At 38.5% G+C, this 144,179-nt stretch overlaps 2 protein-coding genes and 1 pseudogene across 15 annotated transcripts in view; 2 read left to right on the top strand and 1 right to left on the bottom strand.

Annotated features, from left to right (window-relative positions):
• Positions 1–15,484: 15,484 nt before the first annotated feature.
• LOC148868675 (transcription factor AS1 pseudogene) lies at positions 15,485–19,514 on the top strand (annotated as a pseudogene). The gene is made up of 2 exons (XR_016106713.1): positions 15,485–15,929; positions 18,040–19,514. The product of XR_016106713.1 is annotated as a transcription factor AS1 pseudogene (transcript).
• Positions 19,515–46,218: 26,704 nt separating this feature from the next.
• On the top strand, positions 46,219–125,314 carry PRT6 (proteolysis 6). Of its 10 annotated transcripts, XM_088970826.1 has the most exons (21): positions 46,219–46,524; positions 47,044–48,159; positions 87,909–89,170; positions 89,278–89,418; positions 101,977–102,220; positions 102,304–103,047; positions 103,492–103,692; positions 103,866–103,958; positions 104,030–104,556; positions 106,682–106,733; positions 106,823–107,474; positions 108,017–108,168; positions 108,276–108,381; positions 114,806–115,014; positions 115,110–115,651; positions 115,734–115,838; positions 115,925–115,991; positions 116,126–116,203; positions 123,909–123,977; positions 124,269–124,592; positions 125,039–125,314. In XM_088970826.1, the coding sequence occupies exons 1-12, from the start codon at positions 46,465–46,467 to the stop codon at positions 108,091–108,093; spliced, it is 5,169 nt and encodes a 1,722-aa protein (XP_088826952.1). In that variant the 5' UTR covers positions 46,219–46,464; the 3' UTR covers positions 108,094–108,168; positions 108,276–108,381; positions 114,806–115,014; positions 115,110–115,651; positions 115,734–115,838; positions 115,925–115,991; positions 116,126–116,203; positions 123,909–123,977; positions 124,269–124,592; positions 125,039–125,314. The 10 variants fall into 10 exon arrangements, with proteins under 10 accessions (XP_088826952.1, XP_088826954.1, XP_088826948.1 ...); XM_088970828.1 differs by having other exon boundaries at positions 104,039–104,556; positions 108,017–108,381; XM_088970822.1 differs by lacking the exons at positions 108,017–108,168; positions 108,276–108,381 and adding an exon at positions 124,667–124,753.
• Positions 125,315–141,977: 16,663 nt separating this feature from the next.
• LOC148868673 (transcription factor MYB3R-3-like) overlaps positions 141,978–144,179 on the bottom strand; it is a 9,071-nt gene continuing 6,869 nt past the window's right edge. For all 4 annotated transcript variants that reach the window (XM_088974048.1, XM_088974049.1, XM_088974047.1 and 1 more), the window contains exon 9: positions 141,978–142,578. The gene's annotated coding sequence lies outside the window, so the exon portion shown is untranslated. The remainder of the gene's footprint in view (positions 142,579–144,179) is intronic.

The raw sequence follows: 144,179 nt of genomic DNA, 5'->3' as shown, positions 1-144,179 counted from the left end.
ATGTTTTATATCATAAATCTAAATTTTAAATTTATTTTTTAAAAATTGCACTATAATTTTTAAAATTAAATTAAAATTTTAAGTTTAAATCTTTTGAACCGGCTGACTAAAGTAAAAATTGACCCAAACCGGTACAATTTGAGTGGGTTGGATTTCACAAAAGGTCATCGGTTTTAAATGACCAACTACCCAACCTAACCAAATAAATTTAGTTGGCCAAATAGCCTATGACCGAACTGAACCAAGTCACAAACACTCATAATTTCAGCTAAATTAATAGTCTCATCTCTGATAAATAATTATGAATAGTTTAATCTCTAATAATTATTGAAAATTTTAGTGAAAATACACAATTATTGAAAATATATTGATAATTAAAAAATACAATAATTATAATAATTAAAAAATATAATAAGTACTAAAAATATATTAACTTAGTCAATAAATAGTATAATCTCAAATAATAATTTAATAATAATAATAATTTAATACCTAATAATTTAATCTCAAATAATAATTCAATAGTATAATAAATTAAATTTAAAATTTTCAATAATAGTAGTTTAATCTCTAATTCCTATTTATTATCTTTTCCACTTTTTATCCATTTCTATCTAAAGAAAGTTTAAATTGAAAATTTAGACATTATTTAAATATTTTAAAAAATTATATAATAACTTTAAGATATTTATTAAAAACACAAAAAGTAATTATAGTAAAAGTAATAATATTCATATTATTAATAGTTTTATATTTCTTCAAAATCCATTACGAAATTATGTACTAACAATATAAACTATGATTTTCCTTATTATTCAAATTAAATGTTATTCAAATAATAGAAATTTAACATTAAAAAATAAATATTATTCCAATATTTCAATAACAAAATATATTAAATAATAAAATAATAAAAATAGCTAAATAATTACATAGAAAAATATTTCAATAACTAAATATCTTAAATTCAAATAATGAGTATTTTTATATATTATTTAAATAACTAAATATTTTAAATAACAAAATATTTAACATAACTATATTTTAAATAGTTAAAATAACGAAATCATGCAATAAAATAAAAAATCAAAACATAATATTCAAATTAATAATAATTTAATATTTTTACAAAATTATATAAACTTTAAAATAATTATTAAAAACACAAAAATAATTATAATAGATTTAATAATATTCATATTATTAATAGTTTTATATTTTTACAAAATTCATCACGAAATTATGTACTAACAATTTAAATTATGATTTTCCAAATTATTCAAAATAAATGTTATTCAAATAATACAAATTTAAAATAAAAAAATAAAATATTATTTCAATATTTTAATAACTAAATATCTTAAAATCAAATAAAACAACCAAGGAGATGCACTTTCCCATAACCTAAATAATCTCTTCTTCTAAAATTTCTCCTAAACTACTTCCCCCACTTTCTCATTAAATTATCTCTAATTCCTATTTATCCTCTCCCCTACTTTTTATCTATATCTATCTAAAGAAAGTTTGGATTAAAAAAATTAAGAATTATTTAAATATATTAAAAAAATTATATAACAACTTTAAAATATTTATTAAAAATATAAAAAATAATTTTATATTTTATAAAATATATCAAAAAATTATGTACTGACAATTTAAATTATGTTTTATTGATTATTAATTTTAAGTGTTTTTTAAATATTTAATAATATGTAATAGTTAAAATATTTAACTATCTAACTTAACTAGATTTTAAATAGTTAAAATATTGGAATTATGTAGATAATTTTAAAAATTTCCATAAAGTAGAAAAATGATTATAACATAATATTTAATTTAAGAATAATTTAATATATTACAAAATTAATAGTGAAATTATGTAATAGTGGTATAGATTAAGATTTTATGGATAATTAAATTCAATTATTAATTAATATACTAAATAACTAAATATTTTAAATAACAATATATTTAACATGACCAGATTTTAAATATTTAAAATAAAGAAATTACGTAATAAAGTTAAAAATTTTCTGAAAAGTAGAAAAATAATTATCATAATCTTTTAAATTAATAGTAATTTAATATTTTTACCTAATATTGTAAATAACATATTTCACTTATGTCAAGTAATAATTTGAGAAAATAACTTTCAAAAAAATTAATATTTAATCTTAATAATTTTAAACTCTTAACATGCATTTATTTTATAATGATATATACTAAAATAAATATTTATTGTGTTTTGGTAATTATTTATTGTTTTTTTTGTGAAAAATGTATTTTCAATGATTATGTATAAATTTATTTTATTTTTTATTTAACATAAAACTTTCAATAACTATTGGAGATTAAACCACTATTTATGAGAGATTAAACTATTATTTGAGATTATACTATTTATTGATTAAGTTAATATTTTTTAGTACTTATTGTATTTTTGTAATTATTATTTTTTTCATTATCAAAATATTTTCAATAATTGTGTATTTTTGGTATAAATTTAAATAATTATTGTCTTATAGGAGATTAAACTATTGCTATTTATTGGAGATAAGTCTATTAATTTAGCTAAAATTATGAGTGTTCATGAGTTGGTTCAGTTCGGCCGTAGGCTATTTGGCCAACCAAATTAACCTTGTCAGGTTGGGGAGTTAAAATTTAAACTTAAACTTAAAACCGACCCACAAAGGATTTAAACTTAAAATTTAAATTTAATTTTAAAAGTTATAGTACAATTAAAAAATAAATTTAAAAATTAGATTTATGAAATAAAACATTTTAGACTAAGAAATATATATATATATATATATATATATTGTTAGGTCATTCAATTTTGGTGAATTTACAAATGGCCAAAGTGAAACTGATCCAACCTGGTTGAATTGTGAAAATTTTTTTAACCAAAACCGACATAAAATACTAAAAAACTGACAAACTCGGGTTGAGTTGACCGGGTTGGTTAGCTTCATAAATTTGGTGAATAAACCTAACTGAAACACACCTTATAGTTTTATATATTTACTTAAACCTACCTTATAGTTTTCATTTTACTAAAACATTCCATATATTTTACAACTTATTTACTTAATCAACCTTTCATTAAGGAGTGTTTGTTTAGACATTAGGTGCATAATTTTTTGTCCCAAAAATACCCTTATCACTTTTTATACAGAAAACAAAATTGGCCAAATATAGCCAATATAGCCAATAGAGTGGTTGTCCATGTCTTATTAAGGGCAAGAATGGTATTTTCATTTCTATTTTCTTTTGATTAAATTTATTTAAATGAACATTAGATTCAACATTGTCATTTTTCACTATCACCTAATGGAAGATTGATTAAATCTATTGCAAATTATAAGTGGTTTTTAGTAAAATGCTAACTATAGGGTAGATTTTGGTAAATCCATGAAACTATAAGGGTATTTTAGTAAAATGACTCTTTCTACTATTTATCTTTCACTTATTAAATCCCGTGCGGTCCCTGATAGTATATATTAAAACAAGGCAATGAAGAAATTTTTTTCTTTTTTTTGAATTTTTTTATTTTTTATTCCATGCCATTAAAAAAAAAAAACCAATGAGATGCTCTCCTTCCTTATAAAAAATCATCTAAAATCTCTCTCTCTTACCCACACATTTTCAACAATCCCCCACTTTTTTCTAAATCATCTCTAATTCCTATTTATCTCCTAACTTATCTCTAATTTACTAGATCATATCTCTCCAAATTATCTCTAATTCCTATTTATCATCTTTTTCACTTTTAATCTTTATCTATCCAAAGAAAGTATAAATTATAAAATCTCTCCAAATTATCTCTAATAAACTTTAAAATAATCATTAAAAACACAAAAGATAATTATAATAGATATAATAATATTCAAATTATTAATAGTTTTATATTTCTACAAAATTCATCACGAAATTATGTACTAACAATATAAAGTATGATTTTTTAGATTATTCAAATTAAATGTTATTCAAATAATAGAAGTTTAGCATTAAAAATTAAAATATTATTTCAATAACTAAATATCTTAAATAATAAAATACTAAAAATAGCTAAATAATTATATAGAAAAATATTTAATTATTTAAATATTTCAATATCTAAATATCTTAAATTCAAATAATGAGCATCTTTAAATATTTTATTTATTATTTAAATATTTAAAAAACTAAATATTTTAAATAACGTAATATTTAACATAACTATATTTTAAATAGTTAAAATAACAAAATTATCAATAAAATAAAAAATCATAACATAATATTCAAATAAATATTAATTTAATATTTTTATAAAATTAATAATTAAATTATGTAATAATAGTATAAACTTTAAAATATTTATTAGAACTACAAAAAATAATTATAAAAGATTTAATAATATTCATACTATTAATTGTTTTAATTTTAACAAAATACATCACGAAATTATGTACTAACAATATAAATTATGATTTTCCAGATTATTCAAATTAAATGCTATTCAAATAATAGAAATTTAACATTAAAAATAAATTATTATTTGAATAACTAAATATCTTAAATTCAAATAATCAGTATTTTTAAAATTTTATATATTATTTAAATAACTAAATATTTTAAATAAAAAAATATTTAACATAGCTATATTTTAAATAGTTAAAATAACGAAATTGTGCAATAAAATAAAAAAAAATCATAACATAATATTCAAATTAATAATAATTTAATATTTATACAAAATTAATAATGCAATTATGTAGTAAAAGTTTAAACTTTAAAATATTTATTAGAAACACAAAAAAATAATTACACTTGATTTACTTATATTCATATTATTAATAGTTTTATATTTGTACAAAATTCTTCACAAAATTATGTACTAACAATATAAATTATGATTTTCCAGATTATTTAAATTAAATGTTATTCAAATAATAGAAATTTAACATTAAAAATAAAATATTATTTTAATATTTCAATAACTAAATATATCAAATAATAAAATACTAAAAATAGGTAAATAATTATGTAGAAAAATATTTAATTATTTAAATATTTCAATAACTAAATATCTTAAATTCAAATAATGTGTATTTAATTATTCTATTTATTATTTAAATATTTTAAATAACGAAATTATGTAATAAAATAAAAAAGTCTTAAAATAAAAAATCATAACATAATATTCAAATTAATAATAATTTAATATTTTTAAAAATTTAATAATGAAATTATGTAATAATAGAATAAATTATACTTTCGTAGATTATTAACTTCAATAAATAGTAAAAATTATAGAATTTAAATAAGTATATTATTTGAATAACTAAATAATATTTTAAATAACCAATTTCACTTACATCAATTAATAATTCTTGAAAAATAACTTTCAAAAAAATATTATTCATTAATAATGATTTTAAAATCTTAATCTATATTTATCATATATTTAATATACTAAAATTAATAATTTATTGTATTTTCTGCAAGTATTTATAGTTTTTTATTATAAATATATTTTCAATAATTATTTATAACTCTATATTTGTTTTGTTATTTAACAGAAATTTTTTATAATTATTGGATATTAAACTACTATTATTTATCTTTTAAAATTTAATTTATTGTATTTTTGTTGTACTTTGTTCATTGATGTCTATTAGAGATTAAACTATTATTTGAGATTACATTATTTATTGACTAGATTAATATATATTTTTTAGTATTCTTTGTATTTTTGGGATTATTGTAATTATTTTATTTTTATTAGTTCTTTATTTTATTTTCATTATAAATATATTTTCAATAATTGTGTATTTTTACTTTAAATTTTTAATAATTTTTGGAGATTAAACTACTTTTATTTATTAGAGATTAGAATATTAATTTAAATGAAATTAGTAGTGTTGATCACGATTTGGTTTAGTTCGGTTGTAGGCTATTTGGTCAACCAAATTGACATGGTTAGGTTGGGGAGTTGGTTACCCGAAATCTACTGACCATTAGTGAAAACCAGCTAAATCAAATTGTATTGGTTTGGATTGATTTTTGGTTTGCTCAATTGTTTAAAAGGTAAAATTGAAAAACTTAATTTTAAATTTTAAAAATTACATTAACATTAGTAAAAAATAAATTTATAATATAAAATATTTCAGACTAAGAAATATGGGAATTTCCCCACTTTCCTGTATTAAAAAATTATATTTAACATATAAAAATATTAATATATATTTGTGATTAGGTCATTCAATTTTTGTGAATTTACAAATGGGTATAACAAAACTAATTCAATTTCAACAAAAAATATTAGAAACTGAGCAGTTCAAATTGAGTTGATCGGGTTAGTTGGTTTCATTAGTTGGATGAACAAACCTAACTGAAATAAATCATTGTTATTTGTGTATTATAAAAAATTATTAAAAATATAATTTATAATTATTAAAAAGTTAAAAATATGTATTTTATCGTTTAGCTTTTTTTAATAAATCCCGTGCATGCAATGCACTGATCCCGCTAGTATAGTTATATAGCAAGTTGGAGCCGACTGCCGAGTGACGACCCTACACCGCCACAACTGAACGAACCTGAATGAAAGAAAAGAAAAAAAATGAGAAGAAAGGATGGGTGGAGCTCGAGTGGATGGGATCATGGATAGGTGAGGTCGAAACTAGAAGCCTCCCTCTATCCCAATATTATTCTCTCGTTCTCTGTATTGCAGCCTTTGTTTTTTTTCTTTTTCTTTTGCACAACAAGTCTCCAACAAAAGCAAATAGAGATTACTAGCTAGCATCTAGAGCTTCAGCGCTATGGGTATCTTTCTGCAAATAAGATTGGAATCTAGTGTCTTGAGATGCGAAATCATAGAAGAAACTCTCATTCCACGGTAGAAGCCTAGTGGTCTCTGCAGTGTGCAGCATCGTCAGTGATGCAGTAACTGGAGCGAAGCATCCAATTTCATCAGGCTGGATCCTAATGATGCAATTACAACATAAAAAGTGTATATATAACATCTATCTCGACAGTCGACTCCCACCCGCAACCTTTACTTTATAATTGAAGACTGGAGAGCTCCAGTGAAGAGAATAGAATATTATCCCTCGACTCGACTCGAACACAGTAAGTTTTATACATGTCAAAGTATACTGAAAATACCCTCCTCCCTCTGTGTGTCAAAATCAAATGCGTTGGGTGCTGTAGAACGGGACTATATATGACTATGTCTAACCACAGTTTGGTTTGATAAAGGGCGGGGGCCCATTATTATTGGTGATCAGTGAGGCTGTGACGTCTCAACTATGGAGTTGTGACCAACTGACCATCCTCCATTAATCCTGATTGTAAGTCGCGCGTTAAAATGTTTCCTGACTTACATACGGCAAATCAAATGACAAACGGCGAGGTTGGTCAAGCAGCGAGGACAATGTCGTGTGAAAATACAAGACAAAATTGATCAGAGAAGAGTAGGGGGAGAAGGACGTGAATGAGAATGGGGACCTCCAGAGCCAGGTAGAGCTGCTGGAGGTGAAGGGGAAGGGAGAAAACGACGTAACGTGTCGCTGACATCTGAATCGGGGAGCAGAGGTCGAGTCCACATCGACTCGTCTTCTTACGCCGCGGAACGCGGACTACAGTCCCTCGAGACTTTGACATATTGCCACGTGGCGCTTTTGCCTCGAGAATCCTTCTGCTAATGATGGTTAGACTTGGATGAAGAAGATTCGTGGCCCCTCCGCTAAGCACACACGCACAGGTCACACCTCACAACTCACAACTCAATCTGGGGTAAGGCACCAATCACCATTGATGAATCGTACTCGGTATTCCCTTTTTATCGCATCAATTGGCCATGATGGCTTACCCTCCTAGCCCACCGTCGTTGACATTCTTTCTTTGCAACCATTACATGTTAATTGTAATCGTCGGCAGACATTCGACGGATAGTTGTGATTCGACAGGTTGGTTTAAAAATCAATAAGTTCGATAGTCGGTTTTATATTGGAGGCGTATGGGACTTTCGTCAATATGGGATTCTTAATTTATATCAAATATAATACGGATTATTTGAAAAAAAAAAAAAAAATTACTTTCTATCCCATTTCCTTTGCCTTTCTATTTTCCTTCTACTCTCTTTCATTCTCATAATTCTCATGGTTGTCTCTTTCTGCTCAATGATTGTATGATTTAAAAATAGATTTTTAGAAAATAAGACTATGCATAGAACCTGATAGGGGAGAGGTTTATGGGTCAAAGGTTTAAGCAGGGTCAAACCATGATGATGTGGTATATACATATATACTATGGATCATATAAATATTATATATAATATATTTTATAACTTTTAATATACTTAAATATGATGGATGAATGGTAAGTTTCTTAGTTTTTAAAATAAATGTCTAGGGTTCAAGCCGTTAACTTATATTTTCTTTAAAATATGTGTATAATTATGTAATATGTACAATAAATAGTCATTAATAAGCATAAGGAAAGAGGTGAATTAATGACAATTAAGTAATTTGTGAAACTAAAAGGTCTTGGATTCAAATCTTGTTAATAACATTTTTTTAAAATTCACTTATGTATAGACCCAGACGGTTTCGTGAAACCAGGACCGGTTCACCGGTCTTCCGGTAAACCGACTAGTCAGTCGATTTTTAGCATGTTTTAGCAAGTCCAGTTATTGGGGTGTGATCGAACTAGCCAGGGCCCCAAGTCATGGTTCAACTGGTTCGACTAGCTGATCCGATCTGGTTTTCTAAACTCTAGTTTTACATTCTCTCAGTCAATTTCTCTCATTCTCTCCCTCTTTGTCAATCTACCGTTCTCTCTCCTTCTCCCTCAATTTCTATTGTTCTCTCAGTTTCTTTCCCGCTCCTTTCTTTTTTTTTTTTGTTCTTTTTTATTCTTCTTACACATTTATATTGTATTAACTAGACCATATTAAAGAACATAAAACCAACTTGGTATGGTTCTAAATCCCTCACTTCAATTTGATAAAAAATCATAAGAAACTCTTGGCTATGAAATTTACACCAACTTAATAGAAATTTATAACTTGATTGTACAAGTTGTTGGTCCCTTGACTAACTTACATGGTCGGATTAATACCATATAAGTTTTTATGAAAAAATAAAAAAACAAGGGAGAGAGAAAGATTGAGGGAGAATGATAGAGATCTAGAGAGAGAGAGAGAGAGATTTGGTTGTAGACCACAGCTAAGAAAGTGGGAGAGACAGGGAGCGGGAGATTGAGAGATGACTATCATAGTGAGAGAGTGGGTGGGATATCGAGAGGTAGAGGGAATGAGAGAGACAAAGGAATCGGGATATTGAGAGGCATAGGGAGCAAGAGATACAAAGGGAGTGGGCTTTTGATAAATTTATACCAAAATTCAAGTGGGCTTTTGATAAAAAAAGCATATGCTTTACTGGAATTCGTTTTTGCATCTATTACAACTAAATTTTATTTAGTAAGAATGTAAATTTGTCCATGCAAAACTAACCCAACCTTGCTATTTATCTGAACCGTTTTACATTCTACATATTTGCATCTTTTCCAAACACAACCTTAAGAACTATTTGCTTTATCATTTGAAAACAGTAACCTGATCACATAAACTAAGTGGGAAATGTTCAAGGGCATAGACCCATGGTAGTTTATTCCAAAAGTACTCCTAATAATTGTTCGTATAGAAAACAAAATTGGCCAAATAGAGAAAAATAGAGTGATTGTCCATGTTTTACTAAGGGTAAAATGGCATTTTTATTTTGTAGTTTCTTTTGATTAAATTTATTTAAATGAATGTTAGGGTTAAAAATGTCATTTCCACTCTCATATGATAAAAAATAGATTAAATAAATTGATTACAAATTATAAGAGGTATTTTAGCAAAACACAAACCATAGGGTGGGTTTTATTAAATTCATGAAAATATAGGGGGTGTTTTAATAAATGACCCTTTATCTTATCCAACATTGGGTGCTTGGATTGAATTGATAGGATCATCCCATTTTCTTATATGACGAAACTCGAACCATCCGGAATCATACCCCACATGCTCCCCACGCATCCAAATTAAGGTTGCATATGGCACTTCTTATTTTAAGGATTTTTCTCCTTATTGCTATTAAAATGCCTTTGTGAACCCTAAATTTTTAATTATAAAAAGGAGATAAATCGTTAAAATAAGTAATAGCAAATGCAACCTAGGCCACATTTTGATTGTTTAGATTGGTGGGCAATTAATGCAGCCTCAACAATGGTTGAAAAACATATATCCTTCTTACATGGTGATGAGGGTGAAAATCGGGCTCGAGTGGATCAATTAAAAGGATGGCCAAGCTGAGGATCAATATATCTCTCTGGCTTGGACGAACGAGGTTATGGTGATGAGTTCAGATCTGTGCTCCACAACGTTCTACAATATATCATTGCCGATAATAATATCATCAATTCTGATATTATTATTGGGAGATGTTTTCTGATGGAGGGTGATTTGATCCGACCTCGTAGCACGGGGATACTTGTGCATGACCTAGCTCAATGAACAGCTCAATTTTACAGCACAACTGTGACTCGACGGGAGAGACACACCGAGTCCAACGCTATCCACTCGGTGGGTTAAGCGACTCGTCGAGGACTAACACCCGGCTAACTTTGGCTCTCACCAAGTGTGGGAGGTCCCGAGCTCCTCCCAGGGCCCGAGCTCCCCTTGAGGCTCGAGCTCTTCCTAAGGGGCTCTGAGCTCTCCCTTCCTAGGAAGGGAGAGCCCCAGTTTTCGGCTAAGTATCCCGAGGGAGAAGCACCTCGAGGTAGCACCGCCTCCAATGCAGGCACCTCGGCACCTCAGTACCAAGACAAACCTGCCCCAGGTAGTCCGGCGTACAGTAGCTTGGTAGGCTGTGGGGAGGCCTGCTTGACATCCGTACCTGTCGAACCTAGTGGCAGGGCTCTGATCCCTTGCCAGGCGACGTTCAGTTTGTCGTCTCTGAAAAGCATGGCATGTCAGTCAAGTCCGTACCTGGCAATAGTACTCTATAGCAGCAACCTGCACCTGCCACACCTGCCCTGGCAGTAACGGCTAGGGCAGTGGTGGTTATGCCAGGTATGACTGAACTCCGACATAAAAGAGCTCCAACTCTCACGGAGCAAAGGTATTGGAGTTTATGCACTTTCAGCACTCTTACTCAAGGTTTTTTCTTTGAGATTTCTCCAGTTCCCACCAGAAGAACTCCCCGGGAACCCTTCACCTTCTCCTTCCTCTCAGATGCCGCCCATTCCAGCTAGAAGCCAAGTCACAACCAGTTAAGAGTGCCCAGATTGTGCAGCATCATTTCCAATACACAGAAAGAATGTATTATGGGACGTTATGCGATGCCCCTTGTGGGGCGCAGATGTAAACTCTATGGTGATGCACCATAACCATTCAACCCATGCGTCAGTATAAGCAAACATCACAAGTCTGATTAGATAAGACAAGGACATGTGGCAGACACCAATGGAGTTTGGCCTCCTCCAAGGTTGGCACCAGTACCCGTCGAACTCCTAGTCTCGCAGCATGTGGCTCACACCTCTCACAATTCGAACGCTGGTATTTGAAACCTGACATGTATCCCACTCGCAAGGAGCGCAACACTCCCTAACATGTATTTAAGGGCATGGGCCAACACATGTCCCACTAGCTCTTTTGCTCTCTACTTTTACTTCCAATTCCCCAAAGTTTCTAGCTCGATTACAATCAGTTCATCACAATTAGTTTAGCCTAGTCGACCAATTTACTCTCCTGAATTACTTGAGCATTTACGTTGGGGCCTCTGACCTTCTATGCACACAAAATAATCGGATCCAATTCAATTTGTCTAGTTCATTGAAATATATTTGTTGTTTGTTTGTCTCAAGTTGAACTCACATAAATTGCCTTGGCTTCCATGAGACGGGAATATCCCAACTACATAGATTTACAGGGAGACAGGATTTGTTCCTCACAAATGGGCGCCTCACATACACATCCACCGTGCATTGGAAATATCTCCCATAAAAATAATTAATAAGTACAGAAGATATTCCTGATGCATGGTAGGATATGCTTGTGAGGCGCCTACATTACAACCACAGGTAATATCTCCCATAAGAACATAAATAACAAAAAAGATGTTTCCAATGTACGGTTTCAGTCGCCTGCAAGGACAATATTGGACTCATTTTGTTGGTAGAAGTAAGGCAAGGGGATGGACTCTGAATAGCTTGCGCCCTTACACACAAGTATACAGAAAAGATAGAAGTAAGGCAATTGCTTACCCATTTGCACCCTTAATCAAATTTGGTAAATTTGTTTCAATTTGCAAAATTTCAAGTAAAAATAACAGATATATTTCCTAGAGGTGAGCAAGAAAAGTTGAAAAATCAAACTGAACTGAAAATTTGACTGAAATTGAACAAAAAATTTATATATATATATTATATATATTTTATATTTTCTATATATTATGAATTAATAATATATAAATATATTATTTATAATATATAATATATTATTTATTATTAAAATTTTAATATTTTATATTTGTTCCTAGTTTTTTACTATATATTTATATATATTTTTATAATATATTGTAAATATAAAAAACTGAAAAACTGACAATTAACCAAATCGGTCAACTGGTTAATTGATCGGCTTTGGTTTGGTTTCGGTTATCGTTTTTTCAAAAACTGGTCATACTGGTTTGGTTTCAAATTTAGGCCCAGGTTCGATTAACCGAACCATGAGCACCCCTAATATCTCCCTCATTTGTGATATAACTTTTCGTTGAATGTTTCTCCATTGTACTTTGTATTGTTAGTAAACAAACTAAGGGTATATTTGGTTCATAGTTGGAATTGAATGATCTCCCTTCACCTGTTTAGTTCAGTCTGAAATCAAAATTGGAATCAGAATTGGCTGAAATGGATCATCATTCCTAGAAGAGGGAGACCGTTCCCTAATATTGAGGATTGCCATATATATTACCATTCCACCAAGAAACGGGAATGAAATTCTGATTCCACCCCAACTAAACAGTTGTAATCTAAATGGACGATTCCGATTCTGATTCCGGACCCTGAGTGCTCCTTTCACTAGCTTGTGCGTTTTGTGGCCTGCCTTATAAGCGTGTGGACATGGTAACTTGTGTGCTTGGCTAGTGGGAGCCATAGTGTACAGTTGTATGTCCCCCAAAAATGCTAACAAGGTCGATCTTGGTTAAGACAAGGGATAAGCTGCTTACTGGGGCAAGTGGGGTGCACGATGTAGCCAAAGCTAGGTCCATGTTTGATATCAAGTCAGTTTTGCTGCATGGTTCATGGCTGTAAGGACGTATATTTGGAATTGGGATCTGCTCCTCACAGAGCATGCCTTACATCGATCTCACAGCCATATCCCATCTTATATTCACAATATCTTCCCGTGAATAATAAATACAAGTACAGGAGATGTTTCCGATATGCGGACATAACATGTTGTGAAGTCAGTGTGGCAAACACATGTTTAAAATTGGAATCTATTCCTTACGGAGTGCGTCTCACCCAACCTCACAGTCATATATTGGGAATATCTCCCGATGAATAATGGATACAAGTAAGAAAAATGTTCTCAATGTATACAGCTAGAACATAAAGGGAGCAAGGTTTAGGTGAATGCATTAACTATTCAGCAGGCTGTGAAACTAATGATAAGGTTCACCAATATTAAATACATGGGGCCGGGGCCTATGAATTTAATCTGATGTACAACTCATCATTGGTTTCACAACGTACTAAACAGTTAAAGCAATTAATCTGAATTTGCTATAAAATCAGTGTGAGACGCGCTTTGTGAGAAACAGATCCGGGCTCCTATGTTTGACTTGCCATGGCTAAGGGCTAAGGTACGTGTAGAAATGGACGTTTCATGATTTAGTGTATTGATGTCATGCCTTTGAAGATTTGAGTGCTTGGCTAGTATTTACCGAGAAAAAAAAAAAAAAAAACTAGCAATAGCAAACAAGGGCGATCTTGGGCAAGGCAAGGAACCGAAGTGAGGTATCGTACAGTGGATCAGGCCTTTTGTTGGATAAGTAGGAACCGTAGTGGGGCTGCTACCTGCCGAGGCTGGGCCCTTGACATTAGGTTTTCTTTGTTTGCATTGCAAAACTTGGTACAAATTTTGCATCTAGTTCAGTTTTGCATATATTTATTTTCGCATTTACATTACAATTTTGAATCCCAAAAGTTCATGTGAAATTTGTATCTCCTCTCAATCTTAATTTCTTATATGAATTAGTAACCACATTGTTCTACTGCTCTACCTTCCAAACAAAACGATCATCCTCTTGCTTTCACTCTTTTCATATGAAACTAGGAATGATCCCTCCACTAAATATAGGCTAGTATTTTAATATGTTTTTTTAACTCATGTCTGTTTATCATTTTTGTTTAACACCCATATTTTATTATTTAACTTAAGAGATTAAATTAAGTCTTATTTTTATAAAGATGAGAAACGGTTATTTAATTGCCCTCACTTTTGAAAGAATGGTTTGGCAAGTGGCTAAGCTTGAAGCATCTGAATTAAAAGTGAAGTTAATCACTCTCAACTTTTTTAGAGTTTTTTGAATTCTATTTAAATTAATATGGGAGCAAACCACTTCTGATTTATTTTTGTTTTAAATTTTACTTGTTTGATGCCGTAAAATAAAGTAAAATGTGACTTGAATTAGAACAAGTTAAAATCCGAACAAAATTAAACCAAATTTTGCATTCTTTTCGTTTGCACTCCCAAGCATTTATATTAGTGCAAATAAAAATTGCACTACAACCAAAAGCAGCATAAATTCCATCTTGTTGCAAATAACATTTCAAAGCCTTTCGGCATCATAGATTGTTTGGTTTGAAATAAAAGATAGGGAAAAAAAGGGAAAGATAGGAAAACCTGTTTGTATAAGTTTCTTATTTCTGCTTCTTTTTCTATCGTTTTTTTTTAAATCATACGGATAAAATTAGCTTCATTTACTAAAACACCCCCTATAGTTTTATGAATTTATTAAAACCTACTTTATAGTTTATATTTTATTAAAACACCCTCTATAATTTGTAATCAACTTTCTACTAATTGATAGTAAAAAATGACGGTTTTGATCTTAATGTTCATTTGAATAAGTTTAATCAAAACAAAATAAGAATGAAAATACTATTTTTACCCTTAATAAGACATGAGCAAATGTTTTATTTGGTTCTATTTGATCAATTTGTTTTTTATAGAAAGAAGTATTAGGTGTAATTTTGAAATAAACATTCATGAGCCCGTGAACCCATGCACTTGAACATTTTCCATTCAGTTATTATTTTCAAAATCGATTAAGTAAATAGATTGCAAACTGCAGGAGTGTAAAATAAATTTATAAAAGTAGTGGTGTTCTGATAAATGACTCTTAAAAGTATTATAAAATTTGGATTATTGCGCCCGCAAAACTCTGGCGATGAAGAGGGTGGAACCGCGAAAGACGATACTAAAAAAAACTGGTTTTAAGCGCTGAAATCGAGCGTACGCCCCATCAGTATTCAGATTTCAGACCCCCCCTCTCTCTCTCTCTCTCTCGTGGCAGTGGCACCACTGGGCTTACGATAGCACATTCCCTTAGCGACGTCACAAACGGACGTTAAAATACGACCGACTTTATTTTCTTCCCATTCGCGTGCCCTCCTTTTCCGCCACTGTCTTCTCCCTCTAAAACTGAATTTCCCTTTAATCTCTCTCACACTCTCACTGCGCCTTCATTCCACCATTTTTTCTTATAGGTTTTCAACCTGCTAGAGTTTGGGTTTGAGTTTCTATTGTAATTTTCTTTCTTTCTTCTTTGGCAAAACTTTGGTTGGAGATGCGCCGAAGAAGAAGCTTAGCTTTGCATAGTTAGAAACATGTACGTAAGCGGTTCCTTCATTCTTTGTTTCTTATTAGTTTTGGTTCCTTCTCTTTAATGATTGGACTTGGGAAGGATGTTAATTGATTTTTATTGTGTTAATGTGTTTTAGCTTTCTGGAAGAAGATTCCGAGCATCCTTTTTTTGAAGTAATTTGGGGTTTTATGTTGCTTGAATCTGTGTTTTCAGGACTCTTTTTATTTCGATTTTTTCTTTCTAATTTGTCGTGTCACTTGCATATGAGTAGCCATTAGTTATTCACTAGCATTTGTTTTTTTATATATGTATTTTTTCGTATTTGCTGTTCACTTTCTAAATTTCTATGTGGAGATTTGTTTGTCTTGGTGGAATTGGATTGTTTTCAGCTTTTTAATAGTTACCTTTGTTCATACAAGTATATAAGCCGTTTACTTTTCTCCTTTGTCTCCATTGGCTTAAAACTCTAGACTTCTCTTCTACAAGTAGATATTACCAAAGAAGAAGATAATGTAGGTTTCTCCAATCTAAATCCCAAGTATATAAAGCAATTTTTCAAGAATGTACTATTTTCTTACATAACATTTGCTTCCTAATAGCACCATGCTTTACTTACAGCAGTTTCTTCTATTTCCAGCAAAATGTTTTAGAATATCTCAGTCATTCTGAATATTCGCCAAGCTTGGTTCTTTGATTTTTGGCATTATAAAAGCCTTGAACACCTCAAATGTTCATTTGTTCTTAAAGATGTAGCATTCTGTTAAAACTTCTCTTCTTCATCTAAGCCTTGTCTCAACTATATGCGGCAAGGTTGATAAAACTTCTAATTTTGCAAATTACAGCTTGAATATGTCTGTTGATCATCTTAAGTTTCAAGACTTTCGGTTCTATATGACTCTTTTCTTTGTTCTTTTCTTTTTTCATTTATTTTTTTGAATGTGAGAAACCATGAGGAGCCCAATATCCAGGATGGTTGTGTCGGGAGCAAAATACAGTAAAACGTGGTTAATTGTGCTAAGCTTTTTGTTGGTTTATGTTGCACATTGGTTTGATAACAAGTTTCTGCGATGTATATCAGTATCCATTGTCTGCAATGAATATCTAAGAAATGTAGTGTTGACATGATATTTGTTCATTATATTCTTAAATGACTGGAAAATGTGTATCAAATTCTGTTAGGTTGGGAAATCAAATGACATTTTTCTTTTCTTTGAAAATTTTTGTACAACTAGATGATTTAGCTAATAGAAAATAGGCCAAAATTATGGTATTATGAGTACTAGGTTTAATTTCCTTTCACTTCATTTATCCATTTTCAGTGAATTGTTTAACCTATGTAGTGGGATCTTAACAATAATTCATTCTGTTTGATTTTACTTCAATTGGTTTTACTTTTTAATTTAAAGTCATAGTTGGTTCTTATTGGGTAAAATAGCTTCGATCTTCATCATTTTAGTAGTTTGGGAATAATTCATTCCCAAACTAGATGGTTAGTGCATCAATAGCTAACTCAGTAAAATAGCTTGGTTCTTAACAATAATTCATTATGTTTGAAGGTGGACTTTGTCCTTTGATATTGATCCTCTTTTGCACTAATGTAACTGAAATTGCTCCATATCTGTTGTTCTGGATCAGTGGTTAGTACATCAATTTGATCAGATGTGTCAGAAGGAAAGTAGATGGCAAGTTACTTTATTTAATTATTCAGTACTTTATGATGATGTGATGTCTCTATATTCAGTGATTAATTCTCTAAGAAGTTAGGATGTGGCTGAAATTGTGATGCTGGTGTATAAACCGTTTAGTTACTTGTGCTGTCTTCTTTCAACAACCCCTGGCCATGACAGGGGCTGTAAAATAAGTTTTATGGAAACTTTGTTATTAACTCCATGCTGAACTCCTGTAATCTTTTCCTTTGCAACATATACAACCATCAACCAGAATGTTCATCTGGCTAACTTCATTCATGGGATATTCTGCTGTTTCTTTTTTTTTTTTTTGGTGAATAGATATTCTGCTGTTTCAGATTGACCCAAAAAAAAAAAAAACTCTGCTGTTTCAGATGGCTCTGCAACAGTATGTTCCCTTTTTTAACCTCAAGTTGAGCCTAACTCGCTTTGCCTCATGCTTTCAGATACATTATGAAGAATCCGAGTCCAATGCTATGCACAGTGATGTTTGCTCCTGGAAATGAAGGAGAGGCAACGTTGGAGGGCTGAAGAGGATGCTCTGTTACGTGCATATGTCAAACAGTATGGCCCACGGGAATGGAATCTTGTTTCCGAGCGCATGAACACACCCCTTAATAGGGATGCAAAATCTTGCTTAGAAAGGTGGAAAAATTACCTTAAGCCAGGTATCAAGAAGGGATCTCTCACTGAGGAGGAGCAGCGTCTTGTCATTTGTCTTCAGGCCAAGCACGGCAACAAGTGGAAGAAGATTGCTGCTGAGATTCCTGGCCGTACTGCCAAGAGGCTGGGCAAGTGGTGGGAAGTGTTCAAGGAGAAACAGCAGAGGGAGCAAAAGGATAGAGCCAAGGCCTTTGACCCTTTTGAGGAAGGAAAGTACGATCACATTCTTGAGACTTTCGCAGAGAAGCTGGTAAAAGAACGTACTTCTGCATCATTTCTCATGGCCACCTCCAATGGAGGTTTCCTTCACTCTGATCAGTCTGCACCTCCACCAACCTTGCTTCCTCCATGGCTTTCCAGTTCCAATGCAACATCTACAGTGAGGCCACCTTCCCCTTCTGTTACCCTAACTCTGTCACCCTCAACTGTTACACCTGCTCCTGCCATCCCATGGCTGCAACCTGAAAGAGGAGGGGATAGCATTCCCCTTGTCTTGGGAAATTTGCAGCAACATGGAGCAGTTCCTACAGGTGGTGACAATCTGCTGATCTCTGAGCTTGCAGAATGCTGTAGGGAGTTGGAGGAGGGGCACCGTGCTTGGGCAGCACATAAGAAGGAAGCGTCCTGGAGGCTTAAAAGGGTGGAGCTGCAGATGGAGTCTGAAAAAGCATGTCGGAGGAGGGAAAAAATGGAAGAGATAGAATCCAAAGTTAGGGCTCTTAGGGAAGAAGAGAAAGCAACTCTGGAGAAAATAGAAGTAGAATACAGAGAACAGTTGGCAAGCCTGAGGAGGGATGCTGAAGCGAAGGAGCAGAAGTTGGTTGAACAAAGGGCTGCAAAACACATGAGGCTTACCAAATTTCTTGAGCAGATCACCTGTTGGCCCAGGGCTACTGAACCTAATGGCCGTTGAGTAGGACAATGACTATCATCTATGACTGGAGAGACAATGACGGGTGTGTCTGTTACTTGCATCCCTTGGGCTTTTATTTCATTTCTATACTTAATTTCCCAACTTGCTCTTTATGTTGGATCACTGGTTTATCTTGTGTGCATTCTTGCCTCAGCTGTTATGGGTTTGTTGCTTCAAGGGGGGAGCGCTTGGAATTTGCATTATAACGCATTTGCCTATGTAATTATGTTATGATGTCTCTGTGACCCGTTACTGATCTCATGAGATGATTGTGCAGCAGTGGCTTGTCCCGTTTTATTAAATGTTTCAGTCTGATCATGAACATGATTTAGTTGCGGTGGTTCAGATGCTCATGTTTTATCACATAATAATTTCGTGCTTCCATTTCTTAATTCAGATTTTTTTTTTTATAATGGTCAAGAAACAAATCATTAAGGGGGTATTCTACGACGTTAAAGTTTTTGTTTTTATTTTTTTTTAAATTGCCACTTCAGCAAAAAACAAGAACATGTTCTTTAACCATGTTTTTGTTTTGAGAAGCAAAATCAAATCGGTTTGTTTCAAAAAACAATTCATGTTTTTAAACAAACAAATTTTGGAGTTTAGATATTGTATGATTTAAAAAAGATGAAAACATGTTTTTCAAACCAGAAATTCAAGAGCACATTTTATGACTAAGTCTTAGAATCCAATTCACTGGAGAACACCCTCTAAATAACAAAGACAGGTTATTGAAACATGGTATATATATATACCAATTGTTTTGATTTGTTTTGGGGACAAAATAATTCACTGGAGAACACCCTCTAAATAACAGATTACAAGACAGGTAAAGTGGTTTCAAGGCATATAAACATTACAGTAAAATGATGATGCTAATTGGAATTAAGACAGCAAAATCCCAAATTAAATATCTCCTGATGAAACAATCTCTAATGTATACCAGAATCCATTCTCGTAAGCTCTTTTTGCAATGCAAATCTGAATCAAATGTAAAATTTGCATTTGGTTCAGTTTTGTATCTGTGTTGCACTCCTACAGTCCTACCGGATAAAAAATTGCACTCACTAGGAGTGCATGCAAAACTTATCACCTTCCTACATCAATTATTCTCCTTCATTTAAGGTCGGGGTTACATCATCTTGCCTCTTACCTCACTATCAAACAACAATGCTCTTCTTACCTCTATCTCTTTCATATGAGGTGGGAATCAAACAATTTTATTTCTTATTTTGTTTCTCTCAAACAAATAAGAGAAAGTCAAATATGAAGCAAAGGTAAACCAGAATTTATACAAGTCATTATGAACTGCAAACAAACTGAACCTTAAAATTCATAGGAGTGTTGAATTGCTTCGGACCAGTCCGATTAAGAAGCACAAATATTTTGCTACAAGCCTTGGATAACTTTTAAACTTATCTTCAAAGGTCCTCTTTCTTTTTCTCCAAATGCCCCTGATAAAACTGCAATTTGGATATGTTCAATAAGACCTTTGCCATCGGTATTGCGGTCAGAAACTCAGAATTGGATGGGATCCAAATTCCTCTAGGCTTTCATTTACTAGTTGTGTCAATAGGGGTGTCTGGGCTTTAAGCCACTGCAGTTACAGAAATGGATGGGATTCAATTCCTCTAGGTCTTCATTTACTAGTGTTGTCTAGTAAGTGTGGTCTAGGCTTAAAGCCATTGCACTTATACAGAAACACTTTCTCATGGCTTTGGGCCCTCCGGGACGGATATCCCTTTTAAATTAAAATATCCCTAATGAAACGTCTCCGTCTTTGGTTCCTAGATAGCAGAAAATAATTGATTTTCTCTTCCACTGAGAACAGGAAAACAACCGAAACTTTTTCTTGAAATGTTAGTCATTTTCTGTTTAGGTTGTGTTCGTGTAGCTGAAAAACAAATTAAGCTTTAGCCACCCATTAACGGTGAAGAGATATAACTAAACTACGTTTTGCAAATTGAAAAGGTCCCATCCTATTTATTGTGAAATAGAATGAAATCATTTCGTTCCTAGTCGCATTCAAATTTCAATCATAGTAAATTACTAAATTTACGTGTGCAGCTTTGGGCTGGCCCAAACCGACCCAGCCCATAATTTTCGTATTAGGTGGGTAGTACATCATTTTACTTCTTATTTTTGTTTATTACAAACAAATGAGAGAAAAGTCAAATCTGAAGCAAAATCAAATCAGAATTTACACCTTGCACATTTGTACTCCCATGCGCAAATCAAAAACACATGATTGTCAATCCCCACTACAAAAATTATGTTACTTTGGCGAAGCGCACATAGAGATGTCTATATACATACACAGAAATGATCACTAGGAAGCTGATCAACAGAAGAAAATATTAATGATGCCACAGTACCACATTATATTCAACGCAAGAGAGGATTGGTTTCCTCTAATTTGGCAACAAAATGAGCAAGTGAGGAACAAGAATTAATACAGGTCTCTTCTTATATAAGCACCACCAGATTGCCACATACCATCAAATGCCTCACCGTCACCCCTTTACTCATTAGCTCGGAGGGGAAGGGGAAGCAATTGCACTTCCTTCATGATGAATACTTTTGCTAGCTTCTTCACTTGAACCTTTCCCACTTTTGTTTTTGAGATCTGCTGAGTGAAAACAAGGTAAATCCCTATCATGATGAGGAGGAGGAAGGAGAGAGAGGGGAATGGAACCCTTTTCTACCTTCTAACCCGTTGTAACTAGCAAGTTGTGGTATGGCAAAAAAAAAAAGGTTTTGACCGGAAAACATGGTTATGTATATTTGCATGTATTTATATATAGCAGACCATGAAAAATTATATAGTTACATCCCTTGAGACATGTTCAAAATTAATTCTCTAAAGTAAACAAGAAAATGCTGATCAAAACAGGAATTTTTATATAATAATAGAATTTAGTTTTGTTAGTTTTATTTTCCAATTATGTAAAGAATAAATTGATTAGATTCTATCCTTAAAAATGCATTTATTTGGATTAAGTAGTAATAAAATAACAAGACAACACCTAATGGATGAGTTAATCAAAATTTCTTTCTTTCTTTTTTTACTTTTTTTATTCTGAATTAAATCCAAATTAAATATATGGAAATTCCCAACCTAAAGCCGAGTTGAATTTTACTGGCTGATGGCATTAGCAAAACCCATGCTAAACAACCAAACCAATTGCCATAGTACGTAGGAAATGCAGAGTTGTTAGAATTAATGAAAGATATATACCTTTAGAACTTTATTCTTCCCTATCGCAGTGGCCGAGTTAATTGAGTGCTTTTATAACTGATGCAGCTTCTTCTACGATAATGAGGCTCTCTTCATCACCATAGCCTCCTGGTAGAACACTACCTATAGTATTTTCTGCAACACTTTCACTGGAGAGCTTCCTTTTCTTATGGGCTCTGCGCATTGTTGACCCATTAATCTGACTACAACCTGATCTCTGCAAAGGACGTTATATATATACAAAACCTTTGTAAATGCATACATGCAATTATATATTAAAAAAGGGCCAATTGACTTGTCATCAACTCACCATAATGTCAGCACTGTGGTTCATGGTCTGCTTCTTTTTAGGTTCATATTTTCGAACTTTTCCAGTACTAAGGAACAGTTTGACGGTTCTCCATGATCGAAACATGTAGTCCAACTTCTGATGGTAATAATACTACAAAACATATGAGATGTTTTAAATATAACCTAGCTATGAATTCTAGGAGATCAACGTGGACCCAAGTTGTATATCCATCAATTAATGATGCCCCAGAAGGTGCTGGAGTCTAAAAACTATTATTGTAAAATGAATACACAGAAAAACAATGCAACAACATATATATACTTCTTAGCATTGAGAAAAATTTACAGAATAAACCAGCAATCAGGATTTAATCTGAAAAATCGATGATATAAGTGATCAAAGGAAAATAATAATCATGAGTTCAGATAAATGTGATGCCCTTCTCGCATTCTTTTCACTTTAAATATCTCACTTTCCCTGTTTGAGTGGTTGATGAATAGTTTGGCCCACACTGTGCATGCAAGTTTTATATTAGTTACCAGAATTTGATTAGTTTGAATTGGTAGGGCAAAACTAGCTAATATGAACACCAGAATTGTCCTATTCTGCAGATGCAATGAATGAATTAGTAAAAAAAGTAAAAAGCTTTGCTATTATATTACCTATCCTATCTTTTTTTTTTTTTTGAGGAAATCACCTATCCTATCTCAACTACAAAAAATACATTCTAATAATATATCTAATAATACACAGAAATCTTCTTAAAGATTTACTAGTTACTAGTTAATGGAGGCTAAGAATAATAATTATAAACCATGGAACCAATTGGTTCCTCTATTTTTTGTTGGGATTTATTATAACATATTATTTATAAGGAGCCTATTGTATTCTAGTGATCAGGTAAGTTAGGTTTCCATGAAAATAAAATCCTTTAGACTTTATTTGGTTAGTGGAATGAAGTGGAAATGGGATTGAGTTTTTCCCTCTCTACATGTTTGGATTCCCTACTCTAAATGAAGTGGAAGTGGATCGAATGAAGTGTTTGGATTGGGCGGAGAGAGAAGCAGGATGGGAAAGGATTTATATCCTCTACTCTACATGTTTCATCTGTTTGGCTCGGAAATAGTGAAAAACAAGTAATACAGAATAGGGAAAGTTGCAGATTGCGGCTTCTTCTTCCATCACCAGTAGATAATTAATGAGTTGAGGGCTAGTCACTCTATTATCCACCGAATCACAGATTCCATCTTGCATGCTTTTCTTTCCACCCGGATTTGAGCCCAAATAATGGAATCTGGAAACTACTTGAGCAACTGGCATCTTCATCAATTCCACCTCCAAAATCCATTTCCACCCTGATCCAATATACATGCTGACTGCTTTTCTTGATAGCTTGAGATGATCAATCAATTTGTGGTTAATCTGGTGACATGCCAAAATTGAAATGAAATGAAACCATTTCACGTGGCACCTAAACAAGGCCTATGTTGATTGGCATTGACACAGAAAGTAAATTAATCTCTTCCAAAGAGCTGCAGATAAAATCAAACTAAGCTGCTTTGGCTAATCATAGAGCTAGATCTCTTCCAAGAATCAGAAACGAAGCCCAACGTAAGGTTGTATATATCTTTGTTCTAGGAACTTCCAACTTATTGTCTTAGTTGCTTCGACTGTTCATTGACGCAGCTCGATCTGATGCATATCTTCGGAACTCTTTCTTTAACAGAAATAATAAAACTAACGCATTTTGTCACATAGAAGAAGATTGAACAAGAAAATAATAGGATTAAATTCTGAACATATATATATATATATATACCTACAAAGAGAAAATCGCTTCAAAGAATTAATTAATTATATATATTCCAGATCTTCAAACATCAAATTATAAACAGTTCACTGAGCTTTAAGAAAATTTACCGTGTCAACCCTGCCGGTATACTTTCCTGTTAGACGGCATCTATACTCCACGTACCAATCGTCTGGGTAAAACTCATGGGGAACCCTTTTCCCTCCCATCGTCGTCTCTACTTGATGGGGAAAACATGTCCCCAACTTTGACTGTGGCAGTGTATGAATTGAGATGCCAACTGCAAGGAGCGTTGGTTCAGGTTTTGATTCTTCCACAGCCGCTGGTCTGGGTTCCACTGGTTTTGGTTCCGCCGGTCCCGATTCTATTACAGTGGGATCATTATCAAGGATGTAATCGTCCAAGTTTAGATCGGAAACTGTCACAGAATCCGAATTAACATCAAACTGGGTCTGCATGAAACCATCGGTTTGAAGCATCTCCATTGCGTCGTCTGAAGAAAGGAGAAGAGGTCGGGAGTAGCTAGGGTGGTGGAGTTTGGACTTTGGAGGGCAGAAATATAATAAAGTTGAGAGAGCTTGATGAAGAAGGTATATCACTATACTTCCGGCTGAGTGTTGTGGATGCCTGTGCATGCATCTGAGTGAGAGCACATGCAAGTTAGCAAGATAATCAAGGATGGATTAAATGGAATTAATTGTGTTCACTAATAAAGTAATAGTACACTCTGTTTTTAGTCTTTTACTGAAGAATAGCAGTGATGAGTTGGGATTACGATACTCATCTACTGCAAAATTAGATACAGAAAATCACCATAGATGCATTTTCATGTTCCAAATCAGAAGGCTCTTGACCGTGGGATTATGGGCAAAACAAGGTGAGGCCGTGGTAAGGCAAAAGCATACAGGAAATTAAGGAGAATTAATATGCTTTAAGCAGGCCCACCTAGTAGAAATTCCGGCCAATTCCCAAGGTAAAGAGAATGAGACCGTTGGGAATGGGAGCTCTCTGATCTCACAAATGACTACTACTGTTTGCACGAGATCAGTCCTTCAATTAGCAACATTCAACTAAAAATACAATTAATATTAATCTTCCTGTTTTCTACTAGGCTAGAAGCTTCAGGATTTTCTGTATATATAGTTATTATATATGAGAGCCATATTGATCAACAGTTTGGAAGAAATATTTGGTTTGATGCAGCAGGTGGTAAAGGCATAAAAAGGAGCTCTCGTGACTTAAGCATGAGCCCAGGATTTTGCCAGCCCTAGAATTTAACTTGTAGACATCGGTTGATTGCCATTTGTAACCACATAATGTCAGATCATGAGCTGTAGCAGTGTAGCTACATAACTGAAGTTGGACATATCGTCACTTGGGAATGCAAGAATCCAGGGAAACGTGAATAATTAAGCTAAGGAATTAGACAACCCAATTTGGGCCCTTAAATTTATTAATAGTAGGTAATGGCGAATTCAGTGTGATATCTATATCAACCTGCTGAAATATTATGATATGAAGTAGATCTCATCATCAGGAACACCATTGCAGGGTGCCGAAGTGATTTGGCACAAATACTAGCTACGACGTAGTACCAAATAAAATCTCTCTTTAAAATTTTGTGCAAGGCGCAGGAGATCATCAACTTAATTCCCATCCAAATTAATGTAATTGTATGTATGTTGCACCACTACCACTAGCTAGTAGTGAAATCATAAGGATCATCTCCTCAACAACCAGCTTAATTACGCCAAATAACCAATTCAACATGTTAAGGGCCTCCATCCATTAATTATTCATAACGTACGTGTGAATTGGGAAATTTAAAAAGCAGGAAATAGCTAGGTATTGCTATGAGTCTAACTACGGTACTGCCTTTTGATCAAATAATATTTGTTGCAGTTAAATCAAAATTTCAACCAATTACATATATATACACATGTGGCAAAAATAAACCTACTTGACAAGGATTTACACACACCCAAAAAAAAATTAAGAGCTTTAACAAAGTCATAGAAATCACTGTGATGCATCTGTTAATTTGTTTGCGTTTGAATTATATTGTAGCTATTTCCATTGTATATATACATCATAAATTTTGCCTAAGCCCTAGCCTCCATATCTGAATTTCAGGGTTGAATATTCTATATATGCATGCAAGGAAGTTGGCATCGATCCGTTCTCTTGTCTATTATATAATTGTAAGGCTTTAAAGATATCTTCGACCGAGAACATAATAGAAATATGATCATGCATCATCAGTATTCTGAAAAGCATCCCCTTCCTACAAATAGAAATATTCTCATGATGACTAAGAGCCAGAGACAAACTACTTTTAGTTTTTTACGCTTCGGCTGGTTCGAAGCTATGAGCGTTTTCTTCGCCACACATGTACGTAGCCCTCCACAGCATTTGGTTGTTTCAATTCTTCCCATCTTTAATATAATTTGGTTGGTGTGTTGGCGTACCTGTAAATAATAATCCCAACATCTCATATAGTTAACAAATAATGACCATTTTTCTGTTTGTATGTTAAATAACAAAAACGATCGATGGACGTATGAAAGATAGCACACATGTAGCTAATCCTTATTCTGTGTGGAGCTAATTATCATACATTAATTAATTGTTAATTAATATAAGTCACATTAATTAGCCCAAAATAAAATTTGAATGTAAATATCAGGGCCATCAGACTTGTCTCCCCAATATCCAAAATGATGAGTTAATTTGTATCTGACCTTTCTGGTTTTCAGTACTACTTCTCATCGAGTCATTATTAGCTTCATCACCCACGAGTTAATAGTTCATATTTATAGACTGCGTACACCACTTCTTAATTAGGGGAGATACAGTAGTAGAACAAGGAGCTAGGAGATAGCATTTCTGAGTAAACTCAAGTTATGAATGCAAAACTGTAGCTTAGGCTGCGTTGATGCAAATGGAGTGTAAATCTTGGTTCAGGGTAAATTTGTATTCTGGCTCACTTTTGTCTATGTTTGGCAACATTACATTTATGCATTGACAAATGACAAACCAATGTATATTTATATGGATAATAAAATGTAAAAATACATCAATAAAAAATAAGTAAATTTGCATTCAAGTGGGCTTTTGATAAAAAAAAAAAAAAAAAAACATATACTTTATTGAAATTCATGTTTGCATCCATTATAGCTAAAAGTCTTTTTCGTAAGAAGGTAAATTTGTCTGTGCAAAATTAATCCAATTTTATAATTTATATGAACCGTTTTACTATCTAGATATTTACATTCACACTTATTTACATTGTTTCCAAACGCAGACTTAATTACCTAAAAGAAAGGAAATAAAATTGCATATATTTGTTAAGGCCATGTTTGATTCGCTGCCAATGGCCTCAATCTTTTAATTCTTGCCGATTCTGGAAAAGAATGAGCAAGAATGAATGAGATCTAAATATTTGGATATTCATTTCTTGCCGAGAATTCATTCTTCCCTACCTTTTCCTTCAAGCCAAACACAACCTTAGTGTATTTTCTATTTCTTTGTGTTTGAAAAAAGCTTCAAACTACAAAGTTGCAACTCCAATTCTCCTACCTTAAGGACCTTTGAAACAAGTGATGCTTGTGATAATGTTTTCCTCATTATGCACAATAATGGTAGTGTGGAGTTTTGGTTCTCATTTTTTTCTCATTCTTTCAAGCAATGTTATTTTCTTTCTTGCTTTCTTGTTATGGGATAATCATAATGAAATCTCGAAACACAGAGGCTAACCTCTCTAAATAATGAAAGAGAGTTTCTTGTTGAGACATGATTAATTCAATTCTAAGTTCAATAAGAAGATATTTTAAGGTTCAAAGACTTGTTGAGACATGCCTTCAAGCTATCCTTCCCCTTGCAATTATATTTCCTTCTGTTTCCAGTCGTAATTGCAACTTCCTTGAATAGCATAGAATTCCTTTTGCTACAGCCTATAAGATTCAATGGTTTTTCAACTTAAAGCCACAACCCAAAAATCCACATTCAAACAAAGAAATAGAAAACACAAATATAATTCGATTGAAAAAAGTGGAATTATTCATTAAAATAGATTTTCGCATTGGAAAAGTAGAGAATAGGAAGTTGTTGAGACTAAAGCCAATAACAAGACGATGACTAGCTAAGGTCTTATAGCCATGTCATGTGTCCTAAAGGTTTAAATTCAAAGGCTCATGATCTATGGCCCTACCCATATCTATGCTATATAACAATTAAAAATGAGAATGGTGAATTGTTATTGTCAAACATCTTCATTCTTTGTTCCAAATTAACCCCTTATTCTTTAAGCATATTTTGTGTTAAAAACCGGCAGAAGATGATGTGAAGACCAAAGATGTATAGACAATGCTAAAGAAATGATGCGTCGATCTTTTAATTGTTGAAACCTAAAAGAATTTGACATGGGTGGGCTAATGAAATGAGAATGAAAAAATGGAATCCGTTTTTGTTCACATTCTGATTTTGTTAAGTTCCCTTTACCTCTTAGACCCCGTTCGCTTTTCGGTAAGTTGCTTATTTAGGTAAATGCAGTTAACTGGGTAAGTTTTTCCTAGGAAACACTTACCCGGGTAAGTGCATTTACCTATGTTCTTTTATTTCTCATGTAAATAAGGTAATGACCATTTTAGCCATAAAAATATATTATTAAAAGGGGCATTTTTGTCCCATTCAAGTGTTGGTAACTTCCCCCTAAGTGGGAAAGTTATTTACCCATGTAGGAGATGGGTATCACTTATTCGGGTATAAGCGATACCCAGGAAAATAAACTTTCTCTAGTCCCCACATAAATTTGAAAAAAGAACATGGGATTCTTGGTCAATGGGAACCAAAATCGCATTAACTAACTTTCCCCCTCTCAAAATCCAAAAATAAAACACCCCCTTGGAGTGAGAATGGAGAAAGAAGTAAGAAAAGAGGAAGGAAAGAAGAAGAGTGGGAATGGCAATGCCAATGGCGTCCTTTTGTCTCCTATGTTGCTTCATTATTTGAACAGGGAAGATGAAGTTCAACGGATAGAAAGTTATGTTTTTCTATCTAATTAAATGGAGATAAAAGGGTAAATTCATAATTTAACACTCTCTTAATTTTAATTTAGCTCAAATTACCACAAGGGACCAGGAAGTATAGTTTACCCCAAGTGTGGAGGAAGGCTTTTGCAAAGGTTAAAGTAATTATCAAAAACTACAGGGGAGGGGATCAATTATATATATAATGGGTTTGACTATGATACTTGAAAGACATGATATCAAACAAATTCCTAGCTCCGCCACTGAAACAAATATAAAGTCAATCAACCAGTACCATAAAAGAGGTGATCAATTGGGTGGTATTCTATCAAAACTCAACAGGATTCTTTGATTGGTCAAAGCTCTTTTCGATACCATGTGATAAATAAGTTATTGTTCTTCTTTAATTAGAGCAATAGATCTCTATGTGCTAGCTAGCTAGTGGGAAGATAAGGAAACCAAGAAGCAAACCTAATCCCAAGATCTAAGTCTTAGGGTTGGATTGGATTGCCTCTCAATCTTACCCAACATGCCTAGGTTGCACTCTAATTTTATGAGAATCCAAACAAACACTATCAATGAGCCCAAATTCTAGATCCAGTGCGTTTGAACTTTTAACCGGAAGGAAATTTTCCTTAATCTCAATTAATTTGTTTGTAGTGCAAATTTTACATTGGTGTAAATACATGAGAGTAAAAATAGGAAGAGTGTAAATACTGGCATATTTTTTCTTTAGATTTGATTATGTCTTACTTGTTTGTGAGAAGTAAAATATGAAGAAAAGTGCAGTTCCCACCTAGATGAAAGAGAATGGAGGTAGGAGGAAGGTTATGTGTTTGGAAATGAGGTAGGAAGCAAGATGATGTGGTCCTCGCTTTATATTAGAAATAATTAATTGAGGTAGTAAAAAAGTAGTACAAAATTTGTAACAGTTTTTTGAGATGCAAAATTTGTATTACTCATGAGTGCAAATAAGACAATGTACAAATTTGTATTAAATAGGAATGCAAATCATAGTTACAAACAAATGGATGTAAAATTGAGTTGGGTGCAAAATTTGTATTCAATTCAAATTTACACTACAAACAAACAAAGGCATCAAGCAAAACTAGTGTTCAACATGTCAAAAGTAGCCCACAAATAACTGCTATGGTTACTGATGAGGGCGGATTTGGCCCTCTAGTGAAAATATGACACCTGGCACCTCATGCCAACTAAGTGCAACCTCTTGACAACAAGGTAGCTTGCTACTTAGGGGCAGCTCGACACTTACAAGCAGCCTAGCGTTTTACGAAGAGCTCGCCACTTAGGGGCAGTTCGGCACCTACAGGCAACTCGGCATAGGTAGCTCGCCACTTAGGGGCAGCTCGACATAGGCAACTCGCCACAGGCAGCCTGGCGTCTTACGAAGAGCTCGGCACTTACAGGCAGCTCGACATAGGTAGCTCGCCACTTAGGGGCAGCTCGGTGTATCGCTGGAAGATCTCCTGCCTGACAATCGTACCTGACAGATCCGGAGACCTGCACCCACGTCTCTCACCAGGTGGCACCGTGCCTGCCAGCCCTGAGAGTTGTCCCTTGCCTGGCAGAGTCGTACCCTGCAATAGCTGCCTGCACCCGCCACCTCAGCTCTGGCAGTAACGGCTATGGCAGAGAGACAAAGGTGGTTATGTCTGACTTGACAAAGGCAGTTATGCCTGATTTGACTGGACACCGCTATATAAGGACTCCAACCCCCAAAGAGAAACCATACAAGTAGGAATCCATTACAATAAATCAAATAAAGAGTGAGAGGGAAAAGAACTCATTGGATCGTTTTATGTTTTCCATGGGTCTTCTTGGCAAAAATAAGTAGATGATATAGGGAATAGAGGAGCTAGGGTTTGGAGATAAATAGGGTGGGAGGAGATGAAAGGGGAGAGAGAGGGCGGGAGGTTTGGGTTGATTATAAAAGGCTTTTTTTCAAGGGAAGAAATCAATAAATGTTTTTTTTATTATTATTTTGAGACATTAGGTGGAGGGGTATTGGAGAGTGAGATGCGGATAAAACCATGGTTTTAAAAGGCGTTTGAAGTGAGGCAAGAGGTGGAAGTCTCAAATCAAGGCGGCCAGATTTCGCTTGGCCTTAGTAGACTCAATCACAGGAGATTAAGCCTCGGTTGGGTTGAGGCGTAGGCCTTTAGTTAGGACTTACTCCTAAATGGTTTGGGGCTGGGGAAAATGTTTTAATGATGGGTAAATTTGAAAAAAAATTCAAAACCGAGTTAGTCGCTGCCATTTATCGTTATAAAATACAGCGGCAGACACCATTTCTTTTGATAAATCTCCCGCTGCATGCCTGCAACAAACCAAAAAACAGGGTAACCTAACCAAAAAAGACAACTCTAAATGGGCACAATGGCCATTTATTCTTTACCTTCCTCTTCTCAAGTACCGTCTGTCGCCAGCTAGGAGTCATACGTCCGCCAGTTAGGAGTGCCCGGATTGTGCTGCATCATTTGGTGTCGTCTGTGGGAACGCTTCAAAAAGCCTTCCTCTAATCTCAGCAACTTTCTCTACGAACTCATCATTCATGGCTTCCTCTAGCAATGCCAGACGTGGTGCCGACTAGAAAGCTTATGGGGAACAACCTCAGCTCCCCACTGTCTGCATTGGACAGTTCACCGTCCCCCTCTCTGTGGACGGAGTTCCCAGCTTGAACGTAACTCACACAATGGCACCTGTGAACGCTCCACTTCCTTCCACGGTTGGAGCAACCTTCACTGAACCTTCCGTTAATCCCCCAGTGACCAACCAAAACCAATTGGAAGACCTGGGGCAATGCATGCGAGCTATGCAGGCTCAAATGCAATAGTTCCAGCTGTTTCAACTCTACAAGCAGCAAGTGTTGCATCAAGTTTCTCAGTACCAGTAAACAACAGTTCCCTTCACTACCTCAGGCCCAGCAGCCGCTTCCTCCTTGGCATCCGGACACGAAGCAAGCCAAGGCCTCCTGTCGGAGCGAACGTCCTCGCCGGGGAGAGGCCTCTCAAACCTAGAATCCTTCCAAGAGCCAAGCCTCATCCCACGGCAGGAAGGAGAGACCAGTCACCCCCGCCTCGCAGCCTGCAGGCAGGTCGGGGGCATCCCAGCCGGTCAATCCCGCATCACCCTAGCACTCTTAGTTCGAGCTCCTGCTCGCAGAAAACCAGTTTGAGGTCCTAGCCGTGGACTACAGGCAGGGCCCTTCAGTTCACAGCTATCATCAGCAGTCCGAGTCCATTGAGTTCGGTAATACTGAAGCAAGCAGCACCAACGCCGAGCCGACGAAGCAATAGCGGAGGTGCCGATGAGCTTGCCCAACTACTACCCACGTCCTGCCCGTGCTCAGGGGTAAGGACGAAGTAAAATCAAGTGAAGTAAAAGCTACTCCTCTCCTTTTAGTTCCTTCCCCTCTGTCGCCAGAACTTCTTGTTGTTCCTATGACAAAAGACTTCAAGCTCCCTCCTCTGGATAAGTATGTCGGATCATTCGATCCGAATAACCATGTGGATGCCTTCCAGTCCCAGATGCACCTGGCAAGGGCCAGTGAATCCTGTATGTGTGTGCCTTTCTCCACCACCTTCAAAGGAGTGGCCCGCACATGGTATCGGAACCTCGCGCCCGGATCGATAAGAAGTTGGGCGCAGTTCGTGCAAGTCTTCACTTCCCATTTTGTCACCAGCAAGAGGTGCCCAAAAACTCAGGAGAGCCTCCTTGGCATAGTTCATAAGGAAGGGGAGTCCATTCGGAGTTACATCAAGTGGTTCAATGACACTTATTTACAAATACCCAATCTGGACCCCGCAGTTCATCTCACCGCGGCCAAGCGAGGCATTACCCACAAAGAATTCAAGTGGCACATGGTTGTCAATCAGCCCAAGACTGTGACCGAGTTCCTCAAGCTCGCGGATCAGTTTATAGGGACGGAGGAGGAGATCAACCAGAAAGGAGAACAGGCCCTCGAGAAAAGAAAAAGGGAAACAGAGCCCTCAACTCAGGGTGATAGCAAGAAGAAGAAGGACCAAGCTCAGGGGGCAATGCCAAGTCAACCTTTCCGAGCTCCAGCAGTAGAGAGGATGGACTACACGCCCCGTATGTGAAGTGGCCACCTCGGCTAAAGGCAGATTCTAATGTAAGAAATAAAAATTTGTATTGTAGCTTCCATAAAGACCATGGTCATAGCACCGAAAATTGTAAAAACCTCCACGACGAGATAAAGGAGCTCATCCGTCGCGGATATTTGAGAAATTTTGTACAAAATAATAATAATAATAATAAAGTAGGTCGACAGGGGGAGCAGAGTAGACATGCTCTCGAATCCAACAGGCAGGCAGAACAACCGCAGAGGCAGCCCCTTGAAGAGAAACCAGTTTAGGGGACCATCCACGTGATTGTCGGAGGTTCAGTTGTGGCGGGCAGCATCTCTGTTGCAGATCAAACATCAGCTCGCAAGGCCGCCAGGGAAGAACAGAATCCCCCGAAGCAACCAAGGACGGAAGATCCGATCTTCTTTACAGAGGATGACACACATGGGGTCCACTACCCCCATGGTGACGCACTCGTCATAAAGATAAAGATTAATGACTTTGAAGTCAGGCGTGTCCTCATCGACTCGGACAGCTCGACAGAAATCCTTTACAAAGCGGCATTCGACCAGCTCCAGCTCCTAGAAAATGACCTGAGGCCCGCGAATACTCCCCTGGTAGGCTTCAGTGGAGAGGAAGTCTGGCCCCTAGGAAGGATTACAGTAGCTGTGGAAGTCGGCACCTGGCCTAGCATAGTGAGGCTCAACCACGACTTCTTAGTGGTCGCAACCCCCTCCCTGTACAATGCCATAGTAGGTCGGCCGATCACCCATGCCCTATGAGTTGTGGTCTCCACTTACTATTTGTAAATGAAGTTCCCCACGGACTTCGAAATCGGGATAGTGCGAGGTGACCAACTTGAGTCTCACAAATGCTACGTCGTCGCCCTCAAAGGGAAAGCCAAGGTGGCCGACGACCTCGAGCTGGAGCGACCTACGGAGCAGTGCGAGGAGCGAGCTGCACCCACTGAAGAGACTGTCTCCATCCCAACATCGACAGAGGACCCAGCTCGGACACTTCAAATCGGTGCTTATTTTGAGGAGCCTCTGTGATCCCATCTGGTAAGTTTCTTACTTAAAAATTTAGATGTTTTCGCATGGTCCGCGGCAGATATGCCCGGCATAGACCCTAGCATCATAACTCATAAGCTTAATATTGATCCTGTAGTTAGGCCCGTTAGACATAAGAAATGCAACTTAACCCCAGAGCGGTGGAGGGCAGTCGACGAGGAGGTCGGGAAGCTCCTTGCAGCCGATTTTATCAGGGAAGTTCATTACCCGAGCTGGGTGGCCAACCCCATTCTGGTAAAAAAAGGCTAACGGTAAATGGCGCATGTGCATCGACTACACCGACCTAAACCGAGCTTGCCCAAAGGGCTGCTTCCCACTCCCCAGGATTGACCGTCTGGTGGACGCGACCTCAGGGCACGAGTTATTGAGTTTTCTAGACGCCTATTCGGGTTACAAGCAGATTTGGATGGACCCAACTGATGAAAGAAAAAGACTGCCTTCATAACCGAGCTTGGCCTGTACTGTTACAAAGTCATGCCCTTTGGGCTAAAGAATGTTGGGACATTCTTTTAGAGACTTGTAAATAAATTGTTTGAGCCACTGATTGGTAGAAAAATAGAATGTTATGTAGATGACATGGTCGTCAAGACCTAATTTTCGTATGATTTAATACAAGACCTGCATTCAGTTTTTGAAATTTTGCGTAGATTTAACATGAAATTGAACCTGAATAAGTGTGTCTTTGGTGTCACCTCGGGTAAATTCCTAGGGTACATCATTAACAGGTGCGACACTGAGGCCAACCTGGACAAAATAAAGGCCATCCTAGATGAAACCACCCCGAAAACTGAAGGAGGTTTAGAGGCTGAATGGCCGAATGACTGCTCTGAGTCGCTTCATGTCCAAGTCAGCAGACCACTGCCTACCTTTCTTTAAAGCAATTAAAAGCAAAGGTTTTGAATGGACCGAAGAGTGTCAGCTCGCATTCGACGAGCTCAAAAAGTACCTCACTAGTATACCGGTCTTAACCCGGCAACGAGGAGGGCAATGTTTTGGAGTTGTACCTCTCGGCAAGTGACGAGGTGGTCAGCTCGGTACTGATAAAAGAGGTAGATCGAGTCCAATGATCTATCTACTATGTTAGTAAAGTGTTGCAGGGAGCAGAGACGAGATATCCAGAGATAGAAAAGTTGGCTTATGCACTAGTTATTGCAGCTGGAAGCTTCATCCGTACTTCCAAACTCACATTGTCATCGTCCTCACCAACAAACCTCTGAGGCAAGTTCTACTCAAGCCCAAGGTCTCTTGTAGACTGACGAAGTGGGCCATTGAGCTCAGCGAGTACGATCTTCAATACAAGCTGTGGACTGCTATCAAGGTTCAAGCCTTAGCAGACTTCATCGCGGAATGCACTTTCAGCTCTGAAGTCCCCAGGCCAATCGAGCATGAGGCCCCCAGCTCGGGCGAGCCCGAAGCTCCCAGGCCGGTTGAGCTCGAGCACCGTGAGGTATTAACCATTGCAACATCTCTCCTAGTTAGGCCAAGCGGGAACTGGGATGGGGAGCCCTGGATCCTTCACGTAGATGGCTCATCAAACCAGCTGGGCAGCGGAGCCGGAATCCTTTTGTATGGCCCAAGCGGCACGAAACTGGAGTACGCACTACGCTTCGAGTTCGCGGCATCCAACAATGAAGTGGAGTACGAGGTGTTAATAGCCGGACTGGCTCTAGCCAAAGAGGTGAAAGCCAAGCATATCGTCATCTGCAACGATTCACAGTTCGTGGCCAATCAAGTCACAAGTGAATACGAAGCTCGTGAACCAACTATGATTGCCTACTTAGCCAAAGTAAGAGAGGCTCTGCTCAACTTCCAATCACACTTCATCAAGTAAGTCCCGAGGTCGGAGAACACTGAGGTCGACGCCCTGTCCCCGTTAGTCAGCAGTAGTGATAACACCATGAGAATTGTGTACATAGAGAACCTGCCTCGGCCTAGCATTCTCAGGGGGGCAAAGGAGGTCGCTCCTGTTGTTCAAGCAGAGCCGAGCTGGATTGATTCGCTCGCGAGCTTCCTGCTACACGGGACCCTCCCTGCAGACCGCAATGCCGCCAGAAGGGTAGAGTGTCAGGCGGCCAAATACATCATGATAGACGAACGACTGTATCGAAGATCTTACACGCTCCCCTACCTGCATTGCTTGCGACCTTCCGAATCCGAGCTCGTGCTCCGCGAGCTCGTGCCCTCACCCAAAAAGTGCTACGATAGGGGTACTACTGGCCAACAATTAAAGCAGATGCGATCGAGCTCGTCAGAAAGTGTGACAAGTGCCAGAAGCATGCCAATATCCACCATCAATCTGCTGCCGACCTGAAGTATCTCACCAACCCGTGGCCTTTCGCACAGTGGGGGATCGATATACTCGGACCGTTTCCACCAGCAACAGGCCAGAGGAGGTTCTTAATGGTAGCAATTGATTATTTCACTAAGTGGGTAGAAGTTGAACCTCTCGTAACAATCATAGCTCGGAACGTGCATAAATTCTTTTGGAAAAGTATAGTGTGTCACTTCGGGTTACCTCGGGTATTGATCTCCGACAACGGTAAGCAATTCGAGGACATTAAATTCCAGAGCTAGTGCCAAGACATGGGAATTTGACATAACTTTACATCAGTAGCACACCCTCAAGCAAATGGTTAAGCGGAAGTCACGAACAGAGCTATCCTCCGCGGACTGAAGGCATGCCTAGACCGAGCTAAAAGACTATGGAAAGATGAGCTACCCAGTATTCTATGGGCTTATTAGACCATAGTGAAGACGGCTACAGGCGAGACCCCCTTCAACCTCACCTACAACATTGAAGCAGTCATCCCAGCCGAGATTGAGGTTCCCTCACTATGACTAGAAGCGTGTGATGACAAGGAAAATGAAGAGGAGCTGCATACCAATCTTGACCTACTTGACGAAGTACGAGACCTCGCATATTAGGACCGCGGCCTACCAGCAGAGAGTAGCTCGATACTATAATGCCAGGGTCAAGAAGCGGAACCTTCGCGTCGGTGACCTGGTCCTCCGTAAAGTTATGGTGCCTGAGCCCGGTGTTGGTTAGCTCGGGCCAAATTGGGAAGGACCTTACCGAGTAAAGCAGGTGCTCGGGAAAGGAACATATGAGCTCGAAACCCTAGAAGGGAAACAAGTACCTTGGGCATGGAATATTGTTAACTTAAGGCAATATTACCTATAAATAACTGAGTAGACCACGAGTCACTCCCAAAGCCTAAGGGCCAAAATGCCGAGCAAAGGTAGACCTCGGTGCGATAAGACCCAGTTGCCTCCATGGCATGGGCGAACTCCAAGAGTGGACTATAAGTCACTCCCTCAGCCTAAGGACTAAAACGTCGAGCTAAGTAAGACCTCGGCCCTATATAAGACTTAATTGTTTTATCGGCAAAGGCTAAGTTTTAATACCGAAGGCACTGGCAGCTCGGGTGTGGACCCTATGGAGCGTAGCTCGCCTCGGTATACTAGTTGAACTCAATAAGGGAGGAGCAGTTTGGGCATATATGGTAAACACTTCGGGGTATACTATAAAACTACCACAAGTACCAGGGAACAGTTCGGGGTAACAACTACTGAAAGACCCTACTTTGGGTATGTAGCTCTAATAGCTCGAGTGATAAAGTCGCTTCAACAGAAAGTAAAGAGCACACAACACTTAGCAGAAAAGAAAAAACATTTAATTACTAGTTCAAAAAAAGGAAAAAATCGGGCCCAACTACCTGAGAGAGTTCATCAAAAAACAAGAGAGAAATATTTAAAACTGGGTTCACACACCTGGGAACAACCAGAATTCATTCAGAAGAAAGAAAAAGAAGAGCAGCAACCAGCCTCAAGGATCCACTGCCTCTACCTCCTCGTCATCCTCTAGAGAGTCAGGCTCCTCCTCCTCCACCAAGTCCACCGTCTCTAGATCCAGACCCTTCATCGTTATGCCCTCAAGGTTGAGCTCGGAGAACTTCTTTCGAACCAGCCAACGACAGAGTTTGAATCCAGAACGGTAGGAGCTCAAGCCATACTCCACCTGGAGGTCGTGGTACTTCTGAGAGTCCTTGAAGTCCCACACCACCTTAGCTCGCTCAACCTCCACCATGGCGTCGAAGTTCTGAGTTCGATCCTGAAGCGTGGACTCCAAGTCCCAGACCTGCTGTCGAAGAAGCTCCCTCTCCGCTACCACCCTCGATGACTCCTCCCGGTAGCGAGCGCTCTCCTCAGATAGTCGGGCGATCTGTGCCTCCTAGTCCCGGATGAGCAGTTCCTAGGCCTCGCTCCCCTTTCGAGCCTGAAGGACTTCACCTCGGGCCCGATCAATCTCGCCCTGGAGCTTCTGCACGGTTGACCTCTAAGTGAGAGTTTCACCAGAGTGAATGTTAGTTTGGAGGGCCATGGCATGATTGGCAGAGTTCACCTGCCAACAAAAGGCTGAGGTTAAAAAATAAAAAAGGAGAAGAAGGGAAAAGAAGAAAAAAGCAGCCACTTACCACCATGCAATGGGCTGAGACTAGCTTGGCAAGCTGCTTAGGGTCCATCCCCCCCCAGCTGGCGACCTCCTTGTGGGTGACCGCCTTTCGACTCCTTCGTGAAGCCACTGTGAAGTCAGTGACGCTTTCCCACCCTTCGATAGGGAACTGCGGGAAGGCAAAGGGGTGGGACTGCTCAGACGGAGGGTGCTGCCCTTGCGTCGGGACCTCGAGTTCTTCTACGCCACCCTTCGTGGCTACTCCCTCGAACAGGACCGGTGGGACCTCAGGCGGTGGTGGAACGAAGGCTGGATCAGCAGCCTCGAACTCAGCACTCCTAGGAGTGGAAGCTCGATCAGGGCGCGACCTCTTCGCCCTACGCTTTTGGTTGCTCGACAGAAGGCAACACGTATTTACACCAGACATCTTGGCTGCAAAAATCACAAGGCATTAGTCCAGCTAAAAAAAATCACAAGGCATTGCGTGACCTAAAAGGCAACCTACCGGGGCTCAGGCTAGCCTGTGCGAGCTTGTCCTCGGTCAAGTAGTCCGACTAATGGAAGCCAACCGCTGCCCAGGATTGCAGCGCTTCCTGAACTTTTGGATCCAAGTCAGCCCCCAAATCCTAGATGGTGGCCCTCCAATGGGTTGGGAAGGGCCACCCTTCGGGGTTGCGAACTACAAAATAATCTCGCTTCCAAACCGGGATCCTGTTTGGCAACTCGTGTAAGAGCTTGAAGCCGAGACGAGGAGAAAAGTAGTAGGAACGCCTTTTCGGAGGCGCTCCGGGGGAAGCATTTTTTATAGAAAAGAATGGTGGAGAAAATGTCGAGGTTAAGAGGAAGACAGTATTCATAAAACAAGGAAATTGTCCCAACTACATTTTGGATCGAGTTGGGGTGAAGCTGGTCTATAGTAACGTTAAAGTGGTTCAAAACCTCTACTATCAAAGGGTGTAGAGGAAGATGAAGGCCAGCGACTATTTGTTCCTGGAAGATCATGATCTCGTCGGGACCGTGTTCCCAAGGATAGTCACCAGATGGGAGATTGTAGATGACATTTCTAGGGAGATTAAATTGAAGAACCAAGGTCCTAAGTCTCTCCATCGACATGGATGAAGGACCAAAGCTGTCCTACTCCCTACCCCAGGAGGTGGAAGTCATCTTGTTGGAGGCCTCTCGAGCCTCCAGAGCCTACCCCCAAGCTCCCCGTGAGCTCGAAGGAGCGTCATCTTGGTTACCACCCCGGGGAAAGACGTTGTATGGATACCCAAACATGCTGACAAAGTGATAAGACTCACCAGGGAAAAGTTGAACCAAAAAGACTGTGTGAACAGGAGAAGAGCTCGGGCAGCTAGATGAAGGCGCGACCTCAGAATCCGAAAGCAAGGCAAGTTGGCATAAAGAAAATGAGGCATGGGGCCCTCCTATTTATAGCCACTGTGCCCACAAATTGACGGCTCAGATCAAGGCGAATCTGACGGTTCACATTCAAACTGACCGCACGTCTTCTGAGACCGAAATGTGACTGGCTGCACGTCTTTAATGATTAAGGTAATGCCGGTTGCACGCCTTTCGGAACTGAGAGCCATTTTGGCACGTTTTTTGGCATTTGAAAAGTCTAGAAATTGCCTGACATCTGCGTGTGTATTTAATGCGATCAGTCAATCAAGTTTGAATTTCGGGTCAAATCCACCCGTCACACTCCATGAACTCCTCGCGCTAAAGTAGAATCCTTAGCCCGAAGAGTGGGGGGCAATTGATGGAGGGTGATTTGATCGACCTCCTAAGAAGGTGACACGTGGACGTGACTCAACATAAGCAACAGCTCAGCATGACAGCCTGGCTGCGATTGAGTAATGAGCTCATTAAGATCATCGCAAGACAACTCGCTACATTACAGCTCGCTACAACGCGAGCTCAAGGACCTAGGTATGTTGAAAGGGAATACACCAAGTCAAGTCTATCCCAGTTCGCGAGCTCGGATAACCAGCTTGCTCCAATACTTAGGCAAGAGGACTGCCCCAAAGGCAACCTCAGGCGGAATCACCTCGGAGTACCTCCAGAAGCTCGCTACAAGGCAGCTTGATACTAAGCGACGCGACATTTTTAGGAAGCTTATTATCTGATGAGACTGTACCTGTCAGACTGCACCACGTCTCCTGACTGACGGCGCAGTCCCTGCCAGCCCAGCAGACTGCACCCACATCTCTTGATAGGTGGTGGTGTGTCTGTCCTTTCCGAGTCGTGTCTCTCATCCGATTGGACAGTACTCTGCAACAGTTACCTGCGCAGCCTTGGCAAATAATGGTTACGACAAAAGGCCAGTGGTGGTTACGCGCCGATTTGACAAGGACATGTGTATTTAAAGGCCCCAGTGATGAAGGGACAAGGGGATCTTGAATTGATTTTGGAATTAATCTTGAACCTTAACTGATCTAGCGTGACCTGCACTCTTAGCTCTCGCTGCATTCCTTACAGCTCTCTGAAGTGTTCTAACTTAAGCATCGGAGTATTCCCACCACGCAAGTCCCTCGGGAATCCTTCACCTTCCTCTTCTCAGGTACCATTCGTCGCCAGTTAAGAGCCAGACGTCCGCCAGCTAGGAGTGCCCAAATTACACTGCATCAATCACTTAATTGGCTAATTTTTATACTGGTTGATTGGTTATAAGTTTTTAAGTGTTTTTTTTTAAGTATATGATGTATTTTCAGCATCATAATCAAACTCATCTACAAAAATTTGGGAGGGTGGGTGGGGGGGAGAACCCCACCTTATTACGTGGATTCACCCTTGGGCCTTACTAATGAAATAGTAATAAACAGTTTTTACAAAAAGTCTGGGGTCCTTAACCCCCACCCCAATAACTTAACTCCCTCTTGAGCTTATCCAAATCCAATCGTATTTGGTCAATTTTATAGTTTTTGTTTTATTCTCAAATAGGTTTCAATTTGAGAAAAGTGAAAATATTTTTTTATGTTTTGACCCTAAGAAGTTTAGTTGCATATAATTAACGGTAAATTACAGAGATCCCCTTGTACTATGGGGTCGATGAAAATTACTCCCAAACTTTTATTTACGATAAAGACCCCTTAAACTTTCACTTTGTGACAAATACCTCCTTCTGTATAGTTTCATAGTTAACTTTGAAAAGGATTCTCATTCAACTGTTTATTTTTTAAATTCCTAAACTACGATTTCTTATTTATTTGAGTGATTTATGGTTTAATTAGTTTTCTAAATATAATATTGAAGTCCTCTTAATTGCTCTAATAGACCATTGCAAATTATTGGCTAGATTCAATATTCAAATGAAATGGTAGAGATTTCTTTCTAATAAATATAAATTTAAGGTTTCATTTGGTTTTTCTTTATTTATTGGAGAAAGGAGTGGATATTTTTTATGCTTTAAGATGAAAATAGACATTCATGTTAGTAAAGTCAAACAATGATTTAAAGAAACTTATTTTTTTATAGTGAAATGATTCTTGTTAGTTTAGTTGGATTTGTTTGGAGAAAATGTATTTTTGGGTCAATCAGGGTTTAAGAGAAAAAAAATAATGAAAAAAAATATGACAATTTATATGGGCCTTTTGATAATTTAATGTATTCCATCATCTGACTTAACAACTTTAAGGAGTCTTTATCGCTAGGGGGTAATTGTCACCGACCTTGTAATAAATATTCTATTGCCACGAAGCATGAAATCTTTGCTTGGCCAATATTACTTTGAGTGGCTTTTGAGCGATGAGTGAGATTGTTGGTGCTTATAAAATAGGTAATATTGGATATATATTTCCATAAGTGGGTGATACTTGATAGACATGCACATTTCTTTGTCCTATCCTACAAACATCGCACGGAGTTCCTTTATCGAAAACTTGAAGCCACCCTCTATTAGGTCATTGGTAATGCAGTTCACTCATTAATAGGGGTGTTCTTCGTTTAATTAAACCGTGGGCCTATTTTTTAAATAGAAGTAGGGTTGTTGGTAATCGAATTGAATCAAAGCCAATCAGTTGACTTGTTCGGTTAATTGTTGGTTTAGTTCGTCGTTTTTTTTGGCTTTTTACATTTATAAGTATATATTATATAAATATATAAATATATAATAAAAATTAGAAATACATACATATATACATAATTATGTATATATAAAAAATATTATATTTTAAATAATAAATAATATATTATATATTATGAATATATATTTATATATAATACATATTTACTAATTTATAATATATAAAAAATCTAAAATATATATGTAATATACATATATAGACATAAGATATATAGAAATATATGCATACCGGTCGATTTGATTAACCGTCAATTTTTAAAAAATGCAGAACAAAAAATGAACTGATCATTTCGGTTAACCAAGATTTTTAGTTTGGTTTTTCGATTTTTTCAATTTTTTTTGCTCATCCCTACTCATCCCTCAAAGTTATGGGTGTTGGAGGAAAATGAGGTCTGGTAGTGTGATATTTCATTTTGATTTTTTCTTTTTAAATAAGATAACTAAACTTTAACTGGTCAAAGGTTTAGTGCTCGTTTGGAAAGGGCTTTTTTTTTTTTTTTATAATAATTGGAGATTAAGAACCCCTTAGGGAGAATCTCCTCAGGCATAAGCAAAGTGGATATAAGCCAAACCATGGTTTTAAAAACTAGATCATACTGGAAAAAATCGGGAACCGGTATCATTTCACCCCAAAATTGCTTTTCGGCCAAAACTATTGGTAGCGAGCCGCTAACCGAGGTAGTCAAACTGTCGACCCAAACATGATTTTTGGTTGTTTTTTATTTTTTATTTATTTTTAAAAAATTTAAGTCAAAACGGACCACTTATTTGAATCGAACAATTAGATCGTTTGACCCAAGACTCGGTCCCCAGAACAATTCCTTATCCGGTCCAATTTTAAAAACCTCGAGACAAACTATTACATCTAAAACCTAGAGACGAAATAGACACGGAGTAACCCTTCTTTGCTAACCAATCCAAAACATTATTTCTTTGAGGTTTTATCTGTATTCAATCATCAACTCATTCTTTTATCAGACATCATAACGATCCTTGATTAGAGTTTTGATGTTCAATGGTGGGACCACTCTTCCTTGTAAGCTACCAATAACCACTATTGAATCTCCTTCAAGAGTGGTTGAGCATGAGTGCTATGGAGAAACTACTTAGGGGGTATTATTTTCTTGGATTTTGAGAGGGGGAAAGCTGGTCAATGGGATTTTGATTATCATTGACCAAGAAACTCATGTTCATTTCTCAGATTTATGTTGGGACTAGGGAAAGTTTATTTTTCTAGGTATCTACCCATCTCCTAGGTGGGTAAATAACTTTCCCACCTAGGAGGAAAATCACTAACACTTGAATGGGACAAAAATGTCCCTTTTAATAATGAATTTTTATGGCTAAAATGGTTATTGCCTTATTTACCAGAGAAATAAAAGAACATGGATAAATGCACCTATCCGGATAAGTTTTTCCTGCGAAACACTTACCCAGGTAAGTGCATTTACCTAGGTAAACAACTTATTGAAAAGCAAACGGGGCCTTAAAGTAGTTTTATATTTGAACTATGGTTTGGGCGTTCTAAAAGCTCATATTCATTTTTTGGATTTTTAACAAATACAACTTTTGACATTCCTATATGAGGCCCAGCTTGGAAGGCCAAAAGTCATATCCTAAAAGCCCTCCCAAAAAGTTCAAAGAAGCTATCAAAACTAGCTATATTGAAAAGTCGGTTACTCATCTCAATTACTGTAAGCATTTTCTTAATGGGTTTGCCCCCATTTGGCATCAATTCTCGAGATTTTCATTCTCAAAATCATTTCAAAAAAGAATAAATTTTGAAAAATTTCTTCTAGAAAATCACAAAAAAGTATTTGACACAATAATCTAATTCCTATAACAGAATCACGTCTAGCAGCTACCAATTTCTTGGAGTCAATTCTTTAATATAACTTATAGACAAAACCATATCAATTGGGTGCCTAACAAACATAGCTTCATAGCTTTTTGTAAGCCTACATTTTAGGGGTGGCAATGAGCCGAGCTTTTCATGAGTTGCTCGAGCTCGGCTCGGTTCATTTTCAACCGAGCTTCAAGTCGAGCTCGAGCCCAATTCACAAACTCGATTAATAAATAAGTCGAGCTCGAGCCGTGAGGCACGCAAGCTGAGCTCGGATATATATATATATATATAGAGAGAGAGAGAGAGAGAGAGAGAGAGTAAAAATATTATAATTCTTAAATTTTTAAATATCAAATAAAAAATATTTTTTATGTACAATTTTTATTTTTATAAAATATTTTTACTGAAATGGAATTCGAGCTCTAACTTATAAATTTTTGACTCAAGCCGAACTTAAGCTCAATATTCTATCTCGAACCGAGCTCGAGCCGAACTTAAACCTCATGCTATTCGGCTAGTCTCGTCTCGAATCTATTCCTACTTGCAATGCTAGAAGCTATTGTGTAAAAGCCCTCCAAACTACGGCATTTTAACGAGTTCGGCTTTAATCAGTACAATACCCGTTTGTTCGAACAGCCCGTACAGCTTTGCATACTTCTATGCTTTATTTAAGGGAGATATTCGCAATGCATGATTGTTTGAACTGGTTTTGCACTGACCGAATCCCATTTCCATTTTAACTCTTCAAAACCGCGGAAAACCATCCAAACGAGCAACGGAGCAAGCATGCCACATAATAGTCAAGTTATCAATCTCATTGAGACGGTGAAAACGAGCATCGTTGCGAAGGGGTAACCGTCAAGTTATTTTTTTGTCTTTTATACGTGGCCAGTTGTGGGTCCTGACCTTCCGTACAAGATGATATGTCACTCAGTACATATTACATGGAGGTGTCTCTTCTTTTTTTCGTTCTTTTTTAATCCATAGAGGTGTCTCTTTCTTGTCAACGTTGGTTTGACCAGGTGAGAACCTTCATGAATAAACACTGCAGGCAGGGTAAATCCGGAAATTTGCCTAGGTAAAAATAGAATATAAGCGTACAAAACTATCATCATTGAAAGTTGTCAGTGAGTCGTATAAGACTACCAGTTTTAGATTTATCTGAGTCGGTGTTATTGGTGTATCATGTGGGAACCCAAAGAATTGGGTTCATGGCGGATTTCAGGCACATAAACCCTAGGAATAAGTAGGGATTTCGACGACATTTTCAAATTCCTGGTTTACTTACTCTATTTCTGCAACGCTGGGGCGTGGAAACTCAAGATTCAGATACTGGAGTTGCGTCGATTGGCTGCCTTTCCTGTCTGGAATGGAGGTCGATTCCCCGATGGAGCCTAATTACTTGTCTCCACAGGATCGAATTCTACAGGTAGAGCCTTCGGATTGATTCTTCGTCTCACTTGTGCATTTTGATGCCGACCTAGAGTTGAATATTGTGTCTTTAATCGTGTATTATTATTTTTGCTGTTAATCGACGTGGACTTCCTTCAGAAAAACCTTTTGGGTTCTGAATTTCGAGTTCCATGTTTGCGTTGTCTGTTACTATTATTTCTTGTACAACTAAAGGATTTTTTCTGTAACTTTTTTTTTCGCTTTGATCTATTTAAATTATAGAACTTTTACCTGTACACCAGCTTCGATCATTGCTTTTTCTATGATTTTTCTTAAAATTGCGTCTTCTCATTGGGTAGATTTTCTGTTGAATTTTTGTTTATTATAGTTTGGTTTTCTCTTTATAACGCTACAATAATTTTAGAGGACTATTTGTTGTTTTGGGGCTTCAATTAATATCTATTTGTATTCTGTTCTTTAGAAATTTAAGCACATTTATAGCAACTGCATTCTGTGTGTATAAGACCCTACTGCCTGTTTAAATATGTGATACCAGAGACTTCTAAGATGTGGAGTTCCTGCCGAGCAACTGAATCAACTCCAGCCAGGGTTAGTTGCCTTGGTGAAGGTGAACAAGTCCTACATAACTGAACTGGTAAATGCTATATTACCTTCTGATGTAGAAGTAGTGGAAGCTTTATCGGAATCTAAAGCCAAGGCTGGAGAAGCTTCGAGGGGTTCCAGCATTAAAAATCAATTCCAAGAAAGCATGTCATGGCTGCAGTGGTTAATGTTTGAGGGTGAACCGCATTCCTCCCTAGAGAGTCTGGCAAACATGAGCAGTGGCCAGCGTGGGGTATGTGGGGCTGTTTGGGGGCAAAATGATATAGCATACCGCTGCCGAACCTGTGAGAACGACCCTACATGTGCAATATGTGTTCCTTGTTTCCAGAATGGGAACCACAAAGACCATGATTATTCTATCATATACACTGGTGGTGGGTGCTGTGATTGTGGTGATGTGACTGCATGGAAGCGAGAGGGCTTTTGTTCAAAGCATAAAGGCACTGAACAGATTCAACCTGTCCCAGAGGAGATTGCAAATTCTGCTGGGCCTATCCTGGATGCGCTTCTCTTGTGGTGGAAAGATAAGCTACTCAGTGGGGAAGCTTCTCTCCAGGGAACTCCTAGGGTAGGTGGTCATGTTGATGTTTGCAAAATGTTTGGAAATGAGTTAACATTAGCTATAGTTGAGATGCTTCTTGAATTTTGCAAGTACAGTGAAAGCTTACTTGGTTTTGTTTCTAAGAGAGTGTTCTCATTGGTTGGTTTGTTGGATGTTCTGGTGAGGGCGGAGATGTTCTTGGATGACGAATCAGTTGTGAAGAAGCTCCATGAATTACTCTTGAAATTACTGGGTGAACCCAATTTTAAGTATGAGTTTGCCAAAGTATTTATTAATTACTATCCTGCCATCATCAATGAAGCTGTAAAAGAGTGTAGTGATACTGTTCTTGTGAAGTATCCATTGTTAGCAGTTTTCTCTGTGCAAATTTTCACAGTGTCGACTCTAACACCAAACCTTGTGAAAGAAGTGAACCTACTGGGCATGCTTTTGGGATGTTTGGGAGAAGTCTTTGTTTCTTGCAGTGGGGAAGATGGTCAATTGCAGGTACTATACTGATATTTTCATTTCCTCCTTTCTGTTCAATTACTTTTAGGTTATTGTTCTGTACTTAAATCTATCCCAAATCTATCCCAAATCTATCCCCTTGGAGCAACTTCCAGTGAAATATTTTAAGCTGGAAGTTGATATGAGTGTTCTGTGAAAGGATAAGTAGGATACTTGATCTTAATGTGTTGTGCAGTTAATGTGATGTAGTGCATCCCATTCAACTGTTGCTAGTTCTGCTACAATTTTTACTACTACCTAATTGCACTTAAGGCTCTGTTTTTTTTTTTTTTTTTTGTAGTGCAATTTCATTTGTACTAGTTCAAATGCATGGGAATACAAATGAAAAAAGTGTGAATTCTGATTGAATTTTGTTTTGGATTATACTTTACTTTGTTTCAGGTTTATTTTACTTAATATGCATTGCAAACAAACAAAATAAGGTGAAAGTAAAAAAAAAAAAAATCACAATTTGCACTCAACTCATTTGCACACACTTCCAAACTTTTGCACTAGTTCAAATGAAATTGCACTTCAAACAAACAAACCCTGAGGCTCAGTTTTGGAAGAATGCAAATACAAAATGTTCAGTGCAAAACCTTCTATATGGTATTTCTAAACCTTGTGTTTGCACTGTACATTTGGATTTGCACTCTTCCAAAACTGAGCCTAAGTGAATGTAATCAATGCCTGCGCATTATCGTATCACTATGACTAATGCTAGGCTAGTAAAGGCTCATGGGCTCATATTCATATTAGTACGAGAGTAAAAAAACCTATGCACTTCTTTGTTGTGTTTTTGGATGTTAGGAGTGGATGGTGTTTGACCAAAAAGCTGCACTTATCATATCACATTCTAGCAGTGTCCTTTTACTAATTTTAGATTGGGCTCTGGTAGCTAAGTAGTTCCATGTCAGAAACCGTTTTTTTCTGATTAGTTCCTTGTCATAAATCACAATGGGCTATTATGTGATACAGGGGTGCAAATGCAGCTGGATTAGGTCTGGTTGAGGTCAATCCTAAATTGATCTGAATTGTTGAACCCACAACCCCTTTTATGTTAAGTAGAATAATAGTTTATTGAAAATGAATAATTAAAAGTACCTAGTACAACTACTGTTGTAACCTAACTCAGCAAAACCCTTACCTGGCCTTCAACCCAATCCAACCTGACCTTTTGGGGGCTTTGGACTAACCAAGTAACCAGACCCATGTTACACCCCTAATGTGATTTTTTTTGGCATTTTGATTCTTTTTGTGAATAGAGATATCCTTCTAGGTGGAATTTGAGCTTGACTTTGGTGGTTGTTCGATTGGGAACCCCAGTCTATTGGGCATTGAGATAGGCATACAACTTGGCCAACTGATTGATTCCACCCAACTTGGGTTTAGTTGGGTTAGATTCTATGGGTGTTTGGATGGGATAAGTTGAGAATATCAACCTAATATAAATTTTAATTGCTAAATTGAAGACTTGTGCATCATGGTCCAACCTGTAAAGCTGAACCCTACCATATATTTGTCTCTAAGTGTTGTTTACATGTGAAGTTTATAAAAGGATTTAAACCTAAAGAAAGAGAATGGCCTAGTGGTAGGAGTTTCATGTTAATGAACAAAGTTTCTGTTTCTTAGAAATCCAAGAAATCATGCAGTAGCAATTTAGTTAGCAATAGCATGTATGGGGTATCTTGTTTAGGACTTTTGGAACTTCGGGGATATTCTACCAAGGGGGGAAAATGGGAAGAGTATAGCTATTTAATTTGGCTGGGTTTAACTTTTTGAGAAACATGATTTATGATGGAAGTTCGGTAAGTAATATGAAGATTTCAGACTGAAGTCACTTGTAACAGAATTGATTGATTCGAACTATCAAATTTATTTGAGAATTAAGCTAACTAGTTTAGATCTAAATCAAGGGTAGTTTAAGAAAAATTAAGACATCCTTTTGGAGCTATTTGAGTCACTATTCCTTGAGCTTTTGCAAGGGCAGCAGTTTTGTGGAGTGTTTGAAATAGAAGTTCAAAAATCTTTGGCAATAAGGATGACATCATAGCCATCATGATGTAGTTGCAGTGTGTTGCTTATTGTATCTCTGCTAGAGAAATCAATGGTGTTTGTATGGACTATTGTTAGAGCTTTAAAAGTGGTGACTGGTTAGGCACCATTGAGGAGACAGGCAATACAAGCATGGATGGCCCCAGAAAGCAATAAAACTTGATATTGATGATCGCTTCTTTGTTAAATATGGCTTATTTGTTGTGGGTAGTGTTCCTAGAGATGCTTCAGGAAACGGTCCAATTAGGGAAGGAGATTTCCTAGGAGCTCTCAGTGAGATAAGAAATTTGGCTTTCTTCTTGGGACTTGGGATGGAATGTGCTTTAATTGCTGAAGGTGATTATGAAGTCATGAGTGTGTGGTTGAAGGGTAATTCCTTGCACATAATATTAGAGAATCAAACTAAAGGCCATTTCTTTTTTGCTCTTTTTTTATAAATAACTTTTGTTTGATAGATTTTATAAAGAATAACTTCATAAAGAACAAAAACAAAAAAGGAATGTATGTAAGAGGATAGTGCAATGCACAGTGATAAGCAAAGTAAGCATAACTTCTGGCTAGTTTCTCTGCTGGTTATCTAGGTTATAACCAACAAGGCCTTGCTGTTCACCATCCATATATTTAGCAGGCCTTGGATTTGACCTTGTAAAGTCTCCAAGGAAGAAGATCTGTCTTCAAAACAACTGCCCCAAGATGGGAGAGAGATTATACTTTAAACTTTGATGGTAGCCTCAACAAGGTTCAAGATGCTCCTCCTGAAGCTGGAATTGGGGGCCTTTTGTGCAACTGAAATGGTGGCTTGATTTGGGTGTCTAGTAGACCAACTATAGTGGCAGGTGCAGCTGAAGCTGAGGTTCGTGCTCAAGAGTGCTCTTCTTGAAGGCCTTAGAATTGCTAAATCCCAGCAGATCAGCTTCCTTGTAGTTGAAGGGGTCAAAAAAATTACCACAAAATAGGATAATTCTCATGATTCAGCCCCCCCGGAAACTCTCCTATTTTTTACTTGAAATCCAAGAGTTATCCACCTTTTTGTCTTGCTGTTACAGATGGATCCCCAGGGAATTCAATTGAATCAATTGGCCGATGGTTTAGCTAAATCTGGGTTGGGAAGGGACTCATTGTACAGTGCAAATACAATGTCAATTAATTAATGGGCTTTGTTCTTCGGCTTTTGGTTGGCAAGGCCCTTTGCACATCATCTCATGTACATCCTTTCCCCTTTTTGAGTAATGAATATTTGTTACCTTTCCTCAAAAAGAATAAGCAAAGACACAACCCAACCAAAAGTCTACCTAGACATAGTGTTGTTACCATGCAAAAATGATCTTCCATCCCTGATTTAACTAATCTGTCAGCCATAGGATGAAGATTCCTTTGGGTCCATCCATTGTGTGCAATCATCTGAGAAAGGATTTCTCTAATTTCACTGAGGAAATGTGGCATACATCAAGTACTATCATCCACATTCTGACACCATAAGATAACATCTCTCGAATCTCCTTCAATTGTTATCAATGTGATTGTAGGGATTTATCAACTCTGAGTCCAACTAGGAGGGCTTTAGGTTCTTCTTTTGTGTAGTCAGCTGTCAGCCTCTCCTATTTGTCCACTAAAGCTCAAAATGTGGTCTCATTAGCCTTGAAGATAATCCATCCAATACTTGCTTCACTTGGAGTCAAGGTCCCTCGCTGCTTGTCTGAAGTTTTGAACAGCTTGTTTAGCTGGGTGCCAAGATCTTCCAATGACCTCTCTGACTTGCTTGCCAGGGAAGGGGTAGGGTGTTCTATCAGGTTTGGGGTGCATCATGCCCAGGGAACTTGTACAAGGGTTTTAGTTTGATGACCATCTACTGATGTACTCATGTTTATCTTGTATTAACCCTTGGCTATGCTATTCCCCTACATTCTTCTTACAATGAGCGTAGAAGTTCTATGGTTTTTATTTTCTTAATAAATTCATTTTGTCTTGAAAAATAAAAAATGGTGATAGTGGTAGGGATGCATGGTTGAATTCTTAAGTGTCCTTCACTTCCCTTTGGAAAGTTGTTGTCTCCTTCCCTGTTTCTTTCAATTTTTGGAAGTCCTTTGGTGGGAGGAGGATTTGCCACTAAATTTATCAAAAAAAAAAAAAAAAAGAGGATTTGCCTCTAAAGGACAGATTTCCAGCTCTTTATTCCATCTCTGTGTGCAAAGAGAAACTAATTTCCAGTTGTATTTCTTCATTGGATCATGGTATTATTTGAGACTTAGGTTTCAGAACGGGTACAAGGGTTTATGAAATATCTGAAGATTTATCTCTTATTTCCTCCTTAGAGAGTATCTCTATTCTTGTCTCTGAATCATACAGCGGAATTTGGACAGCCGATTGCAGTGGCAGATTTTCTTGTCTCTTTTTTTAAAGCTCACCTGTGATACCCCTTTTTAGGGTGCTTTCCTTGTAGATGCAGTTTTTGGTGGACCTGTGCCTCCCAAAATTAGGGCATTTTGTTGGGAGGTAGTTCATTTCAAGATTGGCTCTTAGGAAAAGTCCTAAGACACTTATTTCCTGACATATGTTTTATTGTAGAACAGGTTGGGAAACTATGGTTCACCTACTAGTGTCTTGTTTTTTTTTTTTGTATCCAACATTTACATGTTTGTTTCTGTTTATTTGGTTGTAGCCTTGTAGGTGGACTCCGTGGGGAAGGTTGATAGCTTGTTCAACACTCTTTTCTTATTCCCGCACAAGAAGCCTTTGGGCCATGCGGGAAGAAAGGAATGCTGGAAATTTAAAGAGGAATCCTGAAGCAAAGATGCCTTAATAGAAGCATTTGCTATAAGAATGGCAACATGTTGAAATCTGTGGAGCCTCTGTCCCTTTCTCCATTAATAATATCATCAGGAGTTGACAATCAGTGGTGGCTCTTCATATACACGGGCCCCTCCCAAATGTCCCTGGTCCCCTCTAGCTACTAATTCTACCAAATTGAATTTTGACCCTTGCGATTTGGGAAATCCTAGCAGATTTGGAGTAGGGAGAGCATTTTGGAACTGTGAAACAGCGAGTTTGGCTCTGTAATCTGGATCCATTGGGCAAGAAGATTCAACTAGGGTGAAACTTATGGCTGTTCTAAAATGGGCTGAAACTTTTAAAATCTCTAGGGTATAGAGATTGATCATTGAAGGGACTTTTATGGTTGTGAGCTTGCTAAACATGAACTGTTTTGGTTCTTGACGGAGGTACAATTACATATTGACACAGATTGAGTAGCTGATGAGTATAATGATGTTATACCTAAATTCTAAGATCTGCTAGTGGTTTGGCAGGTAGGTTAGCAAGACAAACGGGTGAATAGAAATCAGTTATACTGGGGTCTGATTTCCCAAGAAGAGTTGGTATAAAAGCAAATGAAGTGGGTGGCTAGCATGGGTTAGGCAATACTTTGGTACAGGGCACATCTTTGTCTTTGTCTATACTAAGCACAACGGATAACTAAAATAGTTGTGTTTGGTGTGCTTCATTTTGAATTTCAGATTAATCACGCAAATCTTCAGTTCAAAGTTCTAAAAGTTTTACCGAGTCACACCATACTTCTTCAACAGGAGTTCTTATTGTGAAAATTTCGTTCACATAAAATCTTCTATTTCACGAGTGCAATTTTATGTGTAGTCTAACCGTCTAGAGAGGTTGGTAATCTGATGCTTTTAGCTTTACATTACCTTGTCTTCGTAACTTAGAAGATGACTGGGGCTGTTAATATCAACTTGACAAGAAACCCAGGTGTAAGAGGGGGTGATTGATAATTATACATCGCACAAGATGCGATGGGGATAATAGCACAAAGTATTGATCTTAAGTGGTCACGATTCACAATTTGGAATGTGATAGGAGTCACCCACATTACATTGCATCCAAAAGAGGAATGCTTCTGGATAATGATAATTGCTCCTCATTCCATTGACTTCAAGCTATTCCTCAGACTTTCAGAGATCCAAGCACTGCCATGTCCAAATCCATTGCCTAAAGTTTGCTTTGGAAGATGGAGAGTCCAGTGAGAAGATGGAAAGGCGGGACAATGATTGAAGTGAAGAAGTTTGTTTTTGGGTTTGAGGAAGATCTGGGCCCAATATTGGGTTCGGGGAAGATCTGGGCTGTAAATGGTCTGGAGGCACTATCTTACAATACAAATGAAGATATTGATAGAACCAATTTGTTGGATTTCTCTGATGTTTTAATTGGACTGGGAGAAGATTTGGGCTGTAAAAGTGTTGGACTTCTTAGTTCCAACAGCTTCAAGTACAAGTGTTGCTGAGTGGAAGGAGGCTTTGTGGATAGAGGCTTAGTGGAAGGAGGCCTTGTGGAGAAGGCAAAATGGAGGTCAGCTTTGAGGGTAGAGGCCAAAGATTTTCTCTTTGAAGAAATACGGATCAAAGGAAGAATGGGACTGAAAATAAGAGAACAGAAGAGGGCTATGGTTCTTGTGGAAGGCTCAGACATGGTTGTCTGGGTGAAGGAATATGTCTTTGATGCAGCAACTAAAGGGAAACAGATAAAATGGAAAGAAAAGTTCTCAGAGTCAGGTAGGAGGTATGTGATGGAGAACAAGGGGAATGCAAAGGGTGCATTCATATCTATCACTGAATATTTTTCTAAAGGAAGGAAGCAGATGGTTTGCTTCCCTCAAGGGAAGAATGGCAAAGGATGGATAAAGATAGCTGGGATACTAACAAAATTCCTAAATAGAAGGGAATTGGAAAAAAAGAACTATCGGAAATTGATGAAAGGGAACTAAGACCAGAAACTAGAAGACAAATCATGTATAAGGAAGAGGTACCAGAAAAGAAATTTTTAACCATGGCAAACAGTAGGAGGGATTCTTCCTGGATGGCAGATGGAACACAAGAAAATGGGAAAGAACACTAGTGGTTGAAGCTAGAGGATTGGTGACAGATTGGTGTAAAGTTGCAGAACTACTGAAGCTCAAACTGGAGCTAAGAAGCACCTTTATCTTAACTCTGTTTGATTCTGCTAAGGCAGTATTGGACCCTCTCAAAAACCAGGTAAATGTTAGAGCATGTTGTATCCAAGATGTTCTGGGGACCTTTTCAGTCTATATATGGTCTTTTTCTTCAAATTCAAAAGTGTTCCTAGTGGAAGATAATGTTACTGTCCAAGTGGTTGGGCTGCCATTCCATCTTTGGAAGAGGGGAAAGGAAAAAGGCTTCCAAATGAAGGAAATAGTGTTAGAGGGCTTATTCATGAAGGTTAATGAAGATAATCAGTTGGAATGTGAGGGGTTTGGGCAGTGCTAGAAAAAGGAGATTGATTAAGGAGTTACTTAGGAAAGAAAGACCTAATTTTGTGATGCTACAGGAGACAAAAATAGCTGAACTGGATAGGAGGTGGGTTAGAGAGATTTGGAAAGTAAGAGGGGTGAGATGGTGTTCAGCTCCTTCGTGGGGAATAGTAACTTTGTGGAGGGAGGACTTTGTAGGACCAATAGAGGAGCTGATAGGAAACTTCACTATATCCTTAAAATTCAGGATGGTGGAAGATGGCTTTATATGGGTGCTAACAAATGTGTACGTGCCAAATAATTACAGACAGAGGAATGAGTTATGGGAGGAGCTTCATGGCATTCAAGGTTTATGGGAAGGCCCTTGGTGTTTGGAGGGGGGTGATTTTAATGCAATTAGATTCACAACTGAATCAAATAATTCCAGATAAGCCATCATGACTAGTATGAGGAAGTTCAATGATTTCATTAACTCCTTTGAGTTACGAGAACTTCCTCTACTACAAGCAATCTTCACTTGGTCAAACTTCCAAGAAAACCCAATCTGTTCGAAGCTTGATAGATTTCTCTTTAGTGAGGGTTGGGAGAGCCACTGGAGAGGATTGGTGGCTAAGGCACTACCTAGAATAACCTCTGATCATTGCCCCATAGAAGTAGGACAAGAACATTTTGGAAATGGTCCTAGATCATTCAGATTTGAGAATATGTGATTAACACATCCAGATTTTTTGGCTAAGATTAAGGAATGGTGGAATGGAGAGATGAGGGAAGTGAAATGGAATGGGGTTGGATTCCATAAAAAATTAATATGGTTGAGAGGCAAAATGAAAGAATGGAATAGGGATCAATTTGGAATAGTGGAGGAAGCAAAAGCTAGATTAATGGCTTAGATTGAGGACTTATGCAAAATAATCTCAAAGGATAATGGATGTGCAAGATAGAGAACTGAGATGGAGATTGAAAAAAGAATTAGAGGAGGTTTTGTTGAGGGAGGAGATATCGTGGAGACAAAAATCTAGACATAAGTGGATCAAGGAAGGGGATGGGAATACCAAATTTTTTCATGCTATGGCTAATGGGAGAAGAAGGAAAAATCTGATACTAAAGCTTAAGATTGATGGAGTTGAGATTACTTCTCAAGAGGATATTGGTAGTAGGATTGTGGACCATTTCAAATCAATATTCCAAAGACCCCTGGAGAATCGGTTGACAGTGGGAGAAGAGGATTGGCAAACTTTGAACCTGACAGATAGGGGATGGCTAGAAAGAATGATCGAGGAAGAAGAGGAAATTAAACAAGCTATCTTTTCCATGGACAGAGTTAAGGCACCGGGCCCAGATGGATTTACAATGGCATTTTATCAGGACTGTTGGGATATTGTGAGTCCTGGAATCAATGCCACTTTTCTAGCTTTAGTTTCTAAAAAGACTGACGCCAAACACCCCAAAGATTTTCGCCCAATAAGCTTGGTGACAAGCATCTAAAAGATTTTGGCAAAAGTGCTTTCTAGGAGGATCAAAGCAGTTCTCCCTTCTCTCATTAGCCAAGCACAAGGAGCCTTTGTACAGGATAGACAAATCATAGATCAGATCCTCGTTGCAAATGAGAGTGTGGAAGAGATGAGATCTGGAAAAAAAGGTTTTGTTTGCAAATTGGATTTGGAAAAGGCTTATGATTTAGTGGACTGGAGTTTCTTGCTGGAGGTGTCAAGAAGATGTGGGTTTGGGGACAAATGGTGTAATTGGATAAGATGATGTTTAAGTTCTTGTCATTATTCAGTCTTGGTGAATGGAGTGGTCAAGGATTTCTTTCTAGCCAACAAAGGTTTAAGACAAGGTGATCTACTTTCTCCGTTCCTTTTTACACTTGTTGCTGATGTTCTCAGTAGAATGATCTCCAAAGCAGATGAGGAGGGCCACATAAAGGGTTGGTGAATAGGGAAGAGAGGTAGTCCAGTAACTCACCTTCAGTTTGTGGATGATATTGTTATGTTCTGTGAAGGGAATGTTTTGAGAAAGGTGGACAACCTTAAGAAGTCAATAAGAACTTTTGTGCTGGCTAACAATCTGAGGATAAACTTTGATAAAAATTGTGTGGCTGGAATAAATATGGAGGATTGGGAGATTGAATCCATTGCTGAGTGCTTAGGTTGCATTACCTCTCCTTGGCCTTTGACCTACTTAAGGCTACCCTTAGGAGCTAATCCTAGAGAAAGTAGTTTCTAGGCCCCTATTGTGGAAAAATTTGATAAAAGATTGGCAGCTTGGAAAAAGAATTACATCTCAATAGGGGGTAGGGTGACCTTGATTAGGGCTACACTTGCCAACCTTCCAACCTACTACCTATCAATGTTCAGGATTCCTCCCAGGGAGGCTAAGAAACTGGAGAAGGTACTGGGGGACTTTCTGTGGGAACCAGGGGAGGTGAAAAAGGATCATCTGGTTAGATGGGAGATAGTTAATAAACCCAAGGAAGAAGGGGGTCTAGGGATAGCGAATATATTGTTGAAGAATGTAGCCCTCCTAGGAAAGTGGTTATGGAGATGGCCCTGAGAGAGAGAGATTATGGGATGAGGTGGTGTTAACCATTCATGGCTGCTCAAGAAATGGTTGGGATGCTAGGATATCTCATCGAGCTACCCTTTCAACACCTTGGAAAGCTATACATGGTATTCTCCCTTGCTTCCTCAGTTTTATCAGGTATGATGCCTGTTCCGGTGATGTTATTAGGTTCTGGGAGGATGTTTGGGTAGGTACTCAACCCCTCAAAGATCGATTCCCCTTGCTTTATTCCCTATCCCTTCACAAAAATGAGCCGATTGCAAATTTTCTTTCGAACCCGTTAAGTCTCTTCTCTTTAAAATGGTGAGTCGATTTGTATCACTGAGCTTCTTCATTTACTAGAGTCTGTTTGTTTGGACCCCACTTCTTCTGATCAAAGAGTTTGGACTCCTCTTCCTAAAGGTACTTTCACTTGCTCTTCTTTTCAAAAATCCCTTAGTACCAACCCCAATTCCCAAAGGTTCCCTTTCAAAGAAGTTTGGGCCCGACCCATCCCTCCAAAAATTGCTGTATTCTGTTGGAAGTCTGCTATTACCTTGGAAAACTTGCAGAAAAAGAGACCCTCTTTTTGCTTCTCCCCAAATTGGTGTTTCTTGTGCAAGACCCAGAATGAGGACTGTTTCCATTTGCTGATTTTCTGCTCCTTTGCTACAGGCTTATGGAGTTGGAGCCTTAGTTTATTTGGAGGAAGGTAGGTGGTCTCTGCCAACTGATTTGAGTATGTTGTTTAACCCATCTTTTTTTTTGTATGGCACACTAGAAGAGGCAAGTTCATGTGGAAATGTGTTAGTGCGGCAACCTTATGGACCCTATGGGAGGAAAGGAATGCAAGAGTTTTCTTAGAGAAGGAAAGAGGATTAGATGAAGTGAAGGACTGCATCCTAACAAGAGCAATACATTGGCTGAAAACCTTGGAGATATTTGATGAATTTTCTTTCGACGACTTGGAGAGGAATTGGTTAGTAATAGCTAATACTTCTACAAAGAAGAACAAACGTTTATCAGAATGGGATCCGCCGTCAGAAGGTGCCATCAAGCTAAATTTTGATGGAAGCAGCCAAGGTAACACTGGGTCGTCAGGTATAGGGGGTGTCATGAGGAATAAGGACAACAACATCATCTCCTTATTCTCAGGACCGGTGGGAGTGGGGGACTCCACGAGGGCAGAAATACTAGCTGCAGTACAAGGAATTCAGATCGCTAACCAGCTTGGGGTGGAGCATCTCCTAGTTGAAGGGGACTCTCATGTGGTAACAAGGTGGCTTCTAAACCCGGATGCTACCATTTGGGGCTACAAAGACCTCATCAAAAAAGTAAAGTGGTTAACTAGGAATATGAGATTTGAGGTAAAATGGGTAAGTAGGTCAGCTAATACCATTGCTGATTCTCTGGCTAAATAGGGTGTGTCCAGGGAGGTCCTTTTTTGTGCTACTTTGTAAGTTGTTATAATATATTGGAAGCTGTACTTAACTAACCTGGAGAGGTTGCATCTCGTGCCTCTCCTTGGGACATTGTACTATTCTCCTCCGCTGATTAATAAATTTCATTCAATTACCAAAAAAAAAAGAAGGAAAGAGCAAAAATCGTCCAGTTCTGAAAATAATAGAAAAAGGAAGGACAACTATTTTCCTAACTGGAGAAGCTACACAGTTTTTTTTTTGAACTGTAATGTAATGTATTTCATTAAAACAAAAAGCCAACAAAGAAACCCTGTACAATGAGAAACTGAACAGAGGATATACAATTTGCTCCCTACCGCCCAAAACCCAAAAAACAACTAGCTTTTCCTCACAAAAAGGAGATCTGAATCAAAGAAATAACTAGGATGTCTATTTCTAAACAAAGGGTGAACTGCCAACCAAGAATGAGCCATCCCCAGAATTTTACGTAGGGTTTCTTCCTTTGAAGCCTGAATCCCTTCAAATAGTGTCCTGTTTCTTTCACTCCACACAACCCATAACACTGCTGAAGGAAGTATGCTCCATGCTACCTTTCCAGTTCTACTTAAACCTTCTAGATGCCATGCCTCAAGAGACCCTTCACTTCATCTGGGAAGCACGATTTTACATCAAACACACCTACTATCCTTAACCAAATCCATTGAGTAAATTCACATAGAATCAGTAAGTGACCAGTAGACTCCACATTACCATTGCATAATAGGCAATCCAAATCTGCCACCTGTGGACCTCTTCTGACTAGATCAGGGAAAGCCATTTAGAAACTGGAGTTTGGCTTTCGTCTGTACGAAAACACCTGCGTTAAGTTGGGTTGAAGTTGAAGCCACTGTCTGCAAATTTGCATTCTGAATCCATGTTGAAACTGCACCCTTTTGAACAAAACAAAGCGGTTGGCTTTGCCCCTTCGGAAGACTTGATTATCTCTTGGACCAAGCTCAAAGCAATCTTCGTTTTTGGTGACTAGGTTCAAATTGAATGCCGGTGGCCAAAGATTAATGCAGTCCCTGATCAATTGAGGTTCACCGGTTGGCTCGAGTTGAGAGGGGCTTCCATTCCACCTATGGACGAAGGAAATTTTTTCTCTGATAGGAGACACTTGTGAAGGTCTTGAAGACAGAGATCCCCGATCTTTGAATTTCTCTGAGTTGAGTTTTGCCAGAATCAGGATGAAAAACCGTGGTATTCATGCCATCCCTCGTTCAATCCCAGTTCTGGATAGAAACGTCTGGTTCTACATCTCTGTGGAGGTGGAGAAGATGTACGAGTCACCTTCCAGTCTCTCCGAGTCAACTCATTCAAAGGTCTCTCCTCCATGTGGCACTTCCACCTTTGTCGTTAAGAGATCTGGTCGCAGCAGAGGCATGCACAGAGAAGTTGGAAAGTCGGTGGTGGCTCCTCGTGAATTTGCGCAGGAGCTCTCCTCCTCCAAATCTAAAGGCGTAGTGGAGCTCAAAAGACGTGAAGAAGTTGGACAGGCGCAACCCCTTATTAGAAGTCTCACCCCCCCTAATTCCTGGATTGCTAATGTTGTCCCAACTCCCAGCCGGTTTGAAAACTTGGGTGCTCTTCTCAAACCCAAGGCCCACAAGTCTTCCGGCCCATCTAGCACCTTAAGACCACCAGCAACCCCCACTTTCAGTCAGGCGGTTCCTGAAACTCCTCCCAGTTCAGGCCAGCATCTGGGTAAAGTTTTCATGGCTCCAACTTGAGCGCTGGCATGCCATCTGCCAGTGAAGAAGACACAGAGGACGACCTCAGCTCGTATGCTACTGAAGCAGATCCAGACCCTCGTGAGTTTGCTCTTAAAAGAGTTAAAGACCTATTTGCAGACAAAGGGAGTTGGGGATGTGGGGAGATTCTCGAACAGACCCAGTTAATCGATCCAGGCTACAGAATGTCTTCAGAATCAGAACCCCCTGTTCGCAGACAAGGGAGAGATTCGTCATCCTCCTTTCCTGACCAAAACCATAAATCGCACTCAGGGAGTTCCCCCGCCCCCCATTCGGTTCCGTCTTCTCTTCAGCCTCCTTTTTCTTGCTCTGCTTCTACATCTCACTGTCTTTTCCCCCCTTCCACTCCTTCAGGTTCAAATGAGTTGCCATCCCACCTAATGCAGATTGTTCCAATTCAGACGGTTGTTCCACCAAGCAGAGGCAAGAAGGAGATAGAGAATTTGGGAATGAACAATATAGCCGGAACTTTGGGAGTCGTGAGAAAAGACAAAGAAGATGAAAAGGAGAGAATCCTTAATAAAGAGGTGACTAAATCTGGAAAGGCCCAGGAGAAGAACAGAAAAAAAAGTCCTAAAAAAGAACTAAAAAGGCTTCAGTGGGGTATAAGGGATTGCATCTCAAAAGGAAATAGGATGAATAAGGGGAAATCTGTCAAAGTGACTCAATGATGATGCTAAGTTGGTATGTTAGGGGTTTGGGAGGTCAGCTCAAAAGAAGCTTAGTGAAAGAAACATTGAAGAGAGAAAATCCAGATATAATTGTCCTTCAGGAATAAAAAAAGAAGTCATCGACCGAAGACTTATGAAAGCCATATGGGGAAAAAGGGGTAGAAAATGGACTGCTGTTCCAGCTGTGGGGTCCGCTGGAGGTATCATTCTAGCATGGAAGGAACATGACATTTCAGGCTTGGAGATCGATAGAGGTGAATTCTCAATCTTGGTTCTGTTCACTAATATTATAGATGACTTCATCTGGATCCTCACTCGTGTGTATGGTCCTAACTCTCCCTCTGATAGAGTGAGGTTTTGGGCTGAGTTGGAGTCCCTGCATGAGGAGGAGGACATACCATGGTGTTTAGTGGGTGATTTCAATGTCACCAGGTTCAGTTCAGAACATTTTAATGGTAGAACCCTGTTGGAAAACGTGGGGTTACTGGTTCAGATCTGAAAATAGAATTGTATATATTCCTAGGATTGTGGAAGGATTGATTTAGAAAGTTTTTTCTTTCTATTTCTTTCTTTCTATTTTTGTACTTTCTATTTTCTCTTCTTTCTATTTTTTCTTCTTTCTATTTTCTTTTCTTTCTATTTTTCTTCCTTTCTATTATTCTTTCTTTCTATTTATTGCAGCAGCTTACTGTATAAATATGCCCATTGGCAATAGAATGAAACATATCAGTATTCTACCATTCCAAAACATGGTATCAGAGCTCTAGGTTTGTCAACCTTGAGATTTTTTCGGCCTTCATTGCCAGTTTTTTGTGTTTTTCTCTTCTGGCCTTCAGTGTTGATCTGTAACCAGAAGTGTTCTTTTATTCTCCTTTCCTGCTGGCCTTATTTTTCCTCCATTAACAATGTCCGACATGACTGCAACAAGTGCTCCCGTCCAAACCGATGAAGGAGCAACAAATTCTCATCCTCACACCGGTGAGAATATTTAGGCAACATAGACTGAATGGCCAGAATTACTTGAAGTGGTCACAACTAGTGCGTACCTATTTGAAGGGAAAAGGAAAAATTAGTCACCTCCTTGGAATAGGACCAAGGTTGGGCGAGCCAAATTTTGATGCTTGGGATGAAGAGGACTCCATGATTATGTCATGGTTGTGGAGTTCAATGACACCCGAGATCAGTGATACTTGTATGTTTCTTCCCTCTGCAAAGGCTATTTGGGATGCTGTCCGACAAACCTATTCCAAAGTCCATGACGCTGCTCGTGTCTATGAGGTCAAAGTGAAGACTGTGGCGGCCAAACAAGGGAGCAGGAGTGTTACAGAGTATGCAAATCTGCTGCAAAATTTATGGCATGAGCTTGATCATTATCGGGTTCTTGAGACAAAGTGCGCAAATGATGCTGTGATCTTGAAGAATTTTATTGAAAGAGATAGGGTGTATGATTTTTTGGTCGGACTGAATGCTGAATTTGATCAGGTCCGAATACAAATTCTTGGCAAAGAAGAAGTGCCTCCATTGAATGAAGTCATAGCCCTTGTCAGAGATGAGGAAAGCTACCGTGGAATCATGCTTGAGCCTAAAGATCCCGAAGGCTCAACCATGGTGGCAAGGGGAGGAAGTTACAGTGGTTCAAAGGGTGAGAACAATCACAACTTGGCTCATGACACAACCACCCGTGACTCTAACGATAACCTCTGGTGCACCTATTGCAAGAAGTCCAGACACACGAAAGATCTGTGCTGGAAACTTCATGGGAAACCTCCCACATCCAGCAAGGAATGGGGAAATCAAGGAGTTTCAAAAGGAGTTCAACAGGCCCATAATGCCTCCACAACCCTGCAGCAAGAGCACTCAAGTTAGGGACCATTTAATGATGAAGAAATTGAAAGGCTAAGGTGCTTCCTGAAATCCTTGAAACCAGGAAGTGGTTCTACCTCTCTTGCTCTCTCAGGTGAGTCTTTATCTCTAGGATTACATGCCTCGGCTAGTGTTTTTCCATGGATTCTTGATTCTGGAGCTACTGACCACATGACACCCTCTTCACTACATTTTCTCACCTATACACCCTGTGCTAGTAATAGAAAAATTTCTGTTGCTGATGGTTCTTTCACCACAGTGGCAGGGTTTGGGAATATTCAAATTACTCCATCCTTATTACTTAAAAATGTGCTTCATGTTCCTAAGTTATCCACTAGCCTTATCTCTATACATAAACTCACCTAGGATGTGAACTGCAATGTTGTGTTCTTCCCTTCTTACTGTGTATTTCAGGACCGAGTTTTGGGGAAGAAGATTGGACTTGCTAAGGAAGGAGATGGACTCTACTACCTTCAAGCAACCAGGAAATCATCTCACATTGTTATGCATGTCACACATGAGTCATTCTTCTCTACCTTCAATAAAGATTTAATTTGGCGTCATCATTTCCGTTTTGGTCATCCTTCATTTCCTATTTTAAAAACAATGCTTCCTTCATTGTTTAAAGGAATTGATGTTGAAACCTTTCATTGTGATGTTTGTGAACTTGCTAAGCACAAAAGGGTTTCTTTCCCAATCAGCAATAAAAGATCTTCAACTCCTTTTTATTTGATTCATTCGGATATATGAGGTCCTTCTCAAATTCCCAACATTACTAGTTACAGATGGTTCGTCTCCTTTATTGATGATTGCACTAGGGTCACATGGATTTTTCTTCTTAAGTCTAAATCTGATGTGGGTATGATTCCTCCCAACTTTCATAACATGGTCTAAACTTAGTTTGGTGTGAGAATTAAAAGGTTTCGATCTGATAATGCTACAGATTATTTTAATCAAAATTTGTCCCCATTTTTTCAGAAAGAAGGCATTGTGCATGAATCCTCCTGTGTTAACACTCCCCAACAGAATGGGGTAGCTGAGAGAAAAAATGGCCATCTTTTGCAAACCACCCGAGCCTTTCTCTTTCAAAATCAGGTGCCAAAACAATATTGGGGGGAAGCTGTCCTTACTGCTGCCTACACCATAAATAGACTACCATCTAAAGTTCTTGACAACCGGAGCCCAATATAAGTCCTTTCTCAATTTTACCCTGATATTCGGGCCTTAAATAATCTCACACCAAGAATTTTTGGCTGCACTGCCTTTGTTCATGTCCATAATAAAGGGAAAATTAGACCCATGAGCAATCAGGTGTGTCTTCTTAGGATATTCCCCAACTCAGAAAGGTTATAAATGTTATCATCCAACCACCAGAAAATTCTACACCTCCATCGATGTCACATTTGAGGAAGGAAAATCTTTTTTCACTCAACCTTATCTTCAGGGGGAGCCCTCATTAATGGAAGATAAAGCCTCAGATCTACTCTCCCTAGATGTTTTACCCTCCTCATAGACATTCAATCGTCAAGAATCACATCCCTCTGAGTCACATTCCTCTGAGCCCCACATTACCGAGTCTCAACAAGAGTCAAACAATCTGACCATTGAACCAAATTCGGACACTGTTAACCCCACGAATGATGTGCATGATAATGTGAGATATATGCAGGTTTACTGTAGGAGGAAAAATCAAGATCCTCAACTTGTGCAAGTCCAAGATTCAACTCCTAATCCTAGAACAGAGGGGTGCTTAGATCCTGAACCTACACCTTCACAGTCTGAGTATGAGTATGACCTACCTATTGCACCGAGAAAAGGAACCAGAGAATGTACCAAACGCCCGTTGTACCCTTTAGCCAAATATGTATCATTCTAAAGATTCTCTAAATCCCATAAAAGTTTCCTAGCTAGCCTTAACACCATTCCAATTCCTAATACTCTAGCCGAGGCACTTTCTAATAAGGAGTGGAGAAAAGCCATGAGAGTGGAAATGGAGGCATTAGAAAAAAACAGCACTTGGGAAGTTGTGGATCTACCAAGAAACAAGAAGACGGTAGGTTGTAAATGGGTGTTCACAATTAAGTACAAATCTGATGGGTCATTAGAAAGGTACGAAGCATGCCTGGTAGCCAAGGGATATACACAGACTTATAGGGTAGATTATCAGGAGACTTTTGCCCCAGTAGCTAAAATGAATACAATAAGGGTGTTACTGTCGTTGGCTGCTAACTATAATTGGGATTTGCAACAGTTTGATGTAAAAAATGCGTTTCTCCATGGTGATCTAGAAGAGGAGATATACATGGACATTCCACCGGGTTTTGGAGAAGGCATTAAAGGGAACAAAGTTTGTCGGTTGAAGAAAGCACTATACGGTCTCAAACAATCTCCGAGAGCATGGTTTGGAAGGTTTACGAAGGTAATGCTGAGTACAGGTTACAAGAAAAGTCAAGGTGACCACACATTGTTTATCAAACACACAGCCTCAGGGAGAGTTACTGCACTATTAGTCTATGTGGATGATATAATCGTTACTGGGAATGATAAAAAGGAGAAGGAAGCATTGAAAAACTGCCTTGCCAGAGAATTTGAGATAAAAGACTTGGGGAGACTAAAGTATTTTCTCGGAATTGAAGTTGCACATTCTAAACAAGGCATCTTTATCTCTCAACAAAAGTATGCTGTTGATCTTTTGAGAGAAATAGGAAATATGGCATGTAAACCAGCTTCCATGCCTATAGATCCCAATCATAAACTTGGAGAAGCCCACGAGAATGCAAGTGTAGACAAGGAGATGTTCCAAAGACTAATTGGAAAACTCATTTATCTTGCACATACATGACCGGATATTGCATATGCTGTAAGTGTAATAAGTCGGTTTATGCATAATCCTAAAGAAGTTCATTTGCAGGCTGCTCATCGAATTTTGCACTATTTGAAAGCCAATCCAGGAAAAGGAATTTTATTCAGAAGAAATGGAGGACTGACTCTTGAAGCATATACATATGCCGATTATGCAGGATCTCCAGTAGATAGACGGTCCACTTCTAGTTACTGTACCTTCTTAGGAGGAAACTTAGTCACTTGGAGGAGTAAGAAGCAAAATGTAGTGGCTCGGTCAAGTGCAGAGGCAGAATTCAGGGCTATGGCACAAGGAGTGTGTGAATTACTCTGGTTGAAGATAATTTTAGAAGACCTGAAGGTTCCACAAGAAGAGCCTATGAAACTATATTGTGACAACAAGTTAGCCATCAATATTGCTCAAAATCCTGTTCAACATGACAGGACGAAGCACATCGAAATTGACTGACACTTTATAAAAGAGAAACTGGATTGCAAGTTGATTTGCACTCCCTATGTGTCTACAAAAGGACAACTGGCCGATGTACTTACTAAAGGGCTCAATAGTACAGACTTTCGGAGAATTATAGCTAAGTTGGGAATGGAGGATCTCTATTCACCAGCTTGAGGGGGAGTGTTGGAAAACGTGGGGTTACTGGTTTAGATATGAAATTAGAATTGTATATATTCCTAGGATCGTGGAAGGATTGATTGAGAAAGTTTTTTCTTTCTATTTCTTTCTTTCTATTTTTGTACTTTCTATTTTCTCTTCTTTCTATTTTTTCTTCTTTCTATTTTCTTTTCTTTCTATTTTTCTTTCTTTCTATTTTTCTTTCTTTCTATTTATTGTAGCAGCTTACTGTATAAATATGCCCATTGGCAATAGAATGAAACATATCAGTATTCTACCATTCCAAAACAAACCCCAACCAGAAGCATGACAAATTTCTCCAATTTTATTGTCAGACACAATCTTTGTGATCTCCTTCTTACCAATGGACTTTTTACCTCATCAAACATGCAAGAAAATGCCATAAGCTGCAGACTTGACAGATTTTTATTATCTCATGATTGGTTGGAGAGATTTCCAAATCAGTGTCAAGAACTTTGTCCAAGATGTACCTCAGACCAATGGCCCATATTGCTGAACACCAAAAGAATAATTAAAAGAAAGACCCCATTCAGATTGGAAAAAATTTGGCTACAATGCAAAGATTTCAGTAAAAAGGTTACAACATGGTGGGAAGACTGCAAAGTATTGGGCTGGATTCAAACTTCTTCAGAAAGTAAAAGCTTTGAAGAAAAATCTTAAAGCTTGGGGAAGAGAAGAATTTAAAGCTGTTGAAGAAGAGAAAAAAGAATACTTTCGGAATTAGAGGACTTGGACAATAGAGAGCAAAATGGGACCCTCAATGCCTTAAACAGAAATAAAAGAGCAGAATTAAGAATGGAATGGGAGCAACTAGTTAGAAGGGAAGAGATGTATTGGAGACAAAGATCAAGTGTGAGATGGTTGAAAGAAGGGGACAATAATTCCATATTTTTTCACACCTATGCCTCGGGAAGTAGGAAGAATTTTATTTCTAAGCTCAATCTTAATCAGAGAGAAGTGGAGAATCCTGAGGAAATTTCTGAAGCTTTCATTTTTTCTTTAAAAACCTTTACTCCAAGGATAATGAAAATCAATTCACAATATTTAATTGGGATGGCACTACCCTTTCAGGTGAAAAGAGGGATTGGTTGGAAAGAAGTTTTGAAGAGGAAGAAATCAAGAAGACTATTTTCAGCATGGACGATGATAGGGCTCCAGCGCCGGATGGCTTCCCTATTCTTTTCTTCCAAAAATGTTGGGAAATTGTAAAGTCAGATCTCATGGAGTTTTTCAGGGACTTCCATTCATCTGCCATTGTTAACAAGGGCCTTAACTCTACCTTTCTCTGCCTCATCCCTAAGAAAGGGAGAGTTTTGGAAGTTAAAGACTTAAGACCTATAAGTTTGGTTGGGAGCATGTACAAAATTTTGGCAAGGTTCTGGCCAACAGACTTAAAGAAGTCCTCGAAGATCTAATTTCTCCAAATCAGTTTGCTTTTGTTAAAGGAATACAAATTGTGGACAACATACTTATTGCAAATGAGTGTGTGGAAGACAGAAAATCCTCTGGGATTGGGGGTCCTTGTGAAACTTGATCTTGAGAAGGCGTACGACAAAGTGGATTGGGACTGCATTCTTGATTGCTTAAGGCTAAGAGGTTTTGGGAGAAACTGGATCAGGTGGATTAAATGTTGTATCGACTCTCCATGGTTTTCAGTATTGATAAATGGTGAAGCGAAAGGTTATTTCAAGGCAAGCAGGGGTCTAAGACAAGGTTGCCCTCTTTCCCCTTTACTTTTCACTTTGGTGATGGATATATTTAATTATCTCTTTGACAAGTCAATTCTTTTCAACTTGGTGAAAGGTTTTGAAGTGGGTAGGGATAAACTTCACATCCCTCACTTACAGTTCGCCGATGACATAATCCTATTCTCAGATGCCTCTATAACCAACATCACAAACACTAAAATGGTAATTGAATGTTTCGAGATTCTCACTGGTATGAGAGTTAATTTCTGCAAAAGCAGTATTGTGGCTATCAACTCAGTGGAAGGGGATCTTCTAGAAAATTTCAAATCTTTATTGGGGTGCAAAGTGGAGAATCTCCCCATTCTACCTTGGGATGCCTCTTGGAGGGAATCCAAAATCCCTCAACTTTTGGAGTCTTGTGTTGGAGGAATGTGAGAAGAAACTATTGACTTGGAAAAAGTGTTCTCTCTCCAAAGGGGGTAGGCTTACTCTCTTAAAGGCCTCCTTATCAAACCTGCCGGTCTACTTTCTCTCTATCTTCCAGATTCCGACCAAAGTCAAAAATCAGATTGAGAAGCTTTAAAGGAATTTTCTTTGGGAAGGTGGTGGAGATAAGAGAAACCATTTAGTCAGCTTGAAACAAGTATGCAAACCAAAAGAGGAAGGCGGTTTGGGTATTGGACAGCTTAAAGAGAAAAATTCCTCTCTTCTAGGCAAATGGCTCCAGAGATTTCTGAAAGAACCTAATGCTCTTTGGATTGCTGTCATCTCAAGTAAATATGGATGAAATACAAACGGGTGGGATTGCAATCTCCATTTGAGCAGGCCATCAATCCTTGGAAAGGTATATGTTCCATTCATACTTCTTTCTTTCCTTTTATAAGATATAAAGTGGGAAATGGTTCTAAAATTAAATTCTGGAAAGATCTTTGGTGGGGGGATTCTACCCTGGATGCCTCTTTCCCTAGGCTGTTTAACCTCACCCGTGTCCAAGAAGCCTTTATTTCTGATTGCCTCTCAAACCAGTCCACCTTGAATTCTTTAAACCTCCACCTTAGAAGACCCCTAAGGGACTCGGAAATCTCTGATTTAATAGCTTTAATCCAAACCCTCAAAGATGCCTATATATCCCCCTCTCATTCTGACACCCGAATATGGACCCTTCACCCAAATGGCGAATTCTCTTCTAAGTCTATGTTCAGGGCTTTGACTGCTTAAGATCAGCATCCCTCTTTTCCTTACAAGAAAATTTGGTGCAGCCACATCCCCTCAAGAATTTGCTTCTTTGTATGGGAAGCCTGCCTCCAGAAAGTAAATACTTGTGATCTCTTTCAGAAAAAACTTTTGGGAAGACGCTCCATTTCTCCTCATGTTTGTATTTTATGTCTCAGCAAGGGTGAATCTGCAGACCACATCCTTCTTCATTGCAGCTTCACTCAAAGGATATGGTCCCATTTCTTGAATATGGCAGGGTACAGCTGGGCTTTTCTAAAACACATTATGGACAACTTGAATCAATGGCAAGGAATAGGGCTTAGCAAAAGGGGTAAAGTCTTTTGGCAATCAGTGCCTCATGCAATAATGCGGGGCGTTTGGGATGAAAGAAACACCCGTATCTTCGAAAATAAAAGCAGAACCTTGGAGGAGTTAATCTCAGATATTACCTATCTTTGCATCCTTTGGTTGGTGAATTCAGATCTATTTAAAGGACTTTCATCCAATGATATTATCAGAAATATTCACCCCTTTCTGTTTCTGCCTCATCCTCAGCAAACTCCCTTGAGGCATCCCGTTTCCATCAGTGAAGGTGTGATAACCCTTAATTTTGATGGTTGTGCCTTGGGCGATCCAGGTTTTGCAGGTATTGGTGGTACAGTAAGGGACGAAAGGGGCAATATCTGCTGGACTTTTAGTGGCCCAATTGGTTGGGCCGACTCCAAGAAGGCTGAAGTGATGGCTGTTCTCACCGGAATCAGGATAATTAAGAATTTGGGAATTCAGAATTTGATCATTGCAGGTGATTCAGCAAATACAATAAAATGGTTAAGAGACAAAAAGGGGGCCCTTAGAAACTTTATCACTTTCTGACTGAAGCTTTGGATTTTTTGGATGGATTGGATGTTAACTTAGTTTGGATTCCTAGGGAATACAATCATACTGCAGATGGCCTAGCTAAATTTGGTGTGTATTTGGAGCATCTGTATAGTGACAAGCTTCCTCCTTTGTAGCTTGCAGGGGTTCCCCCCCTGTTTTGTATATATCCTCTTGTTGGCCCCCTTTTTTTCTCATTAAATCTTGGTTAAATTTTCTAAAAAAAAAAGGATCTTGTCCAGCACTGCTGACCAGACAAAGAAGGCCAGTTTAGAAGGGACAGCTTTAATCCAAATCCTGTCACTTGGAAATGGTGTTGTCTCCTCCCTTGCTACAAATTTGAAAATGGATCTTACAGAAAAGCTACCCGACTTCTCTAATTTCCACTCTTTTGTCTTCCCAGACTTTTTTGAATCATATAGAATTTGGAGCATGCTGATCAGTGACGGCTCCTCCCAGTCGTTCAGGTTCCTTCTGAATTGGGGGTTCCATATGCAATGTCCATTGTCTTTCCAAATACTCAGCTACGGTAGCATTCTTATTTGTTGCTATTTAAAATAAATCAGGAAATAAAGTCATTAAAGGGCCTTCTTCACACCAGAGATCCTTCCAGAACAGAACCCTCTAGCCATTTCCACTTAATACTTGATTCCCTTCAGAAACTGATGTTGAACTTTCTGAATTGCTTTCCAGTTTGAACAACCGTATGCTGATCTAACCCCTTCTGTCTCCCACTCTCTGCTACTAGACCCATATTTGGCCACAACTATCCTTCTCCACAAGCTTTTTGACTGCACATTGAATCTCCATAGCCATTTTCCAAGCAATGCTGTTGACATCTCCCACTGATCTGATCCCTAGGCCCCCATTTTCTTTAGAGCTACAGATTTTCTTCCAGTTTACCAAGTGACATTTTGATTCTTCCTTCCATCCTCTCCACAAAAAGTTCCTCATTCTCTTTTACAGCCCTGCCGCCTACTTGGCTGGGATTGGAAATAAAGATAAATAGAATACAGGGAGGGATGACAATACACTTTTAGTTAGAGTGACTTTTCCTCCTTTGGACAAGTACTTGGTCTTCCAAGACGCTAATTTTCTATTTACCTTCTCTAGAATCGGCTCCCAGATGGCCTTTGATTTGCAGTTTTCCCCCAAAGGCATGCCTAAATATTTGGAGGGTAGTTTCCACTTTGCAGCCCCAGTCATCTGCCCACTCCTTCAGGTTTGTCACCTCCCCAACAGCCATCAATTCACTCTTCAAGATGTTATTTCACAGACCTGTTACCACCTCAAACCATCTCAATATTGCCTTAGCATTCCATAATTGATCCCAAGCTGCATCACAGAAGAAAAGGGTGTCATCTGCAAATTGGAGAAGTGTTACCTCTTCTTCTCCACTGCCCACTTTGAAACCTTCTAACTGTCCTCCCATTCGTGTTTTCTCTACCATCTTATAGAGAGCTTCAGTCACACAAATGAATAAAAGGGGAGATAGAGGGTCCCCTTTCCTTAGTTCCCTAGAGCTCTTAAATCTCCCATAGGAGCTCCCATTTACCAGAACTGAAAAAGAGGTAGATGATAAGCAAACTTTTATCCAATTTCTCCGTTTCTCCCCCAAATTCATTCTCTTCAAGATATACTCCAAGAAGTGCCAGTTCACATGATCATAAGCTTTCTCCATATCCACCTTACATAACAAACCCGTGAGCCCACTTTTTCTTCTTGAGTCTATTACTTTGTTTGCTATAAGCACCCTATCTATTGATAGTCTCCCCCTATGAAAGCACCTTGAACTTCAGCTATTAGACTTGACATCACTTTTGCTATTCTGTTTGCCAAGATTTTAGCTAGGATCTTATACAGGCTGCTAACAAGGCTAATTGGTCTGAAATCCGACAATTTTACAACCCTTTCTTCTTTGGGATTAGAGTGATGAATTTGTGGTTTAGGCTTCTTTCTATGCTCCCCTCTCATGAAATTCTCTTAAAACATTTAGAACATTCAGCTTCACAATTTCCCAACACTTCTTATAGAATAACATTGTGAAACCATCAGGTCCCGGTGCCTTGTCTCCCTCACTGCCCTTTATCACATCCCACACTTCCTATTCTGTGAATGGTTTCTCCAACTCACTGAGTCACTGACTTGCTTTGCCGAGAGTGATTCAAAACGAAACCCATCTAGAGTAGGTCTGAATCTCCAGTCTTCTTTGTATAGGTTTTCATAGTCTCACTATTTGTGCTTTTATTTGTCCTTCCTCCTCTACTTCCACACCCTGAATTTCCATTTTCTTATTATATTTTCCCTCCTAGCACTTGCCATCTTGTGGAAGAGCTTAGTGTTGTTATCACCCTCTCGTAGCCATAAACACCTTGACCTTTGCCTCCACTTAATTTCCTCCTTGTAAGCTAACTTGTCGAACTCTGTTTTGGCCCTCTCCTTTCTTGCTCTTTTTTTTCCTATCAATGCTTCCATCCTCCTCCTCTCCATTTATTTTTTGCTTTAGTCCCTTTATTTTTTTGATAAAATGTGACTTGTCGTCCCTTCAAAAGACAGACTATCCCACCATTCAGCCACCAACTCCAAAAAACCAGGTTCCTCAAACCATGAGTGTTCAAATATGAAAGGAGGGCGGTCTCCTCTTATGCCTCCACAGTTCAACAAGATTGGTACATGATTTGAAATAGGTCTTGGCAAAGCTTCTAGGGATAGGTTTGGGTATTGTACCTCCCACTCTGTAGACACCACAAATCTGTCTAGTTTGACCAAAGTTGCTTCTTCTTGAAACTCCCGCTCATGAACTACATGAAACTCCTCATTCCCCTCCTATTTTCTAATATTCTCATTTGAAATTTGATTGTGTTAAAATTCCCGCCTATGACCCAAGGGTGACTCCAATTCTTTCTTATATCATTTAACTCCTCCAGAAAGAGTTTCTCAACCCCTCTTCATTAGGTCCATGTACCACTGTCAAGACCCACTCCTAGTCCCTGTCTTGAGAGTGCAGTAATAGTGAAACTGAGAATTGACCTATCATTATCATTTTGCCTCTGATTGATACTAGCTCTATATCCCATACCACAAGGATCCCCCCATCAGTTCCTTATGCAGGCATAGCTACCCAATCACAACTATGCTCCCCCCATATACTTCTCATTACTAACTGGTTTATCTTCTCCATCTTCGTCTCTTGAAGACACAGAATACTTGAATTCCATTTCTTCAAAAATGCATTTGCAACCACCCTCCTACGACCTGAGTTTAGTTCACTTATATTCCAAGACACTAATTTAATCGAATCCATACGTACACCACTAGTGAAAATAGAAAAATTATGTACAACTTCTCAATCACGACCCTTCTACCTAGTCACCACTCCTTACCCGTCTTCTTATTCTGACTTACGTTGTCGGCCTTTTCATTCAATCCCCAAGCCAGTTTAAACAATTCTTTTTTTGTTTTGTATCCCTTTCTCCCTTTTCCCTCCAAGACTTTTCTTTCAATTGGCACCAGATACTCCTTCATCACTCCTTTTAGACCCTTCATTGATACCCCTAGGAAATCGCCTATATTCAATAACTTCGATAGAACCCAACTGGAGACTTCAACATAACTTACCGCTCTTCCCTCTATTTTTGAAAATAATTGTCGTTGCATGAGGTTCTTTGATGTCTGTGTTCTTGTCTGCCAACACCACCGTAAGCGGCTATATTACCTATTCCTCAACAAGTAAGATGCTATCGTCACTCACAGAGATTAGGGTTCCTCCTTTGTAGGCTTCCTCCTTTCTACTCCTGCTTGCTCCTCGGGCTTGAGCTTCCTCTTCGCCGTCTTCTCTAATTTCCCCCGAATCCTTCCTTGTGCTCCTCTCTACACGGCTTCTCTGTGTTCTAATTCCCATTGTTGTTTCCTTCCCGCAATCCAACTAGACACTAGTCTACTCACAGGAAGCGATTCCAACTTGGCTTAGACTTGGTCCGACCAGATCCGGCCTGATGTTTGGACTCCCACACTAATGTCTCTCCCCTCTTTCTCAAGAGGATTCCCCCTGTGTGTCTGACCCTCTATACGCCCTTTGCATTTTGCTTATCCCTCTTGCTTTCGTTGCCACGTGATTAGTCCTCTCGGGTTCCTCTGAAATTAGTTGCCTCGAGATTAGCACCTCCGTAGGGGACATGTAAGATGTGGATCGCCTTCTCCTAAAACGGTGTATTGATCAACTCCTCTCCCTCCGACGTCCCAAATTATCCCATCTGTCCTCCAGGCAGCATTGAGATATAACCAAAAGGGCTGGCTTGTGGCTGTTATCGAGTTTTTGGAGGTAATAGAAAAATGGTTTGTTTTCCAAAAGGAAAATAGGGGATGGGTTAGAGTTTGCTCACTTATATGTAGCATGAATATCTGATGTTGAAGGAAGACAATTTATCCAGGGGAGAAGTCTGCCAAAGTAATAAAGTTAAAGAGGTAGGAACAAGAAGTAAGTGCAACTTGCATTAACAAAGTGCAAAGGTTGATGTTGGAAGGAAATGAAGATGGGTGGGAAAGAAGGATCTTGGAAGCAAGAAGGGAGTTTACGGATTGGGGATTTATTCTGAATAGTCTGAAAAAGAAACTTCAAATGGAAGGAGTTATTATATTCCCTTTTGATAGAAGACGAGCAATCTTGCGTGTTGATGAAAAAACAATGGATTTTGATAGGTTAGGAAATTGAGTAAGGCGTCATTTTGGTGAAGAAATGGACTGCCACCTGTAACAACAAAGTATTTCATGATAAAGATTTTGCTATCAGATTGATTGTGCTCCCTTTTAATCTTTGGAAAACCCATGCTGGAGAAGGTAGTAACGGTGATAGGAGGGATGTTCATATCCTGTAACATCTCAAATCTTTGCTACGTAGTGATGGAAATTTCCAAATGAAGACCTTTGATCTATTGATGTCTTCTCAGATGGAGTTTGTGTTGGGGTTCCCTCCTTATGAGGTGGGACCCACTAATAAGAGAAGAAAAAAAAAGAAAGAAGAAAAAGACAAAAAAGAAGAAAAAGGGGTTGGAAAGTAAAAAGACTTTTTTGCATTAGATTGCAAGGCAAGCCAACACGTCCTTGGCTAAACAAGGAATTGGAATAGCTTACTCACTACTCTCTCAACTCTAACAACTCTCTAAGAGAAAATATTAGAGAAAGAAAAGGGTCTTGAGAAGAAAGATTTTTTGGGAAGAAGAAGGAGATTTACAAGGGCTGAAACGAAGAAGACAAATCCATTTTTCAGCATCTCTTCTTGCTTCCTTGATGTGCTTCCACTCTTGGTGAGAGATTTCTTATTTGTTATCCATTTTTTGTTGATGCTTTGTTGTTGGAATCCAAGAGCTTTCTTGATGTTCATCATCTAGTTGTGACTAGATAGAAAAACATTGTACTCATTATTATTGTTGATAGTGGATGATTTGGATTTCGGTCCCGGTGTTTTTACCCTTACATTGAGGGGTCTTCCATGTAAATCTTGGTGTCTACTATTGTTGCTTGCTTTGCGTTTGATTGTCTGTTTCATTATTGCACGCTTGCTATTTGTTGTTAAAATCTCTTTGATTTGTACAAGGAAAATATAGGGAGAATTCCCAATAGTTTGGACGAAGATTTGGATTGCGTCGGAACACGTCGCTGTGGGGGAAGGGCGAGAGGTTGAAGATGAAGCTGATGAGATAGGGTGCAGACCACGTGGCAGGCAAAGATTGGAAGATAGACACTCGTTTAATGCGATAGGTTTGGAAGAAGAAGGGGCGAAGTGAGGGTCGAATAATGCTCACTCTTCAGGAAGGTTCCAATATTTAAATGTTTTTGGGAAAGGGGACATTGAGCACGAGAAACAAAAGGGGGTGTTTAGTATAATGCCATCCTTGTTTTTGACCCAATTAGGCTAGACTTTGAACCGAGAAAATAGAGCAGTTCAGATCCCAACCCCAGGGATGAGTGGCCTGAACTAGGTGGGTTTCAAGGGCCTTTTAACAACTAGTAGGATAATCCTGACGAGTCTCCTCTTAATCTTGAAAACGATGGAGCTAAGAAGCCTCCCTATAACAATGAAAGTTTAGATGACTGCTTCAATACTTTAGGCTTACAAACTTTGGCTTTCTTCGATGAGATTGAACTAGGTGTGAGGGAGATACCAAAAAAGGGATGCTGTGTTGGAATATTGGATTCCAAGGTCATGGAGTGGACTCAGATGGGAGAAGTTTCACAAAAAATGATGATAATTCTGGAGAAGATGACTTTAAGATATTGGAAGAGATTGAATCTAAAAAAAGAGGGCGGAAGGGAGAACAACTTGGGGGAGAATGTACATGGAGGGGAGAGAGGGATGAAGTTCAAACAGGGCCTGAGGTGGAAAATGGTGGCCTCCAGGTCTTTAGGGAAGAAGTCTAGACCATCGATGGAGAGGATAGAGAAAAGAAAATGTCATTATCAAGAGTTTATATAAGGAAGCAAACGTATAGAACCGGACCTTTGTAAGAGGATGCAGGATCAGATGAAGAGAATGGAGAAATGGGTATAAAGGAGGAAGAAGTAGCCATTGATGAGACTCACGAAGTAGAGAAATCTGCAAATATGTAAAGGGTGGTGAACACAGTGGTGAAGGTCAGTAATTTGTTGGGTTTATTCTTCTTGCAGGGGGATTACGCAAAGGAAGCTTTTAGGCAGGTGGAAGAGAATAGCTTCTAGACGAAAGAGAAGATTAAGGGGGCGGCTGATTCTGGTTCAGGGACAACTAAGGAAATTGGAGCTTAATGATGGTTGGAGATGTAGAGGAGGGGAGTTGTAGAGAAGACCTAAGTGCTGAACAATTGTTTGAGAATAACGCCATATTTGAGTTAGAAAGAATTAATGCTCAAAGGGAGGTTTCTACAAGGGTGGAGAAATGCTCTAATGCTGTAAGAAGATGTAGAAAACAGAAAACCAATCAAAAGAGACAATCTTCAAATGTTTTTGCCAGATTGAAGTTGGGAATATATGGAGCAAGATTAAAAAAGAAAGGGAGAAAGATAAAGAAAGTTACCCAGACAAGATGAGATTTCTAGATTAGACAGGGGGCATAATGAGGAAATGGATAAAGTTTAAGTTGAGCCTTTCATCAGTTGGATTGTTTGGTTTTAGGATGTTTGGCAGGATTTGGGTTTTTGGGATTTTTAGTCTATTGTTGGGGTTCGTGGTAGGGACCTCTATGATTTTGTTGTGATACTAGTATTTGGATATGGTTTGTTTCTTAAGTGCTTTGGTATGTCTGTAGGTTTTTATCTGTTTTTAGGGGCTTTGTTAGGGCTGGTCTGCTAGTATCCTTGTCACCCTGTTGTAATCTCCTTTTCCTTTTTTCTCTAATAAAGTTTATTTTAATTTATCTTAAAAAAATACATAATATTTAATTTATCAATAGAACACTCTGCTAGGAATACAAATTGTAGACCCTCAGGTCAATAATTGGCCATATCACACATCATTAGAATACGTCCACATCCAAATCAAGTAAGGGGTGTCATGGCCTGTGATCTCACGTGGGCGCATCAGGAAGGGTGAGAACCCAAGTAGTGAGACCTTAAAGGGACAAGTGGTGGCGCCCTAACTAGTACAGATGGTGCAAATGGGGTTAACCTTCTAGAAGCAAGTTTAGAATGAACTTTTTTGGAAGGAAAAGGCCCTTAGGAAAACTATAAATAGGGGACCGCCAAAGAGGTACATAAGACAATTACAACTTTCTGGCTCTCAGAGACTCTTCTTGCCTTAGTCTTTCTTAGGTTTCTGATCTGAGATTTGAAAGCCTTTCTCCTCTATAACCTCTGGTTACCCCACGACATGCCATTTGCCATCTTTTAGGCAAACCGCCTTGGTGCCAATCCCCTTACCATTGACCAACACCACTATGACTACAAATGTACTAGTGGAACAACAGTGAGGGAGCCATATCTAATTATTTAGGGTGGAAGGCTGTTAACAAGATTCTTAAGAGTTTTGTAGAATTCACAGAAGAGAAGGCTCCTATTGTTAAAGGGCAGAGGATTTGATAGTAGGAAATAGTGAAGTTATGGCTTTGCCTAGAAGTTTTAAGGCCAATAGTGGAGAACTTTTGGTTTTGACAAGGCAAAAAGTAGTTTTCAATCAACTGATGGAGAACTGGGGGAAGAAGTTGGTGGTAGAGGCAAAACTTAAAGTTGAAGATTGGAGCGTACTTGGATGCATTAGTAGTAGAGATATAAGGTTAATAGGATCACTGATTTTAACTCCATTTGAGAAGAATAAGGCTTTGATTGATCTTGTGGAGGATGATCTCATTCTGGACATGGCGGCGATTTCAATTCAGTCTAGGGCAGGTTTGACTATTGGTTTCTAATTGGTGCCCAAGAACTAATGCAAAAAATCTCAAAGATTATGGATGGCGTGGTTGTGAGAGTCCATTGTCTGCTTTTTCATCCTTGGAGACTAGAAATCTTTGTGTCTATTGTAGCCTTATGTGGTAGTTGATTAACAGGTAACTTCTTGTAGGATGTACATTTTGCGACAATGTTTAATGGAGTTGAAAAATGAAGCTACGAAAAATTGATTTGCTTGCAATGGTAGGTGGTTCCCGATTTGGCTGTTAACCTCCAAGGAAGTTGGTTTTTGGAGGGAGGGTTTTAGGGAGGAAGATGAGATGGCGGAGAACAAGATGCTACCTGGCAGGATGCCTTTGGCGAACTCAAACATGCATGGAAGTCTTAAGGAAATGGAAGGTCAAGGGATAGGTCGAATAGAAAAAGTGGGTGCAGTTCCAAAGTGAAAATTTATAGGGAAAGGAAAGAGGCACATGAGAGTGTTGAGGCAATTTGCTGGCAAGAGTAATGAGGGAGATGTGACATCGAAATGTGGAGAGGAAACCAGGATTAATAGAAAAATTATTAGGTTTTTTGAACCGGTGCAAGGCAACCAGGCTAATTTAGCGGGTCAACTTGTTTTATGTGATCCTTTTATGGGTCACATGAGTGGGCTTAAGGGGGGATTAATTTGTTGGGTCACATATGATGATAGATGAATTGTGAGCCTTAAGAGGGGTTTGTCTTCTCCTCAGGTGTTGGCGGTGGTAGAAAAGGTTGAGAGTGGAATTCAGAAAAAGGAAAGGTACGTAAGGAAGGTGATCTATATTTCTTCAACGTACTCAAATGAATTTGCGTGGTATAAGACAATTTACTTATGAGGAAGAGAAGACGAATTTGAAAGGATCACATGAAGATCAGATGGGGTCGAGCAAGACGATGGAAGATGGGCGATCTTTGGAAGGTGAAAGCTTGGTTGTGGAGGAGCTGCATGATGTGGTGAGCGTTGTTGTCTCCAATATTGCTAGTATTGGGGAAAGAGCCCTTGATTAGTTGGAGGACGGTTCAGTTCAAGGTAATCAACCGAAGCGAGGGGATGCTATTCTATAAAGGGGGGAAAGTTTTTCAAGGAACTAGATGGAGAGGTTATTATGGAGGAAGAAGAAGATAAAGGGGGAGGAAGTTTGGAGAATGTGATGATCGAGAATCCGAAGGGGGATGTCGGGAAAAAGGTAAGGTGGAGGGATTTAAGAAGGTTGAAATTGAAAATTTAAATATTTTAGGGGGTACAAAGGGGGTAATGGTGATACAGCGAGCCTTGGGGAGAAAAAGGAAAGAGATGGGCTAGGGATAGGAAAGGAAGGAATCGAAGGAAAAGGAAAGGAGCAGTCAGGAATTGAAAGATTGTGTGTTGCATAGGGCAACACTTTGGCTGAAGACTTTGGAAAGCTTTCATCAATTTTCTTTTAATGACCTTTGGAGAAACTGTTCAGCAGTAGTGAGGTGTTCACCCTTCAAGGACAAGTCAATTACAAGCTGGTCTCCTCCATCTGAAAGTTCATTGAAGCTGAACTTCGATGGAAGTAGCATGGGTAATCCAGGATTATCCGCAATGGGGGGTGTCTTGAGAAATTAGAAGGGAGAGATTATGTTGCTCTACTCGGGTCCCTTAGGAGTTTATCAGGGCAAAGCTATTAGCTGTTGTACAAGGGGTGCAATTTGCAAACCAGATGGGGGTACAGCGTCTAATAATTGAAGGGGATTCCAAAGTGGTGGTGGGCTGGTTGAAAAATCCTGAAGATGCTATATGGCGCTACAAGAGCGAAATGTAGAAATTCAGTTGGTTGACAAGGGATATGTTGGCCTCTTTACTGTGGGTGGGGAGATCAGCAAATACTTTGTCCGATGTATTAGCCAAGCAAGGGGTAAATAGGGAAGAATTGTTCTGGGCTCAGCTGTGATTCCTGTATTTCTTTCCTAGTTTACTTGTAAGATTCAAGGAGGGGCTGCAGCTCGTGCCTCTCCTTGGGATGTTGTATGAATTCACAACTCTAAATCAGATTATGTATTAATAAAATTTACTGTTATTCATAAAAATAAGGAAGCGAAGGAGGAGGTGCTAAGATCAATGGGTCAAAAAGGTGTATAAAAGAAAGAGAATGCATAGAACTAAACCTATGAAGGACAAAGAGGAGTGCGGAGAGGAAGAAGAAGAAAATGGGGATTCAATTGAAGAGGAAGTGATGATTTATGAAACCCATGAAGTTGAAAAAGTTGCTGACTTGGAGACTCTGGTGAACCAGGAGTTGGAAGTATGTAAAGCTTGGGATTGTTTTTTCTTTTTTTTTTTTTTTGGGCGGGGGAGAGGATTTTGGAAGAAGGGCTTTTAGAGAAGTAGAAGAAAATGTTTGTCTTCAGCCATCTTCAGTTTATAAGGGAAGATTTTATGAGGGTTGGAGGATAGGTAGAAGTTGGATCCCAGTCACCCATCTTCAGTTTGCAGATGATCTGATGATTTTCTGTGATGGGGATGCCAGTGAGAAGGTAGCAAACCTAAAAGAGTTGATTAGATGCTTTGAAATAATTTCCAATTTGAAAATAAATATGGAAAAGAGTTTTATAGTAGGCATCAATTTGGAGGATAGGGAGGTTAAGGCTATCACAGATTGTCTTGAGAGAGGGAGATTATGGTGTGAAGTGGTGGTAAGCATTCATGGCAGTTTAGAGAACGAGTGGGTTGTTGGTGTATCTAGGTGGGCTACTTTGACAACACCTTGGAAAGCCACTCATAGTGTTCTGGAAACATTGTTCGGTTCTGGGGGATATTTGGATTGGAAATACCCCTTCAAAGGACTTCTATCCTTCAATTTTCTCCTTCTCCTTGTAAATGTGAGGTCTTCTCATACTTTTATCACATATGGGGGAACCCCTTTGGCTCTGAATTGGGATTTTGGCTTTCACAGGGGGTTAAGGGATGAGGAAATTAATTCTCTCTCTAATCTGATCTGTCTCTTGAATCAAGTTTGTTTGGATCCTTCTAAGCCAGACAGTAGAATTTGGCTTCCTTGATCCAAAGGGACCTTCTCTTGTGCTTCTTTTTTTAAGTCCCTGGTCAGTTTTCCTCTAAACAGTTTTTTTTTTTTTTTTGTCTTTTTTCAAAGGAAATTTGGTGTAGGCCGGTTCCCCCTAAGATAATGGCTTTTTGTTGGGAAGTGTTTCATGGGAAAGTGACACCCTCGATAACCTAGAAATGAGAAGACCTTTCCTTTGTATTTCACCCAACTGGTGTAATCTTTGTGAGCTCACGGCGAGGATTGTTACCACCTACTGATGTCTTTCCCTTTTTCTGCAAAATTATGGGTCTGGATTTTTTTGTTGTTTGGGTGCAGGTGTAACATGCAGCAGAAGTATGTATGATCTTTAACCCTTCTACCTTCAATTGGCCCCAAAAAAGAGGGAGAGTTATGTGGAGATGCGCTAGAGCAGCCTTGATATGGGCAATCTAGGAAGAAAGGAATGCTAGAATTCCAAGATAGGGAGAGGAGCAGCCAAGATCTGAAGGATTGTGTGCTGAATAGGGTAATTCATTGGGTAAAGGCTTAAGAACTTTTCCATCAATTTTCCTATTCAGACTTATGGAGAAATTGGTTAGCAGTAGCAAGATGATCTTCTAGGAAGATGAAGGCAGTTACAAGTTGGATTCCACTGCCTGGAGGCTCATTGAAGCTGAATTTTGATGGGAGCAGTCAGGGCAATCCGGGGCGCTCTGGAATGGGGGAGGGGTTGCTGAGAAACGAGGCTGGAGAGATTGTACTTCTCTATTCAGGCGTGCTGGGATTTGGGGACTCAGTCAAATCTGAACTGTTAGCAGCCCTACAAGGAGTGCAATTTGCAAATCAACTAGGTGTAGGACAGCTTATTTTTGAAGGGGATTCCAAGGTGGTGGTGGGGTGGTTGAAGAACCCTGAGGATACTATGTGGTGCTACAGGAATGAAGTCAAAAAATTCAAGTGGCTGACAAGGAATATGTCGCACAATGGGTGGAGAGATCAGCAAATGCTTTGGCTGACGGGTTAGCTAAGCAATGGGAAAATAGGGAAGATTTGTTTTGGGCTCAGCTGTAATGGTTGTTTTTTCTTTCTAGTTTCCTTGAAATCAGTTGAGAGAGGCTGCAGCTCCAGCGCCTCTCCACGGGCTTCTTTATTGTTCAACACATGATTCCATACAATATTGTACATGGGATGATGTATTTGGTTATCACTTCTAATACAATTTAATACTTCATCTTGAAAAAAATATTTTTCAATCCAATTTGCATACATGGATCAAAACTAACTTCAGATGTAGATATCTGCTTATTTACCTTAATCTAATTCTTGGCAACATCCTTTTTAATCTTCCCTTCACCATGGGAATTAATCCAGGGTATTGGAAATGATCATTTTAGGGAATTTGCAGATCACCCAGGGTTTTAAAAGCGCAAGGCAAAAAAAAAGTACAAAGGGAAATTTTCATCCAAGGTGCAAGGCGAGGCGTGCACCTTCTTGAAGCAAGGCACAAAATAAAAAAAATGCACAAATTGGATAAAAAATAAAAAATTCAAAATAAGTTAAAAATATTGTAAATGGTATTAATTAAAAAAGAAAGCTTTAATTAGGGGTGCAAATGGATCAGATCATGATCTGATTCTATTTTGTCGGATTCAGATAACCCTCAATTGAATTTTTAGATCGGATCACACCTAGCCAATCTGACCCAACCAATATATATGTATATATTTATAAACATATTTACTTATAAAAAGGCATGCATATATTAATAATTTTTTTATAAATATGTTTAAATTGCATTTTTTGTAATTTTTTATAAAAGTAATTGTATGAATATGATGAAAATAGTTAAAAAATACTTGTTGCTTTTTATTTTTCTTTGTCTAAAACTTTTATGTTTTTTTTTTTAATTTTTATTTTAATGATTTATTAACCTTTTCTTAATTCAAATTGAATTGGATCAGATCCGGATATCCAACATCCTTAATGAATTTGGATCGGATAGACCTCGGATATGTGCTATTGGATTGGATTTGGATATACCCTGATTCGAATATGATCCGATCCATTTGCATCTCTAGCTTTATATTTAAACTAAATGTTTTGAAAAGCCTATTATCCAAATTAAAATAGATAAACATAACATATAAAACATGCTCAAGCATGTCAAACTTTCAACTTCTTTATATCTTCCTCAATTGCATTACTTAAAATAACCAATATGATGTTAAACATTTTTATTCCTAATTCTACAAGCTACCTTTGTACCAAGACCCTTGAGGCCAACCTATGAGCCTAACAAAGTCCATGTTAGGGTCTTAAATTCTTAATCCCTACAAAAACTGATTTTATAATTTTAATTGTCTTTTATAATATCTTATTAGGATGAATGAATGAACAACATTGGCAAATAGGGGGACTTGTTTGTGCTTGCCTCAAGGGGCTTGGTCAGTGGTCGGGATTGTAGACTCCGGCCCAGCCACCACATGCTTAAAAAACATAAAAAGTGCAGAAAATAAAGAAGGCACATGCCTTTCAGTTTTTTTTTTTTTTTTTTATTACCTTTGATGACCTCTTAAGGAACTGGTTGGAAGTGGCAAATAGCTTTATAGGAAGAAATAAGTTCCTTACTGGTTGGAAGGGTTTATAAAGTTGAATTTTGATGGGAGCAGTCAGGGTCATCCTGGCTTATCAGGAGTAGGTGGGGTCTTGAGAAATGATGAGGAAGGCTCTGTCTTGTGAAGCATAGTGATGCAGATTCTGTTACTGGGGAAGTATAGGGATCTGCTCAAGAAAGTCAAGTAGTTGACATTGCATATGACAATTAGGATACAATGGGTGAACAGATTGGCTAATGCAATGGCAGATTTTTAGCCAAACAAGGGGCTGCCAGGGATACTCTTTTCTGGGTTGTGTTGTAATTTTCAGTTTTCAGCTTTATTTGTATAAGGGTGTGGCTGCATCTCGGGCTCCTGTTGGTATGCTTGTATCAGTCTTTATCTTTTGATAATAAAATCTAATTCAATTATCAAAAAAAAGGGCACATGCCTGGGCTGAGGGGCAAGTGCACCTGGCACACACCTTTATAAAGGGGCTGTGCCTGGGCCTAGGTGAGGTGTAGGCCCTGAAATGTGCTTCACCTGTGTGCCTAGGCACGTTTTAGGGGAATAAGTTCCAGTAATGTTTCATGTCTATACCTGTGGAAATGGAAACATGTCGTGGAAATATAGAACAACTTTTTACAGCTTGCTAATATGAAAGGATTAAACTCTCCTTAGATACCATAATCATAATTGACAAAAAATTATCAGTTAATTACAATCTTCCAAAAACTTCGAACTCAAGGTGAAAAGTTAGCTGGTCCAGCATCAATGAGCAAAGAGAACAACTAGCCTTCTTTTGTTATATTTTTCCTCTAAAAAAAGTTCTTCTATTTCTTTCCTTCAATATACCCCAAGCCCAACATACTGCAAAAAGGAATTGTGTTTTAAACTATCTTTACTTTTTACCATCATCATCAGTTTAATTGGCAAAGTGGGACCACACATTGTAAATAGCTGGAAAAAAAGAAAGCACACACACAGATCCAGTCACACTGCAATGGATAAATTAATGCAGCACTGGCCAAGGAACTTGGTAACATTTGCACATATTGCAGGAAATATAACAAATAGCAAGGGAACTGGATGATACCTTTCTTTGGCTCTATAAATCAGAAAGTGGTATGGTTGATTCATTAACAAAGAAAGGAGTAAACAAGGAACTCTTGTTTGAGGGGGATCATCATCACCTAGTGTTGAATGTAAATTGACATGTTTGGTGTTAGGTAGTTGCGGCTAGTCTAACAAAAGGGCCAACTTTCATTGTACATAGCATTCTTTTATAATTATAAGTAAGATGCAGCATATCCCCCTGAACTATCCTGCACACTAAACAAAAGCTTGTCAGGGGGAATTCTCCTGATTGTAAATAATTAGTTGTCATTATATTGGCTAATGACAGAAACCAACTATATGCTCCTGCCCTTGGTGCTATTGTGTTCCCCCAAATTCTTTTCGAGGGAATTTGTTCTCCTGATTCCTGAAAATTGAACAGTAGCAAGATTTTACCATGAATTTGCTATCTGCATGTTCCTTCCACTATCCTGTATCTGATTAAACAGGTTTTATCCTCCGTTTTTGTGTTCTTTCAATTAGATTGACACACTTCATCTCTCTATAGAGTAATTGTCTTTGAAGGTTTGGATACCGAACAAGACCTACAGCACCATTAAGAAGTGGTCTGTTGCATGTTGAAGGGGCTAAAAGAGCTGGGGGCAGTCCAGAAATGGAGAGGGGTTGAAGTAGTAAGAAATGACTTACGGGCCCATAGTTTAACAATGGATATGAGGGTGGGCCTTGGCCCAATGGTTGGGTTGCTCCATTGCAACCTGGGTGATAAAGGTTTATATCTTGGAAACAGCCTCTGTACATGCAGGGGCAAGGCTGTGTATATCTGTCCCTCAAAAGATTCTGCATTGGCGGGACCCTCGTGCACAGGCTGCTCTTTAGTTTAACAATGGACATGACACTGAATAGATTATAGAATGAAATGGCAGAACAGGATTCATGTAGCCAATCCCATATAGTTAGGATGATGCTTGGATGATGATGATGAATTTAGCTTCATACTAACCACAATTTTGGTGGCGGTGTTGTAATCAGTTTTATGATACTGTGATCAATCACATTCCCATGTCACTATTGACTAATGATACTTTGTAGACTTCACAAGGTAAATCCTACCTCCCCCCAAACCTCCAACCCAAAAGAAGAAAAAAACTTTGCAAGGAATGTGCTACTTTTATAAATTTGTAATTCTTTCTTTGTTTATACTTATATTTTGTTTAATTCACTATTTAGAAAATTTGTATTACTTACATGGAAAATGACCACACTTTGATCATGTATATTGCTCATGCATGGAATGTGCTACTTTTATAAATTTATTTACAAGGGGTGGTCTGACTGTTTCTCATCTTATTATTCTTTTGTTCCATGGTGTGCATTAGTTGTCCTGGGGAAAACACCAGCCCTTGGTATTCATCCTTGTTTTTGTGACTTTGTATGTTATTGTTGTCATTTGCCCTGTTTATGTACTTCAACTAGATGTGGGTGGGCCTTGGTGCAATGGTTTGGTTGCTCCATTGTGACCTGGGTGTCCAGGGTTCAAATCTTGGAAGCGGTCTCTGTGTATCTGCAGTAGTAAGGCTGTGTACATCTGTTCCTTCCCAGACCCCACATTGGTGGGAGCCTTGTGCACTGGGCTTCTCTTTTTTTGTGTACTTAAAATAGATGGGAGTCTTCTTTTTTGCTTCTGAATGCATGTCTGATGGTTCTACATTTATTGTAGTTTTACACCTGAACTATCACTTGATAGGGAAAGCAGTTGGTTGTTGTTGTTGTTATTATTATTATTATTATTATTATTATTTTGTAGGTCAGCCAATGGGCGAATTTGCATGAGACAACTTTCCGTTTGGTTGAAGATACACGCTATGTCATGAACCATAATGAAGTTCCCAAGTATATAACTCGTGAGAAGCCAGATGTTTTAACAACTTGGATGAAACTTTTGGCTTTTGTGCAAGGGATGAATCCTCAGAAGAGAGTGACAGGCCTTCATATAGAAGAAGAAAATGAGAATGTCAATCTGCCTTTTGTGTTGGGACACTCAATTGCAAATATACATTCACTGTTTGTTGCAGGGGCATTTTCTGATGATGCCAGGGAAATGGATAGACCTCTCTCTTACATGAATAAAGAAGATTTGGATGACAATGATGGTGTACAGCATCCAAAAGTAGGACTGTCACAAGAAAGTTCTGTGTGTAGTACAACGGGAAGAAATAGTACAATGGATCAGATGTTAAAATGGGGCAAAGTAAAAGTTGATACTGGTAGCCTTATTTCAGTTCCACCTCCTGTATCTTGGTTAACATTCGAGTGTCTGAAGGCTATTGAAAATTGGTTGAGACATGGTGTTAGATCAGGGAGTTATCTTAGTTCTTTGTCTCCAGACACTGAAACTTGTACTGGTAGCAGTCTCTTATCCTTGAGGAAAACATTTTCTAGGATTAGAAAGGGCAAAAATATCTTCTACCGGACACCTACATACAGAGACAGATTTACTACTTCAAGTGAAATCTATGCTAGGCATAACTCTTCTCCTTTTTATAGTGGTTTTCCTAGAAGTGTTGATCGGGAGAATGAACAAGCTGGAGTCCAAGGACATGACATGATGGACACTAGTGAAAGGGATCCTGAAAATTCCAGTTCAGGGAGGGACATTGATGAAGATATTTTGGAGGCAGACCATACCATGGAATTGGAATCTTTACATGTGTTGAGTTTGTCAGATTGGCCTGATATAGTTTATGATGTTAGTTCACAGGATGTAACTGCTCACATCCCTCTTCATCGATTGCTTTCTTTGCTGATACAAAAGGCATTGAGAAAATGCTATGGTGAATCCAGAGATCAGGACAATGCCAATGCTAGTAATATTTTTCAATTGCCTAGACCTGATCATGATTTCTTTGGACATTTTCTTGGAGGCTGCCACCCATATGGATTTTCGGCCGTTATAATGGAGCATCCTCTACGGATAAGAGTATTTTGTGCTCAGGTGTGTGCTGGAATGTGGCGGAAGAATGGGGATGCTGCAATGCTCAGCTTTGATTGGTATAATTCGGTTCGGTGGTATGTCAAATGCTGTTTTCTTTTGAAACAGAGTATGAATTGGTTGGTTAGTGTTTCTTGTATGGTGTTGATCTTCTGATGTTGACTTCCTTAGTTCTGTTTTACAGGTCTGAGCAGGGTTTAGAACTTGATCTATTTCTATTGCAATGTTGTGCTGCATTAGCTCCACCAGACCCATATGTTAAAAGAATTCTGGAGCGCTTTGGTTTATCAAGCTATCTTTCTCTAAATTTGGAACGGTCTAATGAGTATGTGCCATGACCAACTTCTTCCATATATGTTAAATGCATATGTTACAATTATGTGTGGTTGATACATGCATTTTTGGAAAATTTAATGACAGATTTGGGAACAATATGTACACAACATCACTAATATATGCTACTATTAAAAGTGGAAATTAGGTCTAGATTCTAGATTTTTTCTTGACTAAAATACCCTTATTGTTGAATTTGGTCCCTCTTTTTTATAAGGGCAAAGACATAATTTGAACTACTTATATTAAATTCAATCCATTCCCTCTTATTAAGTCCTATATTTAAGGTATTAACTCCCTTCCCCCCATTAAATCATATTATTTATTGTATATTAAATAAATGAGCTTAGTGAACTTTTTTTACTAGAATACCTCTGCTTTTGAAGTTGGTCCTCCAACTGTGAGGGCAGAAAATGTAATTTAAGCTGTTACTTCTCACTTCATTCAATTCCCTCTCATTAAGTTGTTGACTAACTTAACTCCCATTTTCCCTCTTTAGAATCTTAGAATCTTTATTTGAAGTATTTTTGCTTCTCACCAATAAATTCTACTAATTAAATCTATATCTAATAATTTTAACAATACAAAAACTATGTTCAAATCCAGCAATACATAGTTCAACTATTTGGGTTAAATGGGTCAACCAACGGTCTCATAATCAAATAATAAATGTTTAAAAATAAATAAAATATAAAAATTACAAAAAATGTAGGCACATCTCTAAAATTATATCTTACCATGTTAAACGAATAAATAAGAAGTATTTTTGTTATTGATGAAACTGAAATGCAAAATTTAATACTGACCTAGAATTGAAACTAGACCTGGCAATTGGGTTGGGTGGGTCGGGTTCGGGTTGGGTCAACGTACTTCGGGTTGAGTTTTGGATTGGGTTATCAAATGGTAGACCCTAACCCTAAATGTTCGGGTTAGGGTTGACCCATGGGTCAATTCGGGTCATCCCAAAAAATAAAGAAAAATTACATGAAAAATGTCAAAATTAAAAGAATTAACCTTAAAATTCCAAATATAAAATAAAAAACTTGAACATTTAACAAGTTAAAGAGTAAACAATAAAAAGTAAAGACTAAATAGAAAAAATTAAAGAGTGGAAACTTCTAACAATGCATAAATAATCCCAATTAGACTTGATAATCGGGTCAACGGGTTGACCCATGACCCAACCCAATCCAACCCAATTTTTTTCAGGTTGGGTCAGGTTGGGTCATTTTCACATTCGGGTAGCTAAATATAAGACCCTAACCCTATTTTTTCGGGTTGGGTTGGGTCGGGTTTGCGAATTGGGTCAACTTTTTGCTAGGTCTAAATGAAACCATTTTCCTATTTGTTAGTGGTGTTAGTGAAGGGGTATTTTGGTCTTTGTACTTGTTGAGAATGTTGATGTGTATTGTTATGTTAGTTCGAGTGCCTCTTACTTAAAGAAGGGCACTTAAGTCTTTTCCCAATAAGTTAATAATATAATAACAGGTCTGGCCGAATCTAGGGATGACTTTTTTCTCTAATTCGAACCAGCCTTTCTCTCTTTCCTCTCTTTTCTTTCTTCTTCTTTCCTCTCCTACTTCTTGCTGTTTATTTTACTTTACAGTCAACAAACAAGATAGAATCCTAGGGTAGGTCAAACTTCAACATGGTATTAGAGCGAGGTTCAACAAATCAGACTAGCTAGAATTCTGTCTTCTGCGCATTCGAATTAGGGTTTCTCTTTGGTTTCTCAGTTGTGAGTTGGAGACTGGGAAAAGGGCCGAAAAGGAGTGATCGCCCTCTTTCCTAGGAGGTTCCTATGCCTCCGATTGTGTCGTTGGCGATTGGTTGCTGTGGTTTTTAAGCCCTAGTTAGGGCTGGTACGTGTGGTGCATTGGTGTCTCAGCCCTTCGTGTGGTTGGCCTTCAGGCGATGAGGTAAAGTTTTTTTTTTTTATGCATATTTTCTGTTATGGAATACATGAGAGGTGTAGTACAGTTTGCATGATGGGTTTTCAGATTGCAGAATGCTAAGGTTTATGCTAGGGTTTATTCGAGTTTGTGTGTGATTTGAAGGGCAATAGTGTCTACTTAATGGTGAAACTTCTTGTAGTTGTGGATTAGGGTTGGTGGTGTTACAAGTGTGATTTTCAGCATTTGATATCGCTGAAATCAGTGTGCAGATTTCGGTGAGTAGGGTTTGTGGTGTTGCAGTTCTCAGCATTTATTACTGTTGAAATCAGTGTGCAGATTTCGGTGAAGTGTCTGTGTGTAGTACTCAGAATTCAGTGATAAGGGAGTTCGGCAATGGCAGATAACAGTGATAGTAAACCTAGTGTCATGATATCTACTGACTACCTGAATGTCCAAATGACCTCCATTAAATTGAATGGAGAGAATTATGTCCCTTGGGCCAAGTCTGTAGAGGTTTTTCTGAAGGCGAAGAAGTGAAGCATATAAGAGAGGAGAAACCCCCTGCTAATTCTCAGGAGTATGAAGACTGGGAACAGGAAGATGCACAGATCATTACATGGTTGTGGAACAGTATGGAACCCAAAATCAGTGTGAACTTCATGTTTCTTGACACAGTCAAAGAGGTGTGGGATCATGCTAAGAAACTATATTCAGGTCAGGATAATACCACTAGGGTATATCAACTGTATCAGGAATACTTCAGTCTACAACAGGGAAATCAGAGCCTTGAGGAGTACTATACCAGTGTGAGGAATATCTGTAATGAGTTAAATGTCTATCATCCTCTCACTTCTGATGTCAAAGTTCAACAGCAACAGCGAGAGCAGCTTGATGTGACACGATTTCTGGTGGGGCTGAAATCTAAGTATGAACCAGTATGAGCCCAGATACTAGGGGGATCTGCTCTTCCATCTTTAGAGGAGGTGTTTGCTCGTCTTTAGAGGGCTTCCATTGGATCTATGGATTCTAATGTCTTCGATAAATCAGCATTTGTAGTGTCGAGAGGTCGAGGTGGCAGAGGTGGGGCTCGAGGAACCCAGCCTGGCAGGAGTGGTAGTGGTGGATCTACACATATCCGCGGTGGTGGTCATACTGGAGGCAGAGATTCAGGGGGAGCTCATGGTAGAGGACGTGGATCGGGTCCACGGAAGTGTACTCATTGTGGTTTGGATGGACATACAATTAACTATTGCTATGACTTACATGGTCCTCCCTCGACGTGGGCCAACCATGCCATGACTAGTGACACTAGTTTCAGCTCTAGACAGGAGAACCAGTCAGCTGACCCGATGCCTTCTACTCTCTCAGATGGTCCAGGCAAGGAGATGGTGAGTGTTCCTTGGGATGAGTATGAGAGGTTTGTTCAATCCAAGTCGCAGCAGAACACAACTTCCTTTGCACACTCAGGTACGGCTCGTTTGGCATCCACACCCAACGTTTGGATTATTGATTCTAGAGCCTCCGATCACATGACGGGAGCTCCAGGTGTGTTTTCATCTCTCACTCATTGCTCAACATCACAATCTGTTACCCTTGCTAATAGCTCCACATCATCTATCTGTGGTGTTGGTAATGTTGACCTAGATCCTGTATCCCTATCCTCTGTTTTATATGTATCTAAGCTTCCATTTAATCTTATGTCTGTTAGTAAGCTAACCAAGTCCCTTAAGTGCTCCATCACATTTTACCCTTCTATGTGTGTTTTTCAGGATCTCAAGACGAGGGTGAAGATTGGTGGAGGGCATGAAGCCGGTGGACTGTATTATCTTGATGGTGGTGGACGAACGTCAACGGTCCTTCAGTCATCCATTTCTCCTCTTTAGTGGCATTGTAGATTTGGTCATTCTTCGTTGGAAGTGTTGCAGTCCTTAGTCCCTTCATTGAGTCAACTTTCTGTTTTAGATTGTGAGTCATGTCAATTTGGGAAACACCATCATGTTTCCTTTCGTTCTAGGGTCGATAACCGTGTGTCGAGTCTTTTTTCTTTAATTCATTCAGATGTTTGGGGTCCTTATAAAGTGATGTCATATAATGAATACCGATATTTTGTTATTTTTGTTGATGACTGTTCAAGAATGATGTGGCTCTATTTAATGAAAGAAAGAAGTGAATTATTTGCCATTTTCCAAAAATTTTATGTTGAGATCCGCAATCAATTTGGCGTTCACATCAAAATTTTCCGTTTTGATAATGGTCGCGAATACTTGTCTTCATATTTTCAAGAATGCTTGGACCAACATGGCATTATACACCAAACTTCATGTACCTACACTCCGCAACAAAATGGGGTTGCTGAGAGAAAGAACCGCCATTTTGTAGAAACGGCATGCTCCCTTATGCACCACATGAATGTTCCCAAAACCTTTTGGAGCGATGCAATGCTCACATCTTGTTTCTTAATTAATTGGATGCCTACGTCTATCCTTGATGGTCGTTCTCCTTTTAGTGTCTTATTCCCCAACATGTCTCTGTTTCCGCTTTCTCCTCGGCTATTTTTGAACTCAGAAAGGGTACAAGTGTTATCATCCCAGTTCTCGTCGTTCCTTGGTATGTGCTGATGTTACATTCTTCGAGTCTACTCCGTTCTTCGTGGGGTCTGGTACTGCTGCTTCCTCCACATAACCACCTCCTCTTCCTCTTCCTGTGGCTGATCCACCTCCTCTGGTTCCAGTCATGCCTACGTCCTTGCATCCGGTGCCATCGTCGGTTGATCGTCCACCCATCCGTCACGTGTATACACATCGCCCGCGTGTACTGGCTGCAGCTCCTCCAGCTTCATCACCGTCGACAGATCCAGCTCTAGCTCCGACACCAGCCGCCGACCTAGATCTTCCTATTGCCTTTCGGAAAGGTAAACGTACTTGCACCCTTCACCCTATTTCCAATTTTGTTTCACTTACCCACCTCTCCGCCTCCCATCGCCAATTCATATCTTTGTTATCCTCCGTGGTTGTTCCTAAGGATGTCCAGGAAGCCCTTACCTCTCCAGAGTGTGCCGTGCTATGGAAGAAGAGCTCTCAGCTCTGCATCATAATCACACTTGGGATCTCACCGCTCTTCCTCCTGGGAAGCAGGCTGTCGGTTGTAAGTGGGTGTATAGTGTTAAGTACTTGCCCGATGGTAGTGTTGAGCGCCTGAAGGCGCGGCTGGTTGCCAAAGGGTACTCCCAAACCTATGGCATTGACTACACAGAGACATTCTCCCCGGTTGCTAAGATAGGGTCAGTTCGTGTCATCATCTCCCTTGCAGCTATGTATGATTGGCCTCTCCATCAGCTAGATATCAAAAATGCCTTTCTGCATGGTGATTTGCTCGAGGAGGTCTACATGGAGCAACCACCAGGGTTTGTTGCTCAGGGGGAGGATGGTAAGGTATGCAGACTTGAGAAGGCTATTTATGGACTTAAACAGTCCCCTCGAGCATGGTTTGGTAGGTGGTCAAGAAGTTTGGTATGAAATAGTGCCAAGTTGATCACTCAGTCTTCAGCTTTGACTCTTCGGTAGGCAAAATAATATTGGTGGTGTATGTGGATGATATCGTTGTGACTGGGAATGATAAAATGGGCATTAACAGATTGAAGGCATTCTTAAGGAACACTTTCAGACAAAGGACCTTGGCAAGTTGAAATACTTTTTGGGCATAGAGGTAGCAAGATCTAAGCATGGAATTTTGTGTCATAGGAAATATGTACTTGATTTACCGGAAGAAACAGGGTTGTTGGGTACTAAACCGGCTGAGACACCTATGGAAACAAATACAAGGCTGAGTAGTGATATAGGTGAAGTATTTGAAGACCCTGGCAGATACCGACGACTTGTAGGCAAACTAAACTATCTAACCATTACTCGACCAGATATTTCATTTGCGGTTAGTGTGGTGAGTCAGTTCATGCAGAAACCTTTGGTCCCACATTGGAATGCAGTGCTAAGGATTGTGAGGTATTTGAAAGGAGCTCCTGGTCGTGGTTTGCTGTACAGGAGTGGTGGAAAACTGGTGGTAGAAGGATACACCGATGCTGATTGGGCAGGTTCTATGTCTGATAGACAATCTACCACAGACTATTGCACCTTTCTGGGGGGTAACTTGGTAACGTGGAAAAGTAAGAAGCAAACAGTTGTGGCAAGAAGCAGTGCAGAAGCAGAATATAGGGCCATGGCACATACTGCTTGTGAATTAGTGTGGCTGAGGAACCTCTACAGGAGATAGGATATGACATCAGTACTCCAATGAAGCTCTATTGTGACAATCAGGCAGCGGTTCATATTTCTTCCAATCCGGTGTTTCATGAAAGAACCAAGCGCATCGAAGTTGACTGTCATTTTGTGAGAGAGAAGGTGCTGAATGGGGTGATAGAAACTGCATATGTTAGTACGGGAAACCAGTGGGCAGACTTGTTTACAAAAGGTTTGACTCGGGGGAGAGTGGACTACATATGTAACAAGCTGGGATTATATGATATATACTCACCAGCTTGAGGGGGAGTGTTAGTGGTGTTAGTGAAGGGGTATTTCGGTCTTTGTACTTGTTGAGAATGTTGATGTGTACTGTTATGTTAGTTCGAATGCCTCTTACTTAAAAGAAGGGCACTTAAGTCTTTTTCCAATAAGTTAATAATATAATAACAGGTCTGGCCAAATCTAGGGATGACTTTTTTCTCTAATTCAAACCAGCCTTTCTCTCTTTCCTCTCTTTTCTCTCTTCTTCTTTCCTCTCCTACTTCTTGCTGTTTATTTTACTTTACAGTCAACAAACAAGACAGAACCCTAGGGCAGGTCAAACTTCAACACTATTCAAGTGGTGGGTCAATGGTTCATCCTTTTAGGCCAAATCGGTCAACCACATTGTTATAATTAAATAACAAAAATTATTAAAAAAAATACAAAAATTTGAGAAAACATTTGGGCATATATCTAATATTTTATATTTCAACATATTAAACAAAATAAGTATATAAATAAGAGTTATCTTTATTAATAATGGAAATAGAGTAAAGCTTTAAACTAACTAAAAAAGAATACTATTTTTCCATCTATTTGGTGGCTAGAGACCCATACATGAGCAAATTGGGTAGGCTTAGTCTGAGCCTAGAACAACCAAACTTGCAATTTTAGATGAATTGGCTTGATTTTCAGTCTTCAGGTTGGGCCTAGGTCTGAGCCCAAAAGATTGGGCTCTTCTATTTTTTGAGTTGTGCCAAGCCTAGCATTAAGTAACTCAAGCTTGGCCTGACTATATACTTACATATGTATGTTTGTATGTATGCGCACATTTATGTCAAATCTTAGCATGGGGATGATTGACCAGTCCAAGCCCAAGCCCAACCTGAGTGCATCAAATCTAAGTGCGGGCTGAGCCCAAGTTGGATAGATCAAACTTGACCTTGGGCTTGAGCCTAAGGTCCAATGCATAGGGTTGGGCCTAGGTTGAGCACTAACTCGGCCCAACTTGCACAATTTGCACTCTTATGGTCCAATCATTTGATTAAATTGGGTCAACCAATGATGTATCTCAAAAAAACTTGGTGTATCTCAAATACTATAAATTTGTCATATTAAACTAAGATAAGTATGATAAACAAGAATTGTTTTTACAATAACTATAGAATTGGAATAGAAAATTTAAAATTTCCCCAAAACGAGATTGTTTTCTCTTTCAAGTCAAATAGGTCAACACATGATGCAATAATTATATGATAAGATATAGATAGAAATAAAAAATTGTAGAAAATACAAAATTTTTGCACATCTCTAATATATATGTTTATCATAATTATGAAACAAAAATAAATATGACAAATAACTGAATAAGAAGTATATTTATTAACAATGAAATAAAATACAAAATTTAAACCAACCAACACACCAAGCTTTAATTACTTAATGGGTTTTGATAAGGATACTGAAATTTGCACATGCAACGTATGTGCACATTTGCTAGTTTAACCAAAATGTATAGATAGATGTATCTGTCTCTGTAATTTTTAATAGCTTATTGGGGAATGATATGTACACTAAGTATCAGAAATTTGATCATGTTCCTGTATTGTTATACTTACCTGGGCTGCACTAACCCTGAATTAATGTCATGTTACAAATTCTTTTGAGGACCATGAATTTGCTTAAAATAATAAAATGTTTATATGAGTTGCACTAACCAGCCTATAATTCTCAATTTTTTCATGGCACTGCATTAATATTCTTTTTCCTGCAAATTCTCTTTCACAAGAGATTGGAAAATATACAGATCTGTAATCCTAAAATCTCTCTCTCTCTCTATTATTTTCTTTTTTTTTGGTTGCCATGAAAATATAATTTCTTGGGGGTTCATGGTTATGCTTAAGAACTGTTGGGAAGCAAGGGCTTAGCTAGTGGTGTTCAATAACTGCTGAAATAGGAGCTGAAAGCAGAATGCTAGAAAGATAGGGCTGCAAACAGTATCCAATTGTATGAATTTGAATTTGATCTCATTAAGGGTGATCCAAATTGGATCCATTTAATATGGATTGACCCCTATTTGATCTGATATAATCCTATTTGATTTAAATGTACATGGTCATTATATACCTAAAATTTATATTGTGTCTATTAGTAAAATTTATTTGAATGTTGTGATTTTACTACATTTTTCTTTGCCAAGTTTAATGCAAATAATTTTCAATTAATTTTATTCATAAAAATAATATCAAAGTAATATTTAGTTCATTTTATTAATGCTTTGTAATATTTTGATCATTTTTAATTTAATTTATTTATACTATTGAATATCCAATTACAATCTGAATTCAATTCGAATCCTACATAAATCTGATGGATAAGATCCAATTCAAACTTGAATATTGTTGAAAGAGTATTATCTTGGGCATACTTGGGCAATGATGTAAAAGGTGTGCCTCAGGTGCGCATAGGCGAGGTGCATTTTAGGGTATGCACCTCACCCAAGTCCTAGGCGCACGCCTGGTGTGTCTGGGCATGTGTCTATGCGTCTTGCACCTCAGCCCAGGCATGCACCTTTTTAAAATTCTGCGCTTTTTGCTTTTTTTGAGCCTAACGGCTGGACCGGGGGCTCCACCCCTGGACCCCGACCACACCCCTCGAAGCAAGCCCAAACAATTCTCCGAGAACCCCCTATTTGCTAATGTTGTTCATTCATTCATTCCCATAAAATATCTTCTTAAAGGGCAATTAAAGTTATAAAATCATTATTTTTTATGTGAGAAATAAGAATTTAAGACCCTAACGTGGACTTGTTCTGGCTTGCTTTGATGGGCGTGGTACAAAGGTGGCTCATAGAATAAAAAATGCAATATGTTTTACATCACATTAGTTACGGGAATTTTTTTTTTACACTCCTGCTTAAAAAAATCTAAAGGAAAAAAAGATTTATGAAAAAGGAAAAAAATGCATTAGTAGAGGAATAAAACCTCTATTCTTGAATCAGAGGCAAAGTCATACCTAGGGCTGTATTGTACTCAGATCAAATTCAGCAACATGTAAATCTGGTCTGACTTTTGAAAACTGAAACATGAGTCCAATCTGAAATCCGATTGGATTTTGGGATCTCTGATTGGATTCATATCCTACTGGACTCGGATTAGATTTGGATTTAATTTGCATATGCTTTTATATTTGTTAAAATAAAGTTAAAGTATTGATTCTAAACTGGGAATACCTTCTCCTCAAGGGGTAAATTGGGACCTAGGTTTCAAAAGAGGTCTAAGGGAAAATGAATATGCTTCTCTTATTCACTTATTTGGTCTTTTGGAGGCAGTGTTCATGGATTAAAACATTGAGGGCACTAGGATTTGGTCAGCCTCTCTTGGTGATCTTTTACTTGCTCCTCTTTTTTCAGAAACCTCGCCTGCTTATTTTTTTAGGATTTGACTTTCCGGTGAAAGAAATTTGGAGTAACCCTATTCCACATAAGGTTCAAGCTTTCTGTTGGAAAATTTTCCTTGGAAAGATTAATACTTGTCATATGCTGCAGGGAAGGCTTAATTTTTGCCTTTATCCTCATATGTGCTTTTTGTGCAAAGCTAGTGGCAAAATTCTCTTCTATCTATTAATCTCTTGTTCTTTTGTGTATTGCATTTGGTTGCAGGTGGAATCTTCCTCAAGATGTGTTTGGTATTTTCAATTCTAACTTCTTGAGGCAACTAAAGAAAAGTGGGAGGATTTTGTGGAGAGTTGTAAAGGTAGAAATAGTTTGGGAAGAGAGAAATGGAAGAATTTTCAATCGGAAGATTAATCATTAGAGGAGGTAATAGACAGCATAAAGATAAAGGTTGCATATTGCGTAAAAGTCTTGAAGTTTTCAGAATTTCTTTGTAAATGAGATAATAAGAGCTTGGGACAAGGTTTAGAGTAAACGACAGGATAAGAATGGATTGGGAACCTCTAGAAGGCAACCGAATAAAACTGAACTTTGATGGAAGCTCTTTTGGAAATCCGAGTGTGGCAGCAATAGGTGTTTTCAGGGACTCTGAAAGCAGGATATTAGCATTGTATTTAGGGTCTATTCGAATGGGAAATTCTTTGAAAGCTGAACTGATGGCTTTGCTGTAGGGTCTAAGATTAGCAAAACATTCGGGCTGTAGACAGGTCGAGGTGGAAGGGAACTCAAAACTAATTATCTCTTGGGCAAGCTGCGACTAGACCTGTTCATGGGCCGGGCTTGGTCTTGGATTTTGCCAAAATTTGAATGGGCCCAGCCAATGATCAAGCCTGAAATAGTGTAAACTTGAGCCCGAAGCCTGTCCTGTGAACAGGTCTGGTTGCAACAGACATCCCCTGGACTCTCAGACATGCTTTTAGGGAAGTGGAAAGTATTGCAAAGGACTTCAAGCAGGTGAGAAGGACAGCAAATGGGATGGCTGATTCCCTTGCTAAGCAAGGGGCTTTGAGTTAGCAACTGTTTTGGGCTTTCTATGAGCTGGATAGACAGTCCTGTTAATTGAATGTTTTAACTCCATCTTTCATCAATTTTAATAAAATACCTTTTTCTGTTGATAACAAACTTATATAATAAATTAATTAAAATATGAAATATTGAATATATATATATATTTATATAAACTATAATATGTAAGGTTATATTTTTTTTTATTTTTATAATTATATAAATTTTATATATTAAATCAATATATTATTATAAAATAATTGAACTTGTGTTTTCATCAGATTGGTTGGGTTAAATCTGTATCTAGTGCAGATTGTAAAACCCTTTTCTAATCCAATTATGTAAATGATCATCTGAATCCAAGATATTTGGATTGGGAATTGGACATACAGAGTCCTTTGACAACTCTAGTCGCACCAAAGGAGCAAAATTTGTTGAACATCAAACCCAGTAGAGAAACAAAGTTGAATCTTCATGTAATTCTCAATATTCAACTTTGATGTTTAGAGAGGGTGGTCGAATATATTGAGATCACATGTGGCAGTTCTTTCTTAATCAACAAGAAAACAAGCCTAGAAACTAACTATTACTTTTGATGTACTTTGTAATTCCTAAATGACACCTATAGCCCTCTTAAAATAGACATTTTGACCCATACAAGTTTCACATAAGGGCAAACCCTCAAAAATATTTATCAAAAAACAACAAAACTCCCTTAGAGCCCAATTGGAGTGGGTGACTCCCTTAGAGCTGAGATCTTTGCAGTTATGGAAGGAGTCCGGAAAGCAAAGGAATTGAACATCAAGAAACTCTTAATTGAAGGGGATTCAGAGGTGGTGATAGGGTGGCTGATTAAAGAACACAATGGTTTATGGAAGTACAATAATGAGAGGAGGAAATTCAAGTGGCTGGTGCGAGAGATGGAAGTTAAGACATATTGGGTTAAAAGATCGGAAAATTCCCTAGCTGATGGTTTAGCTAAACAAGGGGCAGAAAGGGATTCATTGTTTTGGGCTAAGCTGTAACTTTAGTGTTTTTTTTTTCTTTTTCTCCTTTTCTTGAGGTTCTCTGTTGCTCTTGGAAGATAAGTGTGTTTTTCTTCCTCTTGTAAATCTTCTATTGATGATTTAATGAAAGTGTTATTGATAAAAAAAATAAAAAAATAAAAAAATAACAAAACTCTAAAAACTTGTTCAAAATACTTGAATGTAGCATTAATGTCAAACCATAAAGCCTATGACCACACAATCATCATCAGGTTGAACTGTTGAAGCAAAAACAATGGCTAATTGAAGATAAATAACAATAATAGGAAGAAAAATCTATTATAAAAAAATATGATTAAGCAAAGAAAAACCCCAAATTAGTCAAAGCAAAGTTATAATTTTTTTTCATAAGTAAAGCAAAGAATATATAATATTGTATAGTTATCAAGGTAAAGCTAGGCAATAGGGGAGTGCCTATCTGCTTAGTGCCTGCCTTAGCATCATCTAGGTGATGAATTTTTTTAACCTGACTCCTAGGCTAATTCCCTAGTTTTCATAGTAATATGAAATTATCTTTTATTAATAGTTAGCATTAATCTTTATCAAATTAGTACATTGTCTATTTTTCTTGGTTTCCTGTGGAAATTATGTGATTGCAACCATCCTTTTGTAGGAAAAATGTTTACATTGCCTTTTTTTTTTTCTGTTTTCTAGGTATGAACCACTTTTGGTGCAGGCAATGTTCACTCTTATCATACAGATAGTTAAGGAACGACGCTTTTGTGGGATGTCTGCTGCTGAAAGTTTGAGAAGAGAGTTGATTTATAACCTATCTATCGGAGATGCTACTCATAGTCAGATAGTGAAATCTCTCCCTCGTGACCTCTCTAAGAATGATCAACTTCAGAATATTTTGGATTCGACTGCAGTGTACTTCAAGCCATCTGGCATGAAGCAGGTTTGTTTCATTTAGTCAAATGTCTAGAAAATTCCAACCAATATTGAATTCAGTGAGATAACATGGTATTTCTTTACCTTCAGGGAAAATATTCACTACGAAAGACGTATTGGAAGGAGCTGGACTTATATCATCCTCGATGGAACTTAAGAGACCTCCAATTCGCAGAAGAAAGATATTTGCGCTTCTGTAAGGCTTCTGCTTTGACTGTTCAGGTACCTCGGTGGACAAAGATTTATCCTCCTCTCAGTGGAGTTTCTAGAATAGCTACTTCAAAAACAGTCCTTCAAATTGTCCGTGCAGTTCTATACTATGCAGTTTTCACAGATAAAATATCTGCATCACGTGCTCCTGATGGGGTTCTTCTTACAGCACTGCACTTACTTTCACTAGCATTAGACATCTGCTATTTGCAGAAACAATCCGGTGATCAACCACTTATGAGTGTTTCATCTCACATGGAGGATCCACTTCCTCTTCTAGCTTTTGCTACTGAAGTGATTGATTTGGGAACAACTAAGGGAAGTGAATCATGGAGTCATCAAACTATGCTGTCATTACTTGTTTCAGTCATGAGGATGCATCAGAAAGAAAGTCTACACAACTTCATGGAAGCAGGTCATTGTAATCTTTCTTCGTTTGTTGATGGTCTATTGAAAAAGTTTGCTGAGCTTGATGCTGGTTGCATGACTGAATTACAAAGGCTTGCACCTGAAGTGGTCTGTCAATTGTCCCAGCCAATTCCAGATAGTAGAAATAATATTGGTTCAGCTTCTGAGGCTGAGGAGCGTAAAGCAAAGGCTCGAGAGCGGCAGGCTGCCATATTGGTGAGATTTGTCTTGTTGATATTTTATTTAGATTAGCTAGGTGGCGTCAAGTGGTTCTTTTTATCAAAATTTGGTCATATTATTTTAGGTTATATTATTTTCAGAGAATGAATCCCACAAATTCTTCTTCTAAAAGAAATATTTACATTTTTGCTAATCTAGTTTCTGGCAAGTTGTTTGTATAAATGTGCTCACAATGTAATAGTTGGTAGGCATAGCATGCATTATTTACTTTCCTATTTTTAATATCAATCCAGATGCAATTGGGAGATAATTGGAATTTGTATATGCTGACTATGCTTATCAGACTGTCCTGTTTGTAGATTGTGAATTCTTAACGCGTTTGTCAACAACTTTGTGATGTACAGTATGCATATTTCCTTTTTAAGAGTTTCATCTCATGTTACCTTATTAGTTTTCCAGGCTCACTAGTTTGACATGCAGGAAAAAATGAGAGCTGCACAGTCCAAATTTATGGAAAACCTTAACTCCACAGCTAGTGATGCAATGGATGTTTCAAAATCTGATGAAAAGCTCTCTGTCTCTGGTGATGGTTACACATCTGAAGAGTTAGCTCCAGTTATTTGTTCGCTTTGCCGCGATCCAGATTCTAAGAGCCCTGTATCTTACTTGATTTTTCTCCAGGTAAGTTTATTTGGTGGATTTTTCCAATTGTTGGCCCTTTAGAAGAGCGGTTTCTGAAACACTTGGTAGTCTTGGTTATTATTTTTAGTATTAGTGGATTAATACTACTTTCCTTTTGTATCTTTGAATGTGTTCAAATGTCTCTAACTTGTTATTCTTGTCTTTGCAACAAGAAATCTAGACTTGCAAGTTTTGTTGAGAGAGGACCTCCATCATGGGAACAAGTTCATGAATCAGACAAGCACTGTCATATTGCCAAAAATGAGGTGATTGATGCATTTAGTAGTACATTGTCCTATGTAGTTCAGAAATCATTTCATCTTCTCACTTGGTGCAGTTTCTTCAGGATGAAGTGAATGAGTCTGCATTCGATGTGCAATCCAGTGAGGCTGATGCTTTCATGGATTTCATTAAGGCCCGGCTTCTAGCTCCAAGAAATATTCAACAGCCAAGTACATCTCATGATACAAATATGAGTTCTGCATCTTCCCTTGAGATGATGGAAGAAGACGTCTATAATTCTATTCAAAGGGATGCATGCACTGTCCTTTCATATCCAAAAGTCATGGAGGATGATCAGCATTTTTCAACCTCACATGCCGGGCATTTAACAAGAAGCAGATATGCTGAGTCCTCTTTGCTTGCAAAATATATAACATCCCTTTCAGCTGAGGCATCAGAAACTACTGCTGCATTCAGAAATGCTCACTCTCATAATGAAAATTCATTTACTAGGTCAACAGTTTACTTGGCTGCATTTGATGGATTTGGTCCTTCAGATTGTGATGGAATTCATATATCATCATGTGGGCATGCTGTGCATCAGGAGTGTCGTGAGCGTTACTTATCATCCCTTAGGGAAAGGTAAGTTTCTTTAGCAAACTGGTATCTTTCCCCTTGAACCAGTTGGGAGGAGTACTTTATTTTTACCCTTCTGATATTGGAGATCATGCATCCTTTAACAGCTCATTCCATGTCTGATATTCTGTGTGTTATGTATTTTAAACAGCAGTCTTTGATTTGGTTATGTGCTTGCTATAATTTTTTTCTGCCTTCATAGCTTGTAAGTTATGTACTTCCGTTCAATCCACAGGGGGGGGCTTAACATTTTATTTGTATCCAGTTCATAAATAATAAGGTTCATGGTTGACAATTTAAAAAGCTATTATCAATTAAAAGACTATTAAAAAAGGTGTTCTATGTGTAGCATGACGTCTTCCACTACCACTGGCTGTACTCATTTGTTTCTGTATTTCTTAGATTTGAAGATTTAGAGGATCTGCTTATTTCACCATAATCATCATCACCCATGCCTTATCCCAATTATATAGGGTCGGCTACATGAATCCTGTTTTGCCAATCCATTTTATTTAAATTCATATCCGCTGCTAAATTATTAGTTCTTATATCTTTTCTTACTACTTACCCTTGTCCTTTTTGGTCTACCCTGAGCTCTTCTAGCCCCTTTAATGTGTAACAAATCACTTCTAACTGGGGCAGTTGGTGGTCTTCTATGCACGTGCCCAGACCATCTTAGTCTACAATCTCTCATTTTATCACCTATTGGAGCTATTCCTAGGTTCCTATGGACTTCATTCCTAATCCTATCCTTTCCAGCATAGTTCTCATGGCACCAAGGTGAAGCTAGGCGACAAGGGGTGCTTGGTCACCTAGTCGCCTAGGCGATGGATTTTTTTAAGTAAAAACATATATCCTAGGGTAGATCCTTAGGTTCCATAACCATACTTCCTTAATAATTATCCATAATTCTCATAAGAAAAGTATAAACTTCATGTTGAAGTCTAGAAAATCAACATATTCATGAGAAGAAAAAGAAGAAAGAAAAAGAAAATATATAGATATATATATATATGTATATATATATGGGCTAAAACCCTATTTTTGTTATGGAAAAAGAAAAGAAAAGGTTGAAAAAGAAGAAGAAGAAGAAGAAGAAGAAGATGAAGAGGAAGATGTTGAAGAAAAGAAGAAAATGTGTTGATTAGACAAAATTAAGTTCTTCCTTGTTGGTTCAGGTTTTGAAGTCTTCGAGGGTTCAATACAGCAGTTAGCAATGCCTATGTTTATTAAACCCTAAAAAAATAAGAAAACAATAAAATAAAATTAGTATATAACACACAAGATGATTATTTTAGTTTAGTAATGCCTATTTTATAAGTATAATCTAAAAAAACTGAGAATGTAATAGCATTTTATAACATAGTATACAAAACTGCTTAGCGTTTGAGTGAGGCGAGCCTCAAGAGTGCTTTGTTGCCTTGACAACTATGCTTTCTAGCTTTCCCACTCATCCATCTTTGCATTCACATTTCTGTCACATTCATGGTTTCAGGGATGCAATTTGGTTAGGGAAGGAAATCTGAGGCTATTATGGACTAGGTTTCTGTTTTATATGTTCAGGACTTGCTATGATGTTAGGGCTGAATCCAAAATTTCAATCCTTTTTGGTCTTCGAATGAGTCTGATGTGAATCCGAATGTATGTCTCAAGGTGACAAAACAAGTTTGACAAACTTCACCTGCCCCATGGATTACATGTCTTAACATTTTCCCCTTCCATTACTTATCTATACTCAACCATGGCACCTTGAGAGCCACATTGTAATTGCACCTGCACAGGCTCTAGAAAATGAAGATTAGTATATAAATACATTACAATTTATTTGTAGCATGTATCCATTTAATTACTGATTTTTTTTTTACTTGCAAAGGAGAAAAGGATTTTGCTTACTTTCTGAACTGCAAAAGCCTGAAGAATATTTTATATGCATAAGATATATAATATCTCTATGAATAGTTCAACTTTAAGAATTACTGTACTTCATCTGGTTGATTTTTGTATCATGATGCCATTTTCTGTGGATTAAGTGAATAAATTTTCTATTTAGAAGATTTCCTAGTACATTATATGCTCAGAAAGTGAGTTCTAAAATTATGCTCTAAAATTATGCTCTAAATTGTTCGTATAGATATCTTAGGAGAATTGTCTTCGAAGGTGGTCACATTGTGGATTTGGATCAGGTACATGTTTTCTCTTTACTGTGTTATTTCCTTCACCAAATATAATGGTTATTTATTGTACCATGTTTCTCTATTTTTGTTATTTTCAGGGAGAATTCCTATGTCCTGTTTGCCGCCGACTTGCAAATTCAGTCTTACCCGCATTCCCTGATTATCGTGGCAATGTTAGGGAGCGGATGATGTCATCAAACCTTAGTTCAACAGAAACTACTGGTTTGTCAATCATATCATGTTTAGAAACGAATGTTCTTCTTATTCAACAAGCTGTATCTCTCCTTCAAAGTGCGGCCAATATGGTTGGGAAAAGCAGCACTGTAAAAGCCTTCTCATCGCAGCGTGGCAAAAGGATGAGACCAACTCTAGAACCTGTTTTCAACTCTCTCTGTAAAATGTATTCTCCTGATGGACATGACAAGTTCTCAGCATCTAGCAGAGTAATCCATTCAATGATTTTGTGGGATACTCTTAAATACGCTCTCATATCTGCAGAAATTGCTGCTCGAGGTGGAAGATCTTACATGTATGCAGGAAGCTCAACCCTCGGGCTTATACCTTTATATAACGAACTTGAATCTTCTACTAGATTTATATTGTCCTTATTGCTCCAAGTTGTCCAGAGAACTCGGAGTGACAATTTTCTTCAGGTGCTTCTGAGGTTTAGAGGGGTTCAACTTATGGCAGAATCTATTTGCTCTGGTGTCTCCATAAATGAATTTTCTGCTAGCTCAGGTAGTAGAAGAGGTATGATTTTGTTTGATTCCTTTTGTCTCTTGACATCTGCTAATGTGAAGAAGTATCATTGATGTTATTTATTTTTCAACTTTCAATACTGCTGAAGCCCATTGGTTAGTGTGCCATATGCTTTAATCATGTATGTACTCTTTATATTGTTTACTGCCTGCATCAGTTCGTTCTACATAGAGCCAATGTGGTATTATGCCTGTGTTTGGTTACCTTTTTCCTTCTATAGGAGCAGTATCCTGTATCTGAAACATCAGTCTGCAGTTCTACCATTGATATGTTAGATTGGTTCTTGTTAACAGGTGTATTATATGTACTGTACACAGTCTTAGTACCCGCAGGGGTATTTTAGTAATTATGTAGTCACATTGGTATGTACGGCCAGAACAGTATAAATAGAAAGCTTCACTCGATTGAAGCTAAGTTTTTTGATTGAGGCCTTAACTCAACTGCCTCTTATTCTTCTTCCTCTTCTCTTTCTTCTTCTTCTTTCTTTTCTTCTTCTTCTTCTTGGTCTCCTGCTCAACATGGTATCAGAGCAGGTCTGTCCAGGCCTGCTGCGAAGGAGCTATATTTGCTGAGGTTTCTCTCCACTGCTGCTGAGGAGCTATGGTTCTGATGCTTGAAGACAAGGAAGAGGAAGCTTCTCTAGTGCTGCGGTTAGTCTCCACTGCCGAGTAGGGCTCTGCTACAAGTAAGCTGACTGTTCAACTTCTTAGCACAGAAAAAGGGTTCGGCTACATGTATGTTTGCTGGTAACTGAGGTTGCTTTGGCTAAGAGGACTGTAAAAACTATATCAGATGTTTGAAGGAAGGCTGTGCTGCCTATTGCTGAAGGGAAGTTCGAGTCTTGACTGTGCTGCCTATTGCTGGTACTAAGAAAAAAAGGGTTCGGCTACAGTATCAGGTGCTGGTACTGAACTGTATTTTTTTTTTTTTTTCTGTTTATGGCTTCTTGCATGACTGTTAATGTCCCAAAATCTGAGTAGGGACTGTTCACCTTCCTCACGATTGTTTGTTGCAGTAGTCTGCTCCCTAAGGGACTGTTGATGAACCCTAGAACTTGAAGTGACTGTTCGGCTGCCCTGGAAAGAGGATATCAGCCGATTAGGTGTGGTGAATCACCATTTGTATTGCTGTTCCTACTGTGTGTTCTTTTTGCTGAAGAAGCTGTATCAAAGTTGTGAACTGTAGGTCATTCAGACCTGGTTGCACTGCATGTGTAGTTCGTACATTGTTCTATGGACTCCTACACAGTGTAGGTCATAAACCCTAGTACTGCAGCTGCAATGTTTGTGCTTGGTTCTCTATGAAGCCGAAAATCAGCAAGTGTCTAGTTGTGGACTGTTGCAGCTTTGTAAGACTGTGCATTGGTTTTGTGTACTTCTAAACTGAGAATCATGAGTAGTGAAGATTCAGCTACATCCGGAATCTCCACAATGCTGAATGGAATGAGTGGGAACAATGACCTATCCTTCCCTATGGCTGTTGTTCTTCTTGACGGGTTAAACTACCTAGAGTGGTCAAGGGGGATCAAACTATACATAACTGCAAGGGGAAAAGTAGGCTACATAAATGGAAGAATCAAAGAACAACCCTCTAGAAATGCAGAACATGATAGATGGGATCAGGAGAACAGTATGGTCATGTCATGGCTGTTGATCTCCATGCAACCGCAAATAAGGAAAAACTTCATGCGGGCTGAAACTGCAAATGAGATATGGGATCAGGCAAAGTCCACATATTCTGAACTTCGACACTATGCCAAAATTTATCAACTGCAAGCAGCTTCATCTACTTGTAAACAGGGGGAGGGGAGTTTATCAGTTTATTACTCTAACCTAACAACTGTTTGGAAGGAGCTGGACCATTACCAGAATATTGAGTGGAAGTATGAGGAAGATGCAAAATTGTATAAGAAACTTGTCTCACAGCCAAGGGTGTTTGCCTTTTTACATGGTCTCAATCCTATCTATGAACCCATTAGAGTACAAATTTTGAGTTCTAAGGATCTTCCTTCAATTCAGGAGGTCTATGCTCTTGTCCAATCTGAAGAGAGCAGAAGGAACTTGATGGACAGCACCGGAGGGGATGCAATTGTGTTGGTGGCAAAGGGGGGTCCCTCTACTAGTGGAGGACCTTCTTTCAAGAGGGGATTTCCAGAAGAAAGCAGAAGATAAGGAAAAATTGTGGTGCACTAATTGTCAGAAGCCCTGGCATACCAAAGATACCTGTTGGGACCTCCATGGGAAACCGAAGTGGGCTCAGGATTTACCTAAGAAGCAAGGTTCGGATGGTAGTAGAAGACCCGAGCAGCAAGGTACCAAGAAACACCACATGGCCAATATGGTTACTCGGGAGAATCAGCCCTCCACCTCCACTGTGACTCAAACACCACATGGCCAACATAACTACTATGGATCCGACCCAAGGGAGGATATTGTCAACTCCTTCCGTGACCATTTGGAGCTTTCCATGTTGCTTCTCACGACCTTGACTCTCTATGGATCATTGATTCTGGAGCGTCAAAACACATGACTGGTATGCCCTCTTTCTTTCAAACTTATCACCCTCTTTTCGGAAGAGATAAAGTGAGAGTAGCTGATGAATCATACTCTCCCATAGCTGGTCAAGGAACTCTATCTCTTCCCCTTGGCCTTACTCTTTCTAATGTTCTTCATGTTCCAAAATTTCCTATGAATTTGTTTTCAATCAGTAGTGTTACAAATTCCTTAAACTGTTCTGTGACTTTTTCCCCTTCCTATTGTGTGATTCAGGATCTGGCCTCGGGGAAGAAGATTGGTAGGGGTCGTATGGTTGATGGACTCTATATGTTGGAGAATACGGCTAGTCTTCTTGTTACAGAGTCTACGAGTCAGTTCAGAAAGAGTAAAATGTATTTATGGCATTGTCGTTGGGGTCACTTGTCTTTTGAGTCCTTGAAAGTTGTTTTTCCAGAACTGTGTAAGTTCGTGTCTGTTTCTAATTTTTCTTGTCAAACGTGTCAGTTAAGCAAGCATTGTAGAACTCAATTTCCTCAAAGAAATAGTAAATCTGAGTTTCCTTTTCACATTGTACATTTTGATGTGTGGGGCCCTGTTACTTTACCTTCTGAGAGTGGCTACAAGTACTTCATTACCTTCATTGATGATTACTCCAGATACATTTGGGTATATCCAATGCGAACCCGTGAGGAAGTACCAAAAAATATCCAAGACTTTCAGCGGATGGTCTTCACCCAATTTTAGACCAAAATCCAAATATTCCAATCAGACAATGCAAAAGAATTTTTTCATAGTGACCTCACGAAGTTCTTTGCTTCTCATGGCTCACTTCACCGGAGCTCTTGTGCCTGCACACCACAACAAAATGGTGTGGCTGAACGGAAGAACCGACACCTTCTTGAAGTGGCATGGGGTTTACTACTCCACATGAATGTTCCCAAACATTTTTGGCTTGAGGCTGTTCTTTGTTCTACATACCTCATTAACCGAATGCCCTCCCGTTGGTTAGAGTACAAAGCCCCACATCAGCTTCTCTTCCCTAAATCCCCTCTTCTTTCTATCCCTCCTCGAGTTTTTGGTTGTTAGTGTTTTGTCCAAAACCTATCTCCCACCTGGGGGAAATTGGACTCTCGTGCTATTTCGTGCGTATTTCTTGGCTACTCATTCTCTCTAAAAGGGTATTGCTGCTTTGATCCTGTTTCTCGGAAATTCTCTGTCTCCATGGATGTTACCTTCTTTGAGGATGAGCCCTTCTTTCCTGTTTCTCCTCAGGGGGAATGTAGGTATGAGGAGAAATTGGTTCAACTTCCTCCTCTGCCTACTCCTCCTTCTCCCCCCTCTCCCTCTGATCCTCCTCCTTTCCATGTTTTTTCTCGTCGTTGTAAAGGCCAACCAGATTCAAGAGCTGTGGAGAATCCAGAAGCCGTGCTTCAAATGCCATCAAATTCCTTGGGGGAAGATCATGCTCATTCAGGTAACATGACTCCCAACCTCCTTGTTGCTAATGATCTTGACCTTCCCATTGCCCACAGGAAAGGTGTTAGGTCGTGCACCACTAAACACCCCATTTCCAACTTTGTTTCCTATGAGAACATCTCACCTTTATTTCGTGCCTTTCTTACCTCCATTGACAGTATCCCTATTCCCAAGAATGTGGCAGAAGCACTCTCAGTACTAGAATGGACAAATGCCATGAAGGAAGAAATTGATGCTCTCCATAAGAATGGCACGTGGGAACTCGTTGATCTCCCTAAGGGAAAGGATCCAGTTGGATGTAAATGGGTATTCACTGTTAAGCATGGGGCTGATGGAACCGTGGAGAGGTATAAAGCTCGTTTGGTGGCAAAGGGTTTTACTCAAGTATATGGGGTTGGTTATGTAGAAACCTTTGCCCCTGTAGCCAAAATGAACTCTATTAGAGTCCTTTTTTCTCTTGCTGCCAATCTGAATTGGGATTTACATCAGCTCGACATCAAGAATGCCTTCTTGAATGGTGACCTTGAAGAGGAAGTTTATATGGTTCAACCCCCCGGTTTTTTGGCTCAAGGAAGTGAACAAAAGGTGTGCAAGTTGAAGAAGTCTTTATATGGGCTGAAGCAATCACCAAGAGCTTGGTTCAGCAGATTTCATACTGCAGTTCAGCAGAGGGGATACAAGCAATGTCAGTCAGATCACACACTGTTTGTAAAAAGAGTAGAAGGTAAGATGGCTGCCCTAATAGTATATGTGGATGACATAATTGTTACTAGTGATTAGAAGGATGAAATTCAAAGTTTGAAGGGCTTCCTTGCTACTCAATTTGAAGTGAAAGATCTAGGACCCGCCAAATACTTCCTTGGGATTGAGGTTGCCCGATCAAAAAAGGGTATCTTCATTTCCCAAAGGAAATATGTCCTAGATTTGCTTAAGGACATGGAAAGATTGGGGTTAAACCAGCTGACTCTCCTATTGACCCCAACCATAAGTTAAGTGACAGCCAAGGTGAACCACTTAAGGATGTGAAGCAATTTCAGAGGCTTGTAGGGAGATTGTTGTACCTTTCTATGACTCATCCAGACATAGCATATGCTGTTGGTGTCCTCAATCAATTCATGCATGCACCTAGGTCACCCCATCTTGAAGCAGCGGAGAGAGTTCTACGGTATCTTAAGAAGTTCCCGGGTGCTGGTTTATTATTCCAGAAACATGGACACTTGAGGGTTGAAATTTACACAAATGCGGATTGGGCTGGATCTCAAAGTGACAAAAGGTCTACTAGTGGTTACTGCACCTTTGTAGGAGGGAACCTTGTTACTTGGAGGAGTAAGAAGCAAACTGTGGTAGCTAGATCCAGTGCTGAAGCTGAGTACCGTGCAATGGCACACAGAGTAGCCGAAGGTATGTGTATAAAGAATCTATTGGAAGAGTTGGGGTTTCCAGTTGGTAAACCCATGACTCTACTCTGTGACAACAAGGCTGCTATCAGTATCGTTGCCAACCCGGTACTACATGATAGAACAAAGCACATTGAAGTGGACAAGCATTTTATCAGAGAGAAAATCATCACAGGCGAAGTATGCACTCCATACATCAGCTCTGAAGACCAACTAGCAGACTTATTTACAAAAGGGCTAAACCACTCTAGACATCAAGGTCTTTGTGACAAGTTGGGCATGATTGATATCTATGCCCCAACTTGAGGGGGAGTGTTAACAGGTGTTTTATATGTACTGTACACAGTCTTAGTACCCGTAGGGGTATTTTCGTAATTATGTAGTCACATTGGAATGTATGGCCAGAACAGTATAAATAGAAAACTTCACTCGACTGAAGCTAAGTTTTTTGATTGAGGCCTTAACTCAGCTGCCTCTTAGTCTTCTTCCTCTTCTCCTTCTTCTTCTTCTTCTTTCTTTTCTTCTTCTTCTTGGTCTCCTGCTCAACAGTTCTCATGATGGTAGGTTCATGGTAAAATGATGCATGTAGGCCTGTAAATGGAGCAAATTTGAATCGAATCAGACCAAATTTGAATTCAAAAATAATTATTCGAATTCGATTCGATATTTGACGAATATTTAAAATTACAAACCAAATTCGAATTCGATTATATAATCGAATATTTGATGTGATTCGAATTCAACTAATTCCTTGCATTTACACTGAAAATACCAACTTTGAAACTAGACGAAGAAACAATCTCTGTAATGATATGCCATGTGAATGACAAAGATAGACAAATAACAAGAAATGAAAGAGAACAAAAAACCTATAAAAATCTAAAACAATTGACAAAGAAATAAAATGAGTGGGATAAACAAGTTTCTTGTGAATCTATGACCTACGATTTGTAAACACTGTAGAATGAGCTATACAATGACTCACCCATGTCTGGATGTTGCTTATCCGAAAGACCAAGTTGGGGTCCCCCAAATGACTCATCTCTGCCATAGACCTTTGCAGTTCATCGGCCGAGTCTCCAATGGTCTTGGTGCTGTCTTGTATTGCTGCAGCCTTTGTAGGCTTCATTCCGTGGATTTTTGGTAGCTCTGTTATCATGGTTGAAGTGGAGTGAGCGTTTGTGAGGGAAACATTCAGGGTGGCGTTGACAAACGAGGACACTTGCATGGGTGGGTTCACTGGCAAAGCTGTGGACGGGAGGATCAAGACCACAGTAAGAGTCTGTATTTTGAACTGTGCCCAACTCACAAGCAATGCTCTATCGTCCTTCATCAATGAACTTGTCAAGACCTTACCTTAACACTCAAGCCATTAGAAGTTGAAGTTGAAACGTCCGACGTCCGAGCGATGTGAAGCCCCTTTGCGATTTCCGATTGTCTTTGATATTTGCTTCCTAAGTTTTCTTTTACAGAGTATAGTTGCAGGTAGAAACAAAGAAAGAGGAAAAATGCTTGAAAAGGGAAGGAGACGATGGAGGGAAAGCTTCGATAAATGGAAAAGTAGAAAAACATATAATATTAACATTCATATGAAAAAGTGACTTGCTTTTGGGTTTTGGACAGCAACATTTTTTTTTTTTAATTCTAAAATTTGTGGTGGTTCGGTATGAAAAAAATGATACTTGGTTTAGTTTTGTGTGTTGTTACAAATTTACATCATTTTTTTCTGACTTTATTGCATTGCTGATAGAAGTGGCATCTGCATAACAACTTAATCAAAAGCTTAGTTGTATAAATATTGAATAGTTTTGATTTTGCTTTCACTAGTTCTAATTGTTGCAATGGTTAAAATCTATTCACGTATTCTGGGAAAAAAATTTATATTCTGTACAGTGCTTTTTCCTCTTCCTCTCATGCCTTCTATTGATCTTACCATTGACATTATACTTGGCAGGTAGTATGTCATCTATCCTGAAACATGTTGACAAAGGAGTACCATATCCTGATATCCAGTTTTGGAAACGAGCTGCAGATCCTGTCCTTGCTCACGATCCTTTTTCATCGTTGATGTGGGTTCTTTTTTGCCTTCCATCCCCATTTCTAACATCCGTGGAATCTTTCTTTTCTCTTGTGCATCTCTTCTATGTTGTTTGTATAATTCAGGTCTGTTACAACACTCCAGAAACTATGGAAAATGTTGGATTTCTTAAGATTTTATTTTAGTCTGAATTTTTCTATATTGATCTTTTGTTTTGCAGGCAATACTTACATGTCATGGAAATCTTAATGAGGATATCAGTCAATTAGCAAAGGGAAACTGCCTGGTTAGTGACCTCTGCAAGATTAAGGGAGAATCTGTAGTTGTTCAAGATTACTTTGTCTCAAATCATATTGATTTGTCCTGCCATCCTAAAGATATGGTTCGCAGATATAGTTCTCCTTATTTGCGAAGGTGTGCATTGCTCTGGAAATTGCTAAGCTCTTCGATTCCAACACCATTCTCCGATAGATCTCATGGGTTGGGTGCATTATCTTCACATGTGAACAATGATTCATTGGAAAGCACTAGTGGCTTTCTCTTAGAACTTAAAGAGGTTGAAGAACTGGAGAACATGTTTAAGATTCCCTCTCTGGATGTTGTTTTCAGAGATGAAATGTTGCATGTTCTAGGTGTGAAATGGCTCAGTCATTTCTGCAAGGAGTTCCAGGGTTGTCGTTATGGACGCTCATTGCACTCTACTCCAGCTGTTCCATTTAAATTGATGAATCTCCCTCATGTTTATCAGGATCTTTTGCAGAGGTTAGTTTCAACATTGTTCTTGAAGATATGGAAGACTTATCACTTCCTTTTTACACTATTTAATCTCATTTTACTCTATCAGGTATATCAAAAGGCAGTGCCCTGATTGTGGAGGTGTTCAGGATGATCCTGCTCTATGCTTGCTATGTGGTAGACTGTGCTGTCCAGCATGGAAGCAATGCTGCAGGTTTCGTATATTGTTCTCTCTCTCTCTCTCTCTCTCTCTCTCTCTGTATATGCAACTTTGACATTTTTCATTGGCAATTCTTCAAGGGAACGCACGTGCCAAACTCATGCAATATCTTGTGGTGCTGGATTTGGAGTATTTCTCTTGATCAGGGTATGCTTTAAACATTAATTTGGTTCAGTTTTCTGGTCTACTTGAAGACATTTCTTGATAAAAGTCCTGGTTAGGTAAAACACAATGCTTTTTTGCTTCCTGAAAATGACTAATGATTATTGCTCTTGCAATAGAAAACAACAATCTTACTGCAAAGAAATGCACGGCAGTCATTTTGGCCCTCTCCTTACTTGGATGCCTTTGGTGAAGAAGTAAGTAGATTGATCTATAAGTGCTATTGTATATTATTAGTTTTTTAATGGGTAAATTGCATTATATATTTGTATTGGTGAATGGTGTCAAGTTCCACCAGATGTTTTGGTGAAACCTTTCACTGACAAAGATCGAGAAAACTAAGATTTGAGTTAGTTTTTATTGTTATTTTATTAATAAAAATGTGGCCCAGTCCTCTTTCTAAAAAATATTTTTGTAGAAATAAGCAGTGTTTTAAAAGGCGTGGGAGGCGTACGGTTGGAGGTGCGCTTCCAGGCGAGGCACTCCCAAAACGCCCTAAGGCGTATGCCAGAAGGCACTGACACCTTTGAGGCATACACCTCAGGTGCAAGAGGCGTACGCCTCATGCGCTTTTTTCATGAGGCGTGCTAGAAGCTTACGCCTCATGCACATCTTATATAAAAAGACAGAAAAAAAAAAAGAAAAATGAAAAGAAAGGGAAGAGACCAAATTGGTGTTGATCCCCTAATTGGTGTGTCCATTGTAAAGTTCAAAGTGAGGACTGTTACCACTTACTGATCTCTTGTTCCTTTGTTGCAGCTGTGGAGTTGGATTTTTGGGCTGTTGAGTGTAGGTGGAACCTGCTATCTGGTATTAGCTTGTTGTTTAGTCTGTCTATTGAGTGGCACACAAAGAGAGGGAGAACTATGTGGAAGTGTATCAGTGTAGCAATCTTGGGGACTGTTTGGGAAGAAAGAAATACTGGATTTTTTTTTCTGAAAAAGGAAAGAAGTGTTTCAGAAGTTAAGGATTGTGTTCTGACAAGGGCAATTCAGTGGTTAAAAACATTAAATCTATTTGATAGTTATTCCTTTGATGATCATTGGACGAGTTGGTTAGCAGTGACTAATACTTCTACCAAGAAGAACAGAGACCAAATTGGTGTTTATCCCCTAATTGGTGTGTCCGTTGTAAGGTTCAGAGTGAGAACTGTTACCACTTACTGATCTCTTGTTCCTTTGCTGTAGCTTTGTGGAATTGGATTTTTGGGCTGTTTGAGTGTAGGTGGAACTAGCCATCTGGTATTAGCTTGTTTAGTCTGTCTATTGAATGGCACACAAAGCGAAGGAGAACTATGTGGAAGTGTATCAGAGCAGCAATCTTGGGGACTGTTTGGGAAGAAAGTTAAGGGTTGTGTTCTGACAAGGGCAATTCAGTGGTTGAAAACATTAAATCTATTTGATAGTTCTTGACAATAAATCTGATTTAAATTTGAGAAAGTAGAGAAGAGAAGGAAAGAAGAGAAAAAGGAGAAGGAAGAAAGGAAGAAGAAAAAGTTTGGAGCAATAGAACAGTACTGGTGGCGCCAGCTTTTATCATATTATATAAGGCGGCAGAAATAAGAAGGGAAAAGACCCTTGTGCCCCTGCTGTAAGTGAGTACAATAATAAACATAACAGAAATAAAAAACACTTTAACTAGCCAAACAGACCCTAACACAAATAACTAAATTATTTCAACACTCCCCCTCAAGTTGGGGCATAGATGTCAATCATGCCCAACTTGTCACACAAATCATTGTGCCGCACATGATGAAGACCTTTGGTGAAGATATTTGCAAGTTGTTCTTCTGAGCTAACATATGGAGTACACACTTCTCCATTTACAAGTTTCTCTCTAATAAAGTGCTTGTCCACTTCAATGTGTTTCGTCCTATCATGCAGGACTGAATTAGCAGCAATATTGATGGAAGTTTTATTGTCACAATAGAGTGACATAGGATTGCTCACTGCAAAGCCCAGTTCACCTAACAGATTTCTTATCCACATGATTTTAGCAACCCCATGAGACATCGCTCTATATTCTGCTTTAGCACTAGATCTAGCCACCACACTTTGTTTTTTACTTCTCCATGTGACCAGGTTTCCTCCTACAAAGGCACAATACCCACTGGTAGACTTTCGGTCATCGACTGCCCCTGCCCAATCAGCATTAGTATATACTTCCACCTTAAGTGACCATGTTTTTGGAACAGCAAACCAGCTTCGGGAAACTTCTTGAGGTATCTAAGGATCCTCTCTATAGCTTCAAAGTGAGTTGTCCTACATGAACTGACCCAGCTCCGGGAAACTTCTTGAGGTATCTAAGGATCCTCTCTATAGCTTCAAAGTGAGTTGTCCTACATGAACTGACCCAGCTCCGGGAAACTTATTGAGGTATCTAAGGATCCTCTCTATAGCTTCGAAGTGAGTTGTCCTACATGAACTGACTAAGGACACCCACTGCATAAGCAATATCAGGCCTGGTCATAGACAAATACAAGAGTCTCCCTACGAGTCTCTGGAACTTCTTCACATCTTTCAAAAACTCTCCCTGACTGTCTCCCAGATGATGATTAGATTCAATTGGTTTTACCCCCAACTTGCTTGTATCTTCTAGTAGATCTAGTACATATTTTCGTTGGGAAATAAAGATGCCCTTGTGAGAGCGGGCAACTTCAATTCCAAGGAAATAGCGTAAGGGGCCTAGATCTTTCACCTCAAATGGAGTGGCTAAGAATTTTTTTAGTCTCCGTATTTCAGCCTCCCAATCTCCTGTGATCACTATGTCATCCACATACACAATAAGAGCTGCAATTCTCCCTTCAACTCTTTTCACAAATAGAGTGTGATCTGATTGGCATTGTTTGAACCCCATTTGTTGAACTGCTAAATGGAACTTACTAAACCTAGCCCGAGGTGATTGTTTCAACCCATATAAAGATTTTTTTAACCCGCACACCTTTTGTTCACTGCCTTTGCCACAGAAACCTGGAGGTTGGGTCATGTACACTTCCTCTTCCAAGTCACCATTCAAGAAGGCATTTTTGATGTTCAATTGGTGAAGTTCCCAATCAAGATTTGCTGCCAATGAAAGAAGGATCCTGATAGAGTTCATCTTGGTTACTGGAGCAAAAGTCTCTGCATAGTCCACTCCATATACCTATGTAAAACCTCTTGCTACCAGTCTAGCCTTGTACCTTTCAACAGTTCCATCAGCCTTGTGTTTCACTGTGAACACCCACTTGCAACCCACTGGTTCCTTTTTTTAGGAAGGTCCACCAACTCCTAAGTGCCATTTTTGTGTAATGCATCAATTTCTTCCTGCATTGCATCTGTCCACATTCTTAGGAAGTGTACATGATCTCCGTGAGATCACTATGGAAATATTCCTTCGCATTGTCCGATTGGAAGATATGGATTTCCGTTTGGAACTGAGTGAACACCATGCGTTGAAAGTCTTTCACAATTTTTGGCACTTCATCCCGAGATCGCATAGGGTAAACCCAATTGTATCTAGAGTAATCATCAATCAAGGTAATGAAGTACTTATATCCAGCCTCAGTGGGTAGAGTAATAGGGCCCCAAACATCAGAATAAACAATATGAAATGGAAATTCAGATCTTATTTCTCAAAGGTAAAGAACTTCTATAATGCTTACTCAATTGACATGTCTGACACTGTAATTGACTCACTGACAAGGACTCAAACAACTTTGGGAAAATAACTTTTAATGACTCAAAAGAAAGATGACCTAGACGACTATGCCATAAATAGGCTTGACTCTCACTTGACAAACTCATGGACTCTGTAGCCACAAGACTAGCTTTATTCTCCAACACGTAGAAACCATCCACCATGCTTCCTCTACCAATCGTCTTCCTTAGGCCAAATCCTGAAACACACATGAAGATGGAAAAAAAGTGACTGAATAGTTCGAGTGAGTTATACTACTAATGGATAACAAATTAATAGGTAATTTTGAAACATGCAGTAGTACATTAGAAAGGGTAAGGCCGAGTGGGAGAGGTATGGTACCTTGGCCAGCTATGGTAGAGAAAAAACCATCAGCTAGTCTCACCTTCTCTCTCCCAGAGAGAAGGTTAGATGTCAGAGAGAAGGTTAGATGTCTGAAATAAATTTGACTTACCGGTTATGTGGTTTGATGCTCCGGAGTCGATAACCCAAGGAGAATCAGTGGTATGAGATGACACATGGAAGGCAATGGCAGTGTTACCTGATGTAGACGCGAAAGAGGTAGAGGGAATAGGACCAGAATCCATATGGCGGAGAGTCCTACCATACAATTCCAAATGGTCACGAAAGGAGTTGATAATTTCTTCCTTAGGGTCAGAACTAGGATGCCTCTCCTGAGTTACCAATGGACTAGTCTTTGTTGACGCCATATTAGCTGAGTTATACTTTTTCTTATTCTGTTGGCTTGGTTTCTTGCCCTAATCAGGTGTTGACTTCTTACCCAAATCCTGTGCCCATTTAGGTTTTCCATGGAGATCCTAACATGTATCTCTCGTGTGTCATGTCTTCTGGCAGTGAGTGCACCAAAGTTTACTCTTATCATCTGTTCTTTTCTGAGAGTCACCTTTCTTAAAAGCACCTCTGACATTTGTATCTGAATTTTCCCGGACAGCTAGGGCAACTGACTCCCCCTCTACACAATTCATCACACTTCTTCTACTCTCTTCTGACTGCACTAAGGCATACACCTCCTGAACTGATGGACTTATATGAAGGATTCAGCCCTAGGAGAAAGGCAAAGACCCGTTGCTGAGATACAAGTGACTTATATGCCTTTGCATCTTCATCACACTTCCAATTCACATTCTGGTAGTGATCAAGTTCTTTCCATATCGATGTCAAATCAGAATAGTACATCGAGAGACTCCTCTCCCCCCTGCTTGCAAGTAGAGGATTTAGCTTGCAGTTGATATATCTTGGCATAGTGTCTCTGCTCTGAATAGGTGGACTTTGCTTGTTCCCATATCTCACAGGCAGTTTCAGCCCACATAAAAGTCTTCCTTACCTGTGGCAGCATGGAAACCAAGAGCCATGACATCATCATACTATTCTCTTGGTTCCACCTATCATATTCAGCACTTCCGTATTTCGGTTCCTTCACTCTCCCATTGATGTATCCTATTTTCCCCCTAGCAGTGATGTAGAGTTTTATTCCCCTAGACCACTCAAGGTAGTTCAGACCATCAAAGGGAATAACAGCCATGGGGAAACTCATATCCATTCCCCCACTCACTCCATTGTTGCTTCTTGGAATCTCTGAAGTAGCAGAATTCTCAGACAACATGGAAAGCACAAGTTTTTTTTATCTAAACTCTCAACTTAGGATCCCTCCTTATATCGACAAAAAACTCCATACACAACAATTCAGTTCTGGACTTAATCTGAGCACAAAAAAACAAACAGCACCAACTTCCAAAGAAGAACTATGACGAGACTGATTTCACCACAGCATTAATCAATAACGTGTAAGTTCCACCACAGCATTAATCAATAAGAGAGATCCTAACACATGAAATCAGACTAGCGAGCAGAGAAAATAGGTCATCTACGACCTACAGTCACCTTTTCATAGGTACAGGATCACACGATCCAACAAATAACGGATATAACCCTCACAAAAGTCTGACGACATTTACAGGATCACACGATCCAACAAATAAAAAGATATAACCCTCACAAAAGTCTGCCGACATTCAGTGGTTTGGATTCATTCGCTCTCCACTTGGTACATGACCAAGGAAAGAAATAAAGGAAGAAAGAAAAATTTGGGGTTGTACCAATTGCAGATCTGATTTGGTCAGCCCAGATTCAGTCCTCTGTTCCGCCTATGATTCAGCAACTTGAAGGGAGAAAACTTGATCGCCCAGATTCAACAGCCTTGCTCTGATACCATCTTGACAATAAATCTGATTTAAATATGAGAAAGTAGAGAAGAGAAGGAAAGAAGAGAGAAAGGAGAAGGAAGAAAAAGTTTGGAGCAATAGAACAGTACTGGCGGCGCCAACTTTTATTATATTATATAGGGCGGCAGAAATAAGAAGGGAAAAGACCCTTGTGCCGCTGCTGTAAGTGAGTACAATAACAGACATAACAGAAATAAAAAACGCTTTAACTAGCCAAACAGACCCTAACACAAATAACTAAATTATTTTAACAATAGTTATTCCTTTGATGATCATTGGAGGAGTTGGTTAGCAGTTGCTAATACTTCTACTAGGAAGAACAGACCTTTGGCACAGTGGATGGCAACTGGGGAGGAGTTTATTAAGCTGAACTTTGATGGGAGTAGCAGAGGTAACCCTGGACCTTCGGGTATAGGAGGAATTCTGGGAAATAAAGATGGTATTATCATCTCCTTATATTGAGGTCTTGTGGGTATGGGAGACTATAAGGGCTGAACTGCTTGCTTCTGTACAAGGAATCCATCTTGCAAACCAGCTAGGGATAGAACATTTGCTTGTTGAAGGGGACTCTGAGGTGGTGGTGGGATGGTTGCTGAATCTGGACTCTGTGATTTGGGGCTATAGAGATCTTTTAGAAAAAGTCAAATGGCTAAACAAGAAATATGATAGTCTAACTCGATGGCTGAGTCAATTGCTAAACAGGGGGTCTCTCAGGATTCTTTATTTTGGGCACCTTGTAATTATGCTCATCTGGTTTTGTAATGCTGTGATCAATCTTTAAGGAAAGATCGCATTTTGTGCCTCTCCTTGGGTTGCCTGTAACTCTAATTTACTGGATTAATAAAATGTTTATTCATTTATTAAAATAAAAAAGAAAAAAAAAACATTGAGCTGCTCCATAAAATTTTGTTGTTGACTTAGTAAGTTTTGGTGTAATACTGTGTGTGCACACTGTACATTCTTTCTATGTTGTAATCATGCTTGGGAAGTGGTATGTTTGGGAGGTCTCTCTCTCTCTATCTGGTGTTTCCACAAACATATTTCTTCTTCCGTGTTATTTGTCTGATTCCGGATCTGAAATACAGAAACCATTGAATCTGAGATATTCATCCCACCACTTGTTCTGAAAGTTGTAGTATTCCCTATCTGTCCTACATTAAGAACCACCAGGGATGCATTCATTCTTAATCTCCCTTAAAATCAGATGATCAATTGTGAGAATTTTTGAGATATGCTTGTCTAAATGAAAACACACCTTTGTTGCGATATAAAACATAACCCAATCTTGTTTCCACCTATCTTGGGGTCTTGGGAGGGGTAGACTGGATATGGACCTTACCTTGGGATTTATTTATTTATTTGTTTGGTCACACAAAGTGGGTGCTCTCAGACTTGAACCCGCATTCTCATGCTTGTCAGCCCAAGACCAAATCCAGTACCAAGGGAAATATACATTATTCCCTTCTGGCATTGCTCTAGAAAAGGACTAAACTGTAAATAGACCATTGGGATTTGGTTCCAAGCTCTGCTGCTCTCCCATCTGATGATTATCATTTAATTGCAATGACATCTGGGTTTTAGTATGTGTATGTGTATTTGTGTGTGTGTATCTGGGATTACTTCAAATCCCCTTAAGATGTTCCATACCGGTTCATTTAAGATATGAAGTCAACATTATGTGTTTTAAGAAATGTTATGTTATAAATGTCTTGTATCAGTAACACTATTAATAGTTAACATTTTAGTGTATATATGCATTGTAACAGCTATTTTGGTTACTGCTTTGGTCCATTATGACCTACTGCTTTGGGTAATCCTATTTCATATGGTTTAACTTATAAGTGCCACAATTACTATATTTGGTGTATATCATCATCTAAGCCTTGTTCAAACTATAAGGGTTTGACTACACAAATCCTTCTTTGCTATTCCTTTCTGTTCAGTGTGATTGTCTTACGTGCATTGTCTAAATTTCTTGTTGTAGGATCATGAAGTTGTAAGAGGGAAGCCACTGTATTTGAGTGAGGAACGCTATTCAGCTCTTACTTATATGGTAAGTAGATCATCTTTCCCTTGCATTTATGGTTTATTTTGACAATTTTGTGCTTCTGGAAACCAAACCTTGATGGTTTAAAGTTGAGCTCTTCGGAGCCACTACTTGGCTCGGCTGTTCAGATTCCAGCTACTTCAACTAGCAAATTGTTTACTTGAAGGATATACTCTCTCTCACAGATACATGCTTTGAGTGAAGGGGGACTTTTGAATGTGTTTGATTTTTCTTGTTTTGATGGTCAAATTGTATGCACTTATTTTATATTCAATTATTTGTGATCCTGCATGATAGGTGGCATCTCATGGCCTTGATCGGAGTTCTGAAGTCCTTCGTCAAACAACTATCGATATACCTTTCATTATTTAAGATTATTAAGAGAATATATTCAAGGCTCTCTATTGAGGCGGGATTTCAATCTTCAGCGGAGATGCTGGTTTCTGAGCATTTGGTGTGCATATTTCAAGGGTGAAATTGTGCCAGATCAACTAAGAATGGAGAGTGGATGTTCTGGTGCTGAAAAATCTACTTGTCTGTGTATTTTTAGCATAGCTCAGGCACATGGATCTGAGATTCTGGCGTCCTGGAAAAAAAAGCAGTGCTGTGCAGCATATTATGGTTAGTATGTTTGCCTTTCTCTTTTTTTGGTTTAATTAGCATTGGTATCCCCCACTTTTCCAATTTTGTTACAGGAGGCGTCCTTGTCGAAGAAGGCAATGGTGGCCAGCTATTTGACCATTACGGTCATCAAATAGGGGTAGCTATTTGTCTTCTAAATGGTGAGGTTTGATCACGTATGTCAAAATAGAGGGACAAGGAACAAGAATGGACGTTATCTTACGAGCAAAGATGGTTGATATGTCTGTAAGAATGTTTCCTCATTAGACCAATGAGATGATCCCACATAAAAAGGTGGCCCACCTCTGATTTTGAAGGAAACTTCAATTGTTGTGGGATCATCTCATTGACCACATTATGAAACACTCCTGCAGACGTGTGAGCTGAAATTAACTTGCCTAGAATACGTTTGTTTTGTTATCTGAAACTCTTCCATGGATTGACAGGTTCATAACTGCTTTGTTTTTTCCTCAAGGCTCTAGATTGTACAGTTCACTCTGGTTCAGTAAGAAATCAAGTTACAGTTTATGTTCTCTTGCCTAAAAAGGATATCCATAATTGGATAAAAACAAAAAAAAAAATGTAAATATATTCAGATTTTAAATTTGCTTTTACTGTACTTTAAATGTCTTGATTGGATTTAAAAGATCAAAACAAAATATTTGAACTACTTTTGTAAGTATTAACAGCACAATCTGATAGCAAGATTCAAATTTTCGAAATGTCCGTTATCAGGCATACTTACGAAACGTCCGGTATCAGGTGATGTATTATATTGGTCGGTTCCTCGAAAAACTGTTTTCAAGTCTTTTTAGTTTTTACAGTCTTCCTTTTTAAGTGATAAATAATAATTTTAACCCCCACCCCCAGGGTGAAAATATGAAAAAAAAAAAAGTGCATGTTCTGGACTTCTGGTGTATTGATACTTAGAACCTTGGGCTTGTCGCCTGCACAGAAACCAACTATCGGCGTAATTTGGGTTAAATATTTAATAAGTACCTCTTGAGTTTTTCGAAATTCACCGACTATATCATTGACATTTGAAAAATGATAGTATTCCAAGGGGCCGTTGCTGTTTTGTATGGACGGAAAGATGGAAAGTTTTTTAAACCATTAATCATTTTAAATTTTTAGAACGTTTTTAAAACTTAAAGGAATTTTCTTCTGTTTGAGCAAACCAAGAGGCAACAAATTCTTAATTCCTATAGCCGTCCCACCCAGGTCAAGAATATACCTATAGAATATGATAAAATTTTTTTTGATCCATAACAATAAATTGTGAAACTTTGTGCAACTTAAATTAAATTAGGGGGAGGTAAAATGTCTTGACTCCCCACTAACATGGAAGAAAATAAAAAATTAGCCCAAAGCAAAGATTTCCTATTCACCTCATGCTTGATTAAGCCATCGGCAAATGAATTAGCAATTTTCTTCATCCAGTTGTGCTACACCTCAATATCTTTATTGAATTATTTCCTTTCATTGTTGTAGCTTTACAGACTATTGTTGTTTTCCTTTAGCTATCTAATAACTACCTCAAAATCAATGTCAATGACTAAACCTTTGATGTTCAATTCTCTTGCTCTTTAAATTCCTTCCAGAACTACAATAATCTTAGCCTTAAGAGAGTCACCTTTTCCAAATGAGCCTGAAAATATGGAATATAACTCTTATCTTCTTTTTGAACACTCCTTCAATCTCAGAAGGCTCTAGATTCTTTAAGTTGCTACCATCAAAATTCAGTTTTATGAATCCAGCGGGAGGAGAGGATTAAGAGGGGCTAAGAGTCCTCTTACATTGATCTGAGGTAGTTATTTCTTTGAAATATCTCAACAAGTCAATCTCTTAACACTTTGGGAACATCATTCAGCCAATGGGTTACCCTTAAGTGTATCAGTTATGATTAGTTTTCCATGATTCTTTTTTTAATCTAAAAAAATTCATAAGCTTATTTCTTCCCTCAAGGACCAACACATGCCTTAATGCTTCTCCACATAATCTTCTTTTTATTTCTAGGTCATTTGAAGAACGAAGGAGAGAGCAAACTTTACACAAGGGAGATTTCAAATACACCTAAAAAGGGAGAAAGCCTACTCCTATACAGTTTTATACAGCCAGATAAGTAATCATAAGGTGGTAATTAGGTTTCCCATCAACTTTGTAGGGAGTACATTTATTGAGATATAAATAAGAATAGGGTTTCTTTTTCCGAAGCAAGTCATTTGTGCTAATTATTTCTAAGAAAGATTCTTAATACAAATTACAAACTTGAGGAGGAATGGGCTTTGCTTCAAATCTCTTTAAAAGAGAAGGACAACCCAAGAGGAACAGGAGGTTGAATTAAGGTTTTAAAAAAAGCACAAGAGAAAGTACTCGAGGAAGAAGTCCAAATTTTGGTTTCTTCCTTATTAGGGTCCAAGAAACCATTTTCAATGATGACTAACAAAGACAAAATACTGTCGAGTCTATATACATAATTTCTCTTCTCATGCCTTACAATATAATAAGAGGATGGTAACAATTTTTCATCAAAAAGCTTGATTTCATTTTCCTTTGTACCCTTTATGTTTTTTTTTCTAATATATTTATTTAATCCATCATTAAATGGACCATACACTATCAACCAAAGTTTTTACAATGAAAACGAGTATACAAACTAATAATGGGAATTTTGGCAGTTCCCAGTTTGCAGGTAACTCAGATGCCAAGCTGGAAGGATTTTCAAGCTATGTAGTTCTTTAGAGAGACTTGCAAGGAAACAATGCTTAAGTTAGTACTTAGTTGTGCGAATTGAATGCTAATATGCTATTAAGTTTGTGAGCAATAAATCATACCCCCCTGTGAGGTTGGAGGTGAGGTCTATATATACATGTTGTTTCGGTTTCCTCCAAAACATTCGGTGCGGGGGCCAACTTCCGAGAAACCCGGGAGCGACGGGATACACATGTAGAATTGGTCAGCTAGCATGTCTCATAGGTCGCCACTTGGACCTCAATCAGGTTGACAAGTAGACCTGTTCATGGGTCGGTCCGAGTTAGGTTCGGGTCGGGCTTTTAGTGTTCATTAACAGAAAAATAATAGGCCCGAGCCCGAGCCCGGCCCGACCAACGGGCCTAGAACTTGGGCCCAAGCCTGGCCCTGATAAAAAGCCCGAAGCTCGAGCCCGAAGCTTGACCTAATAAAAGAAAATCAAAATTTTCCCTATTCAAATAGACATTATCTATTTTAATTCTGATGTTTTTTCCCCTATTTAAATGAGCAATGGGCCTACAAGTGAATCAACAACCTTCTCAAATCAAAAAATTTATTCAAATGGACATCACATAGGGTTTTTACTTAGGTTTAACTATAGGTCAGGCCGGGTCAGGCTCGGGCTGGCTATTTTGGCAAAGCCCGAGCCCGGCTCGAATTTTATGCGGGCTAGGCTTTTTGGCCTGAGGTTAAGCCCGTGGGCCAAAAAGCCTGTTCAAGCCCGTCCGAGGGTCGGGTAGGGCCGGGTCGGCCCGTCGGGCCACCCGACCCATACAGGTCTATTGACAAGCCCATGAAGGAGGTTGCTCCTCACATCGAGGTCACTTCGGCTGGTGACGAGGTGTCACAGGGCGGCCCTAGACGAGGTGTTGCTAGCCGCTTGAATTGTGGACGAGGTCGCCAAAGAGGTTTTCACCAAGTCGTAGGTCGCTAGGTTAGCAGGGGAGGCAGGTTGCCAGGTTGGACTCCATTACTGTGGCTAAGGCAAGTCATCACATAGGTGGTGTCTGAGTGTCATCCAACTTCCAAGATGCCATGTTTCATGATGTTACTGGAGGGCCAAATCTGCCTTCATCAATTGCCCCCTCCCGAGCTGAGGTCAGTTCGGCAAAGGGAGTAGCTTGTTCCTTTGGCCCCGGAGTGACTAGTTTGATGAGCTCGTAGCCATAAATGTTGGTCTAGTTTTCTCCTTAAGTCAGAAGAGTCTAAGTGCAGCCTTATGCAGGACCTCACCATCTTGATTATGGGTGCACAAGAGCGAATTCGTTCGCTCGAGGAGAAGCGAAGTAAGCACCTCGAGGACATCTACCTTACTAGGGATGCAACCATCAAGGAGTTTTGCAATTTGGCCCAATACCTCAAGAGCAAAGTTCGCCATGCCATTCAAGAGGGGCTTCCAACTGCGTGACTACCTTGTCAGATCGCTCCATTCAAGTAGCTACAACATCTCTCGAACTAGTTCTCAAAAGAGTAGTTGGCGAGGTCTATGCGGAGCCTGAAATCGAGGTGGAGGTCGGTTGTGAAGAGATTGACCAATTTTGCATGTCTGTCACGGTGCTGAAAGTGAACTAATCTTCCCTTTGCTTCTTTTTCTCTACTTTTTTAGGGTCGGCGGTGAAATGCCGACATCCTTTGAGATTGATTTAAGCATGTTGCCGAGCTAGATAAATGGGGGGCCGACTTGCTTAGATCGGTATAACTGTTGCCATTGTGTTTTTGAAGTTGCCTTGAGGACGCCTTAGCTAAAAAGCGGTATGGCTTTCCCTTAGACCTCAATTTGACCAGGTCACCAAAGCGAATGGTCGTTCTGTAGTAGCTTTAAATGTGGTTGCATTTATGCCATCACATGGAATTGACTCTCCCGGGTTGCGCTTACGAGTCAATGACATACATGTACTGCACTTTCTCTCAAAACTGCTGGTCGCCCACTCCTACTGGAGTTGTGGGGGGCTCACCTTGAGGGGGTGGTTGTGTTGTCTGTGGGTTGCCTACTCATGGAAACCACAGGGTTAAGCCCGAGTCCGGTTCCACATTTAGTTCGCTTCCAACTCTCACAGGAGCCATACAAAGCTCAATTAGTAGTGGGTCTTTGAAGTTCAAGCTAGGAGACAATCTGGGCCAAATCGCTTGAAGCTCATCCAGGCTGGTCGTTCATATTTGGTCCTACTCATGGATTTTGTTGATATGTATGTTGTTGTCGGCGTTGGATGGATGCCACGGCTACACTGCATCAGCCCTCGGAGACGCTGGTCATCTACTCCTACGATAAGCCACAAGGAGCTTAACATGCAGGGACATCTCTAGTAACTGTAGGTCGCCAACTTGCATGGGAGCCTTGAAAAGCTCAACTTGCAAGGGTGTTCGCACAATCCGTTGGCCGCCAACTCCCGTGGGAGCCACGAAGGACTTGATCTGTAGAGGCGACCTCACAAAATAGAGCTGATGAGGCTTCATCCGAGCTGACTGTTGTTGAAAACGAATATAGAATGAGTTGAGGTCGGTGGAGCTACTCCGCAATCTGTTGGTCGTCAAGTCCCGCGAGAACCACGAAGGGCTTGATTTGCAGGGGCGGCCTCATTCTAAGGTGCTTGTCGCCGGACTGCTGGTTGTTGAGGTCGTTCTACTGCTGCTTATTCTGTGGCGGCATGAATGCATCGAACTTCTCCTCCCATGCCCACATCTGAAGATTCATGCTTCAGCTCATAAAACTATCACACATCAATCCCGGTGGAAACCGCTGATGGCTCTACCGCGGGGAGAGGGGCGTTCACATGAGGTAGTGGTGTATTCATCTGGGGTAATGGGAGTGTTGGGTTCGGCACGGTTGCTACTCCAGGAAGTGCTAGGAGCACTGAACTTGCCTGATTGTCATAGAGGGGTTCTTAGGGTTCGTCACGGATGCTCTTGCCCCCTAGTGACTGATACTTCGTTGTTGATGTGGCTGTTGCTCAAAAGTGCCATTGAGTTGATAAAGGTGAAAATTAGAAGGTGTGAACTTAGCAAATTAGGAGGTGAGAACTTAAGTTTTTAATTGCATTTCTCACAGACGACACCAATTGATGATGGGCATTTTGGCAGCTCCTAGTTTGTTGGTAACTCGGATGTCGAGCTAGAGGATTTCCAAGCTATGTAGTTCTTTAGAGAGACCCGCAAGGAAACAATGCTAGAGTGCCTGGGTTGCTTTTACCTGGCGTGGGCGCTCTGATGCTTAAGCTAGTATTGAGCTGTGCAAACTGAATGCTAATATGCTATTAAGCTTGTGAGCAATAATCCGTACCTTCCTGTGAAGTTGGAGGTGAGGTCTTTATATAGGCGTTGTTTGGCATGGGCTTCTCGCATCGCGTTCGAGATCTCTGGGAGGTCGTGCCTAATCGGTCTGAAGTTCTCGGAGTTAGCCGTGCATGTAGACCAATCTTCATGCCTTGTTCGGTTTCCTCTGAAACATTCGGTGTGGGGGACAACTTCCGAGAAACCTGAGAGTGACGGGATATGCATGCACAATTGGTCAGCAAGCACATCTTGTAGGTCGCTACCTGGACCTCAATTAGGCCGGCAAGCCATCGAAGGTGGTCACTCCTCATGTCGAGATCACTTCGGCTGGTGTCGAGGTGCCACAGGTTGGCCCTAGACTTGGTACTACTAGCCACCCTAAGTTGTGGACGTGATCTCCAACTAGGTTTCCAGTAGGTCCCAGGTCGCCAGGTTGGCAGGGGAGGTAGGTCACCAGTTCGGACTCCATTACTTTGGCTAAGGCAAGTCATCACATAGGTGGTGTGTGAGTGTCATCCAATGGTTCCGAGATGCCATGTGTCATGATGTCACTATAGGGCCAAATCCACCCTTATCACAAACCATGAGCATACTAGTCAACTAGAGTTATATCCTTCCAATTTTTATCTTTATCATTTTTTTTATTCCAATGTTTGATCTCCCATAAATGTGGAACCCTAAAGTGGGCCATGCCCAATATGGTCCATCATTGTAGCAACTAGGTTGTTTCATATCCTCATGCTATGAAATGCATGGGTTTTAAGGCTCGTGTGCCAATATTGACCCACCCACTTCCAAACCCACCCATTCTAATGTTGGGTCAAGATGGGTCGGATGACCCATTAAGGTTTGAGGAAAAGGGTCAAGGTGGGGTTGGGTGACTTGGGTTGAGGGTTGCCCTTTGACCCTATTAAAACATTATTAGCTTCGATAGTTTCTTCCTCCCTTTCACTTAGGCCCCGTTTAGTTTGTGGGAAGATTTGGGTGGGATGGGAAAAGATGGAATGGGAAAGTGTAAAAATTTAATTTTCAATTGTTTGGTTTTATATATGGGAAAATAATAGGAAAAGCACTATTACGACTTGGTTATTCGCCTGATTCATGTAAGATGAAGATGGGAGGAAGACGGGAAGAATCGGAAGAAGAAGAAGAAGGTGAGGGAGAAGGGAGAAGAGGAAGATGGAGGGAGAGACAGAGAATAGGGAAGGCACTGTTTGAAGGTGGAAGTGATGGAGGAAGATGGAGGGAGAGATAGAGAATAGGGTAGAAGATCACCACTGCCCCTCGTGCCACCACCGCCTCCTCTGTTCGAATGGAGAAGGCAATGAACAGTGGTTCCTTGCTAGTATATGGTGAAGAAAACAGTGGTTTCTCGAATGGGGATGGCATTGTTCGTCGTCGTTCATCATCGTCGCTGGTTCGTATACTGTTCACTGTCATCATTGGATCCTCCATCGTTCATCGTCGCTGGTTCATCTACCATTCGTCGTCATCATTGGATCCTCTACCGCTCATTGTTGTTGGATCCTTTGCTGTTCGTGGTTGCTGGTTTGTCAACTTAGTACAGTTGAAGAAGAAGGTCCATCCCACGAATGAAGAAAATAGTGGTTTCTCGAGATTTTCCACCAGGGTCGCACCAAAATAGTGTGACCCTGATTCCATGATTTTGGGATCTCGCATCCCACCATTTTCTCATCCCTTCCCTCTATTTCCCTCAAAACAAATAAGAGAAAAATGAATATTCTTAGAATATTTCCCTTTATTTCTCATCCCTATCCCACAAACCAAACAGAGCCTTAGAGTTTTTAACTGACAGTTTCTTCTTCCTCTCCTCTGTGTAGGGTTTTGCTCAAATGCAAAAGGAAGCTTTAGAATCATCAACCATTACTCTTGCCACCAACATTTTCCTCGCTCAAGTCATTGCTTCTCACTTAATCCATTCTCCCTGCATTGAACAAACTAATGCCAACGATTAAACAGAGGAGAGGATGCTGGTGATTTAACTGATGGAAGAGAAACACAGAGGCACTAATGATTTAGCAGATGCCAGCAAGTGAGACGGGACCATTTGATCTGGGAGGCATCAACCCAACCAATTTTTTGAGTTTTTTTTTCATTTTTGTATATTTTATATAATTATTGTGTTTTAGTTTTTTTTTTGATAAATCATTTTTAGTTAAGATATATAATGAGGAGTGATATTATTATTTTATCATTTTTTGTGATTATTTTCAATAATGTTTTTATTCTAATTTTTTACTGAATATATATTTTTTTTTGAAAATTTCCATCATTTTTTGTGTTTTTAGTCATTTTTATATTTTTTTACTAAAACATATAATTTTTAGAAATATTTATTATCATTTTCTATTTTATGTGGTTATTGTTTTTAGTTGAAATATATAAATTTTTGAATTATTATTTTATTTATTATTCTGCATTTTTTTTTGTTTTTTGGCCAAACAATATATTTTTTTATAATTTTATCATTTATATGTTTTTAGTAATTTCCATCAATTTGTGCATTTTATGTAACTTTTTGGCATTTTACTACAATTTTTTTTTTTTGCATTTTCTTGCAATTTTTTATACTTCAATGCAATCTTTTGTATTTTCTTCAATTTCTATGTTTATTACAAATTCTATTTTATACTTTTATTTAACTGTTTTGTTATTTTCTAATTTTCTTTTACAATTTCTGATGTTTTATGCTATATATTTACAATTTTGAAATTTATTTTTATTTGAAAAAATTTAATTTTTTGTCTTTATAGTATTTTTTTATGCAATTGGAATAGAGAAAAGGTTAAAAAAAGGTCTGATTTGAATAACTGAATTACAAGGATCAAATGGATGGGTTAGGGTGTTCAAGGTCAAAGTGGGTTGTGAGTTGTGACCCACTCTGACCCTCTAACATGGGTGACAAAAGGATTAGTGAGTCAATATAGGTGGGTTGGTACTCAACCCTCACCCAACCCAACACACCCATTTTCCACCCCTATATATATATATACTTTAATTTTTATTTTTATTGTACTATTTTATTTTAATTGTATTGTAATTTTTTATTTTCATTTTATTATTTTATATATAAACAATTGTATACATCAAAATTTATATAGAATAAAATTTAAAGATTTTTTTTTTCAATTTCTTGATTTATGGTTTGTAAATTACAAATTGTTGAATTATGTTTTGTGATAAAGTAGTGAAGAGTGCAAATTAGAGACAATTTAAAAAAGGGCATGAAAGATAATTGAGAATACACATACAAATGGATGAAAAAGTAATAGCAAAGAAATAATCATAAATTGTCAAATATCAATCAAACCACACTTTCTAATGGCCTAAATGGAAGCCTTACCAACTTGGGGTCAAGTCGATATTTTTATACCAAACTCATACTCGATTTGCATTCATTCATTTTGCATGGGCTAGTAATTAGAGAAAAGAAAGCTTTGTTAGTTTTAATCGCTTATCCTTCTCATTTGTTTATTTCATTTTTATCTTGGAGTTAATTGCAATTTTTAAATTAACTTTACATTATTGAGGGTTTGGGTGGTTTCAAATTGGAAGTCAGATATTATGATTTTCAAAACCAGACCGGACCGGATAGTCGGACCAGAAAAACCGGGAACTGGTCAGATGATTGGTTCTGGTTTTCACCAAAACCAGATTTTGGCCAAAAAAACGTTGATTTGGTCAATAAATCACTGATCCAAGCAGTTAAACCGTTCGAACCATTCAATAGTTTTAACCTATTTAAAAATAATAAATTTTTCTCAGAACAGACCATCCATTCGATTAAAAAATTGGACTGATCGACCCAGGAACCAAACCCTGACCGATTCAGTGTCCGAATCGGTTTTAAAAGCCTTGCCAGATATCAATGCTCCTTACGGTTGCCCACCCTCACTGTTACAGCAACAAAACGCAATACGGGAAAGAGAATATTATAAGTCACGTGGTGGAAAATAGGAGATGCAAGTGATAGCAAAGATGGGTTTCATTGGTTAGAGATGGTGAAGAAAAAATAGAATAAAATATTATTTGAACAAAATGCGGGAGAACTAATGGATGGGAAGTATCTGTGCTATTGGAGAAAACTTGAAGATATTTATTTTTAAAGGGTTCCAGTTCCACTATGATACCACCGGAAAGACACCATAATCAATCAACTGGTATCGTTAAAGTATTTAACCCACATATTATTTAATATTTTTAATTTTGCCACTATTGGAATTATTAGGCTCAGTTTAGAAGGAGTATAAATACAAATATGTACAGCGTAAATACAAATTGAATTTATACTCCTTCCAAACTCAGCCTAAGGGTGGATAAGCTCGGCTTAGAAATGCCAGACTTCGGCATAGGTTTTGTGTTTAGTCCCTGTTGGGCCTGGGCCTATTACTTCAAGTCTAGCTTGGCTGTATATGATATCTAAAAAACTTCTGATCAGTCAATTGGAATCATAAACTTGATAGCCAATCAGGTGTTATTTATCAAAATTTATGGGTGAGTTTTGATTGGTCAAAACTCTTTCCATACCATATTTTTTTCACATCATAGATTTTCCCTGTTATCATATTTGCAAAATAGCTTGTGTTTTTCTATTAACGGTGTACAGTTTTTGCCAATTGAATTTTATTTTGAAATTTTGAGAAATAATGGAAGATAAATTCAATATTTCTTTTTTTTTGTTCAATGTCAAATATTAGAAGACTTAAGGGTAATTTAAGTAATTCTTCAAACATTAGGATAAATTATTATCTATTTGCTAAACCATAGGAGTACTTTAAATATTTAACCCCTTTTTTTATTGCAAGGGACCAATTATGGCTCCATTTGGAAAGAATGCAAATACAAAAAAAAAAAAAAAAAGAAATGTTCAATGCAAATACAAATATATCTGATTCATAAAAATGCAAAATTATTTAACTTTACAATTTCTAATCTTGTACTTGACGAGGAGAAGCCCTTCCCCATATGTTCATGGTACATATGTAGGAAAGGTCCCACGGAACATCTTTAAAGAAAGTTACACTATTATGAACTCCCAAGTCTGAAACTGCAAGCCAGTCAGCCCCTGGTTTCCTTACCTCCAAATATGAGAATATGCTACATAAAGAGAATAATTATCTATAATCGCTTTATTGCATTGCTGGATGAGTTGTTCACATCTTCAAGATGAATCATCATCTTAAAGTAAACAGTCAATAGTCATCTTCTATCCAAATATTGTTGAGCATTGGGTTTTTAAAATAATACCTAAGATTCAAAGTATCGACATGTATCAGTCTATATCGGTTGATACATATCGTTCTGGGACCCCTCCGATATGCCCTTACAGTGGGTGTATCGGGGGTCTGACCAGTTCAGGGTGTGGAGGAGGCCTAAACTGGCTCCCTTGAACTAATTGTAAAAAAAAAAAAAAAATAGTACCAAAAGCTGTATCGGTTCGCCCGATACGCCCATACCAACGTATTGGGCATATCGATATTTTGAACCTTGATAATACCAAAGACAAAGACATCACATCCAAATGAATCATGATGGGAGATTAAGTATGTATTTAGTTTCGTTTACGTTTATTGAGTAAATGTTGCCACATAAGCGCCCTATCAGCAAATGCCTCGTTATGTGCATCCATACGCATCAATGTTTGCTTTTGGAACTTTCCATTTCAAGAAACTTCATTTTGGAGCTTCCCCCAATAGGTAGGCATTTATTGACACCTTTACCGATGTAGTGCCTAATGGTGCCTATGTATTATAAACGCCTTTATTAATTACTTTTCTCAATTTTATAATCATACAAATACAAAACATTTAGTAAGCATAAACAAAACCAAACACATAATATGTAGTAGTAATATTTATCCAATGATTTGACCTCGCTAATAGGAGTGGTTTTAGTATTTGTAAGTAAAAATGCAACCCTTGTGCCAGTTGACTTAACAAAAGGTGTTCAATCAACCAATTCCACCTACATGGAGTCTGAATCTACTGACCACAAACATTGCTGACTACATTCACTTAGCCGAACATCAGGAATATTGATACAAAGTAGAAGGATGCTCCCAATGTGCAGCCAGATGAAGAATGTGGTCAGGAATGTGTTTATAATCAGCATATCCCAATTCCATATGAAGTGCCCCTTTGGATGAGCTTTCATTTGATGTTTTCGGTTTTAGGAGGTAGAGTCCATCCAGAAGGGCTTTCATTTGCTGTTTTTGGTTGTAGGAGGTAGAATCCATCCAGAAAACTTGTTAAAAGACAATGTTTGGTGAAAACTTCATAGTTCAAAGTATTGAGATTCAATTGATTATATTCCAAAACTGATTTTTGCTCCTATATGGTCTAATTCATGGTGGGTGTTAAAACCAATTCCTTGGAAAAATATAAACTTTTGAGAAACAAGGAGGCGTTACCATATCATTAACCCTAAAACCTCTCATTGTTGCATACTAGTATTTTTTATTTTTTATTTTTTGTGGGGGTGGGGGTGGGGGGGGGGGGTTGGGGGGGGGGGGGTTGGAGAACCATTGTTATAAACATTTGCATCATATAACCGGCATGGTTTTAAATGGTGGATATACCTTTGTCTTTATTTTGAAAATGTTCTTCGTTCTGATGGGATTGGTTTGTCTTATATAGGGTTAGGATAATTTTGTTTTTTGGGAGTTTTAGAGATCTGCCCTTTGTCCTTTGTTCAATTGTTTATAGTATAGATGGGTTGGATCTCTTTGTATATAGTTTTTTTGTATATAGTTTTTCTAGAGGGGTTAGGTATTTATGTCCCCCCACTCCCCATAGTTTTTTTTTTTTTAATTTTGAGAACTACTAGTAGAGGGGGCCTTGCATTACAGGGGCTCGCTCATAAACTATTAGGTTCGAGCTCGATTCGAATTAGAGACTTTGAGCTCGAGCCAAAAGCTTGAAAGTTCGAGTTTGGCTACCTTTGATTGCAGGTCTCACAAGCAGCCTAGGTGCCGAGTCGAGGTTCCAAGCAGAGGTCTCCCTCAATTGGCGAGGTACCAAACTGAGGTCTCCCTTAGCTGCTAAAGTGTTGAGTTGAGGTTTCCCTAGCAGGCGAGGTGTCGAGCTGAGGTCTCCTTTAGTTGACAAGGTGTCGAGCTGAGGTCTCCCTTAGCTGCTAAAGTGTCGAGTTGAGGTTTCCCTAGCAGGCGAGGTGTCGAGCTGAGGTCTCCTTTAGTTGACAAGGTGTCGAGCTGAGGTCTCCCTCAGTTGTCGAGGTGCTGAGCCGAGATCTCCCTCAATGCCCAAAGTGCCGAGCCGAGGTAACACCCTATGTACACACTCGATTAGGTTCATGAGACCTTTGATTGTAGGTCTCAAAGGTCTCCCTAGCAGCCGAGGTGTCGAGCCAAGGTCTCCCTCAGTTGCTGAAGTGTCGAGTTGAGGTTTCCCTAGCAGGCAAGGTGTCGAGCTAAGGTCTCCCTTAGTTGACGAGGTGTTGAACTGAGGTCTCCCTCAGTTGTCAAGGTGCTGAGTCGAGGTCTCCCTTAGTGGCTGAGGTGTTGTTTAGTTTGGTCAAGGTGTCCTCTAGCTCGAGCTCGATTCGAATTAGAAACTTGAGCTCGAGCTCGACTACCTTTGATTGTAGGTCTCCTAGTAGTCGAGATGCCGAGTTGAGGTCTCCCTTAGTTGGAGAGAGAGTAGCATTCTTGTAATTTATAAGGAAAGAGAGAGAGATGGCAAGAGAGAGAATGGCATTTTTGTAATTTATAAGGAGAGAGAGTTGATAGGAGAGTGGCATTCTTGTAATTTGTAAGGAAAAAGAGAGAGTTGGTAGGAGAGAATGGCATTCTTATAATTTGTAAGAAAAAAAAGCAAAAGAGAGTGGCATTCTTGTAATTTGTAAAAAAAAAAGAGAGAGAATTGATAGGAGAGAGAGTGACATTCTTGTAATTTGAAAGAAAAAAAGTAAGAGAATTGGTAGGAGAGAGTGGCATTCTTGTAATTAGAAAGAAAAAAAAACAAAAGAGAGAATCGGTAGAGAGTGACATTCTTATAATTTGGAAGAGAAAAAAGCAAAATGTAATGTAAGATTCCATTCCTTGCCTTTTCAGGCCTTCTTTAGTACACATCCCAACTTAATGTATTTATATTGATTAATAAAGCCACCCTTCCATTGGGAGTAAATTTAAGGGTTAAATAAAAGTCTTTATTTTGAAAATTTGAAGAATTAAAAGGGGTGAAAGAGATTTTTTATTATTCTGTTACACATTACTCTGACATGGGAGGTTTTAATTTGAAAGGTGATGGGAGGTTTTAGTATCTAGGAGAAACATTAAAGGAGGTTTTTAAGTCTTTTACCCAAAAAAAAAAATCTAAACTCTCTATCCCAAGACATATATTTGTAAAATGACAAGGATTAATCGAGTTGAGACAATTTACACATGTTTCAGTCATATTTTACTTTTGGAAACATATACAACCATTAATTCTAGGAAAAACTACATATAGGTACCCTGCATTTTGGGCTTTGGAGTTAGTAACACTTAGGCCTGAACTTGTGTCTTAAACTTTCAGAAATATACACTCAAATCCAGCACATATGGTGGTTGGTAAAATTATCAAACTACTCATTAATATCATCAATGCCACAAATTGGGAAAAAATAAAACAAAAGTACAGAGACAATTTGGAAGGGCGGTGTTTGCACTGAACTTAAAACACAAAGCTACATCAACTTAACTGAAAAACAGAACAGATTTTGGCTCGACAAAACACTCCTTAATTTGGTTTATCTTTAGTAACTTTTTTACCGATTTTTGGTAAAACTTGAAGAGACTAAATTACCCATCTCGTCTGAAAACAGCAATACCGATTTTTGCAAAATCTTGAAAATTTTGGTCGGTTTTGGTTAGAGATGAATTGAAGAAGATTCAAAGTTCAAACACCCAAACCTTCGTCAGATCCTTGGAGCATCCATCACGTACGGTTTTGCTCTTTCTTCTGTTCTACTTTTTTGGGTGGTTTGGTACTTTGGTTGGACTGAAAGACAGGTTTCAATATTATGGTTGAATATTTGAAGTTATTTCATGCGTTCTGGTAGGATTTGAAGAAAATAAACAAGATACAAATCTATCTACAACGCTTTTTCATTTTGTTTCATTCCCCCCCCCCCCCCCCCACCCCACACACACACACTAGATTTTAAGAAATGAAGAAAATTCCGAAATTAATACTAAACAATGAAGCATGATTTTGTGCTAATAGTTGTTCTAATGCAAAGGCTTGGGTGGTAGGGGCTTTGGTCGTCTGTGAAGAAAAACCCATGTAAGAATCAGACTTGGGTAGCCTAGGAGTGTCTGAAGGTCAACGAATTCGACATTGATTTGGCTGATGGGAATCAACATTGCTGAAAGCTGAATAGAGACTGTTTTGATCCTACATCTTAACAGCAAACCACAAAGACGATTCCTTTTGACGATTTGATTTCTCCTATTTATTGGTGATGGATTGTAATATCTAAGGTACTTGGTTTTGTAGTTTATCGGAAAAGATGGTTGGATCTGCAAAAGTGAGACTTTTGGAATTTTAAATATTTTTCAAGGTGTACATCACATCACGGACCTCACGGTGGAATTGAGTGTATATTTCTGAAAGCTCAATGTATTTAGGTCATTAGGTGTCGCACTTGAATGCATATTTGTACTTAGGTCATTAGGCCACCATGGGACTTGAGCGTATACTTCAAGTCCTTTTAAGTTCACTTTTGCATCCATTTGTTTGAGTATGATTTGTACATCTGTAAGTGCACGATTTGTATTTGATTCAGATCTGCACTACAAGTACACAAAGCCAAATTCAATTTGTTTGTAATGCAAATTACATTTGCATTGGTGTAATGCACGAGAGTGCAAATAGGCAGTGTAAAATTTGATTTACTTTTGCTTCAAATTTGACTTAGTAAAATGTTGTAATGTGTAACTCATATGAAAGAGAGCATAGATAAAACGAGGGTTACGTGTTTCAAAACACTTTTGCCATGTCAGTGTCATGGCCGCAAGCTGAATCAACGGAATCAAAGCCTTTGATGTATTGTTATGCGTTTTAAAACCTTGAATTAGATGAAGTAACATCTTGGTCACAAAAATACATCTAAGGCCATGATTTTTGGTTTTAGCCCTGCATTAGAATAATGTCTCAGCAAAACTGAACTCTATTTGTTTGGGAGGTAGGAAGCTAAGATGATGTGGTCCCCACTATATGAGAGATAGTTGAAGTAGGAGGAAGAGATACAAATTTTGCACCAGTTTTTAAGATGCAAAATTTCCACTGCCAATGGGTGCAAATAAGACAAAAATAAAAACAATTTTTGTATCAGATAAAAGTGCAAATCATAATTACAAATAAATTGATGCAAAACTGAATCGGGTATAAAATTTGTATTCGGTTCAGATATGCACCACAAACAAACAGAACCTTATATTCATTGCCAACATCCATCCAGTATCTAAGCTTTTCATTTAGTTGCCAAGATAATATGAAAATTGGTCGTGCTTGGTTCAATTCTCATTCTTTCTCATTCTTACCCAAGATGAAATTCTAAAATGGGCAAGAATGGGTAAAAATAGGCAAAATGAGAAGATATTGCTACGAATCAAACACTTTTTTCCTAAAAATGGATTATTTTCAGACTGACAAGTGTTATATGTAAAAGCACTTTTGTAAAAGTACTTTTGAAAAAGTGTTTTCATATAAATACTTATAAAAGTACTTTTATAAAAGTGCTTTCATAAAAGTATTTCTATAAAAGTGTTTTTGTAAAAGTACTTTGCTAAAAGTGCTTTCGTAAAAGTACTTTGATAAAAGTGCTTTTATAAAAGTACTTATGTAAAAGTATTTCCACAGAAGTGCTTTTATAAAAGTACTTGCGTAAAACTGCTTTCATAAAAATGATTCCATAAAAGCATTTTCGTGCTTTTACCAAAGTGCTTTCGTATAGTTCTTTCATAAAAGTGCTTGTGTAAAAGTACTTCTATAAAATTGCTTTCGTAAGTACTTCACAGTAGTGCACTATTAAACATCTATGGAAGCAGTTTTGTAGGCAAAATTTCCTCAAAGAATGAAAATGAGCAAGATGGGGCATGATTATTTTTCATGTAGCAGGCTACCTCAACTTGTGTTATGGGCTGATTGTTCATTCTAAAAAGAATATGGCCCGTGGCAAGAATTTTGTAACCAAACACTCTAATGTTATTCATTTTTGCTCATTCTTAACCAGGATAAGCAAGAATTAAAAGAATGAGGCCCAAAGCAATGAACCAAACATGGCTTGAAATAACTTACTCTCAACTTTCTAGCATTTCCAGATAGTTCTGCAAAGAAAATATAACCGTAATTTAATAGAGGCTTTAGAATTAAGAAAATTGTATGGTGAGTCCATCCATTTTCTTAAACAAATTCTTGTTCTAAGAGTTTCTTATGAAAATTTCAAAATTCTTTCTCTCCGGGCAACCAAAGGAAGCCTAATTGACATATGGCTCTGTTGAAGGAGAAAAAGAAGGAAAAAGAATTTTGTGGAGACACCCCGGGGGGAGGGGGAGGGGTGGAGTAACATTTGGTTTCAAAAGGATTCATCTTTTTAAGATAAACTTCTCTCTAAGCCCTTTTTTTCTCTTTTGAGAGACTTTTTATACATCAATGCCCATAAGAATCTGTATATTTTCACAGGAATGCTGGAGCCTGGAGCTGTAGTCCTTATTCTACAATTGCTTGATGAAGGAGATGAACCACTGCTCACTCTCAAATTGATCTACATACACCTACCTGGTAACAAGTTGATGCTGATGACAATGCAAGCTTTGTATGAAGATGGTAGATTATTCATGGTTATCTCCTTTTCGTTGTTGTAAAAATATAGACATTTAATTGCTTTTGATGAAGTAAACATCTTTAGTCTCCAAGTTGAGGAATACTCCCAACTATCATCACTAAAAAAACAAAGATAAAAAGATGAAAACAAGTCAGGCACATATAAAGATGGTCATAAACTTGTTTACTTCACCAAGTGAGAAAAAACTAGCATAAGCTCCAAGAAACAATCAAAAGACTGAAGGCTAGTCAGTTGGGAAACAAAATGCATGCCGAACAAAAATGTTTCCTGACACAAGCTGCATGTATTGAAAATGCATAAAGCTTATGAAGGGCACCACACTTAAGCTATTGGGTGCATTGCAAGGGAGGAGAAATAGCTATTGGGTGCATTGCAAGAAACCATCTTGGAAATCACATCATCAGTAAAGTAAAGAGAATTGCAAGAACAACAACCATCAGTGTGGGCAGCAAAGGAAGCCATCAAATTGGCAAGGAGTACTGATTGCAATAGAATGTTGATTGAGGGAGATTCCTTTCTGATCATTCGGAATGCCATATAAGAGGCAAAGCTTTTATGCAGAGAGAGAAACAAAAAATTTAAGTTTAGCGAATATGGGCCATTCTTCTCAAGAAATTACTTGGAGAGGTCAAGTTCATGAATCTGTGAATAGAAAGCGATTATTGAGGATGCTTGGGGTTGCGCCACCCCTTGTGTTGTTTAGTCTTTCCCTTGCCTCTACCAAAAAACAAAGGATGCATATATTTATTTAAAGAAACACTGAAATAATTAATTATCTTTATAATGCCTTAGTAAGCACCTAATAATTGCACTTTTTTGACAATTAGAGTTGCTACTTCAGTGGTAATACAAATTTCAATTATCAGGCAACCAAATAAAAGTGCATGCTATTTTTTGGGGCTATACCACTTTTCCATCTAGGGGTGAGCATTATTCGGTTAAAACCAAAATACCGAACTGAAGATTTCAGGTTCGGTTTTTGGGTAATTCGGATTTCGATTTCAGTTTTTAGAGTTAAAAATTCAGTTAACCGAAAAAACCGAATTAACCAAAATTCATTATATAATATGTAATATATAATATGCTATATATTTATATATTAATATATCATATAAATGTATTATAATGAAATTCAATTCATAATATATTATAATATATAATATATATTATAGGTTATACTATATAATATTATACATATATATATATATATTAATTAAATTCGGTTTTAACCAAAGTAACTGAAAACCGAAACGAAAATTTCGGTTTTGTTTATTTCGGTTTTCTTGTAACTCGGTTTCGGTTCAGTTTTTAACCGAATAAACCGAATGCTCACCCCTATTTCCATCCATGACATGAGATGCATCTGTTCTTAACTTTAGAACTTTCAATAAAACATGCAAAGAAAAACCATTCTTTTTAATAATACAAGCGTAGTTCCTATCCCAGGTCATACTCTATTAAGAACTTTCATTGCCTAGAAAAGAATGCATCTTGTAACCTTGAGAACTCTCATAACTAAACGATGAACATTAGGTTACAATGGATAGAACAAGACTATTATTTTAATTTGTGATTTCCATGGGAGTATATCTTTTCTAGGGTCATTAAAGCTTTCAGGTAGCTAGAATCTTAGATCTTATAGACAGATTGCATGTAGCTAGGACAGAAATCAATAATAAATATATAAAATTTAAGTAT

Source organism: Nelumbo lutea, chromosome 2 (genome assembly GCF_056320005.1).
Source record: "Nelumbo lutea isolate HS-2025 chromosome 2, American lotus-T2T, whole genome shotgun sequence".
Classification (NCBI taxonomy): Eukaryota; Viridiplantae; Streptophyta; class Magnoliopsida; order Proteales; family Nelumbonaceae; genus Nelumbo; species Nelumbo lutea.
This window is presented reverse-complemented; position numbering and strand designations above follow the sequence as displayed.

Coding starts and splice junctions, on each gene's coding strand:
- PRT6 (XM_088970821.1), top strand. CDS start 46,465: ATGGAGGTCGATTCCCCGATGGAGCCTAATTACTTGTCTCCACAGGAT. Junction 46,525..47,043: donor CACAGGATCGAATTCTACAG/GTAGAGCCTTCG, acceptor ATGTGATACCAG/AGACTTCTAAGATGTGGAGT. Junction 89,171..89,277: donor TGGTATAATTCGGTTCGGTG/GTATGTCAAATG, acceptor TCTGTTTTACAG/GTCTGAGCAGGGTTTAGAAC.